This window comes from Perna viridis, chromosome 9 (assembly GCF_037379345.1).
Source record: "Perna viridis isolate PV_CMFRI_1.1 ecotype Kerala chromosome 9, ASM3737934v1, whole genome shotgun sequence".
NCBI lineage: Eukaryota > Metazoa > Mollusca > Bivalvia > Mytilida > Mytilidae > Perna > Perna viridis.
In genome coordinates, this window is record NC_142453.1 from 35,389,055 (window position 1) to 35,524,556 (window position 135,502).

At 32.3% G+C, this 135,502-nt stretch overlaps 2 protein-coding genes and 2 pseudogenes across 21 annotated transcripts; 1 reads left to right on the top strand and 3 right to left on the bottom strand.

The window, feature by feature from the left end:
- Positions 1-4,779: 4,779 nt before the first annotated feature.
- LOC148607988 (protein mab-21-like 3) lies at positions 4,780-26,223 on the bottom strand (annotated as a pseudogene). Its single transcript, XR_015915115.1, has 5 exons — positions 26,092-26,223; positions 24,959-25,724; positions 21,690-21,768; positions 8,963-9,190; positions 4,780-8,745 (listed from the first exon to the last, which is right to left on the bottom strand). The product of XR_015915115.1 is annotated as a protein mab-21-like 3 (transcript).
- Positions 11,420-82,350, top strand: LOC148607989 (unconventional myosin-XVIIIa-like). 19 transcript variants are annotated; one of them, XM_088544974.1, is made up of 41 exons: positions 11,421-12,757; positions 32,117-32,314; positions 35,191-35,578; positions 36,553-36,695; positions 37,119-37,219; positions 38,616-38,676; positions 39,501-39,521; positions 41,748-41,892; positions 42,362-42,503; positions 42,724-42,840; positions 43,479-43,671; positions 45,233-45,319; positions 45,561-45,629; positions 47,332-47,373; positions 48,635-48,658; positions 49,764-49,908; positions 50,454-50,616; positions 51,615-52,009; positions 52,392-52,555; positions 53,581-53,709; positions 54,395-54,538; positions 55,221-55,310; positions 55,693-55,812; positions 56,217-56,325; positions 57,072-57,205; positions 65,288-65,442; positions 66,671-66,794; positions 67,368-67,571; positions 68,179-68,289; positions 68,970-69,093; positions 69,626-69,753; positions 70,450-70,563; positions 71,344-71,460; positions 72,106-72,189; positions 72,882-73,019; positions 74,464-74,649; positions 75,083-75,219; positions 76,250-76,383; positions 76,966-76,979; positions 77,740-77,773; positions 79,989-82,350. In XM_088544974.1, exons 1-39 carry the CDS (start codon positions 11,735-11,737, stop codon positions 76,971-76,973), a joined length of 6,111 nt encoding a protein of 2,036 aa, XP_088401100.1. In that variant the 5' UTR covers positions 11,421-11,734; the 3' UTR covers positions 76,974-76,979; positions 77,740-77,773; positions 79,989-82,350. The 19 variants fall into 19 exon arrangements, 17 of the variants coding, with proteins under 17 accessions (XP_088401113.1, XP_088401100.1, XP_088401099.1 ...); XR_015915113.1 differs by lacking the exons at positions 76,966-76,979; positions 77,740-77,773 and having other exon boundaries at positions 79,989-80,937; positions 80,984-82,350; XR_015915114.1 differs by lacking the exons at positions 76,966-76,979; positions 77,740-77,773 and having other exon boundaries at positions 79,989-80,892; positions 80,938-82,350.
- A 21,660-nt stretch (positions 82,351-104,010) lies between these two features.
- LOC148607990 (uncharacterized) lies at positions 104,011-108,718 on the bottom strand (annotated as a pseudogene).
- Positions 108,719-111,135: 2,417 nt separating this feature from the next.
- Positions 111,136-115,988, bottom strand: LOC148607991 (uncharacterized). The gene is made up of 3 exons (XM_088544512.1): positions 112,781-115,988; positions 112,220-112,550; positions 111,136-111,295 (listed from the first exon to the last, which is right to left on the bottom strand). The coding sequence occupies exons 1-3, from the start codon at positions 112,839-112,841 to the stop codon at positions 111,268-111,270; spliced, it is 420 nt and encodes a 139-aa protein (XP_088400638.1). The 5' UTR covers positions 112,842-115,988; the 3' UTR covers positions 111,136-111,267.
- Positions 115,989-135,502: the final 19,514 nt, after the last annotated feature.

The following is a 135,502-nucleotide window of genomic DNA, read 5'->3' on the forward strand; positions in this document are numbered from 1 at the left end:
CTATAAATAGCCTTCAACTCAAATAGAATTGGACAACATTGTGTCGGATATTGGTAAAAACTTTATAAACACAACAGCCGAAACTTTTGATAAAGTTGTTAAACGTAAACCATTTAATAAACATGAAAATTGTAAACCGTGGTAGAATAGAGAATGTGCAAAATCCAGAAAGAAATTTCATAAAGCACGGAAAAAATATAACATTTTGAAAAAACGCTAACAATAGACTCTGAATGAGACAGGCAAGAACATAAAGCAACATAAACAAGTATTTGCTGACTTTCAACAAAAAGCAGCTGATGATATTCGCAATATTTCCACAAAAGATCCAAAAGAATTATGGAAAATCTTAAATGATAAAATGAGGAAGGTGAAACCTTTTAACGCTCCCGAAGAAACATTATTTCAAAGAACCTTTCTGGCTTTTTAATACTAGTTTGTTTACATTTTCAGAGCTCATATTCCTGGTTGTTTTCTTGTTTGGGTCAGTGATGTTATGAGAAGTGTGCAAAGAGGTAGGAGGAGTCTCTATAGTATAATTTTGGTGAAAAGTATAAGGAGGTATTATGGGTTCTGAAGTATATTGATCATGGTCAAATTTGGACAATGTACTTTCATTTACAACCTGGGAGTTTGACAGTGGGAATTCTGTATCACAATGAATATAATCATGGTCAACTAGAAATTTATTGGCAGTATTTAAATTTCGACCATTTTCTTTAGGCTTACTCGAAAATTAAGTATGATTAGCCATAGTACTATTTCTTATATCAGCATGAGATATTGGCTTTAACGAGAATTCCATGGTTTTAGAGGGTGAAATAAAGCTCGACGGAACTTTTGATGACATTTTTTTCACACAAAACTTAACAAATTGCTCTTACCAAAATATACAGCCACACACTTCAAACAGTTTTAGCGAGGGCAGACGACTAAAATAATTGAGAATGCGCATTGGCTTCTGTAGAGCTCGTGCACATTCCCGAATTGTTTAAACCATAAGCAGGTGTTTTGATTTTATTTCTTTAATGATTTTGTTTGTTTGTATTATTTGTGTATGTCACCTCGCAGTTATTCCTTTAGCACAAACACCATGTTAATAAACGAACTCAAAAACGGATATACGTTAATATAAGTCTCGATTATTGGTTCGATTGTCGTTGTCCGAAATGTCTTTGGGTCGTTTTGGCAATAGTACAGAATTATGGGTAATGGTATTTTCGTAAACATTGGAGCGCCTTCTGTTGACTGTTTTGACAATCCATATCTTGAAAAAAATATAATATGTTTTGAACTTAATCAAAAATGCTACTGAGACTGGTTATGTTCTCAATCACATTTTTCGAAGTGTACGAAAATGAAGCTGTCATTATACTGTTTTTAAATTCCTGAGTTTACATGCACAAACCGGATATTGATGCCTTTTCTGCTCATAAGTATACATGACCCAGTTGATAATACAACCATAAATAAAATGAAAATGGACGAAAACTCTCTTATATCACTTGAAACATTATATGAGCACTTCAAAAATTTGAATCAAACTGATGTCTTAGAAAACGACGATGACTTACAAAATGAAATCTTAAATGAAAACGTAAGTGAAGAAGCTGAAAGTTTCAAATCTGAAAAAAATATGAAAGCTTTTGGCAATGATAAAGTATTGAATGAATATATAAAGTCTACTCTAGAAGAAATGATGCCAATATATGTTAGATTATTTAATATTATTTTAAATACAGGAATAATACCAGAAAGTTGGTTTTCTGGTATTATGATAACTATTTATTAAAGTACTCATGTACCGAATCAATTTATATCGATCGTTTGAGTTTTTACGCGTCAAATAATCGTTATATTGCAAAAAATGGGATAAAAGGAAAGTACGGTAATCGAATTCAATAGTATCGTAACATAAGCTTAGTGTTATAAATGGTTAACATTGAACTCTTTGTTTTATTTTTAAATTCACCGCTTAATTACGAAGGACATTTTAAAAACACAAACACCAAAATTCATAATGCATCGTAGCAGTGCGCCATTTTGAGCAATATTCAGGTTCGATATCGGTTTACATGGAACACCTAGATGAATGAACAAAAAACTTTCCGACATAGTGCATAATTGAGTTACAAACTACTAGTTGGCCATTCCCAGTTTTTAAATTTTCAGGTCGAAATTCAATTTATCGACCTCCAGGTCAAAACTATCTGTTAAATCACGCAAACTTAAGCCACAATCATTGAAATAAACCATATTTTAAGAAACATGTTCCACCCAAACAGCTACATTTCTCAATTGAAATTGAAACACCTATGGAAAGCGCTTAGTACTGGGTACCTAGTCTAGAGACACGTACATTAACAAAAACGATAAAATCTTATAATATAATCTGAGGGGTTTGCTCCCATTATCAAATGTCCAGCCCGACTAGTATAACACGAAAAGGGGAATCCCAGATTTGGGGGTCACTTGCGTCAACTCATTTCCCCTAATAAAATCGAACATATTGCTATCTACACCCTTGCAATCAATCTAATAAATAAACCCAGGTACAACCATCAAATACTTCTTATTATACACAGTCGGATTTCATGTTTGATAGTGAGACAAGCCCCTGTGATATAATTGTACCAGACATGCCTGGTACATTTACGGCTCTGGGGCACCTACACCTCTATTTTAATAACATACACATGGCCAAAACAGTCAAATAGAATGATTATTGCAAAAAGCAATAACACCAGACCAAAAAATGACACAATACTGGAGAAATGCATCATCTAAATTTCTATGCCATCCTCTATGCAAAGTTTCAGTGTATTTGCCATCTGCGGGCTTCCGATGTCACGAAGTGGTAAACGTAATAAAATACACGATACAGTGAATGATAAGTCAGGATGGTTTCAGGCCTTATGCTATCCTTTTGTAACAAATCAGCCAAAAGATGAGCTGCAAATAATAGCCTGAAACCTTCTTCTTTATACAAGTTTCTTGATCGGAACCACTGCCCCTTTTATCCGTCAAGGCCTGCATGAGATATCTGGGAGACAGTTCTTGCAATTGGTACTCAGCATTCCTCTTTATATTCTAATTCTATGATTGAAGACTATCTATAGTCTTGCAGGGTTTGCATTTCTAGTTAAACATGAAATGGTTTATTATGAGTTTAAAATTAAATAGACAACTTGAATATATCGACACTGAATGAATTGTTTATTCGGGTAAATGCATAGAAATAAACAGGTATAAACCAAATTAATCAGCATATCTAGTTTGCAGTAAAAGTTGTTAATTGGGTTTGTTTATTGGCGTCCATAACACAGAATTGAAATTAACATATTAGAAATACCTACAAAGTGGACCTAACTATCTACATGTGAACCTTAATGGGGTATGCCAATGGGACTATTTTTCTGTGGTAGTGTAAGATAATTACAAATGCTACCAGGATTTACAAATCTTACGGCTCTGGCGACTGCTATATCAATTCTGATCTTCGGTCTAAATTGATAAAAATAAAGGTTCCATAACATTGAATTCATGTTTCAGTAAAACTTTCTCTGCGGGACTGAATAATAGACTGAATAAATTGATTGAAGAAACTGACCTCATATCCAATGCACAAGCAGGTTTCCGCAAAGGATTTTCTACTGCAGACGATACTGCGCTTTTGTCCGAAACGGCAGAGGGGTTACAAAAACTACTTGATGTGAGATCTTGTGGAAGTTGGTGGCTTCAATTTGATATTAGTAAAACCAAAGTTGTTGCATTTAGTGAAAAGAAATTTAAGCCTAGGCACATATTCAAAATCTGTAGTGAAGAGATTGAGATTGTAGATTCTTATACTTACCTTGGTATACTTTTTCAATTTTAATGGTAATATTTGTAAAGCGGAAAAAAAGTTGGTTGATCAAGCACAAAAGGCTTTATACGCTCTTTACAGGAAAATAAAAAATATTGCTATTCCCATTGATTTGCAGTTGAAACCATTTGACTCATTAGTAACTCCGATTTTGATGTATGGTTCAGAAATATGGGGCTTTGAAAATACAGATAGTCTTGAGAAATTACACCTTCAGTTTTGTAAAAACATTTTAAATGTGAGGAATAGCGCCCCAAATTGCATAATCTATGGTGCACTAGGCAGATTTCCTATGGAAATAATAATTAAAAGCAGACTTACTTTATATTGGTATAGCTTACTGGCTGACAATAATAAATTATCATCTATCATGTGTAAGGTACTGTTTGCATCCCAGAAATCCGAATAACTTTAAGTGGATATCATTTGCTAAGTCCGTCCTAAACGTTGCAGGACTTACTTTTGTTTGGCATGATAAAAAAAAAAACTATGGACAGAAATGTACTGAAAACCATTGTTGAACGACAGTTAAAAGATCAATTCATTCAATCATGGTTCTCAAATGCTAATAACTCTTCAAGAGGCGAATTTTATTTTGAGTTCAAAAAAGAATTTAAGTTAGAATCATACTTGTTAAAACTTAGAGTGGGTGAAAGGCACCAAATCGCCAAACTGAGATGATCCAGTTTTGAAAATACCATTTGAAACAAGTAGATGGTCTAAGATTCCAAAAGGTCAAAGAGTATGTCATCCTTGTGGGCAGAGAATCGGAAATGAATTTCATTATTTCTTTCTGTGTAAGCATGAAAAGATCAAAGAAGTTCGAGATAAATATTTACCAAAATATTATACTATTAATCCGCAGATTTATAAATTAAAAAGGCTTCTTGAATTTTGTCATAAAGAACTGTACATTAATTTGGCATCATTTATTAGAAATCTTGCTAAATTGCTGTGAAAACCAACCTTTCATTCGTTAGATACTTTATATCTTGATACTGTGTTGTGTATTATTTTTATGTTTTGTAATTATTGTATGTGTTGTTGTGTGATTTGTGTGATATGATAGTGTCCTCTTGTACACCTATTGTGTCTGAGTTATCAATAAAGTTGTCTTGTCTTGTCCCACATATGAATCAATAAGTCGCATGAAAATATTTGTATTTTTGCTGGCCACTTTTTATATCTCATTGAAGCAAAAATCCAAAGTTTGTGGTTTTTGTTTTAATTCTTTAAACTTCTACTTTTTGTATCATCATACAAACCAAGTTTCTGTTTTTTTAACAGTATAAAAAAATTGCGGCTACGCTTAATATACGTAAGACTTGTAATCTCCAACTCCAACGGAAAATCGCTTAAAATGGAATTTTCCTTAAAAAGTCGCATAAATTTGAGTTAAAAATAAAGATACTATAAAACTCACAATAAGAGGAATTAAGATAAAAACTTATCCAACATATCTGCTCAATATGGGCACTAATTTGTTTTTTTTTTCGTTTTAGTGTTACGATTGTTAAATTACTGTAATAAGGGAGATTTTTTTTTTATAATATAATTAAACCCTTGTTGCCGTTTTCTCTAATGTTAGAACAAGGCATTTTATGATAAAGTGCATTTCAAAAAAATATTTTTTTCAAATGAGCCCAAGTATTAATGTTTGAACTATTATGAGTTCATTTAGGTGACAAAAATGTACATCAATATGACGAAAAATGATAATAATAACGCAGCTGGTGCAAACTGTACACTAATACTGTGAACTAATCCGAGAATATTCTTAGGATATGGTTTTTGAAAAAAAAAAAGCTTTACCGAGCTTGGTACCAAATCCTTGCCATTTACAATTATTATCGAATTTGCTATGCTGTATTCATTATTTGTTAATATAATTAATATTCTTTGGCGACAAAACGATTCGTAAATGGGAGGTGTAAGTGTAAAAATCATTATAAAGTTGGCGAGTGGAGGTGTTCAAATTTGCACCTCCCAGCTCATGGTCTAAATGTATTAAGCCGTATCTTGTGCATTTTCAAGATAAAAGGCAAAAGATCTTGAACTAAGTTAATTAATGTTTCTACTTTCACTTTCACTGTTACTGGGTCCAAAAAAGTTTGCAACGTTTTTGTTGTTTTTTATTTTTGTCCCAGGAAAGTCAATATTTCATGTTTTCTCTCAACTTTAATAAAACTTGAAAATTATCAGCTAATTAATAAGTAAATAAAAGTGGGAAAAGACAAAAACGAAATTGAACTTTACTACTTAACAGCAGACATGTTATGTACCCTGCCCTTACTTATGCAATGAAGGACTCGACAGGCCTGTTGTTTATCTTTCCAACTTGAATTTAAAATGGTATCTTGCAAAAAAAATGCTGTTCGTAATGTAAATTTTCTACAACGTGTTTTCTTTATTTTTTAAATAATAAGTCAATTGATTAGATATTGTATATAGGACAATCTGACAAAACTTTTAAAACTAAATCAATACTTTTTATAAGTTCAACATTTTTAGCATTTTTAGTGGAGTCCGAGTTGCTCGTTTGCTTTTGTTACTTTGTATGTATTATTTTAGTTACTTTATGTTCTTTGTTGTGTATGTCTGTATTCCATGTCTAGTCTTTGTCCCTGGATTACATTCTTTTGATTACCGCGAGAACCTTGGGCCCCATTGATTACTCTTTGAACAATTAAGAACAAATGTTAAATATGTGTTGACCGTTTCTAATCATCTGATACCCGAATTGGCTACTCACACTGATTTTTTTTTATTATTATTTTGTTGTTTTTTTTATATGCGTTTTTAAAGTCTTTTCATCATTTCCCTCTGAAATATTACTTTATCTATCTACACCATAAATGACGTTTCTCTCTTCACAAAAAATGTGTTGGATTGTTTAAAAAGTCAAATGCATTCTGGCAGATTCTATTCAGTACTTCCTTATCCTTCGTTTCTAACAGATTCACTCCGATGTGGAAATAAAGCTCTAATTTCTTCCTTTGAATTGACCGTATAAGGCGTTCACACATTGATCTAACTCTCATCGCTAGTTTGTCCTGTGTCCAGTCCGAATCATCATGAAAATCTTCACATTTCCAAAACAGAATGTTCTTTAGATGATGGGACGTAAGTTCTTTTTTCATCCCACTCGGGTAAAATATATCCCGAAATCTCTTCATTATCTTTTCTTCCGGATTGTCCCGTTTGAATCAATGCAATCTAAGAGAATTTTCTCACAAGTCACAAATGCGAGTGACCAATAAATTGGATCTTTAGCTACCCCGTGTATCCCCTCACGTTTTATTTCTTCTATTTTCATCTTTGAAGGCCATCTTGTATTTGACCTTGGCCACCCTAACGCATCGACGAAGGGAGTGTGTCCCTCTGTAAGGGGTGTCAAGTCAATATTAATATCTTTCCCTGGTATTCCAGGATGACGCAGAGTTAATGTAGCGACTGGTGCATGAATCCGATAGCCTTTTGGCATTAACACATTTCATATTAGCCGAAGGTCTATTTACTGCCTCTCCAAATAAAGCTGTGAATCTTCGTTTCACTTTTATTGATAAAATAAAACCGTCGACAGTCAAGCAATCAGATCCTTCATTTAATCTCTGTTCGTCCCATTCTGGAATATTTCCTATGTGTATTGTGCCTGTTGGGGCAGGTGGTAGTTCGCATGAAGTTCTTTCTATGTCACATTTCCGTTCATTATATCCAAAATACGCAGCTGGACTCGGTTTTGATGCCCATTGCAACCGACCCACGTCCAACAATACACTGTAAACGACCTCGTCCGCTTGTTTTACCTTAAGATGAGAGTAATAGCTGCCAACATTCAGCGGTTGGATCTTAAAACGTGGATCCCTTTGGTGAACATATTAAGATAGAATGTCCTGTACAATTGGTATAGCAATGCTAACATTTTTCCTCGTCTCATCAAGTATCATCTTCACCTTGTTCTTATAAAAACGATTTAACATTTGGTTATCCATGTTCAAAAATAGTTTTGATCTAGTATAACTCTCAGGCTACTAATGATTAATTTTGTTTTGATTTTCTTTTATATACGTTTTCAAAAAGTTTCCACAATATTTTTAGACAAGGTACTTCCCAATCGTGGTAAAATTTTCTGTACACCCTGCTTATCAGTTCGTGCGAGCTGACAAGCAGTCCGTATTGATTCTCTGATTACGTAAAAGAATCTGTCAATACAATGATGCCTTATAGGAATATGGTATGAACACTTTATAAACAGAGCCACAGATACGTTAGAGGAATCAGTCAGACATGAAACCTTTGTATATTACCTTCAGACGTAAGGATGTCTTCCAGGAATCTGCCAGACATATTAGTATACGAACTACTTTGGATTAATTCGCGATACGATACGGACTGATTCCTCCGAGGAACTTGTCAGCGTGACAATCTGCCAGGTGCTATCAGTTCTAACGTCAAAGGGACGTTATTCATTTTTGTTGAAAGGGTTTTGTTTCTTCAGATTTTTAGTTATCTTCATAACTTTATGGTGAAGTCAAAATTTAAATATATATCGAAGTATCAGAATTTGACGACTCTAGTTGCTGCACTGCTCCATAGGTTAAATTGATACAGGGTAGATAAAGGAAGCACAGGAGGGTCTGAAAAATGCCCAACGATGTTAGAACTGTCAAATTTGCGAAGCAGATTTTTGGTCGTTCTGTCCTGCATAAAGTTCAGCGCCCTAGACCATTCGGCCAGCTAGGCCATATAATAATGTAGCTAAAACATGCAAAACCCAGGCAGTGGGTGGCACATGACAAATTTTGTTTTCAAAATAGCTTTCCTCCATTTCACATCTCAAATGCATCCTTTCTCTAAGTTGAATGTTTGTTTTTGATTAACTACAACAATTAAAAAGAAATAAATTACACAGAAAGCATTATAATTCATTGAAAAAATGTAGATAACTCTTTAATTTGAAAAAAAAATTGGTTGCTTTGTTAAGGAAATTTTCAATCATTTTCAGAGCCATCCATGGTCCATTTAAAACAAACTTTATATTATTTGAAATACATATACTATATGCATTACATTAAAATTCAGTGTGATAAAATTTACCTTGCGCCATCAATATCATAGGATCTGCCCGATTATTACATGGACAGCCTCTTGTATTAATTATTTACTGAACAATTGGTTTTAAGACTATTGTATGTATCCATGTTTATGTACAAACGGTGTGTGTTGAAATATTGTTTTTGTTTTTGTTGTTTGGCGATGGAAAATGTCGAAATCACTGTAGAGTTGAAGTTCTTGTCCATTTCTGATCTCTATATTGCTGGTAGCCTAAAAATAAAAAGACAACAATATTAAAGTGCTATTCTTTAGAAGAATCAAGTAGTTTAACGTGCTGAGAGAATATCCGTCTTCCAAAGTAATACCAAATTCTAGAGAATTTATTTTGGGTATAAGATCGTTAACGAAGAGTGCGAATAGAGTGGGAGCTCAACTGTCTCCTTGCCGTACTCCCTTTTCTACCGAAAACCAATTAGTTAATTGTTCGTTTATCCTTATACAACTCCTTAGATCGAAATACATATTCTTAATTACTTGGATAAATTGTCCGTTAACACTGTATGCAACAAGTTTTTTCCACAGAAATGTGTGATTGATATAGTCAAACGCCTGTGAAAATCCCCGTATCAGAGGAATGTGTCTTTTTTTCAATATTTTCCGATTTCGCAAGACAACAATTAAGGAATGAATGTGATACAAGAACGAAACTTGCGAAATTCAAAATTTTACTCCTGATTCAAGAACGACACAAGTCTTGTGTGTAATATGGAGTTGAATAGTTTAGCAACGTGAGACATTAAGGTGCTTCGTTTAAACACTAGTTTTGGCTCTTGTCTTTTTTCGTGTGATGTTTGATGTCGAAGCATATTAGTATATTTTGCACACCGATCTGTGCATTTAAGGAATGACTGTTTTCCATCAGGTAACCCTAAAAGTCATTCAGGTGAAGAAAAAAAACGAAACAGGAGGTGCACTATACCATTTCATAAAAAATGTGAAGCTTAACTTAATCAACAAGAGCAGTTGCGTATATAAAAGGACCTTTCAACTGTTTGAGCACGCTTGAGCACCTTTAATGTTGATCGAGAAATCAATGTGCAAATAAGTCCACTTCGAACACTAATAATCATGCATATTTTATTATTCTAGTGATAATCCCCAAAATACACATGTACTCAGTTTAATTCTTTAATTCTTGAAGTTTGGTTATTTTACATATATACAAATACATTTCTATTTACACAACAGAATTAACTCGTGTAGTCCCCATCCCGTTTGTTGGTCCATATATAACTTAATCCTGACCAACTACGACAGAGGGGATTTTCTGTTGAAAATAGGTAAATCATGCTAAGTAAAAAGTGAGTCTACACGTTGACGTACTCCCAAATAGTTAGAGTGGGGAAACGGCAACAGAGCAGCCCAGTCGCTTGACTGAGTTCTTCGGTCAGGTATTTCGAAGGCTCAGCTTCGCTACCTCCAACTACTAACACACATCTACTAACACAATCCCCGTAAGGGGCGGTCGTACGAGATCCGTAAGGGTAGTCAAGACCGTATAAACCACCAATCGCGTAAGTATAAAGTAGTTTTTCAGTGAACTTTCTGACATCGAAAACAATTATTATAGTGGGTTTGTCGCGACCGCAATCTTAAATAAATCGCTCGTTGGGAATTACACTAGTGATAGCAAATTTTTCAGTTTCGGGGAAAAGTCAAAATTTCTATTACTGGTATTGCCATTTTCAAGTGAATCTAATTAACATTTCATCAATAGCAGAACATATAAAATATGTTGATATTTACCAACAAAACATTTCAGAGGTTTAGTTTGAAAAAAAATCTATCCAATTGTTGCTTTTTAAATATTATGGTTAAACATTCAGCCAAATATTTAACAAAATTTTCATCATGACATATATTTTAGTACCATTTATGTATCCTCTCATTAAAAAAAATATATTTTTTTAATTTTTGGTATTTGAAACATACCTAATTTTTTGCATTATGAATATTTATACTATCTAAGCTTTTTAAAAAGTACATGTTTATCATCGAACTTATAACTGAAAACTTCCATAAAGGTATGTCCATATTTTTTTTTTGAATTAATTGGTGGTCATATAAAACTAAGATTCTGGGACCCAGAAATATGAAATATGCGATACCACCCTTGTGTACACTACAAATACAGATATGACATATCTGTGGAAGCTTTTTTAGAAAGTTATTACAGAAGCAAATATATCATAATGTTATTTAAATATCTCTGGTTTACATTAAATATTTAAAACAGTTCATCAAAATACGTAAATGTATAACTAGAGATTTGTCTTCTATATGAATAAACAACAAGGAGTTAAATTTACTCTAAAGGTCCTTGACAACAACAACTAACTTTATCATAACGTAATCGTAAAATCGTTACGTTGTTGTGTGTCATTTTATTTTTTTAGAATCACGGTAATTAGCTGATATTTTCTGTTGTTTTGAAATGACCCCTAACCGGAAGTTATTGAGTTCATTGAGTGGCCATTTGCAGGATGAACGAAGGATTTGATGAAGACACCGGACTTTTGCATCACAACTCAAAGCGCAAATAAAAAAACTCTTTGGAAAAAGTGATTGAGTAATAACTGAGGTTTGTGCTCGGATGTTTCTTTTGAAGAAGCACATCTCCTGGTGCAGGTGATTCGAGGTTAAACATACCCCTATCATAGACTACTGTCACAGAGCGAAAGTACATGAACTGTCAAACTTATATTTCTATTTTGATTATAGTGTAATCATTGTTACAAGTTAGTAAATACAAGTATGTTTCGTTTCGGTCACAAGAAGACTGACAAAGAAAAGAAGGAGAAGGATGAGAAGAAAAAAGAGAAAAAGGAAAAGAAAGATAAAAAAGAGAAACAAAGAGAACCAATGACTCAAGAAGAAATGAGTAGACTTGATGAAGTAAAGAAGGGGATATTCAGACGCGTAAGCGATAGGGATAAAAATAAAAGATCATCAAGTAAGTATGTATCACAGGGGGATGTTGTACCAAGAGATAGCAGTGATAGTAGTATTAGTTCTGGTGCTAAGAGTCCAAGTTTAGAAGAACTTGCTAAACCAACTGCCCGACCAGTACCTGAGCCAAGAAAGAATCCGCCTGCTCCTGCAACAAAACCTAAAAGCATTTTAAAGGCTAAGTCCAGTAACCCACAGACAATAAGCAAAGAAATGGATCCTCAAAAAGTTCAAGAGAATACAATTAGTAACTGTCTTAATGCTCATTTGATTAATGAAAGCAATGGTGATGTCAATCATGCAGTAAATGGAGATTCATCCCCACAACTTCCAGTGTCACCTCCCAAATCCCCTCCAGAAACACCAGAAAAGTCCTTTAAAGCTAAGCTTTCTTTGCCTGACATCGTTCCTCCAAAACCACCAAGAATCAGAGAACTAGTTCTTCATAGACAACCAACAGGAGGATTTGGCTTCAGCTTGAGAAAAGGTATAATTACTGAAAAAGGGGGTGGTGACAGTCAAATAACTAAACATTATGTGATATTTGCTGAACCAGGTAGTGGGCCAAGAGCTCCACAGACAGGGCTTATTCCTGGGGATCGTTTAGTAGAGGTGAATGGTGTTAATGTTCAGAATATGACAAGAGAAGAAGTGGTTGAATTGATACAGAAGTCAGATGATATGCTGAAGGTTTGTGTGCAGCCCATACCAGAGCTTATAGAGTTGAGTGTTCGGCCAGCTTTAGATGGTGGACAGGTAGAAATTCAAGATGATGTTGTCAAAGGAGGAACCCTGAAGAGAAGCTCTAGTCTCCGCTACAAAAAAGGGGTTGGTATATGATGTAATTGTATAATCATAGTGATACATTTATAGTCCATTTCAGAGTAAAACAAAGCTAGTCTTACATTTTATTCTTGCAGTACCAAATAAGGTGACCTAAAGGTTACATGCTTGTTAGTACCTTAAAGTACATATACAACATGTATACAGTTTACTGTGCCATTAATTGGTACACACATGATGTGTACATAGATGTAATTTTGCTTTTGTACTTTCTATTACTATGTGTGAATTGTGACATGTACATGTATTTTTTACATCAAAAACTTTAAATGAATCAGGATCTAAAAAAAATACAAGGAAATTGTGCAAATCTTAAGGATAAAAATAAATGTTCAAATTGAAACTGTATTCTATTATTCAACAAAACTACTGGGTACAGTGAAATCTGCTGTTCAAAATACATGTAGTGTGGAGTTTTGCAGTAGGTTTTTACAACTGTACTATCAGGCACATCTACAGTGTTCAATCTAGAAATTGCTCACAGGAGTCGTCGTGGCTGAAGCAACTTGTCAGAGGGGACATGGAAATATGGGGTCAATAAAAAAAAATAACCTCTATCCACAATATAGTGACCTGTACCAGAAAAGGTGTCATTAAACCAAAACAGATTGGTGCTATCATAGATGATTTATGTGGTCATGGTGGTGGAAAGAAATAATTTGATACAATGTTACAAATTGAAATTTGAAAAAAATGGTGTTCTGAAATTGAAACACCAAACAGTTACATGTAAGGTATTCTTTCTTTATTTGTACCAATAATTGTCTTCCTTCAGCATCTGTATTAACTTGGCAATTGGAAGCCATCAAAGTTTAATTTTGCACTGGTATGGCTGTCACTGGCACTTGTACATGTACAAAAAATGTATCTATCAATAGTCGGTCCCTCTCAACTCTGAACTGGTATGTTTTTTTATTAGACACGCCTCAAATGGAACTTCCGGTTTAAAGATGGCATCCGGATTGAGGCAAATTAAATTTTTTTTTTCTGTCCGGCAGATAATTGTTTGGTCTATTAGATTTTGTTAGGTTACCAGACCAAATGTCCGACAGGTTGAAAAATCGATTTTGCCAGGTCTGTCATCCTAACCCTTACATTCTTGTAAAATTGTACATTCAATACATGTACCAATATCCAGTACTGTTGATCAGACTTTCTTTTAATTGACTTCATGTACATGTATTAGTATGCTTGACATGTAATTACAATATACATATACAGTGTATGGCATTAATTATAGGATTATTAAATACTAATTACATGTGCATCATCATATACATGTAACGTTTAGTACCTGTCATTTTGTCCTTGATATTTAGAATACATAGGATGTATACATGTACATGAACGTACTTATCCATATTAAACAAATATATAGTTTTTTGAAAGTAGATATCAGTTTATTATAGTTAAATTCTAGTTAACCCGATCTAATGCCTGTCATTATTGACACATTTAAAGAGATCAAATCACAAGTAATTATATTCATGCAATATACTATAATTGTGTAACTTTGCTATTAGGTAGTACATTAAAGTGTCATGGTGAAGGCCCATGTACAACAAGTACACATGCCATTTTCTGTTAATCATATGAAATTATGATTGAATAATTATTGACCAGTTCTGTGCATCAAGTCCTGATGATGGTTTTCCATACATGTGCATTACTCATTATTGAAAAAATACATATACAGGAATCTGTTTTTTTTTACTCGAATATTTACATATACAGGTATACATGTACATGTATGTAAACATGTTAGTGTATATGTATGGAAAGAATGGTAAGAACTTTTAATAATAATGTGCATGTAAGTTTTCGAATACCTCTTTGACAACTCCCCCATAGTACTGGGTCATTTTTAAACAGGTGGTAATATATCACTTGGTGTGAAAGGTGACACCTTGTTACCACATACTACATATCATATTAATTAATTTTACCCCTACAGACCAAAAGAAAATGCTTCTATGCTTTTAATCTGTTTTAGCAACTTATTGTTTTTGAAACTGATTTTCCTATTCAGATTCATCAATCTATTTGTGTAGTATAAATACAGTTTCTGTTGTATTGGTACCATCACATTTTGTCAGTAAAATATGTTTTGAAAAAGTCCCTCTACTTGGAATTAGACAGATAAGAAATGAAACAAGATAAGCTTTAGAATATAAAGTTTATCTTTCCACCTGATGATTTAAAGTTTTATTTTATCCTCAAAACCTTGTGTTAACTTTGTGTATTATAGATGAACTTTAGGTTAGAGGATTATGGCAATAAATTAACGGTTTATGTTACACAAGGAAGTATAAAATAAATATCATGTATAACATGCTATAACTGCATAATGTTGATAAAAGACAAAGAATAGTGATCCAGGATTGATCATGGGTACATAGTTAAGAAAAAGACACTGGAGAGTGAGAGTGAAATTTATGCACCGTTGTACATGTAATATAGCTGTTTCTTGGTCCAAGTAGGACTAAAGAAGGCAGAAGGATTTAGATAATTAAGATAGTTCTGACTTGAATAACCCATTTCCTTTTTAAAGTGCAGAGGGGTGTATCAAAATTAAAGATGGACACTGCTGTAATCCATACATGTACATGTATATTCACACCTAAGTTGATTAAGGTTTGGTTTATTAATTTTGAATGGTGTTTAGTACATGTACATGTACTACAGATCTCTACATGTACATGTACTACAGATCTCTGCATAATGTAGAAATACAATATGTATTACTGGGCTAACACATCATAAGAACAAGCTTGAATTGAATTACAAATATTTAGAAAGGAAACGGTGTATTTTGATTATCTCAATTTGTTAATCATTTGGAGTCTTCTCTTTTAGAATTTTAGGAAAATATTTTCATTGAATTAAAAAAATTAAAGATTCAGCATCTTGCAGAAAATTTAATAAAGTATATAGGTATAGCATTTAGAATTTACCTGTATACATACAATGTATGGAGCTTTTAAATATAAGTGAAATTTTCCCATATAAAAGGTCTAAAATGTACCAGGTTCATAACATTTACCAGTAGTTCATCATAGAATTCTTGGGAGCATTATTGAATCATTTCAATTAACTCAATATTCAATAGACCCTATTGAAGATCTTGCACTTCTCTTGTCTGTTTTTTTTTTTCACTTTTGGATTGGAAAGAAGATGAATTTCTCTCATATATGTAAGTAATCTTTTGTATTTGATGTTTGCTCATGTACAACAGTTGTGGATGACCATGTCTTCATGGTCAGTGGCTAATTATAGGAAATAGAGATCTTTAGTGTTTATAATGCATTTACATATATGTCTTGTATAAAACATTTACTTACCTATTCTGGAAGGTGTTGACAACAAACAAAGTAGAGTTATTTCCCTTAGGTTATTGAGTAGTGTTAGAAGAAAATGTGTAACCAAGGAAGAAAATGAGACAAATAGTGATAAATTTTGTTAGCATGGAAGTGTGACAGGTTTTTATGCTGTTCCATGATATAAATAGATTTTGGCCTAACAGTAGGTCATAGCTAATATACTGGTATACAAAGTGATTGGCAATGTCATAGATAAGTGATCTGTGATTTTGCAGTTATAATGACAGTTGTTGAAAATGATGGTGGTATCCTTTTGACTGTAAAGGTATATATAGATTGCCTGTAAAATACAGGATAGGCATGAATCGTTGTTTCTATTAAATTGTGAGATTTCTACTTCTTGTGTAAAAAATTTATTGTTTTTAACTAGTTCCATGCACGGTCATGCAAAAAGCAAAATTTCTCATCAGTCATATACGAAATCTTAGATCTGCAATAGAGTCTTTTGTAAGAACCAATAATTTTTCAAAATTGACAAGTACAATGTCTACCAGGAAACTGAATCATAAGATGAACTGCCAGAATTGTATATAGTGTATATACTTTTAAGCCAGTCTAAATCTGTACATGAGATTTTCATAATAACAACTAACATTTCAGATGTTTCTGTTAACAGTACTAGCTGCAAATGATTGGGTGATATTATGTACATGTACATTTACAAATGACCTCCATTGGACAATTTTATTCCAAATACATTGAACTACCAAAAATGCAAAATATGGCATTTTTTTTCTCTATGAATCAACTTTTTGCATCTTATACATGAATGTCTGTATATAACTAGTGAAATGATATCAATATTAAATGGGTATACATGAACATGTGTTAACAAAGTACTTAGTCTAAATGTAAATAGCATTGAATTATTTTTGCTTTGTTATCAACAATTTCATTTCATTTATCAAAATCCATGTCCAAATCAATTTATTTTTAAGTTAAAAATATCTTTTTATGTCCTTCAATATTAGGAACTGAGAAATTATGTCAAAATTTGATGTAACCTAAAGAAAATGAAGAGAATGTTTCACAATAGGTGTATATAATTACACCTGGGCAGATTTAAGACAGGTAGATCAATGTTGTTCCTCAAATACACATCCACTCAATATGGTAGAACTGTTTAGTAAATGTATACCTATCAAGTACTACTCAGTCATTTTAGATTTGTAAAAAATAGCAAAAAACCCTGGTATTATCTAGTTACTAAAACTTGTTTAGATGTTTGAGATTATAGATGATCAAATTTGTGAAGCAACTCTGGAATGTTTAATGCATCCTTGCATGTTGAAATTATGTTTTTTTTAATTCATGTCGATTAGGTACATGTACACGATGTATAAATGTATAGATACAAGCTTAACATTATCAATAAAATTGGATGAGCCAGGTGACAAAATTGCATGAGAGCTTAAATGGAACACATTTGAAATCATCTATCCAATTTCATTCACTAATTTTAATAGACCTTTTAAAAGACAGGATTGTTAAGAAAGTGTTCAGTGGTCTGTAAAAAGATTTCCTAGGGTATAAGCTTGTGGTTTCATTGAAGAAAATGACAAAAATTTGGGATGTGGAATGGTTTGTGGACAATTTTATCTATTAAAATTTGAATAGGGCCAAGTAATTACAAATTGTGATAGGTAGGGATTTTAACATAGGATAAAAGGATTTTTGTGGTAAACACTGATTTAGGTTAAATACAGGTAGACAGGATTGGAACAGGTGCCCCACTAATTGCTTCTTAATAGGATGGTGTTTGATATTCTGTAAATAAACACAGGAACTTTAGGACTATACTGGATAAGATACATGTACATGTTTGTGATATACATGTTGTGCACATCTAAGGATTACTACATGTAGATGAACATTTTTCTGGAAAGTTGACTATTTCATAGTCTTAAGATCAGTGGAAGTAAAATAGTTTAGAAAATCCATGAAATTCCTTTGATTAAGTTTACAAATGTAATTTATTTAAATCCATTTCTGCTGAATTTGTTACATTTATTATATGGATACAAGTCTATTCGTAGTTGAGAAAAAAATCAAAGACTTTTGGTCAGCATTATATGCAATGAATATAGATTACCATATATCTATCAATTTAGTCACTCAAGGAGAAAATTGTTTTGTTTGGAATTAAACCTCTGTGCAAATGAAGGAATAAATTAAACGTTTGTAAACAAATACAACTGTAAATCTTACAATATGTGTACGTGGTTGTGGTCAGTCAATTAACTTAAGCTAATTTGTCAGGAATAGAAAAAGTGACAAAAACTACTAGTTTGAAAGCAAAATAAATTCTAAGCTTTAAGTATTTGTATAAGTAACTATACTTGCATGATGGATTAGTATAATTAAGTTTTATATGTGAAAGTATGTTTATGGCCAAATCTGTGAATTTTTTTTTTTTGTTTTTGATTTTGTGTTTTCGTAAAACTTTCAATATGGGAACTAGTTACATTTGATGGATCTTACTCATAATTTACCTAGTGCAGCCGTATACTGAATGAGCCATTTGAGAAATACGGATATAGTGTTAGGAAACTTTGAAGTTTGAGATTTGTCATTCTGTGTGTTAAAATTGAAAAGAATTAGATTTAAATATGTCTACAAGGATAGTGAGAAAACAAAGTCCAAGGAGTAAAACACCTCAAACTAACAACAAAAAGTTACGAAAGGTAAGGAAGCTGTGTTAACTTTACTGTTGAACACAGGCTGATTCCCAAAGAATATTTAAAAGTATTACAAAATTCACCAACATTGTTGCTTACTCAAGTCTGTTAGACTTTTGATTCCCTATTATCTTTTTTTCTTCCTCAAATCTACACTAGGATGCATTTTTAAAAAAAGAACATTAACAAAATCACTGGTAAGACGGTGGCACTTTTATTTGATATGTTCTAAAATATCCAAACAAATTCTGGGATCACTTGGAGAGTCGGTCAAGAGCCAATGTCCCTTAATTTCTTTCACAGTCTTTGAATTTGGAAACAAAAGGAGACAATTTGTCCTTTTAATTTTAATCCTATAGGAGTTAATGTACCTGGTGTATGCAAATGAATGGTCCATTGAAATTACAAAGATACAATGTAGCTCTTAATTCGTATCTATCATCAACTTTTTGGGACATGAATTTCCATAAAAAAATGAGGTGCATTTTAACGTCAGTTTGTTAAAAAGAAAAAGATCATAATCCCCCAGTCCCTTGGTTTATATTAACAAAAATTATAGTAAAATCTTCTTGATATACATAATGTAGTAATTCTCTCAGTGTTGTGAAGGATGAATGGTGAAGTTTATTAGAGTTTACGTTTTGTATTACATGTAAACAATCCTATGGAATATAAAGTGTTGAATTGGATTTAGATATGTAACGATTGTGTCCCAGGGTTATAGATGTATTGATTTCCAACTCAAATAGATTTTTTTTGCGTTTAAAATACCGATAGTGATCAAAGTGAATAGGGCAACAGTAGGTCGAATGACCGTTGGCATGTGGGACAAATGCAGATTGATAATTCTCGAAAGAATTTTTTTAGATTGTCGATTGATAAAGTAGCTGTCTGATTCAAGTTCTTCTAAAATTAATAAATCATTTGAGATATTGGTTTACGCATGAGAAGCTATCTTGTCATTTCTAGTCCGAACACATAATTTTGTCTACCTTATATATCTAATGTTGGTAGATATCATTCTTAGTATCAGGTTCATGACTTATTACAGTACATGTACTGCAGAGGTGCTATTTATGGCTTAAATATTTATATACAATAACAGAATGAAGATTGGATTTTGTCAGAACCTTAAAACATTGGTTGGAAATGCAAACCCTCCCCCTTTTTGTTCACCTGGCCGAAGGCCATCACTTGGCATCTCTCTTCATCGTCAGTTGTTAACAGTTTTTCAAACTCTTCTCCTCAGACACTATTTGATCAATTGGAACCAAAACTTGGTATGAATGTTCCTTTGGGTATCCTGCATAGAGCTTTTATTGGGATTTTTGATCCATTGATAAACATGGCTGCCATTACAAAAAATAGAACATAGGGGTAAGACAGTAGTTTTTTGCATTTAACTCCAAAGTCATTAGGTTTAGTCAAATTCTGACATGGAGGTTAAAGTATTCAGCATGATAAGAAACATCTGTGATCAAATTTTGTTTTAATCCATTAAGCTATGTTGGAGTTATTGCCATTTTTTTTTTCAGCCAATATCTTGAAAATTGTGATAAGATAGAAAGAAACTTTCAATTAGTGAAATGATCCTTTTGATAAGTCCTACCAAAGTCTTCTTGAGTCAAAATTGTTGGACAACTACTTGTTGAATCTATTGCCCTTGAAATGCAAAGTTCAACCAGGTGAGCGATTCAGGCTCCTGGGAGCCTCTTGTTTAGAAAAAATGCTTGTGATATTCCAGGGTTTGGTAAAGAAAACCAGTAGGTGTGTCTCATACATGGAATATTTTACATGAATGTAATAATAAATCTGGCATCCTTAAAAAAACCCTGGTTTCAGTCTTAAATTCAGTCTTTCAAATTTTCCCCAGGCCTTTTATATGTTATTGCATGCGACCAGGACTGACATCCGCAGAATTCATGAAAAGTTTTATATTTTGTTAATGTGCTTTTTGAACTTGAGAGATTCTAATAAAAAAAATTGACTAACCTGGGAATTCAGAATAATTGTGTAAGAAGGTCTAATTCACTATAAAAGGATCATGCAAATAACTATGTAATTTATAATCTTTTTGGTCCAATTTCTTAAATGTTGTAGGTCCATTTTACATTATTGTTTCTCTTTACATTCTTAAAAGTAAACTTAAACAAATGTATTCTGATTTGCATTGTAAATAAAATTGTTTTTAATGTTAATTGATGTGATACTAATTCATGAAATGGAGACCAGAGAAAACTAAGTTGACCTATGAATTAATTTGTTTGTTTGAATTTTAGTGGAAAAGCTATAGGGGATGCAAGTCTAAATTTGTCTTGCTTTCTTTATTATGATAACTTAGTACATGTATTTCTAACTTAACTCTGTCCTACATTCTGATTTTTGTTTCTGTAATTTTGAGGTAAATAATTTTAAGAAGTAAGAATGGGACTCTAAGTGGATAGTTGGGTAATTTGGTTAGGGGTAGTCCTGGTAGATCCAGGATTTAAAGCTAGAGGGTTGTCCAGCAGAGCAATACAAACATTTTAAGAACAATTACTGATTATCTGCACATCTAGTACAAGATGGAAAGGATGGCTGTTAATGTATGTTTTACTAAACCAATTTGTGCATTGCTTTTTCCTATTTTTCTTTAGTTTCAATCCTTGCTTTGTTAAATGTCAGTATTGAGAAGGGCACAATGATACCCCCGCCTGTATATTTTTCTATAAGTGTTGTCATACATGTAAATAATATTCCTTTCATCTGATGTTGTTTGTGTTTACTGATGTCTGGATCAAGTTGTAAATTTGCCTAGAAACTGACTGTAAACAATTACAGGATTTTTTATGTTTATGAATTACAATCTAGTGCACTTACCTTATTGACAGACATCAGGAGTTCAAAACTATGTCCAGTCCTCTTCACTTCCCATTAAAGCACCAAGGTTTGGGGTTACCTGTTGGTTAGAATTGAATAGTTAATTATCGTCATTGTTGTAGAAGACATTTCATGCTGATACGAAAATACCTTAATAAAAAACACCTTGGTTTTCATTGATAGGTGAAGTAACGACTCATTTCTTCGGGGATTTAACTACAGCTCTCGGCCATGTTCATAGGTCATGTTCAGCAGTGCAATCATTAGATTTTTATCAATCATTTAACTGTCTTTTTATGGTCAAGGTTAATTTGACATTTTTCTTCAGAGATAATTTCAAATATAGTGTACTATTCTTGTGACTTGGTTGGTCAATAAAAGCTGATTGGTATTGTGTATGAGAAGGTCTATAAAATATTAGTGGTGAAATTGAAGTGGTCACTTTGATTTAAAATTTTTTTAATATACACCAGGATATTTTTCTAGTTTAATTAGTGATAAAGTTTCCTACAAAAGCTAAAAATGGCATGGTGGACATAAAAGATTAAAAACTTTAGTCTATATAACCTAAGAGAAACTTGACACTTTGTGAAGTGTTAATTACTTTGGAATGGAATGAGCAAAGAAAAGGTAGAAGTTATTCAGGTATTTGGAAAGTTCTGTTAATATAGAAAGGAGAAAGGCATAGGAAATATTGGAATTATTCAGATATTTGAAAATATCTGTTAGCATGAAAAGGAGAAAGGAATAGTGTGTACATATAGTTCTTTAATTGTGTACTTTGGTAATTTTTTTTTTAGCAGTTTAAACATTTTATTGCTCAAAGCACAACGGATTAGACTTGGATCACACTTGGGATGTCTTCTCCAATAATTTTTTTAATAAGTGGATTTCTTAAGAACAGATGAGCATCCTTGGAAAACTGTGACATCACAATTACCGGTTCAAGTTAAAATCATTGCTTGACTAAAATAAAATCACAAAAACTACAAAATCTGGTGTCTCAAAAAGAATGGTTCTCCAATGACTCACAAAGTTCTATGAAATGGATTATGTTCCTGTAAGATGTATATATACCAGTACATGTATTAGTAAAAATGAAGAATCTTCTTGTTTATTTAACCTGCAATGGAAAATTCTGTGAATGAAATGGTTTTTGTACATTTTGTTTTCTTTAGTCATCATATGGAGTTGTTGCCAGGAGGGACATGTGCCTTACTTTCATAATTTACAATAGTTTTTTTTTTCACTTGTCATGCATATTTAATTTCATTTTTGTTATTCACACCTTAAAGAAGGTATATGTTTTAAAGGTACATTTCAGCATCTTCATTACGAAAATTACATCCATTTTGTGAACTTATGCTAATTGTAACATGATCATCCATTTGTTAATGTAAAATTAATGCATGATATGAAAATTGCATGATATTTTTAAGGAAGGATTGGAATGATTTAGAAAATAGTGAGACAGATTTTGATATTTATAGAAATTATTAAAAGGTCTTTGGATACAATGGCCCCGTTTTATTGTGAAGTGTTGACTCAGACTTTTTAAACTTTTATATACTAAGGGACGTATATATAGTGGCGAAATTGTTTGAACAAAAAGGTATAACGGTGACAAATAATTTGAATTGATTCTTGATCGTAGGAACTATCAGTGTGTTATCATGGACAATTTACTGAAGTGATTTATTAAAGGGCTGGTAGAAATTCACTGACAGTTAGCAAAGTTAATCTGAGTTTAAAGCTTATAAGATGCAATGTAAGGCTGAGTGTTGGGCAATAATTTCATTAAATCTGTTTTAATCCACTAATTATATACTTGGCTTTGATTTTTATGCATCACTGGAATGGTCAAGTTGTTCTGTTTTGTGCAGTGATTTGAAAGGAATTTAATTGTGCATTTCATGAATGTGTGCAGTTTAATGTTTAAGTGCATTTTGTAACATAAGCACTTTAGTTTATTGTCCACTTTCTATTGATAGAGGATTAGATATGTAGTTTTGTGGATAGTTTTAGTTATCAATGTGTTTTAGAATGTGAATTGCTGTGTCATAATTTAGAGTCTATTTCACACTTAAGACTTTAAGCTAATATTAATTTCTACAACTAAATGACATAAATAAGGATTATAAAATGGATGCAAAGTTTTATATGGATTCCAAATTCTTTCGGAGAAGTTCAACCCCAACTCCAAACAACAATAAAGTAACTAGGCGAAGGGGAAGTGAAAGTGAAGCTACGTGTATGACAGGAAGTGCTAATGTAAAACAAAACTTGAAACGAAGGGGAAGTGTCAACATTGAAATAAATGATCGTTCTCTTGTAAATAAGGAGTTAAGAAAGAAAAGGCATCCTTCAGGGGGTGACAATCCAGCCTCACCTAGGAGAAATAGTGTTAAGCAACCCTCCTGGGGAGATAACCCATCCTCCCCAAGAAGAAACAGTTCTGTATTTGATTTTGATAAATTTGTTATCAGTGCCAGAGTTATTCCTGAGGTAAATTAAATTTTTGAAAAATGAAAATGAAAATACTTCACTAATTTTGTTAAAATATTGCATGATGATACAATACACTTGTACATGTAGTTTTAGGAATAATCTTGTAGCATTGCAGACTTAGATTCATAGGCAGAAGACCCAGCATACACCCCCCCACTTACAGGTAAAATAGGAAAATCATGAAATCTTGATTTTCTACCTCCAGAAAAAATTTTGTTACTTGTTTGACAAGGCTTTTTTTCTATTTGTGCTCCCTTACTAGAAATCCTGGATCCACCTTAGTATTGCAACATAAGAGATAAAATATGATAGATCAGATTTAAAAGCTGAACAACATATACTAGAACATAGTTGTTTTAATGACATAGGTTACAGACACACAGTCATTTAATCACAATCATACAAGGTATAAAATAAAAGTCTTGTTCTTTTGTCACACATGTGTCAAAAGCTGTGTTTTACTCAATCTCTGGCTTATGTTAGTACACATCTTCAGTAATGAAAGGTTAAACAATATATGTATAGGTTAAGTTACTTAGTATGTATGGGTCATTGACTTTAAAGGGTAAGTCTGCCTCTGTAGATGGAATAGGACTAAAAGTGGGTTCAAGTACCATTAATATGAGTACAACATGTAAATGTCCATTATAATAGTAAAGTATACAAGCTTTTTCTATTAATCAACTAGCCAATTGATAGATAAAATGTAATGCTACTTTGGCTTATAGTTGAATTTTATCTACAGTGACATTTGTACTTACTTGGTAATCAAGCCTATTTATATGTAGTCCAAACTCTCCTTACTAAGAATGTCAGTTCATTTACAAATGTATTATTGCCATATTAAAAAAGATTATGTTTTAAAAAGTTCTAAAGCATTTCATTCACAGATCTGTACACCAATGTCCCCAGTGAGTATTATTTCCTGAACAACATTTCCATGATGTTCAATACAACTATATGATGTGTCCATTCAAATAAATTGTACAATTGTTCACAAATGTTAATTACTCTGACTTTTATGTATATTATAAATCTGTATATCTTTTTAACATTTCTTTTGTGCAATTCCTCCACGTCCATCGTTTCGCTTTCAGAAAATGTTCTTCCAATGTCAAAAAATGTTCTTCCTCAGTGAAAAACTGTTCTCCCTTTGTCAAAAACAAGTCTTCCTCTCTTTTAGGATGTAAGAATGTACTAATACACATCCTGATAGTATAAACACTGTTGAATTCCATCCCTTCAGCTCAGCAAATTAAAAGTTTAAAATAAATTTCTGTGCACTTTACAATACAGCCGAAGATAAGAAGGATTGTATCTAATTAGTTCACTGATTAAAAGTTTTGTTTTAAATCTCCCTCTGGCCTGGTATGTATTCCTGGTGTAAGTGGTGTAGTGGGGTGTCAATTCTATAGTTGAGTAGTTCTTTAATTACATCCTGTTCTATACAGCGGAATTATACTGATGTTGAAACTGGTATAAGTGGCTTCTTACTTTTCATTAGGATTTATTTGGAAGAGCGCCACTCTGTTATTGAATACAATATATAATTATAATTGAAACAGTAAGGATCTTAGTAATTTGAGCATTTACAAAATGTACTTGCTGTGCAGGAGTATTTCAGGAAAAAATCATTTAATCATTTCAGATGAGTTGTGAATTTATTCTGTTGCTCTTTTGAGTTTTTTTGGATATGTGATCTGACCATAACAATGGGCCATTTTTTAATGCCTGACCTTCCAAAATTTCATTTTGAGGTGTATCAAAGTGTTGAAATGTGAATATTTGTATAAATGTCAAAATGTGAACTTGGATGTACCGCAGTGTTATTGTCATCATTTTTATATGAAATGAAACAAAACAACATGATTTTGATAAATGAACTTGTCCTTACCGACATCTTGTCATCGGAGATCTAAATGGCCATCCATCCTTGGAAAACAGTTTTTGTCTTTCGGTCTCCTATAGTGTTGAATTTCTTCTTTTGTTACTAATTTGGAGAAGTTATTCTCATTGCAGTAAACATTTGTTTCACTACTTTTGGATAAACTATTTGTTTATAACGGTACTCGGTATTAAATTCTCTGTGTGTGGATTTGTTGTAAACATTGCTTGGTGATATCCACAATGGAAAAAAATTGTTCTCTGATAGAAACTAGTGCTGTACAAATCTAAATACTAAGTACCATCATTGTTTACTTTTCTCTTCTTTGAATCCAAGTATTCTGGAGGGATGCCATGTTCACTTAACTCTTTCCCTTTTCTTTTCATGTAAGCACTATTGGAAAAGTACAGAATATATATATATATAGCATTACCATAAATGATAATTCTGTCACATCTCCATTTCATTGAAATTTTAACAGGTATTTTTACGAGTATTAAATCTACCATACCCTACTTTCAGCTCTGTATTTATATAGGAGGAACATCAATTGATAAAACCGTAAGCTATTGAATGAGTGAAATTGTCTTTTACAAAAGCTCTACATAAGTCGTCACGGAAAATAAGTCCACATCCATACTTCTCTTTGAATAGGAACAACATTTAGAAGTCATCCAATGATATTCAAAAGCTGTTGAATTTCGGTTCTCACATTTTTCACTCATAAGTAATGGGAATGGTTACAAAGCATACATGGTTTTATGCTGCAACTCATGTTCTTGGAGACAGTTAGGATTTAGGAATGGTACACTCTTCGGTTGTATTAGTGGTATGACACTACGATCATTTCTACCTGACCTTTATGCTTCACACCTGCAGTGTACATAGATATCAATTAAGATCTTGGGACAAGTTGATCTTTTAAACAATTATGTGCTTGTTGGATTAACATTCTCATTCCTTAGACTTCTATTTTAGCAAGTTCAATAACATGAAGCTTGATATTCTAAGTGTGTTCTGTGATTTGTGTTTTTGGAGTAATATGGCTAGTTAATAAAACTTTGTAACATGTCTCAGTCAATTAGGAATAAGCCATTAAAATTTGGTGTCCTAGCTGGAAAGGTAAGCTAATTTACACCTATTTTAATTACCTGTGTAAATATACCTTTATCGTTTTATGTTTTGTTAAGCCATTCAAACAAAATTTAAGTCTTTAAAGAAAGGTTGGAAGCCATGGCCATGGACAAATACTGGGTTATTGTTAAAAAAAATCAATGTTTGATCTTTTCATCTTAGATTGGAATTTAGTTTTATTTTGTGAAGGGAAAAGTTACTGAGAAACTATATGTATGTATTGAGGTCATGTAAAGTTTATCTTTTGGATAACTACATAGCCTCTACTCTGAAGAAGTTATATATATATATACTGCTATCACCTTGTTTGTTTTATTGACCATGAAAAACATTTTTTGACTGGAAAGGGGTTTTCATACCCTGCCTCACATGTTGGCTTGGTAATACATGTATATGATACATTTCACTGTATATTTGACAGATTTGTGTGTCCTGGGGTGCAATAGTAGGAAAAGGCTGGGGCCATGGGCCCATTGAAGCTGAAAAGGGCCCATTAATACTACAGAACTTTACTAAGAATGTTAATAAATGGCCCATTTAAATCTTGAATACTTGTAATAAATGCTGAAAATGGCCAATTTAATTTTTGTTCTGACCACAGGCCTGGGTGGTGTCCAGATGATCAGGTTTTAATTGTTGAAGTACATAGTTTGCTGGGGTATTGTTTCTTTGGTAAATTCTCTCCTTGAATGGCCTCCACTTTCTTTTCAGCTAACTTAAATTCTTTTTTTTGGGGGTATCATTTAAGTACATGTTTGTAGTTTTCAAGCAGTACATGTATATCTGATAAAAACGTCTTGTTTGTAAATTAAATTTGTTTTAGTATAGATACATAAGATTTATTACTTAGTTATTATATACAGCTGAGGGGTTCTATTCCATTGAAGATCAAAACCATTTAATCTAAAATAATCTTTATTTACCATATTTATGTACATTCCTCTAAATCCAGAGTTTTAAACAGTATTAACTAAATAGAAGTGACATAATATTACCATTCTCTCTATATTTTGTTTTGAGGATTGGCCATACTGAAACTACCAACTGATGGTTCCTGTCCATGTCTTCAACTTTGATAACATGATATGATTATGGGTAAATCTTGAAATACTGAAACTCCAAATTATTCTGCTTATACCAATTTTGACTTGTATGTGTACTATACACAAACTTACACAGGGTTTACTCCTATGCTATGGGTACAATGGAAGAAATAGCTCGAGATTTGGCTGACCATGAACCTATTTTGATCCACCATTATTTCATGTTGTAATGCTTGTACTAAGTCAGGAACATTAAGGATATTTTACTTTTTCTGGGTTCTTCTTGACTTTTCCAGTTCATACAATATTTCCCTCCAATTTATGATTATGAGTTTGGTAACTTAGTAATTACCTTTATGAAAAATATGCTATACTCACACATCTGATAGTGTGAAAGAACCATACTGAAAGTCACCCTGTATGGACAAGAAATTCTACATACAATAAATACTAGCGTTACGATACAATATTCGTCTTGTATCAAACATTAGAACTACAAATATTAGTCTATTTATGAAATTGATTTAACAAAATATAAATGCAATTTTGCCATGTCAAGCCGTGAAAAGTTAAATGAAGTTTAATAATTAAAGGATTAGGATCAACAAGCTCACAATTGGCCTTTGATATAGTAAATAGTTAGGGTATTGATACTTGTGAGAGCTGATTGAACTTGTTGGAGGGTCGATGATTTAGGTCTTGGCAGTGGTCCACACACATCACAATCATAGTAAAGTTTATACTTTTGATTTAAATCTGAAAAAAAATGAAAGGGCTAGATTTGCTATAAATATTATACAAGAATACTTAAATATCTAGAAAAATTATTACACTACATGTGTTACGTAATTTATTTGTTTTTCTCTTTTGCCCATTTCTTGTAAAAATTGATGATAATGCACTTTTTGTACCCCGCAAACAAAGTTCAGGAATCACCCAATATGTCTGTCTGTCTGTCCGTCTATTCACATTTCTTGTCAACACATCTGCTCCTAAACCACTTAAGGGATTTTGATAAATTTTATAGAAAGGTTAGGCATTGTATGTAGAGGTGCATGAAGGAATAAAGTTACTGGCAGAGGACTCTAATGGGAGATAATTCAACTTAAGTGATTTACATTTGAAAACCTTGTCAGCCAAACTTCTAAACCGTGTAAAGGATTTTGATGAAATTTTACAGGAAGGTTAGGCATCATGATTGTGTAGATGTCAGAGAATTCAAAAGGGAGTCTTAAGGGTTTACATGTTGAAACCTTGTAAGCACAACTTTTCCTTAATTTCTGCAGGGAATTTTATGAAATTTTATTGGAAAGTTGGTATGTAGATTTGTATGAAAGAATATAGCACTTGTAGAGGATTCCAAAAGGAGATAATTAAATTTATGGGTTATATATTTAACTTCATATTCAAATGGGAGGGGTGTGTTATCTTTTTGAGCTTGCTCACAGTATTCTAGTACGTTTTTACCATAGAATTGATACTGTTAACTGATATGGACAGGTACAATGAAGAAGGAATATCACTACAATTTACTGAATAGTGCTAATGTGATATGATATGTCTGAGTTCCAATTTATTGTCTTTTTGTGTCATAATTTATGATTTTCATTTCTTTTGGTCCACTTCTGAGAAACTGTTACAAATAAATAGAAACTAAAAAAATCAATAAAGGTTAATTGAACAAAATTATTGGGGCTTGAATTAATTTTAAATGTAGAAGTCATCAGACAACCCCTTGTCAGAGTTACTGCCCGTTTTTCCTTCTTTTTGACATTTTAACCTTAATTACTTACAGTAATTCTTAAATAGCTCTCTGAGACCCACATAAGCAATTCTGGCTCCTTGTGGCCCGTATTCCCAATTCTGCTACCTTGATGTTAATACTTTTTGCTATTACAAAGTCCAACATGACATTGCACCCCCACTCATTTGGTGCATGTAAGTTAATATAATACAGCAACCAAATCTCACACCAAATTTGAAATGTATTTATCCGTTAGGAGTGGAGGTAATTATGGCGAAATTTAGACCGAGGGAATAATGGGTGGAAGGATGGACAAGGTAATATACCTCAAATTGTTGAATGGGGGTATAATCATATTAAGTACAATGAAACCTGTGTAAATCAACCCCTTTCACACTGTTAGTTTGGTTTAGAAAGGTGTTTTGTTTATCAAGGTTCAAAGTGCATTTTAATTAATATTAAGGGACTTTGTGAAGAGTGTCTGGTTTAGGCATGTTTTTTTAGTATTCAGGGTTAAAATAGGTTTTACTGTACACAAGTTGTCAGTACTGTAGTTACAACCCAGGATCATTATTTTCAATAGAACCATGCTGAAGTTACCAAATTTACAATGGCCTGATTTGGGTATACACACATGGCCATGTGTTTTTAAATTTTTGGCCAGTTTACACTCATGCAAATGGCTTATAGTATAGTAAATGTTGGTTGTGCAGACAGGCAGGTAAAATATTTTTGTAACATTTTTCTCTACAAATATAAACCACTAGGTATTTGGTACACAACTTCAGTATGGAGTCCTACATGGTGATATGCAGTTTCAGGTCTGTCACGAAAATAAAACATGGAAACATTATTTGCTGGAAACAGTACTTTAGGGCAACCCAGCCATTTCTGTCTCTGACCCATTTTAAGGTAATTTGAAAAGCTTCAAACATCTGAAATAATTAAAAACTGTAATATTTTCATAGTAAATGTTCTTAAGCCTTGACATTATCTCTTAGAAAATAGACATTATTAAATATGATAATTTACTCTTGACAGGTCATTAATCTTCATATTGAATATGAATATGTTAATTATAAGCTTTGGAAAATAACTTAAGGGTTTTGATTAGGTGTAAAATTTCAAAACCATTAAACTATGGTGTATATGAAAATGAGTATTGTGGTAGTAGATTTAAAAACATATGTATTCATTTAAAATCAGGCTTGAATATATCTGGTTTATTCAAGTTGGACCCATGCAGACTTATTTTATAACATTATTCTGGCTAGTGACAAGACCTAAGAGCCTTGAAACTATTTTTGTATTTATAATATGTACCAGTTAAGTAATTTTTAATGGTCATTAAAACTTTGGAAGCACTGTTGATGATATTAAATTTTACTCAGACTAAGATCCAAGCCACATACCCTATAATATCACTTGCGGGTACATGAAAACTACATGTAGGTTTTTTTCGCTGATTTGTAACCTTCCATTATTATATTTTAAATTCTGACTGTAGACTGTAGAATCTATGGACAATGATTTAGTTTTAAGAGTTACGAAGGTCATTGATAGTAACAACATTTATACGAGAATGAAGGTGTGATGTGTTCAAAAAGGCAGAGATTATTCCATTGGCCTAATCTAGAGAGAGTTCTCCATGTTTGTGTCCACTTCTCCTATTTGTCTTTGACAGGGAGAATTTTTAATAGATTACATTGACAAAAATGTCAATGTCATTATTTTTTAAACCTTCTCTTTGACATTGTTATCTAGATTAGGCCCTGTTGAGTAGATAGAAATGTATTGAAATGTCTTTTTGGAACCAATAGATTCACAGAAGGCAATTCCTTTTGTGATTTGATGGAAAAGTGTTTGTTAATTCCATGTACATGTATATATTACTAGTACTATTTCCCACACAATAATTCTGCGGAGGGTGAAATGTTTTTCACTGGTTCTTATGTCAGGTTTTTTTGCACAAGTTTGTAAAAGGTTATGGTTAAAGAATAATGACTTACCTGTTGCAGAATATTATATAAAAAAACACCCGAATGTTGATTATATTCTTTTAAAAGCATATGTGATACATATTTTAAATATAAATGTACTATTTCAATTTCAGGCTCGTTCAGAGACAGAGGTACAGACTGAAAAAGAATGGATGGAGTCGGAGAAAGTCTGGCTTGTTCACAAAGGAGGATTTGCCTCAGCATGTATCATGAAGGCCAATGGAATGGCTTCCCTACCAGAGGGACGTGTCTGTATCAAACTTGACCATGGAGGGGACATCTTAGAGGTAGATGAAGACGACGTGGAGAAGGTATGATTAGCTGTAGGCTGAGTTTTAAAATCCGTAATTAAGAGCTGAACACTACAAGTTCTGTATACAAAGCAAAATGCACAGTAAAAAGGGATCATAGCGTAAAACAGTATTACTGATTGTATAATAAGGTTCAACAATAAAACATGGCTGATTTGGATCAAAAAGAAAAAAAAGTCTACAATCCCAAAATAATAATCTTGATGAAAATGCAAGTTAAAGAATAAAGTAATGAAAAAGAAAATATCTAAAATATTATGGTTGTCTGGGTATAATGACAATTATCTCAATATTACATAATTTTCACAGTAGGTTTTAGTCTAGCTCTACATTTAGCTGAATTTGAAAAAAATAAGTGCAGTCATTCTCAAGTACTGAAAAATAAGATCCTGTTAGATTTAAACAGTTCATATCATTATTTAAGATCTGCATTTGGATTATTTACTTGTGGTCCAAACCCAGACAAATTGTTCATGGTACATCACGTACTGGTACAACCATCTCTGTCTCATGTGTGTACAATAAATCTGACAAGGGTCTGTATTAGGATTATTTACTTGTGATACAAATTACTTACATTTGTACAACCATCTCTGCTTGATGTGTATAAAAAATCTGACATTTGTGACCAGTCTAAGGTCTAGGTTTGGTTTAATTACTTGTGATCCAAAAACTGAACAAATTACATTCATGGTACATCTTGTATTCCATGTGTATACAAGAAATCTGACATTTGTGACCAGACTAAGGTTGAATGTTGAAAACATCTTTTCATGTTGACCTCCGTAAGAATGTTTAAGTATGGCAAACAACATAATAGGCCAATGATTATATGGTGGTCTTGTCAATTTCAAGGGCTGATGTAACATTGATATGTAAAAAAATTGTTTATGTTTAAAACCTTATTGTCAATTTTAGTAGATGTACATCTAAAATTTTTGGTCATGCAGGTTTGATGTTGTCATACTGCAGTAGGTTGTACATGTATTTGTGCAGTTTTAAATTAAATTTATTTAAACTTTGAATGTTAGGAAAAAAATGAAGTGCAAAATGATTTAGATTTGAGTTTTTCATAGATAAATATTAAGTTTAGGTAGATAATGTCTTTAAGACTGTTCTTAATTTATTTAGGAATATCCCTATGATCTTATGCAATTATATGATCAATGTCCATTCTACTTTATAATATTTCAGTCATTAGTGTAGTTTTTTGAAGGTTAAACTGGAAAAATGCAAATAATCATTGTATAATTAGGGTAAATGACAACTGTTGTGAAAATATGACATGGATTGCTGTCATACAAGAGTTTGAATTTAGACTTACAAACAAACTACAAGATTCTTGCAAAATGTGAAAAAAGTTGAATTAAGACTTACAAACTACAAGATTCTTGTAAAATGTGAAAAAAGATACTAAAGTAAAGCATTGAGGTTAAGGCCCGAAGATTGAGAGTTTCAACATGTTTTATACCATCTATCTATAGCTATCTTTCACCTATAAATACTTTATATGATGACAAAAGAAGTAGATAAAATACCACAGGTGATAAAACTCTGTCCACTTCTGGGATGTGTGTTATGTTTTTACCTGTACTAGTAATCCCTCAGGTGTGAATTTTAATTATGTGACAGATAGAAAAGATAAATATCAATAGCTGTCTCAAGTATGTTATAAAATACTTCAATGGTAGTTTGTTGTGATCAACGATTTGTGTCGATTCGGTAAATTAATTACCAACTAGCTGATCAAGTGCAGTTCACTCTTCATTCAAAATTTTAGACCCAGTCAAATTAATAGCCTGTCATTACTATAGACTTTCATGTAATTGATACTTAATTGGTCATTAGTTGTTTAAGTTATGTAAAAACTGTCTGCTAAATGGTTCAATTTCAAGATAGTCTGTTAAAACCAGGAAAATTTAGAAAGCTATAACATTGGACATTGACCATGAAAAGGTAGGCCGCTGCTATACATGCCATGGCTATAAGATCCTTGTATTGTCCCATCTGTTTAAAAGAGTAATCAAGGGAACCAAGGTTATAGCGGTAATCAAAAGAATGTAATCCAGGGACAAAGACCCGACATGGAAAACAGACATACACAACAAAGAACATACAGTAAATAAAATCATACATACAAAGTAACAAAAGCAAATGAGCAACTCGGACTCCACTAAAAACTGGGAGCATGGACCAGGTGCACCGTTAGGATAAGCGTCCTTGGCTTTTCTAGAAACACCCGCCGAATAAATCAGTTTTCATGGTGCAGATGGATATACCATGATAAATGATCAAAACACACACACACTTGTACTAGCCCAAAACAATTAAAACCATACACAGTTCTACTTAGGCCAAAACAATTAAAACCATACACAGTTCTACTTATACCAAAACAATGAAAATTATACCGTCATCACTTCACTTCAAATAATAGACTAAATGCCTTCATCAGGAGCAAATAACAATAACTGAGAGGATACAAGGCTAACTCTGCTTTTGCTCTGTAAAGCTTCTATAAAGGAACTTTCTCATTGGTTTTTTTTTGTGTATTTCTCTGCCTGCATTGCAATCTCTGAGTGAAATACTATTAAACCATAGTGGAAGGGCAATAGTCCAGATGTTTTTGGTTTTTACTGTGATAATTCGGTCTTCTGCCAAGAACTGAACATAATTGTCAGCTACCAATGATTACACTGATGTCAGTAGTACAAAGAATAATAACAGTTTTGAAAGTTCCACTCAGTACGTCACCTGCATTACATCTCCTATTTGCAGGCTAGCTGCAATTTTTGTAATATTCCTTTTATTGATGTATTCTGTACATGCAATACAAGTTTATAAATATCTCAATTAAATTATACTATCTTTTGTAGGCTAACCCTCCACAATATGACAGAGCTGAAGACATTGCTTCATTACGATTCCTGAATGAGTCCAGTGCCTTACACATATTACGACAGAGATATGGCGCAAATTTGGTCCACTCATATTTCGGTCCCTCACTGGCTGTGGTCAACCCCATGCACCCAATATCCATCTACTCAGAAAAAGTCATGCAAGTTTTCAAGGGATGTAAACAAGAGGACATGCCACCCCACATTTATGCAATGGGACAGATCACTTATCGTGAGATGTTACAGTCCAGGTCAGATCAGTCCATTGTGTTTATGGGGAGGAGTGGAAGTGGAAAGACATCAAACTCTCGGCATGTTATTCAGTATCTTATAACAGCTGGTGGTAGTGTGGGGAATATATTAACAGGTGGGCTGTGTTTCCTATGGTAGAAATGTGTAACTTATATGGATAAGTCAACATAAATTAATACTTCAGCTTTTTTAAAGCAATGTTTTTCTAATTAAAACTGTAAATTCTTCATTAAATTATGTATGGACCAAATTATACACCAAGCAGTCAATTCTTTTGAAAAATATGTTAAAGTAATTACCAGTTATATTCAGATGTAGTCAGGTTCTGAAGTACTTACATTACTAAGAGCTTCCGTTGTACTCTAACCACCCAGAATTAACTTGACCATACTGAATTACAAATATGCCATATTACATAATAATATTAAGTGTTACATGGTCAGGTTTGGATGTCAAACCAAATGATAAAAACTTGATACAAAATATACTTCATAAATGTTTGCATACGGAAATTAGATGTAAGGAAATGGTGCCCACTTATTATAGAAGTACCAGCTCTAATCTTGTCTCAGCCATATCCTGGTATCATACATGTATATTACCTGTTACTGCCAGAACTCTTAGGTCTTGTTTTGTAACTCAGAATATCTTGTTAATTGGGCAATTACTCTCTGTTAAGATAAAACTTCAACACTTTTGGAATTTAGGTTTATGACATTTGTCCAAAATCTGGTTTAAATGCAAAAAAAAAAAAAATGCATAACACTTAATCTGTTGAATTTTACTGAACTTTTGTTATAGAACTGTAATATATTGTCTATAAGTTTTTATTGTCTAGTCAATGGTCCCTGGGAGTTCACGCTACCAAGGTTTGACTGTATTTTTCATGATTTTTTAATGAATTTTACATTTTAATCTCTAAGAAGTCACATGACATACCATTTTGGAATTTGGAACTATGAACATCATGAGATGAACTTATGAACATTTCCCACTTTATGATTCTGACTGGAAAGAGTTAGAATTTAGTGTTATGTCAATAGCACATTTCTTTCCTTTTTTGTCATTAAAGTAAAATATCTTTTTTAGCTGAGAAACTCTCTGCTGTGAATACTTTGATGGAAGCCTTTGGTAACAGTAGAACATTGCTAAACACCAACGCCAGTCGCTATGCTCAGCTGACTACACTTGATTTTGACCATTCTGGTCAGATTACTTCAGCTTCCATACAGGTACATGTATGACTAAGAAGGTTATCACATCTGAAAATACTGGTACCACTGTGCAGATACTTGTAATGATATGGTCACATACCTACTTTCATATTGTCACAGATGACAAGACAAAGTTTAAATTGTACCTTTAAGATATTATTAGTTATATGTTGCCTAAGAAACATGTACATGATCTTCAATGTTCGTGGTTTTGGTGGGAAGACCAGTCCACGAAATTTGGTTACCATCGAAAAGGATTTCCATTGATGTGTATACTGATAATCTCAAAACCACGAATTCAAGAATTCATAAACTTGTGCTTTTTCCCTAATCCACGATAATTGGTATACACATACTCATTTTGGATAGTTTCAAGATAGAAGATTCTGTAAAGTACATGCACCTCCTTAGATTCTTATTTTTCCTACCTTAATGTTGCAGGTTTTCATGTTTGAGAAGTCCCGAGTAGTAAGAAGACCAGAGGGAGAGCCTAGTTTCCATGTATTCTACCAAATGTTGGCTGGGCTTGATTCTGCTTTAAGGTAATGTAATATGGTGGCATGAGATATAGTACTGAAGTCTTATAATATAGGTTGATTGACCAGCACACACAATAAACTTTAATGGATTTTTCTCCACAAAGTTGAATGTTCAGTGTTATTTTGCACCCATTTTGAAAATTCCCATTAGGTTTTGCACAAGTAGGCATCTGTCAAGTATAATTTCAATCAGTTTAGGCATTTGTGGGATTTAGTGTGGACGAATTCATACACAGGAATTAATGAGAGTAATGAAGGGAACAAAGACTCTTGCGGAAATAAAAGAATGTAATCCAGGGACAAAGAACAGACATGGAAAACAGACAAACACAAAGAAGAATATAAAATAACTTAATTAATACATACAAAGTAACAAAAGTAAATGAGCAACTTGGACTTCACTAAAAACTGGGAGCATGGACTAGGTGCACCAGTAGAGTAAGCGTCCTTTTCTTTTGTAGAAACACCCACTGAAAAGAAAGTAAGAAAGGAAACAAACAGAAAACGATGTCACCAACTATAGTTGAAAAATTTATCAAATAAAAACCAGGATCTTGAGCCACATTTAAAACTTGATAGTGACAAAGACAAAGCATAGAAAACTAAGACCGTATCAATAAACAACATTCTGAAACTAGAACTAGAAATTAACTAGAAATGAGTGAATAAGAGGACTTAACCTTTGAGGAGGAACAAGGTACCACCACATTGATAAGACTGATTCTGCAGTCAGTTTCACATAAAAAAAATTTTGTGTTAATTCTGTCGTAAGTTATGACATCACAATTGTGTCCTATTGTGCTGTTAAGTAGCACTCCAGCTAAGGATCATGCAAAATGTCATTCATGGGTAAAAAGCCTACATATTTTTATTTTTGATATTTTGTTTGAAATGTCATAGTAAACAGAAATTAACATGTGGTTTTTCATATAACCTGTGCTCTTAGGAGATAAAAAATTATAGAGTGCACTGTAGATTTCAAAATTAAGGGAGATAACTCTGTAAATGATGCTCAAATACAATAAAATCTACTGGATTTTCAATGTTGATTATCTTCTAAGAGCAGGCAGATTTGAAAGAATAATTACATATTTCATGATATAGACCCATAAAACAACTTCATTACAAAAATAAAAATATGTAGCCTTTTTTAGAGTGTATCACATTTTTCAGATTTTGCATGATTCTTACAAAGACAGCTACTTAAAATTTATGACAGTTTTACACTTAATGTGGAGGTCTTTCCAGATTTATAGTATGGACTTAAGATAGAAAAAATTCAGTCTTTTTTTATATGTTTTTATTTTTAATTAAATGTTGAATTGTGTTTGTTTAAATTGCTCACCATGTCAGACTGGAATACTGTCTAATATTTACCTTTAATGTCATCTATTTATAGGAATGAGCTACAACTCAATAGCCTGACAGAGCCTAACTTGTTCATGACACCATTACAGAGGGTAAAATATTAATTTAAATTAGTACAACTATATGTAATTAATTATTTTTTAGTATATCATTCATTAATTCTGAGAGTTTGCTAAATTTTAACCTTAAATATTTTCTTGATGATATGTAGCAATGGGTCTTGGAAAAAGTTGTAAATGAAATATTTTTGGTGAAGAATTATATTGTAAAAGAAAAAAAATATCCTTTTTCTTTGAGGAAAGGAATCTGTTCAAAACCATGAAGCCAAGTCTTAGAAATTAAAGAACGAAAGCTGTAATTTATTCCCTGCAGATAGTCTAAGGTTAATTTAACAAGAAAATATAAGTGTGCGTATTGTTCAAATGTGTATCCATGAAGACATTATAATTTGTGACAAATTTTCTGTGAAATTATCTACTGGCTGTGTAGAGAAAAGGGAGTTAACCCCTGTTCAGATCCCAGTCAGATGAACGTTTACTCTTAATGCCAAATTTTCCTATAAACTAAATGTATGCTGTCATTGTGAGAAATGAGCAGAAGAATATTTTTCTTGAAAGTAGGGTAACTAAATACTGTGCAGGGCCATTCTAAAAAAAATTTCTAGTCTTCATCAGTTTTATTGTTCAACATTTTTTAACCAAGGATGTGATTTTGTTATTGGGATTTGCAGATTTCTGCTTTTACAAATTTGAATTTGAATTTTATTGTATATTTACCTAGGATTTAGTAAGTTTCTGCTTCTTTGTTGATCCTGGTTTCTTATCTCTGTTCAAATTGAATACTGAATAACAATATTGTTTAAAACTTATATTAAAGATAAGCATTTAATAATACCATACAACTCTCAAACTTTTAGCATGGGTTCATTCCAACAGTTGTAAGTATCACATGACTTGCTGTTAATGCTCTCACCAGGTGGCAGCAGCTGTTCAAGTTTTTACTTTCTTTAAGCTTGATTATGTTCTCATGTTAATGTTTCAGATATGATTGCTTGGGTTTTTTGTTACCTATATGCATTTTTGGGAGTGAATTGTTCCTATCATTTGATGGGTTACTTATCATTTGTGTATTAGAAGCTTTTCAATTTGATGTTTTCATGTTAAGTTGTGGGTCAGTGTTGTTATGTGGTTCAAAGTGATTATTACAGTTAATAAGCTTGCCAAGTTTAAAGAAAGTTTCACAAACATTATTATTAGGTAGCTGCATGTAAAAGTTCATTGTACAGGCTTTCAGTGACTCCTTTCAGCATATCAAAAATCAGTTGTTTTGGGGGTGAATTTCAAATGAGTATATATACAATTTAAAGTTTATTGGTTGCCATATACCATACTTTGAAAGTTCTAAAGGCTGCACAAGATCCATCACCTTTTTTTTTTCATTGTGTACCAATTTTCATGGTTTCAATATTTAGTCAAACCACATACTGTTATTAAAATTTCCAGCTAAAATTTGAATGTATTACTTGAATAATGGAACTCAAGAACACACACAATTACCAAAACAAACCATGAAAAGTTGATATCCACGACCTTCACACAACATCTTACCATTGATATCCACGACCTTCACACATCATCTTACCATTGATATCCATGACAAAAGTACCTTCACACAACATCTTACCATTGATATCCACAACAAAAGTAACCTTCACACAACATCTTACCAATTATATCCACGACAAAAGTAACCTTCACACAACATCTTACCATTTATATCCACAACAAAAGTAACCTTCACACAACATCTTACCGTTGATATCCATGACAAAAGTAACCTTCACACAACATCTTACCGTTGATATCCATAACAAAAGTAACCTTCACACAACATCTTACCATTGATATCCATGACAAAAGTACCGTCTCGTCTCACAACATCTTACCATTGATATCCATGACAAAAGTAACCTTCACACAACATCTTACCGTTGATATCCATGACAAAAGTACCGTCTCGTCACACAACATCTTACCGTTGATATCCAGGACAAAAGTAACCTTCACACAACATCTTACCGTTGATATCCATGACAAAAGTACCGTCTCGTCTCACAACATCTTACCGTTGATATCCATGACAAAAGTACCGTCTCGTCTCACAACATCTTACCAATTATGTCCACGACAAAAGTAACCTTCACACAACATCTTACCGTTGATGTCCATGACAAAAGTAACCTTCACACAACATCTTACCGTTGATATCCATGACAAAAGTAACCTTCACACAACATCTTACCAATTATATCCACGACAAAAGTAACCTTCACACAACATCTTACCATTTATATCCACAACAAAAGTAACCTTCACACATCTTACCGTTGATATCCACGACAAAAGTAACCTTCACACAACATCTTACCGTTGATATCCACGACAAAAGTAACCTTCACACAACATCTTACCGTTGATATCCACGACAAAAGTAACCTTCACACAACATCTTACCGTTGATATCCACGACAAAAGTAACCTTCACACAACATCTTACCGTTGATATCCATGACAAAAGTAACCTTCACACAACATCTTACCGTTGATATCCATGACAAAAAGTAACCTTCACACAACATCTTACCGTTGATATCCATGACAAAAGTACCGTCTCGTCTCACAACATCTTACCGTTGATATCCAGGACAAAAGTAACCTTCACACAACATCTTACCGTTGATATCCATGACAAAAGTAACCTTCACACAACATCTTACCGTTGATATCCATGACAAAAGTACCGTCTCGTCTCACAACATCTTACCGTTGATATCCATGACAAAAGTACCGTCTCGTCTCACAACATCTTACTGTTGATATCCATGACAAAAGTACAGTCTCGTCTCACAACATCTTACCGTTGATATCCATGACAAAAGTACCGTCTAGTCTCACAACATCTTACCATTGATATCCACGACCTTCACACAACATCTTACCATTGAAGCAAAATTTTACAATGACAGAATATTTTGTTACAGTACAGAACAGAGATAGATATCTGTGATATAAAAAGTCAAGATCTGAAATGTCTAAAATGACATAATTGCAAAATAAATATACAAATTAGTGTCTGAATTAACCTTTATAGTTTGATATTGTAGCAAGAGGACAAACAGAAAGCAATGATGTCATGGGGTAAAATTTGTACATCTATGGATCAACTAGGCTGGTCAGAAGATGAGAAAAGAGCCATATGTAATGTCTTGGCTGCTATATACCACCTGGGTGTGGCTGGGGCTATTAAAGGTGGATAATTAAGTCAATCATCTATAATTACTCAGGTCCCATTAAGAATACAGAAAATTGATCATTTGGAATATTTTGTCAGTCAGAACATTGAAGTATGTTATAAATCTTGACCCACCATATTGTGAGGTGAATGGCTTTTTCTGTGTCGAACAGACAAGACTGACCCTTTTCATGAACTTCCGCATCAGTATAGGGCTTCCTAGACAAAATATTAATACCTGAAGAAATCTTCCAGTATTAAGTAATACATATGCTAGAAGTTACTGAAAACACTACAACTTGGAAGAACACTAGTATTTCTAAATGCTTCAGTACAACAACTTGAATAAGAAGAAATCCTCTGAACATTAATACTCCTGTTTATTATACATAATCACATGATTCTTAAGTTCATCTTCCACACAATCCTGGTGAAACTACAGATTAGAATTAAATTACAGGAGTTATTTGTACTCCTATATTACAGGTCAGAACAACAAGGCTCAGTTTGCCAAACCTGGATCTGCCCAGAAAGCAGCATCACTGTTGGGTATATCTCCTGAGGAACTTCTGAGACAAGTCTTCTCATCTTCAGGCTCATCCACATTGACACGAGGAGCTTCTGCCAGGTTTGTTATAATCATGCTTTCTAAGGAAAAGGTTAAACTGAAAAATGTCTAATTCATCTATAGATAATTCTGTAGTTGTTTAAGTGGCTTAAGCCATCTATATTTGTGGGGTTCTTGACATTCATCTTAAAGCAACTTTACATATAATTCTTTTAAACAGGCAGAAATGGCTCATAAGTGTCAAACAAAAAATTCTTTGATGGTTCCATATTACTTTCAGGTCTAGTCCTGCATCTAAACAAGATGATGGCAACACCAATGCTATAGAGGCCTTAGAAGGGTTTGTGATTGGTCTGTACTCAGATGTTTTTAATGCTGTAGTTTCACTTATTAACAGGTAAGAATGTAGTGCAGGAATCCTAGAATTTTTAACATAACATACTAAAATCTTTTAACTCTTTCTAACGAAAGTTACTTGATTGTTGAGAAGTCACACTGTAACCAGAAAAATCATGTTGAAAATGGTAAAACCTGTCAAAGTGTATAGGGTGGGTAAGTCTCGTTCTAGTTCCATTTTTTCTTACCAAAATTTCTGATGTAGAATGGAATCACATGACAAGACTTACAAACCCTAGTATTAACTAGGTTACTGTAGGCTGATTGAGAACATTTACTTTCCTGAAGACAGTATATAATATCAGTGTGATAAAAACAATCAAGCAATCATTTGACCTCACTAACTTATAATTTTTTTTTCTACACAGCAGATATTGCTAGAAACTACAAAGTAATTATCAATGGAAAAATCAACAATAAACATTGATTAAAAAATTATCATCCAAGCAACAATGGAACTGGGATCCATGGCATTCATATTATGCTCCTATGAATTAATTATCTGACAGCAAAAATTATATTTGGCCCATCATGCCAACATGACCAGTACATTGAATGAAGCTTATATTGATTTAAGTAGTAATTCTTTTTTCTTTTAAGAATTAATTACATATATAACAATTATTTATTGATTTGTAGATCATTGTCATCAAACTACAGAACATCTACATCAGTTTCAATTCTGGATACACCAGGATTCCAGAACCCCGCTTCATGTGGACGTCAGTCAGGTGCAACTTTTGAAGATCTGTGTCATAATTACACACAAGAAAGACTTCAGCTTTTGTTCCATGATATCACCTTCACCATGCAACAAGATAGATACAGTCAGGTATAACTGAATGGGAGAGTCATTTTAAATATGGCATGACAACAGTTTTTGAAGCAGGATCAATTTTTTACTCAGATATCACTTTGACAAGTTGCTTGTGTGTGCTAGAGAATTGATTTATGAAGATCTTTTAGGAATTATCAATTGAAGAGATTTTTACAGAAGTCATGTGATGACTCCTTGTGGTGTTTGCCTCATTTATGTAAAAGAACAAGGATTTTGTTCTTTATGGTTTATAATACCATTACTGATAGAGTAAAACTGAAAACCAGACAATTATGCAGCATAATTTATGTTACAAGTCTACGAACATGACTGAACTCACAAAATACTTCACTTTAGGCTTTAATGCCTTTATCTTTCAAATATAACAGTATTGACAGTTCTTGGGTCAGAATTCTAAAATGATATCAAAAACACTGAAATTAAGCATGCTAATTGTGCATAGTCTTTAGGTTACAATACATTTGACTGAACTCAAATTGTACAAGACACCTTGCAGAAGTTATTGCCCTTTTTCTCTCAATATTGATGGTTGTTACACTTTTTGCTTCATCACTCAAAAACATTTAGATCAACTGTAAACAAGAATTTTGTTTAAGCTTGTATACTAAAGGAATGTTTCTAATTTTTGTACAAGTTTTATGAAATAAAGTGGTTTTTGGCAGTTTACTCTTATAAATTGGTCCAAACCATGTTATTGGGGGTAATCCATTCAATAACTAGAAACATTCCTTATTATACACATACTGCCTGTAGTAGTGGGTGTGATGCTAGAGTATCACACGAGGTAAATATATCACCCATGACAAAGTTGGGGATGATATATTTACAGAGTGTGATACAAAGCGTATTACCCTCTACTACAGGCAGTATGTGTTATATTATACTGAATATGAAAGTGTGATTTATTGAGAGGAGAGAAGGTAATATATACAGTTAACATATCATTGACTGAAATAAAATATAAATTATGTTTCAACAATTTAATTAAGTAACAACAGACTGAATTTGATTGACTGTCGTCTGGTGTTTACGGAAAAGCAAAAATAATTTTAAAACCCGGAACAATTTCGGGTCCAAAACACTATTTCCGGTAGAGAGGGTAATGTATTGAGAGGAGAGAGGGTGATATATCTGAGATGAGGGTGATATATCAAGCAGTCATTCACTGTTCAGTGGGTGCGAGGCAAGTAAGGATGTGCAGCGATTAGACTAAAATATCACATCACATCAGAATTCAAGATTTTTGTTTGAAGTATAATAGAATTAATTTCTAATGAATGACAGTCCAGATATTAATAATAATTGATTCATAATGAAAGGGTTTTTTTGTTTGGGGATTATTTGAATTGCAGAGTGCGGACGAATCATTGTTAATGTCATCATAGTACCAAGCCGGGTTAAACAAAATAATCTGGTTTGGTCAATGAGAACCAACCAATCAGAAGACTTCTTGCAAATCAAAATAAAATAATAAACAATAGAAATTCTCCTATCTGTATTTGTAAAGAAACACTAAAGGGAATTATATCTGATTGATGTTTTTCTTCTATTTTAGGAAGGAGTGAATTGTGATTTTGAGTTGGTGACAGGCAGTCCTTCATCAATGGTATCTCTCATTGATAAACCTGCCCAACAAAATTTGGTAAGTCTATTTTATTCATCTATGGAATGTATAAATTCCAACATTTCATATTTGTACAATACAATTGTATTCTGTAAACAGATGCATGCTTTTTTATACTGTTTTTACTTAACTTAAACTTTATTTTCCTTGACCTATATTTCGCTTCATTTTTTAGTTTCAAATTTGTATTTTCAAAACCTCTGTAGATAATTCACAGTTAATCTTTCCCACAAAATATTTGAATTTCTTGTTCCCATAGCCAACAACCGTTAGACAACCAGCACAGATGCGACAAGTGCATCATGTAAACCATCATGAAAATGAAGAGGTATCATTTTTGTCACATGATCACCTGGATTCAGTCACATGACCACCCTGTATTGTCTCCCTTTATAAACCTCATGTTAATTTGTCTTGTCCAACACTTATGTGTATTTAGATATGAAATGCACAGGGTTTGGAATTCCTTTCTATGCCTTGTAGAATCTGTCATTTCATGATATTAATTATTTAATATTTAAGCATTTACAATACATTGTTTTTTCAATCTTTTTTCCCCCTTTTTTGTATGTTTTTTATGATCTTTATATTTGCCAGTTCCTCTGCTTCTCTGTATTGTGACTGATTATAACTTTGATTTATGAATAATTATCTGGCAAAAATAATAAATAACCAATCTGGCATCTAGCTTTTATTTCTAGCATTAATGTATTATTTTAAACCACTTGTTATTTTCCTTTCCATTTAGTTACCCAAATATTTAACGAATATTTAAAAATCTGCACTTTTCTCCCTGCTGCTTTAAGTTCTATACTTATAGTATTTTATAATAAGTCTGTATATATATAATGTTGTTATAGAGTTTGTATTCTGACTGTATGATGTTAATTGGCTTTTGTTTAGATACTATACTCAAAGTCATATACAGCACATTTTTGATTTGAAGCTCTATTTTTTAAACTGTCCGGACTTACCGCTAGAGTTGTCTCTCTTTTATTTAATCTGAAGATATTTCGCATATATGCATGACGTGATAGTTCCAACGAGTCGTTCATTAGCTGAAATCGTGCGTAACAAATTCTAACGGGAAAATCCTATACTAATATCCACCATGTTGGTTTCTACGGGACGATTTGTTTACAAACGAAGTTCGTAAGTTCCCGTCGAACTCTGGTGACAATCGTCTGCTTGATATCTTCTTGCTGTTGTATGATGTTCGCGTAAAAAAAAATCTGAGATATCCGAATTAGCACCGAAATGCATTCTGGGTTCTTTGGTTTTTGGACAAACCATTTAAACGTAAACATCTCCTAGCAACCCAATCACTGTAAACATGGCTGACTTTTTACAATGTAAATATTGGCACCGAGAATTAAAATCTGACCGGAATTTAACGATTCAATGTTTAGGGAGAAGCTGTTTGGCTAAACAAATGAGCAAGTCATTTAAGACAATTTAAATGATGGTAGGTGTCAATAAAGTCATAGAAAATATTTTATTCAAATTTTAACAGTATCTTATTTATGTGACGCCGAGTATAGTAGTTTAGAACAATCATTTGGCAATTCAAATGTGTATCATTAAAAGACTTTCAGGGGATGTTCCTATTTCATGTGCCCTAGGTTTCTCTTCACTCCTTTTCTTTCATAAGATAATTTTAAAGACTAAATTAAGATTTAGTTCAACTTGATTGATTGTGGTTGCACATCTTTCGCCATATATGTCATGCATTTAAGTTTACTTAATTAAAACCCTTAAAAATGAGTGTGTATCTAAATTTTCTATCTCCAGTAGGCTTGAGCCTAAAAAATTAATGTATGCGGTCCTCTTAGGTCAGACTTGAGACCAAGAAAATGAATTTTTGTGGTTTACTTAAGTCAGGCTTGAGGCCAAGAGAATTAACTTTTGTGATCTTCTTGGGTATACTTAATCAAATCAGACTTGAGGCCAAGATAATTAATTTTGTGGTTTAGTTCACTTTAATGTGTAAGTTCTGACTAGTTATATTGTGTTTATGTATTTTTCTGAAGAATAACAATGTCAAACACCATAGTAAGCTGGATACACATCAGGTACTTTATCTATAACACACAGTGCTATGCTTTTAAAGGATATACCTCATCCTATAAAACATCTCTAAAATATGGGGTCAGACTTAAGAAATCATTTGCCTTCAAAAATTGTATTCCAGGCATTTTCAAGACTATCTTATTCATAGGAATTGCCATTTTCATTAAATTATCCTTTTGCACTTATAACACTTCAATAATGTTTTGAGGTGTTTTCATTAATTTGAAATGAAATTGTATTCATTAAGATGTCCAAATATTAATTTATTTTTCATAATATTTTTTAAGCTTGATTGAAAGTACATCTAGCAAGGCATACATATTATTTCTTTTGAAAAGAACAAAAAAAAAGATCTTTTAAACTCAGTGCCTTTTTTCTCCAAATATTCGAAGATTATTGAAGTAATTAGAAATTAATAATATCGGAAGAGTTTAGAATCTGTTACTTAAGAAGAATATGAACTTTTTTCTTTCATGGTTAAATTTGATCAGCAAAAACATGTAAGACATGAAAATTTAACATTTTTTATTAGGCCAAAAAAAAGATGTGTGTGTTTACGGTCAGCCGACCAACCGTCATTTTATTACCCCGACCCTGCCTTGTTTTATTGGCAGTTTTTTAAAATTCTGGCAATTCCTGCTTTTTCCGTCACCGGCACCGGTATTTATCGTATTAAACAATAATGGGGGCCAAAAAAAAAAATCTGACCTACCAACCCTATTTATATCAGCATGTGACAGTAAACACACATTTTTTTTTTTTGGCCTTATCACTTTATCACTTACAATTTAATCAGCATTTTACACTCATCATTAATTATGTAAGTAGTGATTGCATAATTACTGAGGTGTCATATAGGATGAGGGTTTAAGCTTGCTAAATACATCATTTAAGAGCTTTCACCCAAACTCATTCTAATTATGTGTTCACTTTGTGCCAATACCATAAATGGCAGTACACTAGTCTTAATACATGTTTTTCAGATTATGAGTTTTTCTATGTGGTGTTATTAATGTACCCAATGAAATTTTTTGTAAATAAAGTTCATCGACCCAACCAAATGATTATTTCTTCATTTCACATTTTAAACATCAGCATATTTTCTTTCATTTTATATATGTTATGATATGCATATAAGATATTCTGAACAAAAAATCTTAAGAGTTGATGTGAATTGTATTAACAGTAAGTACTATCAAGGCTGCATTACACTAGTCCTTGTATTGTATTATGTATTGTTGTATTTACACCTTTTGTATTAAGCTGGAAACACATTTTGATGCTGAGGTATATTTATAGAGATGGTGGTTGGGAAGGGACGGCTTTTGCTTGGTCCTTCATCGAAAAACAGAAAATGGAGAAAAGCCTGATAAGCATTTATATATTCATTTTATTCTTCTAGTTCTGTTTTCTGAACTACCCATCCATCACACCTTTAGTTTCTTTGCCTGTTAAAATAAATCAATTTGAGGAGAAAACAATGGATGGTAAAAAAGAGGAAACAATTAAATTTAGATTATGGTGTCTTTTTGGATTTACAAGTCAAGAGTTGTGTCCCTTTTCACTGAAAAATGTATTTTAAATAAGGAAGTCTGGATTTTTCTGTTTGTTTTATCAAAAATGTATCAGACTATTACTTAATAGAAGTATACAATGATTTTCCTAACATTTTTTTCCTTGTGGTATCGTGGTATATTTATAAATTTTAGAAATATTTTTTTATCATTTTCATTTTTGTGCTTTTTGTTCCATTTGTAGGACTAGTTTGAGGTGTATGCTTTGATTTGGTGTTATTAGAGGTTCTACTTTTCTTGGTTTTCTGCTTTCTGAAACTGGTTACCATTTACAGAATTTGTTAAAAAAAATTAAGTTAATATCTTAATCAAAATGTCCAGTCCTAATGGTATAATTTTACCAGTCACCATCACTCATCACTGTTAGCTTATCACAAAATATGCATGGTTCATATTGTTTGACAAGAAGGGTAAAAGGAAGATTATTAGTGATTTACTATCCAAATATCGGTGTAGTGTCTAATGATTCTACAAAATAAGCTACATATGGAGATATTCACTTTATCAAAAACTGTGATATCATCATTTACATGATAATAGTGTCGTATAGCCTCGTAATTTCTATCTATTATCTCTCTTATTAGTTTAAATTTAGAATTGTTAATTTTGGTGAGTGAAAATTTGTGAAAGGCAAAAAGTGACTTGACATTTTTATTGCATTGATTTATAAATGAAATTATAAAGATATTTGAAAGATAGTCATTAAATGTCATAACTATGTTAAGAATTGTTTTTTTTTCCTTGAATGTTTTGTGATGACTGAAACATAGTTATTTTGTGTTATGGTCAGATTATCAATACTATATTTCTACATTTAGATTAAGACAGCCTCACAGGAGATGAAAGATAGTGAGAGGAAAGGGTTACTATGGATACTGGATGAAGAGAGTATGTTTCCAGGAGCTACGGAAGACTCATTCATGGATAGATTCTTCACACATCATGGAGAACAGAAAGTCAGAAGTGAGTTTGTGTTTATATAAAGACGAAAATATTTTACTTCCTTTGTTATATTGATAAAGAAAATATTTTTATAGTACAGGTATTTTACCACTAATGGTGTATACATGTATATATGCATACCATATACATATCTAGCCAACATATTACAGTTTTCTGAACAAGTCAGAATATAAGTTTTGCTGTTAGAAGTTGAGAAATATTTTAGCTTGCGACATGGTTAAAAGAGAATCTGTCTCTCATGCAGAAAACACAGACAATGTAGAATTGATTGGCAATGTCATTACCCTATGGTTGTTATCAAAACAAAATTGTGGTTAATACTGGAAACACTTGATATACTAATTATTGCAAAATCTGTAATGATTTATTATCATAGCATTAGTTGTCTATTGTGAAAAAAATATATAGTATTGACACATTTAAAAAAAATTAAATTAACTGTGAAATATTACAATCTACTTACAATAAAAATTTCTGTTAAATATTGGAGTCTGCTTATGAATTAACAAATAGTTAATAATGATATGTATGTATTGTTATTTAAGGGGACAGTTTACTAAGGAAAGCCTCCTCCTTGGGAAACACATTTATACTAAACCATTTCCAGGGCACCAACCCTGTACAGTACAATGCCAGTGGCTGGTTAAGATGGTGCAGAGATAACCCAAATATAAAGACTGCTACACAAGTCCTTCAGGACTCTAAAAGGTACATGGTCAACAATTATAGGTATACAACCCTTATATAAAGACTGCTGCACATGTCCTTCAGGACTCTAAAAGGTACATTTTGTACATAGTACACGCCTATAGGTATACATATAGGGGACACAATGGCGATTGGTTATAATTATTTATCATAATATTTGATTCCATTGCGAGTCAGAGTTTTTAATGTCAAAAGGGCTTCTAATGATCAACTGTAGGCCATAGTTTTTAATCTTTTCCCAACATTGAATTTTTACTCCCACAAATCCTAGGGATGATATTTATTTTGTATTTTTCCATTTGTAATTTTAAAAATTGTAAATTCCCCTTTCTACAAATCAGCCACAGTCCAGATTTATAAAACCCATGTGAATTATAACATTGCTTAAGTCTCACATTTTCACTTTGTAGTTTAAAGTTTTTTTATCAGTTTGTAATAATTATGCCTACACATTTCATCATCTAAATTTGAAAGTGTCATTTTTTCAAGTTTAGGCATTATTAGATATAACTATTTCACATGAACATTGAGGAGATTGATACTATTGTACAAGCTTGAATACAGGACACTTTCATACTATCAGTCTTGCCTTTATGATATTGTAGAAATATGCATGTCCCTAAATAGAATTAACAAAACAACAAACACCACAAGATGATACAATCATTTTATAGAAATGAACATATGCTCGGTCTACATCAGGAGTAATACAAATACATATAGACTGGTGATCATTGACCAGAACTTGATAGAGTCATGTTAGGGATATGGTTGAAAATAGAATTGTTGAATACTGATTTGAAATAGACTTGTGCAAAATATAATGATTGATCCTCACACTTGAATGAAATGAATGTACTATATTGAAGACAAAAAAATGAATGAATACATGTCAGAATTAGTTTGACACAGTATTTTGCAGTCAGACATTATGAAGTGTTTTGGCCTTGAGTATTATAGATGGTGTCAGATGATGCATTTCTAATTTTCTTTTACAGACAAAATATCAATGAGCTATTTAACAGTGTCAAGGCCCCTGTAGCAGGTATGGTTAGTGGGTCAATTGTTGGAATGGAAGGATCAGCCACATTACGTCGTGTCGGGAGTATGAGGAGAACGTTTATGTCTGGAACTGCTGGGCTTAAAAAACGATCCATGTGTTTACAAATCAAGTTCCAAGTAGACTCCATTATTGAGACTGTAAGGAAGACTAAATGTCACTTTGTTCATTGTTTGTTGCCTCAACATAATGCTGGACTATGGGAGTTAAAGACCCCATCAGTACCTCAGGATAAACCAGGGGCCACAGAAGAGATACTAATGAATGTACCCCTTGTTAGATCTCAGATTAGGGGTAGTGAACTCTTGGATTCTGTTAGAATTTATAGACAAGGTAAGATAATTTACTTTTTATAAGGCTGCCTATCTTGAAGGTAAAGAGGGCTATGATATGGGTATTTGTCCCTTTATCCCTTCTTACGCTTTGATTCATTTCTGCCACATTTTTTCTTTGCATATTAAGGTGTTTCTGAAAATTTCTTCAAGGTTTCCATTTCCAACGATAAATTTTAGTGTGGACGTGACTTTAAGTACTGTAATAGTTCTCTTAGTGCTGAGATTTAGGATAAAATAGCTAGACACAGCTAGACAAATAATTTTATCATAATCAAGTGTAAAATTTCACTTACTGAAAGCTTTAACCTTGAAGTTTTGAAATACATACAAATGACTTAAATTATTTTTCCTCTGTCTATTTTTGTATTTAAATTCTACAGGTTTCCCTGACAATATGGCTTTCGGAGAGTTTAGACAAAGATTTGAAGGTTTATTATCTCCAAATAACAAGCCAACAAAAGATCTTCCAGAAAAACAGGCTATATTACATATATTGGATAATCTTGATATAGATAAACTTAATTATAGAGTTGGACTTAGTCAGGTAACCATAGTTACATTTGTGTGTATGTTTAGATTGGTCTCTGAAAAGCCAAGGTCAATAGACAGGATATCAGTTTGAGAATGGGCCATTTTGAATGATCTTGAAAATTTCAATTCTTTAACATTCTTTGTAAAATATTCTGATTAAAATAGGACATTTCTGCTAGAATGTGGTAAATATTGCACTCCCCACCCCTTCGGCTTATTTACTGTAGTTCATCTGTACTTAATTTACTCATTGAAAGCCAGTTGAAATCTTGAGTACCCCTAAGAATGATGATTTTGTTACATGTACCAAGACATTATTTCATGTGAGAAGATTATTTAAAAATTGTACTAAATTCCTATCAATCACAGTCCACTCCATAACTTTTGGGCTTCCATTTTTCCAAATGTGTTTTATTCTTTTTCTTTTTATCCTCAATTCTTGTCATAACCTAAAAGTATAAAATGTTCCAAAGTCTCCTTGGCAATTCTTTTCAATGAGTTGATAATTGTATTATTTTTTTTTCAGTTACATGTTTATTTTTTATGGTTATTGGTTCTTATAAAGTTCTACCAAAAGTATAGATTAATGATTTATAAGTCTGGATTATTCTTTTAAAAATCTAAACAACATATCCTGAACTTTTCTAAATAGCTAGAGAATTAATTAGTGTTCCAATGACACATATAATACATTAAATTCCTGATTGATGCCAACTCAGGGGCAGACAATTCTGAAATACTTCCTTATCTCAATCAATTATTTAAGATCTAGAGTAGAAGTGTTGAGTTATTGATTTGTCCCAGTTCTTTGTATTTTTTAAGCATATCAGTAGCTACAATACAACCCTACCTACCATATATCCTATGTATTCACTTGGGCAGGTACTGTTGATTTCACTATCAAAAAAATTTTGAATCAAGCAAAGATAATTTTTAAAAAGATATTTGAAATGATCACTCATTTATCCTGCAAATAAAATGTAAGCTTACAGAATCATTTACAACTGCAATTAATAAGTATTGAATAATTTCTTTCAGGTATTTTTCCGGGCAGGTGCTTTGAACCAATTAGAGGCAGCTCGAGATGAGAAAATCTCTGGTACAATTGTTGCATTCCAAGCTTGCTGTAGAGGTTTCCTGGGGAGAAAGAAATTAAAAAACCTTAGAGTAAGGACAATATATTTTCATTGTACAATTTAAACTACTGTTAGTCTGTTCACTCTGTCCATTCTAACTTAGATTGAAGATCTACTTTGTTATTTTTTGTAGAGTGAATTTGATAATGGAAGGACTTTTTACTTTTGATGTTCATTGTTAATCAATTTTTGGTTTCAGAGTTAGTGAATTTTGTATACTTTAAAAGGGAGAACTTATATTTCAAGTGCTTTAGGCAAATATTATATGTATATATATTTAACAAATTATTCTTCTTCTTCGTGATACATGCCTTTATAAAGTCATAGGAAATATCTGTGAAGTGATTCTGACAAAATTTAATAGAATTTGGTACTGTTAAGAAAAGTCATTCTGAGGCTATTTTCCTATCAAAACTATTTTGATGAGTATAAGTGAATTTTATAGCTTTTGTTCTCATGTTCTCTAAGGCGCTTAAAGTGTTGGTTGTATTGTTTTGGCTTTGGGAAACTCTAGATTGCTGATACTTTCCAAAGCTTAGTGAAAGATCTAGGTCAAGAAAAGAATCCCAAATTTTAGACACTATCAGGAATGCCATACTTTGTGTAACCTTTGTAATTATAACATTCCATGAAAAAAAATCCCAAATTTTAGACACTATTTGGAATGCCATAATTTGTATTACCATTGGAACTGTAAAGTTCTTATGTCTTTTTAGGTGAAACACATAGCCATTAGCTGTATACAAAAGAATGTCAGGAAGTTTATGCTGATAAGGGACTGGAATTGGTGGAGACTATTTACCAAAGTACAACCCATGTTAAATGTCCATAGAACTGAGGAACAACTTCAGGAAAGGGAGGTAAGTCACAATTTACCAAAGTACAACCCTTGTTAAATGTCCATAGAACTGAGGAACAACTTCAGGAAAGAGAGGCAAGTCACAGTGAACCTATTATCATACTTAATACAAAACTTGTAAAATTGAAGCATGGCCCAGCCTGCTATGCATGAATGATGGGTAATGTGGTAATAGAACAATACACATTTAATTGGATTGTCTGCTGTGGTTATGTAATAATTATATGACCACTCAAGTCAATTGGAAATTTACAAATAGATAATTTGTTGATACTCTTGAATGTGTTGTGTTTTTGTTGATACTGTTGAATGTGTTGTGCTTTGTTGATACTCTTGAATGTGTTGTGTTTTGAAATATTGAAGAAAAAGATAATTGCTCAATTTTCTTAGCATCATATTACAGACCTGATTTTTTTCAGAATTCTGCTTTTTCAAACCAGAATTTTCCTGTATGCTTCTATTATTACATACAAATACAGGCTTCCGGTAACTCATTTCTGCCTTTTTTTTCACATTGGCAAAAGCGTGTCAGATTTTAATGTACCATATGTTCATTATAATTTGAAAGCCATTCTGAGTATGATATTCTTTATCTCATTATCAAGTACTTGTAAATGTGCCTTTTTGAAATGTTTAATGAAAATTGGATGGAAAATATATTGCCATGTATGGTGTTATTGCAGGTTGAAGTTGAACATCTTAAGAGTAAACTGGAAAAGATTGAAAAAGAAAGAAATGAATACAAACAGCTTTATGAGAAAACAGACAGCAGGGTAGAGTCTCATTGGTCTTAATTAATACTTACAAAAATACATTATTTACAAGTTTTAAAGACACATAGAGTTCATATGACATCAGTGGTATCTAAGTGAAAACTAAGCAAGATCTTTTTTTTTTTATCTGAAACAACTTCTTTAGTTTTTATATTTAATGATTAGAACATTTAAAATAAGCTTGATTTAGAAGAATTCTAGATTGGTTTAGAAACACATTTATAATTTGAATTTTCCAGATACATGTATAATAATTGATAGTCAGTACCTACCAAAATTACAAAATATTACATCATGTTTTGAATCTTAAAATGGTTATAAAAAATAATACATGAACAAGCTATCCTGAAACAATTTCTCATGCCATATATATATATTGTAGCTGACAGAAGTACAAGCTGATCTGATTGAGGAACATTCCACTGCGACTCATGCCTCTGAAATGTTGGAGACAGAAACTGCTGAAAGGATGCAGCTAACCAAAGAACATAAAGATCTACAGGTATTTTTAAAATGTGTCAGGTTTTGTTTTTTGATACAAGGTTATGGGATTCCCTGTCCTCTTCACCCAAGGCAGGTAAAATATTTTGAAGGCAATACCATTTATTATGTTACACTTTTCGTATGGCAGTTTGAAAATTTGAATTTTGAAAGCGTTTGTTCAGTTTGACTGTTTGGAAGTTAATTTTCATTTGATGTTTCCCATGAAAACCTAAAAAATTTTTAAAATCATGGAACAGTGTAATATATCTTGTGGGAATTGCTTTATTGTTTTGTATTTGTATTGGAAATACAATACTGGCTTCAGTTGACATTAATATGTGTAATTTGGCTTTAGATTTAAAAATCATATAGATATTTAGTGAAACATGAAATACCCAAAGTGCATTTCTTCTCTACTTGTAGTCCCGATACAATGCATTAAAGAGGCAGGCAGAAAAGATTGAGATGGAACTAACACAAGTCCACCTATGGCAAGCAGAAGCTCTTGACTTTAATGATGAAGATGCTGATGGTATGTTTTCATTTCTTATCAATTTGAAATATACTCCTGAAGCCTGATGTCCTTTGATAGAAATTGTATGACATTTTGTGATGAAAACTTCAGGATTTATTATTTTATCAAACCCTATAACCATTTATTCAACAAAATGATAATATTTCTGGCAGTTTGTAGCTTCTTTGAATGAAGTCCTAAATCTCATTTACAGTACCTGAACCGATCTGTGCAACTAAAATTGCGATCAGTCTTTGATCCATCAAACCGATCTTTTAAACTGGTGATCGCATCACATAATCATGGCACGGTCAATATATTTTACAGTTTCCATTGTTTTTTTTTTTTCAATTTTACACATATTTACATAATGCAATAGATTAAAACATCAATTTATACTTTTATTTTACATTTGTTTTATTTTTAATAGATCAACTGTCATTTTACATAACAAAACTGTGATCAGATCAGTCACCGGTCATCGGTTATCAATCCGTCAGTGTTCAATCAATCAGCGGTCATCAGTTCATCAAATCGTTGCACGGATCAGTTCAAGGACTGTAGTTAATTTAGAAATATTTGCATGTTCAAGTCACAATTCTGATTTCTGGAAAAAATTGAACTAAATTTTACTTTGAATGATTTAGAGAAATGTTAGGACTGAATGTAAAATTTTGTTGATCAGAATATAATTTGATAGTGGATGATCATGAAATTGAAATGAAGTGTCATGACCAATGTAACATTAACCTGATATTTTCCAGGGAATGACTCTGTGTATAAGGATCGTTATGAGAAGGTTCTACGGGAACTGGATATGACCAAGAAACGGCTTCAGAAACAGCACGAGGAAGAGCTAGGGCAAGAGCAACATTCTAAAAAGGCTGTAGAGAAAAGGGTAGGTAGTTTCTGTTTTTATAAAAAGTATAGAATGTGGCCTTAAAATTGTGAAGGTTTAGTGTATCTTGATTATGAGAGAGAAAAAAAAGTAATGAGGTATTCGATTTTTGCACTTTAACACAAAAACAAGATTTTTTTAATCGGTTACATGTAATGTGAGTCCCATCACTAAGTGTGATAGAGACCCTACTAAAGTGACTGCTCTGTGTGCCCAAGAAAAACACACAGGTTCCGGATTCCACCTTTGCAACTTGCCTCAATATTGGGATAAAGTTCATTGGATAGTTTGTCAGAATCTGATGGTATGTAGACTGATGTATATGCCTAGGCTTTACTTGAGTTTCCTGTGTCAGTGTTGATTTTTTTGTCAGTCGTGTATATTTTAATTTCAGAAACTTAGGCTACTCTATCTTTGCAGTATTATTGACTACTATGATCAGTGAGGGTGACATATGTATTACATTTACTTCTTGAATGAATCAATCCACCATCCTTCAGGCTGTTGTCTCACTTCATAAAGATTCATGATTATGTCTCAAAGACAACCAAAATATGTAACAGAAAAATGTGTAGAATAGATACCTCCTTTTTCAAAGTCATACAAAAATGTCTAGGTTCTCTGGCCACTTTTTTAAAAATGATGCAGGAAGGCGACTTTTTTAGTCTTTCGTTTTTGTTAAAAGCAAGTTGACGAACTAAATGTGCATGTGGAAGAAACCATCCAGATTTAAAATTTTTTTTATTTGTTGCTTTGGAACAAAAATCAGCATTGCTGGAGTATTTTTTCCCTTAGGGTGAAGTTTTTGCAGATTTTCTTACATCTATGATTTAGCAGATTGTTGAAATGTATATAATGAACTAACATAAGTTTTTAGTGTACACACGTAACCTGTCTTTATCAACTTATTGAACAAAAATCAAAAACAGCTTCTTAAAGTGTCTAGGTTGTAGGATTGTACTGTATTGATATCAGGAAAGACCATTTTGAAAGGTTAATATGTGATAGTGAGGGACATTTTTAGAGATGAAATAAAAAAAATAATTGTATTTTACTTTTCACTTTTTTCACCAATCTGTCAGTTGATTATCGTGAACACAGTTTTGCAACCTTTACTTTAAACATCCTTTAAGGCATATGTGCAGTGATGGAATTTTGAGTTCTGAGTTTTAGTGAAAGTCTTTGTAAAAATCAAGCAAAACTAGAAAAAATGTTAGATATGCATGTAAAAAAACTACCGATCTTACAATATATTTTCACTTATTAAAGTCAGTGACCACTATTTGACTTTTGTTCCACTGGATATGTTTAGAAATTTTTCATTAGGTTGGAAAAATGTAGGTGTGACAAGAGTTATTTGCCCCTGAATTTTTTATTTGCAATGCATCTATGAAATTATAGCTTATTTTACTAGAATGATTAAATGTTATAAATAGTGAATTAAAAGTTTCAAAATCGTCGGTTATTTCATAGCATGTTTCACTCACTACCTGATTCTTATAAAGACTTCTTATTTTGTTGTCATGGTCTACATTCTGGTCAGTCTGCATATTGTTTTTTGTGGAAATATTCCATATGTTTATGTAATAACTTCCAATGTGTAATAAGACTTCATATTTGGTCTATTTAATTCCAAATGATTTAATTCTTTGTAGACCTATTGTGTGATAGCTGCATTTGATCTTTTTAATTCACACACTGCATCAGTGTACTATCTTAAAATTTGTGATTTATGGATAGAAATGTACCATTTTTGTGATTGATAGGCAACTGTTATGTAAATTAATTGGAAACAAAATATTGAAAAAGGATAAAACAAGATATCCTGAAGGTAGAAATGGGTTTGTTAGTCATTCTCCATTTCTGAGAAGATGGATATACCTGTTATTTTATTGTTTGTACTAGAAGTACAATCACCATGTCCTGCACACTTACCTGTGTGTAATTGACAGGTAATTAATTAGCCAAAGGTGATTATATCAGGTAATAATTCCAGAATGACAGGTGAATGCCCCATGTTACGTAAATATTTGTAAACATGTACAGTTTAATCACTAACTTTCCAGTAGTATTGCCAAAAAGACAGATTAGTGTTGGAAAATATTACAGACCTTCAAAGTATAGAGAGCACTTGGAAATTATTTGTTCAAATAGAAAAATTGATTTTGACTTATCCTTAGGAGCTAATTATATACTATCTATTCCATTGTGTTGTTGCCTTGTGATAGAAATTAGGAAGGTATTTTTCACTGAGGAAATTAATTTTAAAGAGTAAAAATTGAGTGAGAATATCTGTTAGGAAGTTAATTATCAGTTATCTGTTGTGTTTGGTTATGCTTAAGATAATGCAGATGTTTGGGAGAGTGAAAGGATCTGGGTGATTTGGGAAGTCATTTATCAGACATCACTTAGGAAGCAGGATTTATGTATTTCTTGGACTTTAGGAAATGATTTGTTCTTGTGAAACTAATGATTTAAAGCCAGATTTGAGGATGAAAACTGAACCAATTCTAGTTAGTAAAGCACAGGTAAACAGTTTTTACTATACAGATATGTACCTTTCTGTACAGGTGTTTGTAAAAAATAAATTATTGTATTATTGGTAGATAATAAAATAATTGTCCATTATTTAAAAAAAATGTAAAAAAAATTCTCTTGTCAAATGACTAAAGAAGTGATTTATTTCTGTAATTTGTGTTAGCATTGACAAGTATATTAATTGGATTGGAGATGATTTCAATTACAATACCAATAAGGTTTAACAGATAAGGCCTATAATTTCTGGAATTCTCTAGATTTTATTGTTGCTTAAATGATTAGAAGTTCTGGGAAATTATACAATAAAATGCATTATGCAGACAACCGTCAATACAAGTTCAAATTGTTATGGGCTGATAAGGAATTCATGTACATGTAAATCAATTTGAAAGCAGTCCAGAACATAGAGTGTGGGAATTTTCCTTTGTTATAAAGGCTTTTAATTCTTTAGAATTGTAGCCATTGCTTATCAGGTTATACACCTCATCTTTATATAAATCCCAAACAAACCACATACTTTCCTTTGTTGATAAAAGATTAATAAATGTATTTATAACTACTTCTATTAAAAGCCACAAACCATGGTATTTTTCTGAAGCTACAATGTTTTTTTAACCCAGTTTTAGTTTACAGATCCTGCCACATTTTTTGCACCTGACCCAAGTCAGGAATTTCAGGCCTTGTTTGGTTTTCAATTTTAGTTTACTTCTGTGTTTGTGGAGTATATAGGGGCAGTTATTTTCCTGTACCTGTATTTAATGTTGTTTTGGGGCAAGCTACAGCCTACCATGTGGTGTTAGGGTTTCCTGATTGTTAATTGAAGACCTATGGGCTGCCTTTAGCTGACATTTTTCATCCCTGTGGGGTTGTTGTCTCTTTGACATATTCACCATATCCGTTCTCGTTATATATATATTGCACTAGGAATAAAAAAAAATGTTGCTTCTGGTGCTATGAAAGTTTCTAATGAAAATCAAGGTGTTGTATGCATTTCAAAATAAAAGATGAATCATACAACATATGAGTGATTGGAAGATAATTACAACACATGGTTTACCTGATGTTAACAAATTGACCAGATGGTTTACTGCTGTAGTATGTCAAGGGGAGATAATTAATGGATTCAATAGTTTTTTTTTGTTTCCAAAAACAAAGGGTTCAATATTAACAAATTGACCAGATGAATTACTACATGCTTTTTATTAAGGATATAATATATTTTATGATTTAAGCTTGGTTTATTTTATTTTAATTTTTTTTTCGGTGGGGGGGGGGGGTCAGATATGAATTGATAGATGATATGTTATCCTTCCTGTTATGGAGTAACCAAAACAAGGCATTTAGTATAATCAGATTACTACAGTTGTGATAAATAGATGACTCTTGTATTTAATCTTAACAGCAAAAAGTCCTCCCAAGGAATTGAGATATTTTGTCTCAAAATAATTTGAGAAAATTTGTTCAGCACTTTTGATAGAACATGTGTGGGCCGACTTCATGAAAACTATTTCTAGTGCCTGTTGATTCAAATGCACTTCTTAAGTTCTGTTTAGAACTTTGCCAACTTAATAATTAAAGTACATTTAAATGTAAAAATAAACAAACATTTATCTTCAGATGTCAACATAATACTTTGTTTATTGCCAAAGATAATTATCTATTGAAAGGTATAGCTCTTACTTTGTACTTCTAAGATAAAAAAAAAAAAACATAAATTACTTGACAGATTCAACTTAAATATTCTGTATTTTATACTACAAAGATATGTGGGAAACTGATAATTATAAAAAGTGAAATGAAATTACATAATTTCAAGGTTAGAACTTTGATTTCTGATCCTTGTTTACAGCTGTGATTAATTGGCTGAATAAGACTCTCTCCGCTTAAAACGTTTTTAAAAGAAATTTCTTTGTACTCATAATATATATGAGTAAATGAAAGCTTATGGTATCTGTCTTCACTGTGTCTTTATTAATTTGTTTAATTGGTTTCAGATGCATTGAAATCACAATTAAGCCAGAAGGAAGTATGATTTATTTGTTTATTCTAATATCAAATTATGTGTTGTAATGGAAGTAATTTAATGCCTTCCATCCTTTTATCCTCCTCACTGTCTAGACTGAACATTTTTAAATGGATTTAGGTGAAATTTTGTATTTGGTATACCATTGTTAATCCCTAAACTTTTAATTAATTTAGTTCATAGGTCAAAAATAGGTCATTAGATATGCATATTATTACTATAAGAGTTAGCTCTGGTCTATGTTGCTCCTGGTTTATCGTAATCTGTGTTCTTTGAATTATCATTAAATCCAGAAAGTGGCTTCAGATGAACTTGAAATATATTGAAATGCAGACGGACTCTTTAACAAATATTTGGAAGATTTTCTCCCCATGACTATGTCAAATTAAGGTCTGATTTTGGCCATATAGAGGAATTTATATCTAGGTTTTTCTCTTTGCATACCCACCACTTGATTTGTCTTTTTTCATGGTCTTTCACCTTCATTTTCACAATATCTCTCACAGAGAAACATGTTAATGGGGATGTTGGGGTGTGCGGTTCAAGCTCTTTTGGGCCTTAATAGTTACAATATCTCTTGAAGAGAAACATGTTGATGGTGATGTTGGGGTGTGCCATTCAAGCTCTTTTGGGCCCTAATAGTTTCAATATCTCTTGAAGAGAAACATGTTGATGGTGATGTTGGGGTGTGCGGTTCAAGCTCTTTTGGGCCTTAATAGTTCCAATATCTCTCGCAGAGTAACATGTTGATGGGGATATTAGGGTGTGCGGTTCAAGCTCTTTTGGGCCCTAATAGTTCCAATATCTCTTGAAGAGAAATATGTTGGTGGGGATGTTGGGGTGTGCTGTTCAAGCTCTTTTGGGCCCTAATAGTTACAATATCTCTTAAAGAGAAACATGATGATGGGGATGTTAGGGTGTGCAGGTTCAGGCTCTTTTGGGCCTTAATAGATACAGTGCTTTGTTGGTGGGTGCTGTGTATTGATAAACCCTCATTACATTCAACTTCATAAGTATTTAGTTAGGATCACAATTACTGTAGATTCTTAGGTTCAAGGAATGTTGGTTGAGTTCAAACTCATTATGTGCATGTAAAACTCATTAAGTATAATTAGTTGTAAGCAGTTAATTAATTAATCCTTTATCTTCTAAGACAAGCACTTTTTAGGTGGATAATTTATGACTGTTGAAAAATGAACATCATCAGCCTTGGGAGGGATGCTGTTAATGTAATTGAGCTGAAAAAAAAATGCACTATTGTGTCAAGTTCATGCTTTTCATATTAGCTATTTATAGGAATTATAATTCTGCCTACATAAAAAATGAAACCTCAGTAGTAGGTCTTGACTCCCTCTTTTGTTGAAAAATTTTGTAAATTTTGTAAATTTTGCAGAGAATTTTGGCTGGGAACTATTGAAGAATTAATAGCCTAGAACCCCCTTTTTTTCTGAAATCCAGTTGAAATCTCTGGATCCACCCGTGAACCTATACCTCGTAATTAACCTGGGAATTCAATGGTATAATTAAATAACTTGTACAATTCTGCATAAAATTTGAAAGATTTTGTAACCCTAGTGCAGTTGATTATTATTGTATGTGATGAGTTCAAAAAAGACTGATGTAGTGATTAAATAAGTTAGAATATAACTTTGTTGCACTTAAAGTGTTTAAATGTAAAAACAGATCTAGTCAGACATAAAAATGGATGGTTAAATGTTAATCTCTATAGATAGGTTAGTTATATGGTTGCAGGAAATAGCTGTCAATAACTTTATTTTGGAAATTCTTGGATTATTAAAGTGTTGGTACAATTTTTTACTTTCTTGTATTTGTGTGTTTGATATATTTATAATGTTAAGGAGTTTGTTTTTTTTTGTTTTGTTCAGACCAAAGTTTATAAAGATATCACTATCTCCCACTTTCTTGGGGTGAGGGAAGTTGCTATTATCCTGTCTGTCTGTTATAATGCTTGTGCTCCCTATATCTCTTGTATATTTGTATTGAAAAGAAAACTCTTTTTTTTTTCCTGTTCAATAAGGAATAACACTTTATTAATTCGATTTTTTAGTATGAAATCAGAAGTAAAACTTTTTGTTAATACTTTTTTGTTCAGATAATCATGTAGCCTATTGAGATTTCTTGCAATTGATAGTTGAACTATCTCTGACACATGCTTAGTAGGATGAAATATGACTGTCTGCACTTACAAAAATGAAAACTTAAGAAATGTATCATGTATCTGATGGCTGAATGACCAGGTCAAAGGACAGTTTTTTTTTAAATTAATATTCAATCTGTACAATTTTCAAATCATTTGCAATAAAAATGACAATCATGTATTAATATATGAACATACAGTAAAGAATACAGGCTTACCTTTAATTCTTGAACATGGAATTATTGATAAACTTAAATGCAAAATGTATTACTATAATCAGAACCTGTCCATTTGGTTAATATCAGATGATAATTTGTATATAGTATTCAGAGAGGATGTCTTATGATGGTACAAGTTTGTTTATTATAAAGTAGATATCTGGATGTATGCAGGTGCCCTCTTACGAGGAGGCTGTGCTACTCTTTGTGCTGTAGATGAAATAGGACATTGTTTTTTTAATGTGTTTTTTAATAGCTATGTTGGATAATAATGGAGATATATCAAAGGTTAAACTTCTTGGTCAAGTAAGAGTTTCATTAATTTCAGTTGATATTTTGACAGATTCTATTCTAAATCTTAAGGAGCATAGTTGAACATTCGTTGCATTACAACTTGAGGAAAGTCCATCACTGCTTAGTTTCTTTGTTTTTCTCTACTCCACTTTTATTACAGCTGAATTTTCATTAAATTTCATGTAGATATGGACCACCTTATGTTTTTAGTTAACAATTATGGGTTTTGACTAGTTATGTTAATAATTATGCCATGAACTAAAACATTTTTCAGCCAGCTGTCAGATATATTATTGTGCACAACTCCTCCTATATCATTTTGTGGATTTTTATGAATTTTCCAGTAGTAGATGACTATATGGAGATGTACATATTGACATTAAGTTTCTGTTTTTACATGCTGGAGGATGAGATATATTGATCTTGTGCAGGACATTCCTTGTTACTACTAGTCTGGAAGTTATTATGTCTAAATGTGGTTTCCCCTAAACTTAATTATAACAGCTTGGCTCAAGCAATCCAATATTTATGTATATTCTAACAAGAACAGGTCAGCATAAATAACATAAGTTTGACTTGATTCAATCATAATGTGATCCCTTAGTTTACCTTACTGGTGCACCTGGTCCATGCTCCCAGTTTTTAGTGGAGTCCGAGTTGCTCATTTACTTATGTTACTTTGTATGTATGATTTTAGTTACTTTATGTTCTTTGTTGTGTGTGTCTGTTTTCTATGTCTGGTCTTTGTCCCTGGATTACATTCTTTTGATTACCGCTATAACCTTGGTTCCCTTGATTACTCTTTCATACTGAAATTACTTTTTTTATACCTCTCTCTTTTTTTCTTCCAGTTACACGATGCTGTTGAGGATGCCGAGGACCAGAGGAGACAGTTGGCTGCTGCTAAAAAGAAGGCATCAAGACTGGCTGCTGAGATGCAGGACACTAAACTACATCTGGAGGAACAGATGGCTAGAAATAATGACCTGGAGAGAAAACAAAGAAGGTAATCTATATATATATATAGTGATTTCAGTTACTGTAAATTCGAAATTTATTGTGAGCAATTAATATTGCAATTGTGTTATTTTAGTCAATAATGTTTTTTTTTGTAATGTTTTTTTTACCTTATGCTCAACGTCACATACAGCACATTTTCGATTTGAAGCTCTATTTTTTAAACTGTCGGGACTTACCGCTAGAGTTGTCTCTCTTTTATTTAATCGGAAGATAGTTCGCATATATGCATGACGTGATAGTTCCAATGAGTCGTTTATTGGCTGAAATCGTGCGTAACAAATCCTTACGGGAAAATCCTATGCTAATATCCGCCATGTTGGTTTCTACGGGATGATTTGTTTACAAACGAAGTTAGTAAGTTCCCATCGAACTCCGGTGACAATCATCTGCTAAATCGACTTCTCAGTGTTGTACGATGTTTGTGTAGAATAAATCCGAGATATCCGAATTAGCGCTGAAATGCATTCTGGGTTCTTTGGTTTTTGGACAAACCATTTAAACGTAAACAACATCTCCTAGCAACCCAATCACTGTAAACATGGCCGACTTTTGACAATGTAAATATTGGGACCGAGAATTAAAATTTCACTGGAATTTAACGATTCAATGTTCAGGGAGAAGCCGTTTGGCTTAACTAATGAGCAAGTTATTTAAGACAATTTAAACAATGGTAGGTGTCAATACAGTCATAGAAAATATTTTTATTCAAATTTTAACAGTATCTTATTTATGTGCCGCCAAGTATAGTTATGTTCATATTGCATGTTTTGATTATTAAAGCTTCACAATAATTACTGAATTTACTGTTGCTAAATAGCCCTTTTGTGACTTGATAGCATAAAATCATTTAAATTTCTTTTATAAAATAAAACAGTGACTTTTTTATGTACTACCCACACAAACACCATGTATACAACTCAAATAAAAACAAATACATATCTATAAATTCTCCAAAGGATAGATGATAAAAAAATAAACAACGAATAGACTTTAAAAACACACGGTTGCCACTGCATATAATGATGATTAGTACTACAGAATTTCAATCTTAAACTTTAATATGGCCGGTACAAGAAAAGGCAAAAAATTAAGTTATGATTAAAACAAAGCAAAAAAGTAAATCATGACCCTGTAACCCCTTTAGAAATAATTTTTTTTTTTTTTTTTTTTTTAATAAATGTGACTACATGACTCTTTTATCATATTTCTTTCAGGTTTGATTCTGAAGTATCAAAAGTTCATGAAGAGGTCAAGGGTGAAAGGGCAATGAGGGAAAGGTTACAGAGAGAAAAAGATGAACTATTGTCTAAAACATTCACCCTAGAACAAGATCTAACTGTAATTTACTGATAAGACTGTCTTCTATGGTTTCAGATTATCTATAAGCCAACCTTCATAGAGAAAAATGTAAAAGGAAGGAGTGTCTTCTATGGTTTCAGATAATCTATAAGTCAACCTTCATAGAGAAAAATATATAAGGAAGGAGGTTCAGTTAAGAAAAACTTCTGTCAAAAATATACAAAATATGAAAATGAATTATTTTTAAAATGTGTTAGTATATAATACTATGCTTGGAGACTGATACATACCTTATAACTTCAGGAATGACTTATAAATTTGTACTTCTATACAAAATATTGCATTGAAATGAACTTGGTTTTAATGAACCAACCTTACCTCTGTTCTGTTATGACAGTATAAGAGATATCTTTAGTAGTTTGAAAACCTCACCATTACTGTGAAGGTATTCATATTTGCCATTGCTAATTTTCAAGGATTCTTTCAAGTGAACATATTTGTGAATATCAATTTTTTCGTGGTTTTAAAAATTATTAGTGTTGAAACATAACAATTATTAGTACACTGCAAAAAATAATACATAGATGGAAGTTGATTGGATTCTTTTTACAGAGAGTTAAAGTAGACTTAGATGTAGCTACAGAGAGAGCCAATAGATTAGACAGAGAATTAATGGATGTTACCCTAGCTGGTACCAAGTCTGGTGATTCTGAAATCATGTCTCTGAAAAAGGCCAAGAATGAATTAGATGCTAAGGTCAAAGATCAGGAGGAGGAGTTAGATGAACAGGCAGGGCAAATACAACAGTTAGAACAGGTAGTTATCATATATTAAAAATTAGGTCTAAGTTCTTGAGGTCAATTAGCACAAACATTGGAATAGGTAATTAATATCATGATAGATAGCAGTTGAAAGGTCAAGTACAAGACTTAACATAAGTCATGAGTGGAGGTCATTGATCAGAACAGTAAAGTAGATGGCTTCAGCAAGTCGACTTTGGTAGCTAAAATCAGGCCATAGGTCAAAGTAAAGGTTAAGACTAGAAAGCATTTCAGTGAAGTAGTTTAAATAGACAAAAAATTATAATTTTGAAATCCAGCCATAGATCTAGCTAAGCAAAATTCAATAAGTACATGTTAGAGGTAGATGTTAACCATTAATGAAGTAACAAATCACATGTATAGGGAATGATTTGTGACCATAGTTTGATATCTATGTTAGCCAAGAATTAAATTTATATTATATTTTCATGTTTTTGTATTTATATAAAGACATTATAAAATTTAATCAAACAAAATTTCCAACTAAAACATGAATCTAAGATATTCAAATGGTTTTTGAGTCTGCATATTGTTTTAATATAAATTATCATTATCTATATATATATTATTTTTGTAATATTTTTGAATGCTAATTATTTTAGACCAAAATCCGACTAGAAATGAATTATGAGAGAATGAGACAACAACATCAGAAAGAATTAGAGGAAAAAGATGAAGAAATGGAAGAAATGAGATGTGCTACACAGAAAAAGGTGGGTTTCAGTTTCCTGTCCAGAGGTATATTTTAAGCCTGAATTGTTGTAGAATAATTTTGAGTGGTTACAGTGATCGATTTTAAGGGGAAATACTTGCTAAATGCAAGTTGAAATTCAATTTTGCTTGTAGAAATTATTTCCATTTGCTAAATTTTTGCACGTGGAATGCTATATGTCATATAGGTAAAGTCCAGAAATAATCAAAAATAAAAATTTAAATTTAGCATGTGTAAATTTTCAGTACTTGCTAATTTTAGCTAGTGGAAAAAATTCTGAAATTCAATCCGTTTGGTTATTCCTGTTTTCATTAAAGTAATATAGCCCTGAAAAAGTGTATCCCTATTATGCATGAAAGCCAAAAATAGAAATTTCTTACAGGTTTTATTTTTAATTTATTCAAATTTTCATATGCTGTTAATTCAAAAATTATTGCATGCTGTAATTATTATGTTTGTCATACAAGTCAAAAATTGGAATTTGATTTTTGTGATAAGTTTTAAGTAAGTTTATTGCTATTTCAAGTCGTTCACATTCTTTGTAGTATTAAATGGCACAACAATTTCAGAATTTAACAGTGAAGAAGTCCTGTTTAAATGTGTTACTTCCTGCAATAAAAACACCAGATCTTATTGTAATTTCTTGCTTGAGAGTATGATTTCAACATTACAATTTTTCAGGTGAAACACTATGAAAGTCAGATGGAGGAAGAATATGACGAGAAGAAGAAACTAATGCAGGAGAAGAAAGAGTTAGAGAGACAGATCCAGGAACTTAGTGCTGTGGCTAGTAGTAGAGATAGAGGTATGTTGATTGATTGATTGATTATGCCATTTTGTCAACAAGAACAATATCATGGCAAGAGCATTTAACAATCATGGAACATGGGGTTTGTTAGTACATTGTTTATCTGTAACAATGACTTTTATAGTCCTAATTTTCCTCCAATTGAAGGCAGCATTTCACTTTTTCAAATCTAGAATATACCCTTATTATCTTTTAACTATTATTTTACCTCTGATTTTGCCAGTATCCACTTTGTTCACCTGCAAAAACCAGTTTTATTGATAGCTAAGGAAATTGTTTGAAACATAATTTTTAGAATTATATAAGAATTTGTAACATACAAAATGGGATTTTGATCAATATTGACTGTTTTTTAATTGTTTTGGCAGTACTAATGGTAATTAATCCGTCAATCTTGTCTTATTCTGTAGAGGCGTGGCAGGTCTGAGTATTTTGGGGAATAACTCAGATCAGTACATTTATAACACTGGAAATATTTACAATATAAATTATGCAATGTTAAAATGAATGCATGAATGTTATGTTTCAGAATCAGAAAAAAGGCTCAGGAGGGACCTAAGAAAGACAAAAGCTTTATTAAAGGATGCTGAGATAGTTATACAGAAACAAACAGGAGCAGAGGGAATGAAGTCGACCATTAGACAACTCAGAAATACTGTAAGTTTTGTCTTTAATGGACAGTAATTATATGTTATGTTTAGAAATTCTCAATTTCCCATACATCTTCTTGTTTGAAATACTGTCAATGTTGTCCTGTTGTCATTAGTTATACAGCTGTTGACACATTTCTTCTATATCTGATCATACACCCTTTTGAAGTAGATTCATTTTAAATTCTCATTTTATACCCCTTCTAGAATAATGGTCTCACTTTGTCCATTGATCAATATGTTTGTTCACACTTTCAATAACAGATTTTGCGACTTCTTCTGCCTTGGCAAAACAGTTTAATATTTATTATTATTTAGATAGCACCGTCCACAAAATTTGAAATATTTGTTGAAAATAGCAACAAATAATGGAGGAAATCTATATAATAAATAGGATAATCAATTGGTTATTGTGAAGAACCAAAATATGATCACTTGCGTCAAGAACGCATTAAGATTATATCTTGTGTGGAACAAGTTCTCCACACTCGTTAAATCAAGGGTTCTTCAGCAATTGTGATCATATTTTGGTTATTCACTCCTTCCAGTTAATTATCCTATTAGTAAAAGGCTTCTGTATTATGACTTATGTCTCTCTTACTTAGATTACCAGTACATGCTTCCTGTTTATACTGTGAATTATGATTTTTCTTGAATGATAATTTTGAATAGATTTATTTCAAGTTCTTTTCTTTAACTTCAGCTTGATGATAAAGAGTTTACCTGTTCAGCTGCTGTAAAAGCCAAGAAAACAATGGAACTTGAGATAGAAGATCTACAGCAACAGTTAGAGGACTTATCTAAGGCCAAAACTGAGGTGATTTATTTTACTATATATTACAACAGGTAGAGGACTTATCTAAGGCCAAAACTGAGGTGATTTATTTTACTATATATTGCAACTGAAGTGATTTATTACTTTCACAAAGTTGTCTACCATTATGATTTAGGAATAAGGCTGGTGATTGTTAAGGCCATCTCATGCCTTACAATTGTCAAATTCCTCTGAAATAAAAGTATGAATAAAAGTACAAGTAGATCCTACTGATATTTATCCATAATATGGGTGCTTTCTGTCAAGGAAATCAGCTGGTTACTAGTCTTTACTTCAAATTAATCTTTTTGGTATTCACCTGACTTTTTTTGATCTGAAATGGTAGACAAATCTGCTTCCAAATGCTGCAGGTTAGATCAAAATGACAAAAGAATTTCTACATTATAAATGGAATTTCATGTGAGTAGGTGTCTACCTATTTCTGGTAATGAAATCATTATTGCAATTAAATTTGGTTTTAGATGTTTGGCTTTATAGTTGAGAGATTTTTAGGACACTTTGGCCTCATAATGTTACTTAGGTTTGTGTCAGAAAGTTAAAAAATGAATCAAAATGAGGTAGCCATATTTTGTTGTATTTTAAAACAATTAAAAAAGGATAACTTGTTTATATGGGAAGATTTTACTCAGTAGGGAGAAAATTAATTAATGTGTATTGTATTAATCTTGATGTTTGCAACATGGAAGAAAAATTATGGCTAAAAATGAGAATATATTTATTACATGTACATGTATTTGTATACAGTTCTGAATTTTATTTTAGGCTGAAAGTAAGAATTTAGCATTCCTGAGAGAAAAGGCTGATTTACAAAGCCGTGTGGAGGAAAATGAGGAAGACCTGACTGATATCATGAAGAAATATAAGGCAGTCATACAACAGGTATACATTAATTTATAGTTACATTTTATGTGCATACCATTAAAGTACTCTAATCTTATTGGATATTCAGCCTGATTTTTCATTAGTTGATGAAACACAGTTATATAGATAGGCCACGCCTACAATTAAGTGGACTACTTTTATTGTTCCCTGTGTATTGCCTATTTTTTTATGATATCTAAACTAAAATAGACAAAAAAATAGAAAAGCATATGAAATGTAATTATGAGAATTAAATGCTTTATTTTTTATGTTTCATCGTCGTGTAAATTTGTTGGTTGCTCACACATTTTGTACATGAAGCACCAGCGTCCTTCATTTAAAATGTGCTGAGGTCAACTCTTTTACACAGCTACATGTATAAAACATTAAAAATTCAATTCTTTATGAAAAATTATAAAAAATGTAAAGCAGTGATTAGGTACAAATGTTTTGATGTGTTATTGCTATTTAAATTGTTTTGTTTCAACAGTTCTGATTGGTTCTTGTCCATAACTGAAATCTTTTGTAATTAAGGATATTCATTAATTATTATTGATGAATAAGAATTAATTTTGTTAGTCTCTTTGCAGTTATGAATATTCATTGTTGAAAAATAATTTTGATAGTTTGTTGTGTGAAGACTATTTTGGTTTTTTGTTTCAGCAATCAGTGGACCAAATCTCAATGACTGATAACTTAAAACATATAGAAGAATTAACAGCCGAGAGAGACAAATACAGACAAGAGGTAAGGATCATGTTTTGTTTTAATTATACCGTGCTAAACTAGTGTGTGGTATGTTGGAATCACCTTGTTTATCCATCTATCATTCTTATTTGTCATTTCATCTGTCCGTCCAATTTTTGTGGCAATTTTCTGGCTCAAAATAAACAGATTGATTACAATATGAAAATAGGAGATGTATGATTGCCAATGAGATAATCATCCACCAAATACCAAGCAACAAACTTTTAAACTGCTACTGGTCACCATACAGTCTTCATCGGTGAGCAAAACCCAGAACCATAAAACAAGCTGTAATAGGCCCTAAAATAAATGTGCAACCATACATCAAGGACAAAATCAACCTTAGCAATACAAAAAAACATAAAACGAATAACATGTTTGGTATGTTCAAAGTTGTTTTTAATTTGTCTTATTAAGAAGTTTTGAAATGAATTTTTTTTTTACAGAGTAATTGTAATATTAAAATTTAATAGCTGTCTTTTGTCATGTTTATATGGGGTTTCTTGCCAGAATAAAATCTTATATTGTTATTTAACCATGGTACTTGAATATTTCCTTTTTTGAGAGGGGCAATCATACAGCAGAACACAGATATAGATTAATGATACTAATCTATGTTACTGTATCAAAACCAGTGTTTTGCCCGGGTTAATACTTTATGAATTATACTGAAACCGTTGTCATTGTTTTAGGCGGACCAGTTACAAACAAGATTGAAAGATTTAGAAGAAAATAGTATAGAAAAAACTGTAAAAATACGATTAGAAGCTAAAATTAGAGAATTAGAAAATAAATTGGAATTGGAGTCTACAACTAAACATAGATTAGAGGTAAGTAATGTTATTACATCTTTATTGTCTTGATCATGCATAGCCACCCTTTGGTTGACCTTATCATTTGTGGTCAGACTCTGGTTGACCTTAATGGGTGTAGCCACCCAATGGTTGACCAGAAAGGGCGGTGCCAGTCACTGCTTGGCATGACTGGGATGGCAGGCCATTGGTTGACCAGAAAGGGCGGCGCCAGCCACTGCTTGGCATGACTGGGATGGCAGGCCATTGGTTGACCAGAAAGGGCGGTGCCAGCCACTGCTTGGCATGACTGGGATGGCAGGCCATTGGTTGACATGACTGGGATGGCAGGCCATTGGTTGACATGACTGGGATGGCAGGCCATTGGTTGGCATGACTGGGATGGCAGGCCATTGGTTGACATGACTGGGATGGCAGGTCATTGGTTGACCTGATATTTGTAATCAGAATCTATTTGACATGTATAGCCGAGTCTGATTGGTCTAATTTGGTTGTGGTCAGTCAGTGGGTGACCAGAGAGTGCATGGCCAGACTGAGATTGACTGGTCGTGGGACATTCCATCAGATTAGGTCCAACAGTCTTGTATCTGGAAATGACCATTTAGACAAGGTTTATTAGTCTTTAAAAAAAGCCCTTTCTTTTAGTATGGGTTTTATAGTGAAATACTAATCATTGATATGAAATATACAATTGTAACCAAGTCATCACATCTAGTTGGTGTATTTGCTTATTAAAAATCATTCAGATATTTTAATTATAACACTGTAAACCTATATTTTTCATAGTCGCTGATTTGTGTGGATTCTGTCAAGTGAACATATTGGGGGATGTCAGTTGTCACGGTTTAAAAAAAATGATGGGCCTTTTATAATGTTAAATATCAATTTCATCAGTGCTTTTTTTCTGCACTTCATTGTCCACGGCAAAAATAGCAAAATTAGTAAGTTTGCAGTATTTATTTATATTTTATGAAAAAGTAAACAATTCAAGCAAAACATGCAATATAAGTTTTGATGTGCACACTTATAAGTAGCTGTCTTTGTAAGAATCATGCAAAATCTGAAAAATGTGATACACCCTCAGAAAAGTTTACAAATGTTTATTTTTGTATTTAAGTTGTTTTATGGGTCTATACTATGAAATGAGTAATTATTCATTCCAATCTGCCTGCTTTTAGGAGATAATCAACATTGAAAATCCAGTAGATTCTATTGTAATTGAGCATCATTTACAGAGTTATCTCCCTTAATTTTGAAATGTACAGTGCATTCTATATAATTTTTATCTCCTAAGAGCACAGGTTATATGAAAAACCACATGTTTTTTTCTGTTTACTATGACATTTCAAACAAAATATCAAAAATAAAAATATGTAGACTTTTTTCCCATGAATCACAAATTGCATGATTCTTAGCTGGAGTGCTACTTAATACAGTATAGTTAAGATTCTTTTTTTTGTAGGTTAATATTAATAGATATAAGGAACAGATAGAAAAACAGAATGAAGAGAGTAATACACTCACCTTTTCTAAAACCCAAGCAGAAGACAATCTAAAACGTGCCCAGAGACAGCTTAGAGAGCTACGTGAAGAATTCTCAGATGTTCAGAAAAGGGAGCTTGAGTGCAGTCATAAAAATACAGAACTAGTAAGTATTAGGTGTACTGGTTTATAATCTTGCTTTTGAGGGGTTAGAAGTCTTAAGTTCTTACATGTAATGTGAAAAAAATTAGTTAAGCAATATTCTTCTAGTTTTTGCTTGTTATCCCTTTGAAAAAAATTAAAGACAAATGAGTCTGCTTGAAACAAAATCATTCTTATGTATTGATCTGCTATGTAAATGGAAATTTTCTTCGTCCTAATTTTTATTTTTTTTTTTGTGGAAAATCTATGAGACAAATATTTTGCAAGGGAAGGGTAGGGGTTTCACTCCTAAAATTTCTATTAGGCAAGTGTGCAAAGTTAGTTTGAAATCAGGACATCCATGCTTAGTTGGAAATCACCATTGTTGTAATTGAAAGAGTATTAGAATCTTGCAAAATTTTGAACTCTTCTAATCCACATTTTTTTCTCTCATTTAGGAAAACAAAGTCGTAGAACTAGAAACTGATTATCAACAGAATCACTCAGATCTGAAGTTAGCTTTTAAACGTATTTCTGATCTCCAAGCTGCGTTACAGGAGGATGTTGATAGTGACGACAGTTTAATGTCAGACAGGTTGGTGTCTCCATGCAGGAGTTCATGGTTTTAGCAAGTTGTTGGAATTTATAAATTACTAATTTTACCCCAGTTAGCATCATTGGCATACAGTAAATATTATTCAATTTGAACATCAGACCTCCCAAAGTAAAAACTCCCTGGCCTCTTATTATGATGCCACATTCCCAATTTTCATTGACATATCATTAAAATACAAATACAAATTTACATTTTAAAATTTTATTGAGACCCAAGTATTTTACTTTGAACGGTCAAAGGATGTTTGAATTACCTAGTTATTCCAGATGAATGTAGGAAAAAGAAATTTTTTTTGGAAATCATTGATGTTTACTCAATATTTCTTTTACTGCACAGTTGACAGCAGTTAGTCGTTATGATATGGTAATACGTTGTATATATTACATAATATTTTCAATTCTAATGTAATAATTGCAGAAGTTAAATGATGAACTGTTTTGTAAACTTATGGGTTGTCCACACAAAGTATCTCATGTCTATTTCTGTTATATGACATTGAAATTTATTGATTTAATTAAAAATCTATCAGTTGATTTAATTGGAAATTGACTATGTTATTATGTATCAAGATAAGACAGTAAAATCCCAATATAAGTAAAGCCATCCAATAAATTTCTTGGATTTTAGAAACCCCCTCATCTTTTTTGAGGCTGCTTCATTACTAATTTTTGTTACCAGAACATTACAATAAGAACAAAAAGACCCCCTTCATCATTTTGTCTTGTAATGAGCTGTGAGAAAAGCATTCTCCTCAGGTTGTTTTTGCCTGCTTCAAAATATAATTTTGCAATTGTTAATTCCTGAAGTCAATCAACAGAATTAAATCACAACCACATGCAGTAAATTAATACATTAAAATATCCTGGTTATCAATTAGACTTACTTGCATCATGACACAAGTTATTTTTCCCTCTCACTGGAATCTTGTATTACCATTTATGTTTTAACCTTTGACTTTCCTTAGCATCATGTTGAGTTTGGTATGAAGTTTTTGCATGTGTAATTTCAGTGATGGTGATTCCGATGAAGATGAAGACTTACTAAATCCCACATCATATCAGTCACCAAGAACTGTATCATTATCGTCAACCAGTTCACATGAAATTTCTAGTCTACAATTTTCAAATTTAGATGAATCTAGTAGTAAGTATGATATGATATATTTATAAATTATCTTTAAGTCATGAAAATTTATCCGGGTCATAATGTTTTGCTTGCTGAACACATTAATTAGAAATTATTGATAGAAAACAAAGAAGCTCATCTTCATACATTTACCTAAATAACATCATTGTGAACTCACATGTATTTAAAATTTGCAATCTTTTTGACTAAACTTGCATGCCTAGTCTTTTTGACAGTCTCAATCTGTACTGTTTTTTTTCATTTTGTTTTATTTTATTTTATTTATTTTTTTTTTTTTTTTTTTGAGTTTTGGTCTATAGCTCAAGGTCACAAAGGAGTCATACTTTTTTGAAGGGCATGTCAGTGTGATTCACATTATATTGACCTTGAACATATGTTACATTTATTGTTCATAATTGAGACATTACAATTAAGCTTTAAGAATTACATTGTCATGAATCAACTGCTTCATTGAAGTTAGAAAAAAGACAACTTTAAATTAGAGGTTGATCAACAACAGTTCATCTTAATGTAGTATACTTTATGTATATAAATTTGATGAAATGAAACTTTAAAATTTTTTTTGTAAATTTGATATAGCTCACTGATAAAAAGTAAGTTACAAGTACCTTTGCCATTTTTGCTATTTGACAGATTTATAATTCTACAATTTGGCTAGCTTATGTGTGTGTGTGTGTGTGTGTGTGTGTGTATGTGTGAAATAGCTGCTTTCATTTTCTCATTCAACATATTTTATGCTAATAATATTTTAACCTTTACTGGTTTTCAGGCTATTTTATTATTTACATTTTTTCAATGTGTTATCTGTGTGTTTTTGTTGATATAATATAGAACTAATCCTACAGCAATAAGTTGTTTACTTAACCTTCACACATTTATCATCTTTATGTTGAATTATTTATACTTTCATTGTATTATGTATATAGTACTTTGGTATATGTGTATTTCAGGTAGTAAACTTTAGGTATAATTTGTAGTCTACTTAGAGTTTATTTTCTGTAATTTGTTCAAAGTTAATTATACTCACCCACCTTTCAAATTAGTACCTAGGATTACTTTTAACTATTTTTTACAATTTTTTTCAAGTAAATGTATTCCTTGTATCAGTTTTCACATTAAAAAATAATAAGTGTTTCATAGTTAAAAAGTGAATTTTTCTGACCCTTTTTCTTTTTTAATTTTATGCTTATTTGTATAGAAAAATTTCGGAAAAAGTATTAATCAATTAAATACAGAATGACGAAAGGTCAAAATTTTAGATTCAAATAAAATGATCAATCCAAACACTTACGATATTTTTGATGTGCTATATATTGGTCGTAGTAGTAAATTTTTTAATGTATAATATTTCAGGTCATGGGGTGTTTGTATGACATTTTGTATGAAGGTATTTTTTTGGGGTGGACTGGTGTATGAATGAAAACATGGTGGTCATACGTATATGGTCAAGATTGATTAAAATCAAATCTTTCATTTCGCTCTGTTCTTCATCTTGTCAGACTTAACACTATACATGTACTGTGCATTGGAGGTTGTGTCAGGGGTTGTCATGGATACATAAAGCCTAGTGATAATATTGGCTAAATTTGGAAATTTGGATTAATGGTATATAATCTTGTATGTAATCTTGCATTTGTAGATAAAATAATTATTCTATAGAGGATAACAATAAAACTGTTCAAATAGTGTAATTTTGAACAGAAACACCATATCCACTCTTTGATTGTACCAATTGGATATCATGATGGTGTTTTTGAAAGGTCATATGCAGGAAATATTGCAACTTTTGTTTTGAAAAATACTTGAAAAAAAATATGTGTAGGAATAGTCCACTAATTAAAATTGATGGAAATTTTGTTATATGAGTTAAATGAATCTGATAATATGCCATACATGGAAAGAATATGGTTGTTGTTTTAGTTTGAAAACCATGTGATTTTGTGCATTTGATATACAGAAAATACATATAGCCATATTGATCTTAAACATGAAAAAGAAAGTTATAAAACATGAAAACATATGTTGCAATTTTTTTCTGTGAATGGTTTAGGAATGTGTTTATATTTACCTCTGAGGTCATTTTCAGTGTTTGATCTTTATTTTATTTTATTTTTTTTTGATTTGGTAAGATCTATAGGAGCTCTGTTGGAAGATTTGATTTTATTATTTAGATTGAATGGATTTGTGTTTTATGCTGGGTTTACAGGTTATATCTAGATAAAACATTTTACCAGTAGTTTGAAACATTAAATATTAGCATTTAGACAAGAGGTGTTCAAGCTATTTTAACACAGTGGGTACATCAAAAACACTTTAAACAAAAACTTTTTTCAGGAAATATTTGTCAAATGTGATTTTATTAGTAGTTTTTTGGTTGATATGTCTTTTTTTAAATATATCATAAATAATACTTTGACATCTGAAAGGGATAATTAAGCAGAACATTTTGTGTAATTAAAGATGCATGTGAACCTAGCATTAATTTGGTTTAAAGAGTTGTTGTTCATTCTAAAAAGTGTCATTGCAATATTTAAGTATATCCTGACTAGCAAATCAGATAAGTTTTATAAACAGAAAAGTGCTTGCAACACTGGAACTTAAAAAGAATCTGCTACTGACAATTTGTAGAAGTTTTTTAAAACAAAGCATTAATTTGTAGGATCTAACTCTTCATATTCATAGAACTGATGTTTGATAGAACCAGTTACAGACACATTTGAATGCATAACACTATCAGCCAGTTGAGAAAAATGGAAGAAATCTTATACATAAATCTATGGGCAGTCCATGACTTTATCATGACTGTCAAATTGAAAGACATGCATTTATTAATAGTAATTAAAGTTCCTATAATTGACTGGTTAAATGTGTTATGCATTGAAGTCCTATGGTACACTATATATATATATATATAGTATTAGTAATGATTGAATTTGTTTATGGACAATATATTGGTTGTTGAAGATCAGCACATATTACTAACTGAAAGGTTGGGTTTACATCACTGTTGGGTCTAGGTCATTCTATGGTAGATGTTAATGATGAGCATATACTTATATGATTTACTCTTCTTTGATTGTTCTCTTTCTTTTTTTCTTTTTTTTTTTTGGGGGGGGGGTGGGGGTGCAAATTTATTTTGTTAACACTGTTTGTGTTGATCAACATGTAGCTAAACAGTTTTTGATAAACAATTTATGTTCAAAAATTTAAAACTGAGCTATGACCTTAGTTAAAAAAATTGCTGAATTTTATCTGAGGGAACACTTAAAACATGCTGTTAATATACTAATCAAAGGACAAATATGCCAACTGTTCACCTGCATAGGGAATAAAAAAAATGTCAAATATTCACATAAAATGTAATGTATAGATTTCCTGTAAAATTAGTGCAACCATTGAATTTAATTTCATGCAAATAAAAACAAAACAAAACAAAACAAATAATAAAAAATTGTGAAATTAAAATTAGATTGTATATCACTCTGTTGCCTGGAGATGCTCATGTCTAAAGGAAGTTAGTACCTAGAAGAAGTGTCATTGGTGAATGTTGAATATACTTGCTTTTAACACTTTATGCATATAATTTTATTTTTACTTTTCAGGTTATGCTTGACACAACTTTAAATAAGAGAATCAAAAAACCATGGGCAAAGTGCAAATTACTCCAATCCTTGGAAGCTTGCTACAAAAGGGACATTAGACTGCAGGGGAATGAAACATTGACTTATGTGTATTCTGCCACATGTTGGTGCTGCTACTGTTATTATGATGTTATAAACTTAAATGGTTACACTTTATTTGTTAGATGACTTTAATGTAGTTAAATTTAAGAATTACTGTTATTTGAGGAGAATTTTTACTTATTATTCACAGTTCATAGTTGCATGGTTTTACTTGTTTTGGAATGACTTACACATTATATTAAGATGACCTCTGGGTCAACAACATGGTTATATATATATATTCATGATATACCCTAATACCAATTATATATCCTCACAGATACAAATCTTTAGCAATGTGTCATATCTTGTAAAGGTATATTAGCAAAACATATAAAATAATTTTACAAGTCCCCCCAAAGAAATACCATTGTATTGCAGTTTTGCCTCTAATAAGCCAGATAGGAATTACATTGTAGATATCAGTTTGTGGAGTAAACTGAAACTTTTAATTTGACTCAGCTATTTACTTTAGTTAAAAAAATGATGACATTGGCATTAGAAAGAACAGTAATGTGTATATTTAATGTTTTACTGCATACAACAGTCATAGGAACAGAACGATTGATTTTCTGTCAGGAGGCCTGGGGTTTTAAGGCAGGCTAGATATAGTTTTTTGCTGGCCTTGTAGGCCAGTTTTTTCCCTAATAGTGATAAAATCAATACTTTTTTTTTTTAAAATCTTATTTTTCCAATTGGCAAATGGAGGGCCATATAAGTTTTGTTCACTCCAGCTGCAAGCTAGAATAGTAATTCTTTTTACAAATAAAAATGGATAATCTAGGCCTAGCAACCCAGAAAACTAGGCCTAGCAACCCGGATAATCTAGGCCTAGCAACCCAGATAATCTAGGCCTATCAACCCGGATAATCTAGGCCTAGCAACCCGGAAAATCAAATGGTCCATGCCTTATAATCAGAAAAATTAATTTCATTACTAGTAGTTTTGTATTGAGTATAATTGTTGACTTTAATCATTGGTTTCTTTATTAATACACATTTAACTGATACAGTGGACCAGCATTTATTCCTTATCTATACTAGAGGCACTTACTAGTGTGAAACTCTAGAAATGTCCATGCTGTTAGCAGCCATGTTGAATTATGATTTTGTTTTATTTAGTTGCCCTATAAGAAATAATGGATTAATTTGTTGCTTGCGTTTATCTTTAGTTGACACAAGGCTATTTTTGTCTTCCGTTTCCTGTGATATCTTATTTTTGCCATATTGACATATAAATTGAATTTTTCCAACTGCATCTATAATAGACTGAACACATAATACAGATGTAAATGCATCATATACATAATAAAATGTAATTAAATCTGTCTCTAATAAAACCCTATAAATAGAGAATTGAAATGGTATATCCTTTTGCATAAATTAGATGTGCCTAGCTCCCATGTAGATTTGACCTTTACAATAAATTTGATTGTCTCAATATTTCTTAGACCTGATTTCCATCTGATTTAACAAAAATTTGCTTCTTCAGATTGGTATTTTACTCTTGCAGTTTCTTATTTAATTGTTTACATGTATTTACTGAGGAATTTGCATTTTTTTCTCTTTTGGTTAGGTCTGATTTCTTCTAATGTTTGTTGATTTGATTTGTCAATAAAGTCCAAGTATTCATTTGAATATAAAACTTTTTTATTGCAACACTTTTAACTAGTAATTATAACAGTATGTACAAACTTCAGTTCTTAAGGATTTTGTAGAGACACATTTAAAGGCATTCAATGATGATGCAGTAAAAGGTCTTTAATGTTAAACAAATATCATTTGTATATTTTTTTAATTTGTAGGGATGCATGCATTTCATTTTTTATTGTTGCCTTTTTACAAATTGAAATTGTTCAAATTTTATCAATTAGCTGAATGGGAAGATATTTGATGTACATATCCCTAAATTAGCAGACAACCAAGTTTTTAGTTTAAAGTTCAAAATTCTACAATTAAATACAACATTAATTAATGTATGATATTCATTTGCACAATTTTTATTGCTCAAGCAGATACCAAATTTAATCATGATGATTTGCATCAATGCATTTTCATGTCTGATGATGTTGCATATTCATTAAGTTTTTTTCATCAATGTTCATACATGGAATAGCCATAATCTACATATTCATAGAACTCATTTGCATAAATATTCATAACTGCCAGTATTTATTTGTTGCTTATTTATCTAGAACAATATGTTTTTATTATGAAGAAATAAAATATAATGACCTACTGAATTTATTTTGTTTGTTATGTAAAAGGCTCACTCTGTAATAATTGTTATCTCCTGTGAATTTAATTATTTACAATATTTTGTTACAATATTTTGTTACAATATTTGCAAAGAAGATTGCAATAATCTTAGCCAACAAATGCAATATTCGTTGCAATAACCAAAATAATTCACATTTGTATAAAAAGGTTGTAAATATAAAACAATGCTTCTGAGCAAATAGCCAATGCAAAAAAAAACAATAACTAGATGCTAATTAGTATTTTGTTCCTTTGAAAATTATTAGTTGGTCATATTATGTTATAGCACTGTTACAATTTATATTGATGTGTTGTCATCATCATGAGACACTTGGTTTTCATGCTGTAAATTGAATATTAGTGTTTTTATCTTACAACATAGATGGAAACCCCACAAAAGGAAGATTTGTATCAAACTAATGGGATAAAAACATAGATGGAAACCCCACAAAAGGAAGATTTGTATCAAACTAATGGGATAAAGCCACAACAACCATGAATTTAAAACAACTGGCTTGAATACATAATAACCATATAAGTGAAAACATTTTTGGTCATATAATTTTAATGCACTGTCATGATCACCATCCACAGTTATTTGTTTTTGTTGTCCTGAGACACTGTTTTTAGTGCAATATCTTGAATATAAATGTTTTCACACAACTCTCAACTTTCACACGGAAATCACATTAAAGGAAGATTGGTCTTGATAAAATGAAGGAAGTTTGGTATTAATTAAATGAAGGAAGATGGGTATTGATTAAGGAATATGACACTAAAGGATTTGGAACAAATTATGAATTTAAAACAACTTAAATACATAACTTAAGTATATATGTGTGGATTTGACGGGTAGGTTTCATATTACAAAAAACATTCTGTTAATTGTTAAGAGTTATAAACCTTACCACGTCAGAATAAGAATACAAGAAGGTTTCCTAGTCGTTCATTGAAGACCCATGGGTGGCCATGGGCTGACTTTTTTATTTGATTTTCAATCTGTGGCAATCCAGGGATGCTAGCTAGCCAAATACTTCAGTTATCTAGACTCACCTCGTAATTTAATCACAATGAAGCTTGGCGACCAACAGATAAGTTTTGCCTGTCATCGATTCCAAATGTTATCGTGTTGATATTAAGGACATTCAAGTTTACTAAAATAACTTCAACGTCAACAATGAAACTCGCTGATGTGTTACGAATGTTTTCTATCTGTCATCATCTGAAAAGGGTAAAACAATCACAGTGCTGTTAGCACTTGAGGTTATTGATCTCCGTCAAAATTGTAGCATGAACATAATTTCAAAGTTAATATGAAGTAAAATAAAACTGTAATTGTAATTTGCTTTTCCCATAATATTCAAATTTTTGAAATAGTATATACTGAATATAAATGTTTACTACTGATTTTCAGAGATATAAACTGTAGATCAATAGTTAAACAGTATACAACTTCACACACATTTACAATTTTGTTTCATTTTATCTTTTTCACAAGTTTTTGAACCTATCCAAAAATTTACAATAATATTAAAAAATATGATGCATTCTTACACTGTATTTTTCACAAATTAAAATTTCAGCTACAAAATACAATTTCCTAGATGTACATTAAATTTTCCAAGAAACAGACACTAATCAATTTAAGAATCTTCCGACAACTTTACTTTGTGTTTTTAAATTAAATGTAATTTGAAAGATATCTTAATTTTGCACTTCAAAATATGCCTGTTCTTTTATTTGCATTTGAGATGGGTTTTTTTTTCACAGCACTTTGATCAGTGGTGGGGCTAGGATCAAAATTTAGCACATTTTCACTTTCTATAGTAAAAATGTTTTGAAAGTTGCAAGAGATGACTTGGTTTACGGAACTAAAGGAGTAATGTGTGAAACTTCGTGGTATCTAACGGTTTATTCACAAGGGGCAAACTTAAAAAATAGTATTTTTTAAATGAATTTATTTCTTTCATGTTTCTTTACACATTCTGCAAAACATAAAATTTTCTTAGTGCAAATTTATAACTAGATATCTTTCAAGGCCAAAAAGAAGTTTCTCTAATCTGCATTTGATTTATGACCAGATCTTAATTTCATAATGGTAACTTGCTGTCCTCGTCGTAAACGACTGTTGTTGTCCGGCGTCCGTAGACAATTTGGTTTCCAGACAATAACTAGAGTATAAGAGTAAGGATCTTCATGAAATTATACCACAAGGTAGGTTTGGATTTTTTAGGATTTGTGACTTAAACCGAGTAAGAATTAAGGACCGACCAACAAGGGCCATAAACAAGCATTTCATGATATCTGAACCTATAAACTTGACTATAATGAATCGATTTCTTTGAAATTGTACTATCAGATGACATGCCACATAATGAAGGCGATTTATATAAAAGATAACAACCTTTCTCAGTCTTTTATGGATTCTAGCCACAATTCAGTCATACCTTGATTATAAAATAGTCAGAAATGTCTGCTGTCAGTGGATAAAAGATACTAGTGACTAAGTTCGCATGTTTAAAGAGTAATCAAGGGGACCAAGGTTATAGCGGTAATAAAAAAAAATGTAATCCAGGGACTAAGACCAGACATGGAAAACAGACATACACAACAAAGAACATAAAGTAACTAAAATCATACATTCAAAGTAACAAAAGTAAATGAGCAACTCGGACTCCACTAAAAATTTTAATATTCTTTTTATAATTTTTTAAAATTTTTAAAATTTTAAAAAATTCAAAATTTAAAAATAAAGTTTTTCGAGAGGAGAGAATAATAATCCTTTATCTAAGAAAATGTTCCATTCCAATGTCACACATTGCTTCCTTGGAACGGATGATGTAGCAGACAATTGCAAGCTTTGAAATTGGCGTGAGGAGATTCTGTAGAGAATGAATTATCATTCTAAATATATAACTCCAGTTATTCTTGATGGGATTATAGCACATTGTCCGCCCGTCCGTCGTTCAGAATTCTCACAATCTTCGTTTAACTACAGTGAATCGTTTATTTTTATTGATGTTGGCTCCATATCTGTTTCCATTCATTTCTGGCTTAACTGTTTCGATAAATGAAAATTTATTCTTTAAATTTCAGCGATTTCTTCTTTTGTATTTTTTGTTTTGATTTGTTTTGATTTGTTTGTTTGTTTGTTTGTTGTTGTTCTTGTTGTTGTTTTGTTTTTTGTTTTTGTTTTTGTTTTTGTTTTTGTTTTTGTTTTTTTTTTGGGGGGGGGGGGTATAAACCAAGTCAGTTCCATACTCTTCATACTTTACTTGGGTCGATGCAAATTGTGAGGCACATTTTCAGGTTAGTTTAATTGAATTAAATTGTTCATATCAATCAGCAGTAGTGGACCACGGACATTCGTTTCAATCATAGATATAATGTACGAGCTCATAGGGAACGGTTGTATCATGCGTTAATGACACAAGTCTTTATTTTATGGTTCACTTTAAATGTAAAACACACTATGAATTACACAGAAACGCATTAAGGGACTCTTACACTATAACAAATTGAGCGAACGAACTGCTACCGAATTGAGAAAAGAATAGAAAAGTGACCTGTTAATCACTTGTCAGATGAAAAGTTGACGTTTTGAACAAGCTAAAACGATATAATGTGTAATTATAACGAGTAAACCCATTCAGAACGAATTTTTTAACAAACGAAGCACCAACACGAAAGCGACTACGGAACGTTCTGTGTACCTATCACTAACCATCTTACCGCATATACTATTAAATATTGGTAATTAACGAATGAAACGCTCATAGGTAATACATAACGAATCTAATTTCAATGATGATGCAATAAAAGGTCTTTAATGTTAAACAAATATCATTTGTATATTTTTTTAATTTGTAGGGATGCATGCATTTCATTTTTTATTGTTGCCTTTTTACAAATTGATATTGTTCAAATTTTATCAATTAGCTGAATGGGAAGATATTTGATGTACATATCCCTAAATTAGCAGACAACCAAGTTTTTAGTTTAAAGTTCAAAATTCTACAATTAAATACAACATTAATTAATGTATGATATTCATTTGCACAATTTTTATTGCTCAAGCAGATACCAAATTTAATCATGATGATTTGCATCAATGCATTTTCATGTCTGATGATGTTACATATTCATTAAGTTTTTTTCATCAATGTTCATACATGGAATAGCCATAATCTACATATTCATAGAACTCATTTGCATAAATATTCATAATTGCCAGTATTTATTTGTTGCTTATTTATCTAGAACAATATGTTTTTATTATGAAGAAATAAAATATAATGACCTACTGAATTTATTTTGTTTGTTATGTAAAAGGCTCACTCTGTAATAATTGTTATCTCCTGTGAATTTAATTATTTACAATATTTTGTTACAATATTTGCAAAGAAGATTGCAATAATCTTAGCCAACAAATGCAATATTCGTTGCAATAACCAAAATAATTCACATTTGTATAAAAAGGTTGTAAATATAAAACAATGCTTCTGAGCAAATAGCCAATGCAAAAAAAAACAATAACTAGATGCTAATTAGTATTTTGTTCCTTTGAAAATTATTAGTTGGTCATATTATGTTATAGCACTGTTACAATTTATATTGATGTGTTGTCATCATCATGAGACACTTGGTTTTCATGCTGTAAATTGAATATTAGTGTTTTTATCTTACAACATAGATGGAAACCCCACAAAAGGAAGATTTGTATCAAACTAATGGGATAAAAACATAGATGGAAACCCCACAAAAGGAAGATTTGTATCAAACTAATGGGATAAAGCCACAACAACCATGAATTTAAAACAACTGGCTTGAATACATAATAACCATATAAGTGAAAACATTTTTGGTCATATAATTTTAATGCACTGTCATGATCACCATCCACAGTTATTTGTTTTTGTTGTCCTGAGACACTGTTTTTAGTGCAATATCTTGAATATAAATGTTTTCACACAACTCTCAACTTTCACACGGAATCACATTAAAGGAAGATTGGTCTTGATAAAATGAAGGAAGTTTGGTATTAATTAAATGAAGGAAGATGGGTATTGATTAAGGAATATGACACTAAAGGATTTGGAACAAATTATGAATTTAAAACAACTTAAATACATAACTTAAGTATATATGTGTGGATTTTACGGGTAGGTTTCATATTACAAAAAACATTCTGTTAATTGTTAAGAGTTATAAACCTTACCACGTCAGAATAAGAATACAAGAAGGTTTCCTAGTCGTTCATTGAAGACCCATGGGTGGCCATGGGCTGACATTTTTTTATTTGATTTTCAATCTGTGGCAATCCAGGGATGCTAGCTAGCCAAATACTTCAGTTATCTAGACTCACCTCGTAATTTAATCACAATGAAGCTTGGCGACCAACAGATAAGTTTTGCCTGTCATCGATTCCAAATGTTATCGTGTTGATATTAAGGACATTCAAGTTTACTAAAATAACTTCAACGTCAACAATGAAACTCGCTGTAGTGTTACGAATGTTTTCTATCTGTCATCATCTGAAAAGGGTAAAACAATCACAGTGCTTTTAGCACTTGAGGTTATTGATCTCCGTCAAAATTGTAGCATGAACATAATTTCAAAGTTAATATGAAGTAAAATAAAACTGTAATTGTAATTTGCTTTTCCCATAATATTCAAATTTTTGAAATAGTATATACTGAATATAAATGTTTACTACTGATTTTCAGAGATATAAACTGTAGATCAATAGTTAAACAGTATACAACTTCACACACATTTACAATTTTGTTTCATTTTATCTTTTTCACAAGTTTTTGAACCTATCCAAAAATTTACAATAATATTAAAAAATATGATGCATTCTTACACTGTATTTTTCACAAATTAAAATTTCAGCTACAAAATACAATTTCCTAGATGTACATTAAATTTTCCAAGAAACAGACACTAATCAATTTAAGAATCTTCCGACAACTTTACTTTGTGTTTTTTAAATTAAATGTAATTTGGAAGATATCTTAATTTTGCACTTCAAAATATGCCTGTTCTTTTATTTGCATTTGAGATGGTTTTTTTCACAGCACTTTGATCAGTGGTGGGGCTAGGATCAAAATTTAGCACATTTTCACTTTCTATAGTAAAAATGTTTTGAAAGTTGCAAGAGATGACTTGGTTTACGGAACTAAAGGAGTAATGTGTGAAACTTCGTGGTATCTAACGGTTTATTCACAAGGGGCAAACTTAAAAAATAGTATTTTTTAAATGAATTTATTTCTTTCATGTTTCTTTACACATTCTGCAAAACATAAAATTTTCTTAGTGCAAATTTATAACTAGATATCTTTCAAGGCCAAAAAGAAGTTTCTCTAATCTGCATTTGATTTATGACCAGATCTTAATTTCATAATGGTACCTTGCTGTCCTCGTCGTAAACGACTGTTGTTGTCCGGCGTCCGTAGACAATTTGGTTTCCAGACAATAACTAGAGTATAAGAGTAAGGATCTTCATGAAATTATACTACAAGGTAGGTTTGGATTTTTTAGGATTTGTGACTTAAACCGAGTAAGAATTAAGGACCGACCAACAAGGGCCATAAACAAGCATTTCATGATATCTGAACCTATAAACTTGACTATAATGAATCGATTTCTTTGAAATTGTACTATCAGATGACGTGCCACATAATGAAGGCGATTTATATAAAAGATAACAACCTTTCTCAGTCTTTTATGGATTCTAGCCACAATTCAGTCATACCTTGATTATAAAATAGTCAGAAATGTCTGCTGTCAGTGGATAAAAGATACTAGTGACTAAGTTCGCATGTTTAAAGAGTAATCAAGGGGACCAAGGTTATAGCGGTAATAAAAAAAAATGTAATCCAGGGACTAAGACCAGACATGGAAAACAGACATACACAACAAAGAACATAAAGTAACTAAAATCATACATACAAAGTAACAAAAGTAAATGAGCAACTCGGACTCCACTAAAAATTTTAATATTTTTTTATAATTTTTTTTAAATTTTTAAAATTTTAAAAAATTCAAAATTTTAAAATAAAGCTTTTCGAGAGGAGAGAATAATAATCCTTTATCTAAGAAAATGTTCCATTCCAATGTCACACATTGCTTCCTTGGAACGGATGATGTAGCAGACAATTGCAAGCTTTGAAATTGGCGTGAGGAGATTCTGTAGAGAATGAATTATCATTCTAAATATATAACTCCAGTTATTCTTGATGGGATTATAGCACATTGTTGTCCGCCCGTCCGTCGTTCAGAATTCTCACAATCTTCGTTTAACTACAGTGAATCGTTTATTTTTATTGATGTTGGCTCCTTATCTGTTTCCATTCATTTCTGGCTTAACTGTTTCGATAAATGAAAATTTATTCTTTAAATTTCAGCGATTTCTTCTTTTGTATTTTTTGTTTTGATTTGTTTTGTTTTGTTTTGTTTGTTTGTTTGTTTGTTTGTTGTTGTTGTTGTTTTGTTTTTGTTTTTGTTTTTTTTTGGGGGGGTTATAAACCAAGTCAGTTCCATTTTCTTCATACTTTACTTGGGTCGATGCAAATTGTGAGGCACATTTTCAGGTTAGTTTAAATGAATTAAATTGTTCATATCAATCAGCAGTAGTGGACCACGGACATTCGTTTCAATCATAGATATAATGTACGAGCTCATAGGGAACGGTTGTATCATGCGTTAATGACACAAGTCTTTATTTTATGGTTCACTTTAAATGTAAAACACACTATGAATTACACAGAAACGCATTAAGGGACTCTTACACTATAACAAATTGAGCGAACGAACTGCTACCGAATTGAGAAAAGAATAGAAAAGTGACCTGTTAATCACTTGTCAGATGAAAAATTGACCTTTTGAACAAGCTAAAACGATATAATATGTAATTATAACGAGTAAACCCATTCAGAACGATTTTTTTTAACAAACGAAGCACCAACACGAAAGCGACTACGGAACGTTCTGTGTACCTATCACTAACCATCTTACCGCATATACTATTAAATATTGGTAATTAACGAATGGAACGCTCATAGGTAATACATAACGAATCTAATTCACTTTTTTTGGAAATTGAATGCATGAGGGTATAACCCTCTTTTCGTATACGGGATTCGGCATGCTTTTAAATCATTAATTAAGATTTATTAAATTAGACTCGGGCGCAGAGTTGTGCATTGTACGCTGGACTCGCCGTCATTTTTAGAGCATACGGTGGACTCGATGGAGAGGGGTTACACATAAAAAAAATATGCATAAAAACAGTACATATTTTAGGAGAATGAAGCAATATAAAAGAAAGTAAACTGCAAAATATTTTTTTCTGATGCAAATGTGATTAAGGTAAAGAAAATTGAAGGATCTTCAAAATCGAGGAATTATTTATTATACAGATTGTCTTTCTGGATTTTTGATATCTTTCAGTTATATAACGTGCATGATAACACGAGTCATACGACATGTTAATTGCTTCACAGTGCATCATTTTAGTAATTTCTTTAATTAACAGCTTGTGTCGTTGCATCATTTTAGTAATTTCTTTAATTGACAGCTTGTGTCGTTGCATCATTTTAGTTAAATTCTTACGCTGACAGCTTGTGTCGTTGCAACATTTTAGGTAAATTCTTTAATTGACAGCTTGTGTCGTTGAATCAATTTAGGTATTTCTTTAATTGACAGTACGTAATTTAGTTATGCAAATTCTATTAGTTTTTGGAAGTCTTATTTGATATTTTTCAAGTGAAAATTCTAATTTAAATGAACCAAAAATTTGTTCTTTTGAAGAATTATTTATGTCACTAAACCACTTTTGTATAAATTGATCTTGTAAAATTTTAGTGACATGATTTAAGTCAAACTGACCATCTTGATTTAAAAACACATATCTCATGCCGGTTCCATTAAATATACATTCAATATGATTCATCCATATAAAGCTCTCATTTCCATTATATTTCAGTTTATACAATAAAGAATACAATAAACTACTTAACTTATCTTTGTTATTGATAAGTCTATACCAAAACGATAAAATTCTTTTTAACTCTCACTTCTAAAGGAAAACGCCCCAATTTTCCAAAAACCATAAAATTAGGACACAAGCTTCGAACATTTAAAATTCTTTTTACAAAAACTAAGGTGTATTCTTTATATAATTTGTAAATTGTCCTATCCCCAAATTTCAGAACCATAGAGTAAAATAGATTAAATCATAGCATCAAAAAGTATTAGTTGAAGATCAATAGGAATGTTCTGGGTTCTAATATTTTTATATATGCTAAACAAAGCTCTTTGAGCTTGGTTAACAAGCTTTTGTTTGGCGTTTGAAAAATTGCCATTGTACTTGAAAGATAATCCTAGGTAGGGAAAGGTATCTGGAATTTCTATATTTTCGTCTTGTAATCTGAATTGAACGTTAATATAGCATTTCCGTTTAAAAAAATAATCCTAATTTTTGTCTTCTCTACATTAACAATTGATTTCCAATAATTACAGTATTGTTGAAAAGTATTTAGTGCGTTCTGCATTCCATCAGAAGTTTCGGCTAATAGTACTGTATCATTGGCATACAGAATTACAAACATTAAGAGTAAAATATCAAAATTACGGTCAGCTAGATCTTGCACCAAATACAACAGAGAGCATCCGCGATCTTCAAGAAATTCCTCAAGATCGTTTCGAAAAATGGAGAAAAGGAAGGGAGATAAGTTTTCACCCTGTCGGACAACTGTCATACAGGGAAAAATCTGATTGTTCACCATCATATTGAACACAAGATTTAATATTATCATACATGTTGTATGTAACAGTGAATATCTTTCCTTTTATTCCATTCCATTAACTTCTTCCACAAGCCTGTTCTCCACACAAAGTCAATAAAGGCGCAAAATAATTTCTTTCTGTTTGATTGGTAAATCGATACGAGAGAATTCAAAATAAACAGGTTGTTTATTGTTGAATGTTCCTTTCTAAATGAAGCTTGGTTTTCCGTTAATAAATCAACCTCATTAGCAAAGCACGTTAGACTAGTGTTTAGTATCAAGGTGAAGAGTTTTCCTACATAACTTATCAACTAGGTTGCTCTGAAGTTATCTGGGTTCATATTATCTCCCTTGTTTTTATACAGGGGTCGAATTATAACAACGGCCCACGTGTCTGGTGCAACATCCGTATTCAAAATAAGGTTGAATAGATTAACCAATAACTGAATCAATTTCGGAGGCGAGTTTTTTAGATACTCATTCAAAACACTATCCAGACCTGGGTATTTCTCATTTTTCAATGATTCGATAGAACGACAAATCTCATCCTCAGCAATGTCATTATTTAATATAGATTCAATCTGCTGATTATCACAAATAGTGTTTAAATCTACGACATCATCATCACCATCCTAATCATCATCATTAAGCTTCTTACAATAATCAAAAATGTATCTATATCCATAGGTGGGTTAGGTTTGCGAGTGCCATAAAATTTATTCAGTATTCTCCAAAAAACTTTAGAATCATACTTCGAATGAGATCTCAACTCCATAGCGGTTTTTTCTTGATATCTTCGTAAACCTTTGTTAAGTTCCCGCTTATACTCTCGCGATTTTTTATTCAGAAGCTTTCTGTATAATCGGTTTTAACATGTTTATATTTACTTTTAGCCTCATGAAATGCACCCCGCTTAATACTGCATTCTTTAGTGAACCAAGGTTTACAATTATATTTTAAATTAGTCTTTGAATTGTGTGTACCAAATACAGATGTAGCATTTTCATTATAGAATACACATTAATCATTTACAATTGAATTTACTTGATCAAGGGTCGGTCACATGACTGTGTTCTACATTCATTAGTTTGTCTTCAATATTTTGTAAAACAAGTTCTGAATCATATCTCAAAACTTTCAGAAAATCACCTGCTTTACGCTGGTTCAATTTAACCCTTTCTTTACATGTATTTTGTTTTATTATTTACCACTTTATCAGAGCCAGCGAGTAAAGAAATACAAAAAATTAACATGTTATACACATCTGAAAACATAGGATTAAAATCAATTATTTCAAAGTCAGTAATTACATCGCACATATAAGGCAAGAGTAACAAATAATCAACTAGACTGACATTTTTACTGGTAGTTCGTCCTTGATTACTACAATACACGGCCACTGTCAGCAAAAACGTTACACCTTTTACGTAGTTCTAACAGTTTTGAACCGTATCTATTAACACGACCAGCATCTTGACTGATTCTATCTAGTGGGATTTGTTTGTGCCTTAAACAGTCAAAACCAGAAAAAGATATGTTTTCGTCTGGAATATCTAAAACATCTAAAAGTTGCTCGTCAGGCACTACAAAATCTGGTAAAATATCCGTTCGAGCGTTCACATCACCAACAACTAATGCATATCTTGTATTTTCTGAAAAAAAAAAACCAAACAAACAAACAAATCATATTGCTTTATCAATAGGTGAAAGTCAGGGTTCAGTAACTTTGATTCGATTCCACAAACGTTTAAGTCAGTAATGTTCAGTTTACTAATAAAACTGGTTCTATCGTCTGATGCGTTGTCCTAGTCGTGGGGGTCACCGCCTTGATCTCTATTGTGAATTGGCGGTACGGGTGGAGGGTCAATACGAGATCTAATGTTGTACGGACGTCCATCAACGGGAATTTGGTTATACACCATCGTAGCGCGTTTCCGTTGTCCCTGTAATTCTTTCAGTTTTGGGTAGAGTTTCCTACGACGTTCGACTATTTCGTCTGGATATTATTGGTTAATTGTGTACTGAGGTTTTCCACCAGTTTGGATGCGGCCTTTCTTACCAGCTCATCGTCTTTGTCATTGACAAATCTTGCTATAATGTCTCTAGGTTTTCCGTCTCTTCTGGCACGAAGACGGTGAACATTCTGAAATTCGATGTCCTCAACGTCCGATATGTCTAGTTCCGTATGGAAGAAATGTTTTGAGACTGCCTCGTTTTTTTTTCAGTTTCAAAGTTGATTTCTGATATTCCACCACATAATCAAATTGTATTTCATCGAATGGCTTTGTAATTTTATCAAGTTTTCTTTCAGTTCAAAATTTTCAGTTTCTAAGCCTTCATTTCAAGACAATTCATTCTTTCCTGTATCTCATTATGCTGTCACTCTTCAACCCCCGAGTATATCTTTGTGCTGATTTTGGACAGTTTTGATTTCTTGAATCTCTGTTTTCATATCTGAAATTGCCTTTTCAAATTTTACAAAGTTTTCATTGATCTTATCGATAATATCAAGTTTCGAGAGTTCATCTTTCATTAAGGAGTCTATTTGATTAAACCGGTGGTTAAAAGCCTCCATAGTGGAGAAATTATTTGGAGAGATTTCGAATCGACTTGGTTTTGGGATATCGGTACTGGAATAGGCTGCTGTATAATGTTGTTTGGTGGCAGATTTTGTTGAGACTGAAGTGGCTGTATCCCAACAGACGCCTGTGGAGTACAGTTAGAACTCTGTTGTGGGTGTTTTAATTAATATTATGGCTTCATTCTCGAACAAGAGCACCATATAAGACACTTACATACATGTGCATCAGTATTTAAAAATTCAGTATCAAGACTTTAACTTTTTCACGGCTACACTAAGTAAGATCATATAGTGTGTCAACTAGGCTTGCCAATGCATTCCATTGAATAGTTGATTATTGCTCTCTTTGTTTCTCGAGTTCCGCTATATATACAATACCACGCGTCGGTAGATGCTACTAACTCATCATATTTGAATTGTTAACATTTTCACTTTTATATACTTAAAAATTTGGAATGAACAGTAAATTAAGGGAAACCGACCTTAATAATTAAGGAATCATTTTGAATAAAAAAGGTACCAAATTTTAACTGGAAGTAGATGAGATTCGTTATAAGAAGTAATCCTGGTACTTGATCTGTAGTTTTTTTCTCGCTCAGTCTCACCAAAGCGTTAAGTAAGTTTCCCCGGTAACACATGCTTTTTCGTTTTGTTAAATATCAAACTGATTATTTCTAATATAATATAATATCATGAGAGATATGCAGACAACCAATTAACCAAAAATTACTTAAATTCCGTGGTCGATTATTCAAATATAAAAATAGCAAACACACAAAAATGTGAAGATTTGTAAAAGGCTAACCGGAACGGGAAAGTCCCCTTCATTCAATAAAGTGTTTTGATATCGAAATAAAGATACTGAAATAAACCAGTATATTTCTAAAATCATTTGTTTCTAATAAAAGTAGAAATAAATGTTAAACGTATTGAAAACGCCCTGTAATAGGGCTTAATGTACATCTACAAGCACCTATTAACACAACGAACAGAAATTTTTAAAATAATTTTGTCGTTCATTTCCAGTTCGTGTGATAATTTGTTATATTATAAGAGCACATTAGTGTTAATTTGCTGTTCTACCGGTTACAGTTCTCATCATAGTATACATGTACATACCAAATAATGTGAACAAATTATGAAACAGATGCAGAGAGAAGAAAATAAGCACATGTTCTAATTATAACAACAAGGATAGCCGCACGACTCATCTTGGAAATAATACATCACCAAACTGGAAAAAAAAATCTATAACCCTGTAACATCACACACACACACACACACACACACACACACACACACACACACACACACACACACACAGATATCAATCCTCTACTTAAAGCGTTTCCAAATAAGATATTTAACGATGTTCACATTAGGACGTCGTTGGTACAGATTCATGTAGCGCGAAAAAGAACCCCGAAAACCTTGGCGGGAACATTATAAATGATTACGTCATAATATTATATAATGAAAAATCCCGGGAGAGGTAATAATAATTTCATTCTAAATCGCGCGCTCAACCGAATGAAATTATATTTATTTCCTAATATATAAAAATCGGTCTTAATATGCTAAAATCACCATGATAAATATATTTTACGTTGGTTGCCCTGGTTCGTATAGATATATGAATCAACATGAATATCTACAGGAACAATAACTTTCCAATTTACGGTCATTTTTCTACGTAAAGTCGGTCTTGACCGTATTGTATCTACTTCCTGTTTCCGATTCATTATTTTATACAGATGTTTTCCACATCGTTTAACTAACAGCTTTAGACATACAATATATATACCCAAACAACATGATCGGACAACGTGATCAATATCAATGGGACAACACAGAGAAAAGTCATTTGAAATGAACCTATAAATTGCAATAAGCAAAAGAGTAATCAAGGAAACCAAGGTTATAGCGGTAATCAACAGAATACAATCCAGGGACAAAGACCAGACATGGAAAACAGATATACACAATAAAGAACATAAAGTTACTAAAATTAAACATAAACAATAACAAAAGCGAATGAGCAACTCGGACTCCACTCCACTAAAAACTGGAAGCATGGACCAGGTGCACCGGTAGAGTAATCGTCCTCTGCTTTTCTAGAAACACCCACCGAGTTGCTCATAAAAAGTCAAGTCCGGGGTAAACAAACGAAGAAAGGAAAATTATAACCCGTTGAATAAATCAGTTTTCATGGTGCACATGGATACACCATAACGATCCACGAGTTCATGATGACGACCATAAAACTTCTGCAGTGATGCCTTCAATCTTGTAGCAACATAACCCTGTTCTAGAAGCCTATTTGTTAGAGTTCTAGCGCGATACCAAAAGTCGGTGTAGTTTCGGCAAGCTCTGGCATAACATATGAGTTGTTATTTGATCATTCCATCAAAATCAACAATTCAAAACACACGAAGGGCATTATAGCTTTCCAAAGGGCTGATGTGCATTCCCATACGATCTTGTTAGCCAAACGGACAGGTTATACGGACCGTGTGTACGGACTTTCTGGTTGCTGAATCTGTAATGCCCGGACAGCTGTTTTGCCTTTGGCGTAGGGGCCTCTGGACCAATACAGCCAACCTCAAAGTTGAAGGTAATAAGGTGTTACTAAAATGCCGTATTGGCCATGGTATAATCCACACTTTATTACCTGTGACTATATTTACATGTATATGTAATAAAACGTGTTTTATTTTCATTTCTATGTCCAATATCTATACGTATGTAACACAAGTAAAATCTCAACATTAGTAAGGGTACCAAAAATTATTACTGATGCAATCATTGCATTTGTATATAAGAACTTCTTTGGTTGGGGTCTTTTCCGCGCGTGTGTATGTGCATCCTATAAGCAGATACATAACATTGTACATTATTTTATGCATAGTAGCCCAATTTTTTGTTTGATTTTTGTTTGTTGTTAGTTATTTTTTATTGTTTGTTTTTCATTTTCATTGCCATGATTCTTTTTTTATCTGATTCTATTACGATTACTGTTATACTGAAAAACGAAACGGTCTAATGAAATCTAATAAAAGCGAGAAACCAAAAATAAATTCAACCATAATATTCGAGCATAACCGGGAGAGGGGCTATGCATACTGAATGTTGCAGTTTGTTAAACCACGACACCAATATCAAAAATAAATTACATTTCTATGTTAAAATTCTAGTATTTTGATGTTAATCTAGTCTGCCAAAATACAAGCTTTTCTGTTAAGCCGATGTAAGCTCACATTTTGTAAGCCGAGAACATATCTGAGTTAGACATTTCACTTTTTTTACGGATAAATTAAAGGAAACCAATCAACGTCTCTTAATAATTTGCATACGTATCTATCCCCAAAATCAGTCCCCGCCTCGATGATTGGCGATATTTACTTAACTCATCTTATTCCGGTTCTGTATGTGAAGATTGAACACATAATGTTCTCATTTAACATTAAAAAAAATCACATGAGACTCCTCTAAGAAGTCTTTACTGGTTGTCCTGACGATTGACGACTAACCAACTGTGCTAGAGCCTTTGCAGTCACATGATAATGCAGAGCTAATTTTTAGGACTATATTTGAGGTATGTCTATTCATAAGTTCAAACTTGAGTTAAATGTGAAAAAGGATTGTACAACTGACCATTGATTTGCGATTGGAACTGTGTAGACAAAAAGGCATTTTTTTTTGTTTCCTTCGTAAAAACAAAAATGACACTATCTAAGAATTAAGTAATCTAAGTATCATCTTAAGAATAATTTTATTTGTATATACATATGTTTTATAATCTGATCACAATTAAAGCTCTAAAAACTGACATAGACATTGATATGGCCCGTGAATCGTCACGCATGGACACCCTCGCTAAATCTTTAGAAACACTCACTACACGTATTGATACTATACAGGGTATTGTTGACAATGTACCGGTCGATGAACATGGATTAGGCAATAACGGTCAAGCGAATACACAAAATGCTCACGGCAATCCACGTAGGCCAGATCCACTGAATGACAATGAAATCACCGTTATAGTTAAAAATGTTCCATATTCTGACGATGAAGATATAACCGAAAAAGCAAATAACATTATAAATAGTATCGGTGAAGATATATCAAATAACGTGAAAATTGTAGCAGCAGCTAGACTACGAAAGCGATTTCGTGACAAACCGGCATTGATAAAAGTCAGTTTCGAAAACTCAGATCAAAAAGTACTCGTTCTCCGAAATAAATATAAACCCAAAGAAGTTGATGAATATAAACGGGTGTTTATCCAGGGCGCGAAATCACGCATGGAGAGACTTCTTGAAACAAATGCGAGAACAATATTGAAAGAATTACCACACGGAAATTCGTACAGAATAACGGGAAGCGGACGCATTCTTAAGAAAAATGAAAACGTACCGATGGAGGCAAACGATATTCAAAACGATTCGGAATAGGTACACGGCCGGTGCAACTGGACTATTAGCATAGCTCAGCTAAATGTTTGTGGTTGGACTGAAAATAACTCTTTATTACGAAAGCAGATTGTTAAAAATGTAGATGCCGATATATTCAGTATATGCGAAACGCACTTGAAAAATGATGATAAACTAGAGATAGAAAATTATAAATGGATAGGATCGAATAGAAAAGAAATTCACAGAAACGCACCGAAAGGGTCTGGGGGTGTCGGACTTTTCGTCAAACATTGGATTAATCAGGAATATACTTCGGAAATAATAGACGCTACATACGATGGTATTCTATGTGTAAAATTTACTTCCAAAAGTACCGACCTCAGTTTCACCGTGATATCTTGTTATCTACCGCCGGAAAATTCAGTTTGGGGACGAGATTCACAAAGTTTCTTTGCGCATATCCTGTCAATCATGTACTCTTATAACGACTGTGACGCTCATATTATATGCGGAGACTTGAATGCGCGCATTGGATCCTTAAGCGACGTTTCAGAGTTTGATTCTGTACCGGAAAGGTCGTGCATTGATAAAGCAATTAATCAACATGGACATGCCTTTATAGACTTTTTGAACGAATCTAAAACGTGCGTTCTAAATGGAAGATATGATAATTCAAAAAACAATTATACGTGCATATCGGGAAAAGGAAAGTCAGTTGTCGATTATATATGCGTTCCACATGAAGCTTTACAGACATTCATTTCGTTCGAGGTTCGCACCATACGATCGATAGTTGAAAAATACGACTTATTTGGATACCTAAATGACCGCTCGAAAGTCCCGGATCATTCTGTACTAGAAACTAAAATGAACACACAAATTAATGTCGATAGTATAAGTAAAAAATCAGGAAGTGCTTTCAAAAAACGATATAAACTGAAGGTGATTCCGAACGATTTTTTCGCCTCTGATATATCGAAACAAGCAATACAAACACTTATAACACGTATTGAACGGACCCGTGAAACACAAAGCAACATAGATGGAATATATACGGATTTGTGCGATACTATCTTAAAGGAGATGGATGATACAATTCCTTGCTTTGCACCAAGTAACAACACGAAAAAACGTTTCCGAAATCATAAACCATACTGGAATGAAGAACTATCGACTCTTTGGAAAGACATGCACTTTAAAGAGCGATCATTCTTAAAATGTACGGGAAATACAAATTCGAAACGATTAAAACGGCTCCAATTCCAAAGTGCACAAAAACTATTTGATCGTAGATTGAGATTTTATGAAAGACGGCACCGAAATGCGTTCTGTGAGGAACTTGAAACAATGACAACAAAAAACCCTAACGAATTCTGGGCTAAAATACGTAATATGGGACCACGAAAACAATCCGAAATACCCATGGAAGTTTATGACGATGAACGAAATATTCTTAATGACGAAAATGAAGTTTGCGAAAAATGGAAATCCGAATTTGAAAAAATGTACAACAACACTAATGCAAATCAGGATTTTGATAATGAATTTTATAGACAATCGCTACAGCATAAAAATCTACTAGAAAACAACATGTTAGATCCGTTATATCAATGTAACGAAGAATTAAATTCCAATATTACTATTGAAGAGGTCTCTGTAGTGATTAAAGCCACGAAAAATGGAAAAGCTACTGGTTTGGATAAAATACCATACGAAGTTCTTAAATCGCCGAACATCTTACCAATTCTACTATCTCTTTTTCAATGGATATTTGATACAAGTTTGATACCATCTTTATGGAGAAAGGCAATATTGTTTCCCATCCTGAAAGACATGTCCTCCGATAAGCGAGAACCATTGAATTATAGAGGAGTGTGTCTACAGTCATGTATATCTAAACTGTTTAGCTCTTTTATGAACAATCGTCTAACTTCCTATTTAGAGGATAATGATTTACTTGCAGACGAGCAAAATGGATTCCGCCGACAAAGATCATGTGAGGACCATGTTTTTACACTGAACAGTATAATTCGAAATAACCAAAATATAATAGCAACTTTCGTAGACCTGAAGAAAGCGTTCGATTTCGTAGACCGTGATATGCTCCTTTATAAATTACTCTTAAAGAATATCGATGGTAAACTTTATAACTCTGTGAAAAGTATATATTCATTGACTTCAGCAAGCATACGAATAAACAATACTATGACAGACTGGTTCACGTGCTATTCAGGAGTTAAGCAAGGTGATAATTTGTCCCCGACTCTATTCTCGATATTCATAAATGACTTGGTTCAGGAAATAAATAACCTAGAGTTGGGTATCGATATCCATTCAAAAAAACTTTCACTGTTATTGTATGCCGACGACATAGTTATGTTTGCGACTAACGAGAATGACATGCAGCTTATGCTGAATACTCTTCACAACTGGTGTAAAAAGTGGCGAGTTCTCATTAACACGGACAAATCTAAAGTCGTTCATTTTCGATCGGGACGAAGACCAAGAACATCCTTCCAGTTTAAAATTGGTGATAATATGCTACAAATAACAGAACAATATAAGTATCTAGGCGTGATATTTCATGAAAAGAAGACATTCGAGTCAAATGCCGATAATCTTGCTAAGGCTGGAGGTCGTGCCCTCGGGGCCCTAATCTCAAAAGTGCACGGGCTAAAGGACTGTGGAGTTAATACTTTTCAAAAACTGTTCTACTCATGTGTGGCTCCGATTATTGACTATAATGCTGCTATATGGGGATTTAAAGGTTTCAACTGTATTGACAATGTTCAAAATAAAGCAATCAGATACTTCTTAGGAGTACACAAGTTCGCACCTAAATCGGCAATAATCGGAGATATGGGTTGGTTACCATCACGACATAGACATTTTCAACATATGGTTAGATACTGGAATAGACTTATGAAAATGCCTGACGACAGATTATGTAAACAAGTGTTTCTGTGGGACTATAACAGATGTAACAATAACTGGTCCTCAGATTTAAAGTCTGTGATGAATGATATTGGACTCAATCATCAATTTAGTAATAAACTCGTATGTGATCTTAACACCGTAAATGACTCTCTTGTTGAAAAGTACGCACATGAGTGGTTTGATATGAATGAAAACTCACCAAAGTTGAGGACTTACAAAACGTTTAAATCGTTCTTCCAAATTGAACCATACGTCAAAATGAACTTATCGAAATCTGAGAGATCTATGATGGCACAGTTCAGATGTGGAATTCTCCCTTTGAGGATCGAAACAGGCCGCTATGTAGGTGAACCCAAACATCAAAGAATATGTCGTTTGTGTGACACTGACAATGTAATTGAAGATGAAATACACTTTTTGACCGAATGTTGTTTTTACAATGATATCAGAACTGAGCTTGTCAATAACATAAATGGACTTGATACTTTCAAAACCTTACCAAAATGTGAACAGTTAATTCAACTTGTGAAATATTTTCCCAGACAAACTTCAAATATTATTTTAAAAGCTTATTGTAAGCGTAGACAGTTCATTTACTCAAAATGATTTTTTTTTCTGGTGTTTTACTTTGCTTGAAATTGTATATAGATAAAGCTAATTTAAGTGACTTATAGGTCCAGTGGGCCGGGTGTATCTTATTTCATGTTAAAATTATTGTTTGTTAGTTTGATTTTGTACACATGTCACTATAATAAATAATTACTTACATATATTGGTGTAACTTCGAATGTATTTCATTGCTAATCATGACACCACCACTCTAATTATAATATATAAGGTATCAGCATTATTATTTTTACAGGACAGTTCATCAATTATCAAACACAGATATGGGTATATGGAAATGATAACAATAACTTTAAAAAGATGAAATAAATATATCAAATTACTAAAATAAAAAGATTTCCGTGATAAATGTATGATGTGAGAACATTGCATTGGTATGAAACGATCTATCTGCACCCTTTGTATGATCATGAGAGACCCATAAAGGACGTGATAAATGCAAAATTTGGTCTCCAAAATATGATTCTTCATTAGAAATCATAAATGCATGTGTTTTTTTTTAAATGAAGGATTAAAATGGAAGAAATTAAATATACTACACTGAAATCACTATAAACTTAAAAATATGAAACTAGTGGTTTTATCCAGACAATGTATTGGTCTGTATAATGAAATTGATGACATTAGCATTACTGGCTCAATGTGTTAAAAATTGCTTAGTGGTATTTTGACCATATCAACACTTCAAATGTCCATTTAAAACACAATTTGTCAAACTCAACACAACAATGCGTTGAAGTAGACAAATTTAAAACATCAAAGCAAATATGTGTTGATTAGGACACAAAATGTATAATACAACGTTTTGTTGCATTGTGAATGACATATTTTTGGTCATCAATTGCTGTAGTCAGTGTCTCTGAAAGTTACTTGTAAATGAAATGTTAAGTTGTGTGCGCATCTTACTTGAAATGAAACAATTATGTAAAACAAGAAACACATACACACAATAAAGATTACACAAATAAAAACGAACAAAATGATAGAACAGAGGGGTATAAATACGAACCATGTTACCGAAAAAAATATTTTGTGAATACATATATAGCAATGAAAGCATCGATAGTTAAGAATAATGAATAAGTGATCAACAGCCACGTTTACAAGATAAAAACGGAACTACATGCATATAAAATATGAATAAAACCTTTGGAAAATTAAAGAATATGAGCACAGTGTTTCGGCCTTACGGCCTTCGTCGGGGGCAAACAGTATTGAGGAGAAAACTATTTACCATCAATAATAAATCAAAGCTATTGATAGGTTTGGCATGCAATTTCACAACTTAAGGAAGGAAAAAAAACCAGTTTATTTACAAGTGGTATACTATACGAAGATATTTTACAATATTTTACAGACCACATTTTAATTCGTTCGAAATGAAGACAAATAACTCTAATGGTAATGATTTACAAAATAATACGAAACTGAATAAAAGAAAACGGAAACATGTACGCTGGGGTATAATTAAATAAAGTATAATGTCTGTTTCAAAGATATAGCTTATAATCATGTTTAGGATAGCTTATTGGGTACATGCACACAATGTTGTTGTTATCATATTGTTACAAAGTAAATCGAACCTACATAGTATATTTTGTCATCTAAATAAATTACATATTATGCCATTTAAGATTGATGCTTTTCTCATCCATCGAACTTTTTATTGCACTTTATCTTCAATATGGATAGAAAAATAAATGATGAATACCTACCAATGTATGAAATTGTATAATAAAAATGGATCAAAATGCAGATCGTATGTATGAATGTTTGAATACTACATGAAGCCATTAGTTAACAAAAACATAACACGCATACGACTTTATTTGTTTACCATTTAGTGGTGATAGTTATGCACTCCCTAATTTTCATCTCATCAATTTAATTGCAAATATATTTTGATTAATAATTTAAATTAACAAAGAGGAACTGAAACAATTACAAATTCAACATATGTTATGTTTGTCCTATGTTTTTCATACGTTTAGGTTTTTACTTGTTTTAACGTATCAATTGAAATTACAAATCACATAGTAATATGTTTTTTCATAGGATTTCATGTATGAAAAGATTATTTCGAAAATGTTTCCATGTATTTAAATGCATAAAACATTATTGGCCCGAAACATGTCTTTCCATTTGTTTTGAAACATATGAAAAATGTTACAATTTTGTCTGTGTAACTAAACTATTTTCTATAAAGAGCATATCTTTTTGTGGAGTCAGTAAAATAATCTTCAAAAAGTTCAATGACATTTATAAATGATATAAACATAAAATCCGTAAAATAAACACATGCTGTAAAAAGATAATGTAAATGCAGATACACATTCTCGCCTGAGCTTAATATCTGGAAATATTGTCTGACCAGCATTTATTGACAAATCTATTATTATTACTTTTTATATGCACAAAAAACGCTACATTTTACTTCATCTTTCTAAATTGATAAGTTATAGAAATACAAAATATTTAAGATACCCCCTTTCCTGTGCATTCTCCCTCTCAAAATATGATTTTCAGGCACCCTTATACCGCACATGTACGATTAATATTTTTGTAATAAATTATATGCAGCACTTTTGTATTTTATGGTCACTTTTTATACCTCACTGAGGGAAAAATTCATATTTTTTGTTTTTGGATTTTTATAGTTTCTATCTATAAAATGATGTAATTTGACATTACTATTCTTTGAAAATGTGCTCAGGCCAACTCTTTCACACGCCGATGACACAGCAACAATTGAAACTAGTTCTTAAATGTTTTACTGAGATTCTATACAGAATGTTTGAATCTGAATACTGCTATAAATATACACTACAACCAAGTACACAATTTTTCTTTTCATTCAAAGTCTCGTTTTATAACAACGGATGACGCGGTGGTCGAGAACACGATACCATATCTTTCCATATGTACAAAAACTGACAAATCAAGATTACAACAAATTCTGCTTAAATTTGTTTCCTAATAAAATAATGTAGATTTATCAGGTGATGGTCTTGGGTGCAAAATAGTGCATAAGAAATACACACAATCCTACAAATCACTGGGTCAATTTTAATAAAAATAATTACTTTTTTGCTTTCCAGTACGGCTAGTTCCAATTTGTCTACTACCTTGTTTTTGTACTAGTTTCTAACCACGTTTTAACAATAATAAACGGATCTGTTTCGGTCCACAGATAGATGCAATATATACAGGTGCTACTTCATTAATATCGGGATGATTCACATCTACTTAGTGTAGTAATAATGCATTCACATTTTCAATGTTACCGTTCAAACATGTCCATTCTGACTAGCCATGTAGAGTGGTGATACTCCATTATTCTTACTTTTGTTAAAATCTGCAGAGGATGCTATCAGTTGTTTTACTATATTTTATTGTCCTTCTTAACATGCAATATACAAGGACGTTTAAACATCATCATCACATTGATTAACATCAATACCTTTGCAATAAAGAAGAAGTTCTCTGACTACTTCTATGTGGTTGTAATTACAGGCGATCTTTAATGGTGAAATATCGTCATTAGAACTCTTATTGATATCTGCAGAGGATTGTATCAGTTGTCGAACTATATCTAAATGTCCTTCTTGACATGCGAGATACAGGAACGTACAACCATTTTCATTACGTTGATCAATGTCAATACCTTTACAATGAAGAAGTTCTCTGACTACTTCTATGTGGTTTTTTAAACTAGCTGTCTGTAATGGTGAAGTACTGTCATTACAACTCTTATTGATATCTGCAGAGGATTGTATCAGGTGTTTGACCACCATTACATGTCCATTCTGACTAGCCATGTGGAGTGGTGATACTCCATTATTCTTACTTTTGTTAATATCTGCAGACGATTGTATCAGTTGTTTGACTATATCTAAATGTCCTTCTTGGCATGCTAGATATAGGGACGTACAGCCACTTTCATTACATTGATCAATGTCAATACCTTTACAATGAAGAAGTTCTATGACTTCTTCTATGTGGTTGTTTAAACAAGCTGTCTGTAAAGGTGAATTACCGTTATTAGAACACTTATTGATATCTGCAGAGGATTGTATCAGTTGTTTGACCACCATGGCATGTCCATTCTGACTAGCTATGTAAAGTGGTGATACTCCATTATTCTTACTTTTGTTGATATCTACAGAGGATTGTATCAGTTGCTTGACCACCATAACATGTCCATTCTGACTAGCCATGTAGAGTGGTGATACTCCATTATTCTTACTTTTGTTAATATCTGCACAGGATTGTATCAGTTGCTTGACCACCATGACATGTTAATTCTGACTAGCTATGAAGAGTGGTGATACTCCATTATTCTTACTTTTGTTAATATCTACAGAGGATTGTATCAGTTGCTTGACCACCATGACATGTCCATTCTGACTAGCCATGTAGAGTTGTGATACTCCATTATTCTTACTTTTGTTAATATCTGCACAGGATTGTATCAGTTGCTTGACCACCATGACATGTCAATTCTGACTAGCTATGAAGAGTGGTGATACTCCATTATTCTTACTTTTGTTAATATCTGCAGAGGATTGTATCAGTTGTTTGACTATATCTAAATGTCCTTTTTGACATGCGAGATACAGGGACGTACAACCATCATCATCACATTGATCAATGTCATTTTTTTTATTCTGAAGAAGTTGAGTGATTAATTGTACATGCCCTTCTTGACATGCTATGTATAGTGGTGTTGATGAATCATTTCGACCCTGATTTATATCTATTCCACAGTTTAAAAGCCAATCGGCAAATACTTCATCGCCATAAAAACATATTAGATATAGTGGTGTATCACCTTTGACAATATTTCTAGAATTGGCTAATTTATTCTGGTCTGAATTTTTCAGCGTCTTTAAGTAAGATCAGAACTTTCGTCGAAATAATTTGGATTTCAAGATTCTGTTTCCAAAAACATCTCGTAAATACATTTTTCTCCAATCTTTTACTAATCGTACAAAGTACTCCTGTAAGTTATTCTCCTCTAAAGTGACGCAAAATGTACTACTTTCATCTTTTTCTTCATTAAAGGCACATACAAATCTTTCTCTTATAAATTCAGAAGAGGCATATTTAATGAAAAGTGAAGTCATCTGTTTTCCAAAGAATTTAGCGAATACATCAAATAACTTGTCATGAATTATCTGGTAGTTTCCTTCTCTAATACTTACATACACACCCTCGAGTTGTTTCAACGAAAACTCTACGTTTTTTCTTGACTCTGATCTTTGCAAACCACATTCCTCGAAAGTATCTTTCAATATGGATTTCGAGGCATCATTCATAACAATATCGTTTGTCAGTTTATTATTCTTTTTCCATCATCACTTTCATGGAAGAAATTCTGGAGATCATTTTCAAAATATACGAATGGATTTTTCAAACATTCATTAAAGTCTTCGACACCTTTACCTAAGAAATGTTTACATAAAAAAGGGAAGAAATCATATTCAATGGCATGATCAGAAACTACATGTTCCTTGAAATAATTTTTAGACAGTTTCTGTCTTTCGCTCAAGGAAAGGGACAATTTGATGGAACAAATATTACATTCACTTTCTTTAAAAAAAGAAATACTATTCTGTAACCTTTCATCTCTAAAAACCTGAAGTCTACAAGTAGCAATGATTTTGCAACAACTGTCTTTCAATAAAACCTCTATTGTTGCTTTTCTTGATTTCCAAACATCTAAATATCTCTGATTCATTGTAAACTTTCCGCATAAATCATCAAAAACAAACAAAGTCTTTATTCCCGGTTTAAAATACCGACAGATTTGTCCTGGGGTTTGTGCAATTATGACAATGTAGCCCTCCTCTCTCATCTTCAGAGCGGTATGATGTGATAAGTATGTTTTACCTGAACCACTGTTTCCAGTGATAACCACAATGTTTTGTTCTTTAATTTTCTTCATCAATTCCTCTTCTGCCCTGGTGTGGACATACAACTTGTCTTCATTTTCGTTGTTTCCGTTTTAGACTGCAATGACCGAAGTTTCGATTTGATATACTATTATATTCAATTTAACATTCAACCAAATGATTGACCGGTAGATAAAACAAAGGTATTTTTGGCGCGGCTTTTCATGTTGTGATTAATTGCGTAATGTCAACGGTTGATTTTTCTGTGTTTACGAATGAATTTCATTTTGTTAGACAATATGGTAAAGCTTATTTCCCTGGTAGTGATTGTGCCATTTGTATGTTATTTCTTTTGCTGACTCACAACATCGATACATACCTTGAATATTCTCAGGAACGCCTATGTTTTTATCGTCTGTCGATATGTAAAGGCTTTTGTACCTTTAATAAAAAAAGTATAAAGTATACTATGATCAAGTATCGTTGACGCATATTGTCAGTCAACAACACATGGTATCTACAAAAAATGGATCATAATAAAGAAAACATAGCAATCTGTAAAACAATTGATTTTGATAATGAAACAATTATAGATAGATCCATGTAAAAAGCAGTTTAAAAGGTAAAAGGTAGCCCATACGTTTGCTAAGCTGCACTGTTACATTATAGGAAAGAGTAATTTGCAGTCAAAATATGCAAATTATCCTGTTTAGCATAATGTTTTGTTTTCCTAAGTTGTATTTTTCATAAACAAAGGGAAGAAAAAGAAAAAGTTTTCCATTTTATAGTGACTTTAATTGCAGCATTTGGGATATTATGATGAAGATAGTCACCAAATTGAGAACTAGTTGATGTCTTATTTGTATGATGGTTTCTTAAAGTAAACTATTTTACCAACTGACATCTCTTTTGCGGAAAGCAGTTTAACACAAATCCTCAGAGTATCAGCAGGCTTCATCAAGTAAAGTAAATATCAGAAATATTGGCATAACATATTTTAATTACGCCATTAACCCGACCGTATCATCCTAGTCTATCCTCCCCGTTTTTATTGGAGTCCGAGAATTTGCTAATTTACTTTCGTTAATTTGTATGCATCATTTTGGTTATTTTATGGTCTATGTTGTGTATCTGTTTTCCAAGTCTGGTCTTTGTCCCCGGATAACATTCTTTTGACTTCTCATAGAATCTTGGTTCCCTTGTTTACTCTTTTGGTTCAGTAGAATGACTTTCATATACAAAAGCTCATCATTTTACTATACACATTATTCTACTCAAAACAGATACTCTACAAATTGTATAATTAGAACCCCCTATAAAATTATTGTGAACTGAAAAACCAAGTATAGCACACCATTTACTTTTGAAAGGGTTTATCATCAAAATCAATAACTATTTCAATTAGATACAAATAAATGCTTATAAAGCAACAGTGTTAACATATTAACACACCAAGCATCCATTAACGTTGATTTAATGGTGTATATATATATATATATATATATATATATATATAAACATCTCAGAATGTGACGACTCTATTCGCTACACTGTTCCATCGGATCAAATTGGTACAGGGAAGATAACGTAAACTTATAGATGGGTCTGAAAAATTCCCAACGATGTTAGAACTGTCAAATTTGCGATGCAAATTTTTGGTCGTTCCCTCCGCGGGACTCGAACTCGTACCGCTGTGACATCTATATAAAAGAATATCATTACCATATTCTTTGTAGGTAATATTAAAAAAGAATAAAGTATTGTGACAGAACATGTCGTGTAAAAATACCGTAAGAAGGAGGCCTGCGTCTTTCTCTTGAACTGGCTTAATGCAAAACATAAAGCACTCTTAAGTTATAAATAATAGGACCATGGGATTTAATGAGGCATGTTGCAGAAATGTTTCAATCAGGCATATCTTCTGTTATGTTCAAAGGGAAGATCATTTTTTGAAAAATAAATTCAGTTCAGTTAAGGGCACTTAAGTTCACACGGCAAATTTAAGACAAGACTTTGATTAAGCCTAAACACCCGTCCTCAAAAATGTTTATTAAAAATGTCGATATGGTTTGCATTTCTACGTTCTACAAAACATGGTATTCTGATATATCGAACAGTATTTACTGATTTCGACATTATCATATTTATACCTAAATAGGATAGACCACTTTCAGATATTTTCTATTTGCACCTAGTCCCTGCTCCAAGTTTTTAGTGGAGTCCGAGTTGCTCATTTGTTTTTGTTACTTTGTATGTATGATTTAGTTACTTTATGTTATGTGTTGTGTATGTCTGTTTTCCATGTCTGGTCTTTGCCCCTGGATTACATTCTTTTGATTACCGCTATAACCTTGGTTACTCATCCCAGCGTTAAAGGAGTGATCTACCTATATTTATCCTCGATATGTCACTTGGTGCTTTCTATTTGGTCTGCTAAATCCTTGTAGATGTCATCAGTTCTTAAAGCTTTCAAAAAATGTACATATCCATGCTTTCCTTTTTTCGATATAATAGTAAGCAGTTTCCTGTTGCGCTTTTGATTTGTTTTACTGCAGTTATATCCTCATACTCGTCCTGTGTTATGACACCATTGGACAATAGGTAGTCTAGAACAGTTTGGACAAATAAACCATGAACGACAGATTTGTAGTTCTTAAGAAGTTTTGCTGTTTCCTGAATCTCTGGAAAACAAAAATGCTTTTCAAGTATGCAAACATATTTTTTCACGCACAACTTTAAAGATAAACAATAACCATTTCAACTATAACATAATTTGACTACAGAACCAATGCAATAAAGAATGTTACCTCAAAATATCAATTAGTAAAGACAAAGTCCGGTATTTTTTACGTTCACCAATCTTAAGAAAACTGTTATAAGGTTTGATAATGGGTTTTCCCATATTTTCAATCAATAAGTTGAAAAGACAATTCTTCTGGGGCGAACTGTATTAGGCCCACCGGTTCTATAAGTATCGAATTATATAAATATTATAAGTAGAAAACTGGTTAATAATACCTTCTCTCGAACAATATTTTAAAAGACTATTTCTGGAGAAACAGTACCAGAATGTTGACTTGTCGCAAATAATTGTAGTACAGTAATACAAAGACAAATTGATTGATAATGTTAAGTACTTACGAATCATAAGATTGTAAAGTGTTTTGATGCTGAAAGTAACACCATCATATACCATATGTATGATGCGATTTAACTGGAACTTCATAAAATTTTGACTCTATTAAAATCGAATTTATCGGGCTTCACTTCAAAATTTTGCACTGTAACAGATTTTTAATATTACATTTTTGCTTTCTGACAAATAGTTTTGGTTTTAAAAGTGCAACCCGATCGAGGAATTGACAACAACAAAAAAAAACAAAAAAACAAAAAAACAAAAAAAAAAAAAATAAGGAATTAAAAAATTTCGATCGTAAATTGGACAACTGGGATTGGGTGGTACATGAGGAAACCTTTTTTCATACAAGAGATGTATTAACCAACAAACACGTATTCGTCCTTTTTTCAGCGGGCATTCATAAATAAGAAAAGGTAAATAGGATACCACTTCCATTAAACATTGAAACTGTGAAAAAAACATTTACGCAACGTTAGAAACAAACTTTGTCGCTTGAAATTCTATTTCAGAATCTTGCTTTTGTTGTCTCATTTGATGAATAGGATACTGTACATCTAGGTTTTCTGGCTCAGATGTACTAAAAGCATCTACAAATAGCATAAATGATGGATATGGTCGACTACATAAAAGGTCCAGCAAACATTTGTTGCGTTGAAAGTAGGTTTTATGATTTTCTAATTCTTCTCTGTCACCAATGGTCAAAACACCCATTGAAATTAATCCATCTAAAACCGACTCATCTAATTTTCTATTCACGAGGTCTTTTTCAAAATATTTAAAAAGCTCTTCTGTGCCACCTGTAATAAAATGTATTCATTTAACTAACATTTGGATATTTATCGTTTGCAGTATCTCATTTTATTGTGTTCCTTTTTGATTGTTTTAGAACAACAAGCAATATAAGGTAAGAAGAACCCTAAAAATACACATTTCGAAACATCTACAATTTATTTCACTTGTTAATTTATTAATTGTGTTTAATGTCCAACCTTAATAGCAGGAAATAACAGTTATTTGAATGACAAACCTTGTATTTCAAAAGAAGGAAGAGATGCCCTTGGCTCAGTTGGAACAACGCCTGTTTCCATCTTGATTTATAGCTAGGTAAAAGACAAACTGAGGTTTTATAGTAAACTTATTATGAAGCCATGTTAACAGGTCATACTACTTACACTCACGGCTGCAAGATATATATATATATTGCTGACCTGTTAACATGGCATTATAATAAGTTTAATATACGAGTTCGAGTCCTGCGGAGGGTACGACAAAAATTTGCATCGCAAATTTGACAATTATAACATCGTTGGGAAGTTTGCAGACCTTTCTATTTTGAGAATGAGTATGATTAGGCTTAAAAGTGAATTAAGTGCTTTGTTAATTGTGAAGGATTTCCATTGGAATTATGATGTTCCGAATTTAATACACTGGTTTTCATATGTGTTACTTTTGTATACTGAATGTTTTATTTTTTTTTTTTTTTCAATAATAAATCCTAACAATCAGTGTTTTTTTAAATAATTGTTTATTTAGTTCTCTAGTATTGTTGCTATCAACTTTGCTTATTTATTATGCTGACAAATATATATGACATTTTTTTGTTTTTTCCTTATGTATAACTTTAAAGTCAGGTCTTTACAAAGCAATCACTTATGAATGTTCAAATTTACAAGACAGTTTGTAATGTTCGGGCACAGATTCATAGTATTCCACTTAGGTTTCATTCAGTATTATTCAAAGAAATTTGAATGTTTTTAAGAGTAATCAAGGGAACCAAAGTTATAGCGGTAATCAAAAGAATTCGATCCAGGACAAAGACCAGACATGGAAAACAGTTATACACAACGAAGAACGTAAAGTAACTAAAATCGTAAATACAAAGTAACAAAAGTAAATGAGCAACACGGACTAAAACTGGGAGCATGGATCAGGTTAACCGGTAGAGTAAGCGTCCTCTGCTTTTCTAGAAACATCCACCGATTTGCTAAAAAGTCCGGGGTAAACAAACGAGTGTCGATTCTGATGGATTTTGCAAAGTGCTCTCATTTTGGACATTGTTTGGTAAATTCACTGTCTGACTATCATGGTCATGATCATTTTGAACTTGTAGAGTTTTGTTTAAACTGTTATACATTTCCCTGTCCTAATGTAAGAACCAATGGCACGTATTAAATGCCTGGCTTCAATACCGACTTCATCTAAGGCGCTGACAAATGCCAGGCATCTTATTGGCTAAAGTATTTTTCTTACAGCTGCTTTGCAATACCATACATGGTCATTCATTTAAAATCAATCATTTGGTCTTTGCAAAATTGTTTATTTCTGGGTTTGGAGTGTTTTAGTTTGAAAGGTACACCTAAAAGACGAAACTGGACAAAGTGGATCATTTGGCCTAGTATAAATTTTACTTTTGCCAACAGTGTCGTCGGGGATTGCAGTTTCAATACTACTTTTGTCATATTTATCAGTTTGTTGATATACAAATTCACACCCTCTCCTGCACAAGTAAAATACCAAATCAACTCATACCTTTTTCTTAGGGCCAAACATAGTTTGTATACTTAATGCCATACTGTCAACAGAGTATATTTTCTTCAGTTCATCTGGGGTAACTGGAGGATTATGATTCGTTTCGGCGAACCCCTTTTTATTCAAAGCAACAAGAACAGCTTTGAATACGTCCTCAGAGGTGGCGAATTCAATGTCCTTTCTAATATTGATTGAACAATGTTTCTTTAAATATTTGGATAATCCATATCTCTTATTTGTACGCGACGAGTTCTTTTAAAGTTTCCATCAGCTTTACATAGAGAAGCAAACAAATGACTGAGTTTCTCATTAAAAGTTTATGATTATTGACTATACGACAAACGCAATGACATTTCATTCCGTATTGTCAACTTTCCTTTCATCTGTGGCAACGTCTCTTCATTATTCTATACCTCTCACTCTACTACACTCCCTTTACAGAACAAGTCTTGACACTCCTGTTTCTGACCCCATTTCATCATTATACAGACTTGTTGCCATCATTTTGGATATTGGTTTCCACAGACTCTTTGGACCAATTTGTGTGAAAAGTCAAGATGAAGAAAAACGATCATTTCTTCCACTACCGTTTGTCAACAAAGGTATAGATGCAATTAATTTGGCTAACATCCTCCATCACAAAAACGTTACCTACAAAATTCCCCCATATTTCAAAGACAAATCCATACCAATTATTTCATATTCCTATACTTCACCCATCGCATCCAAAATTTTCAATTATGAAAGGCTATTGCAGAACCTCGAGATTGAGGACTTCAAGGCTAAACCACCTGACTGTTCTTGCAAAACCTCTCCATTCAAATATGGTCCTTCTGGTCACGTCGTTACGGGAGATTTAACCATTATCGAAAACGAATCTCTGCGTAATATCCTTTCTAAAGGTCCCAAGTACCGTGAACCACGCTGCATAAATTGGAATTGTAATTTTAATGTTCTTATGGATGCCGTCGAGGACTATACAAGAAAATGGATAAAACGAGAACAAGAAGACATTGATGCTCTGTCAGAGTAGTTGAAGGCCGTGAGGTCTTTAATTTTGAAACGAATGAAAGTTTTAAGTAGGTCAATGAGTGCCAAGGCTACATCAGTTTTCAAAGACCCATGTAGCAAAAACATTTTCTACTATACATGACAAATATGTTGTCGTACCAGCAGACAAAGCCCAAAACAACATTGTTTTTGTCTGCAAAACGTTTTATATCCAATGTTTATTATCAGAGGTAGACGTAGAAAATAATAGCAGTGATAAGACCTACACTGCTACCACTCTTTCCAAAGAAGAGTTTTTGGAAAACCATAAATCTGTGCTATCCTCTTTTTCCTCATACTTTGTAAGGAATAATTCCAAATCATCTTCCAAATATACAGAGGAAGATGTTTACAAAATGCTGGAAATTTTTATCGACAACATATTTGTCCAGTGTGGTGGACGTCTTTTTCAACAAAAGGTCGGCATTCCAATGGGAACAAATCGTGCTCCTTTACTAGCTGACCTATTCCTTCACTCTTACGAGGCTGACTTTATAGCTGATCTGATCATAAAGAAAGAATATTGTTTGGCTAGATCCTTCAATGTCAGTTTCCGCTATATAGATGATGTATTGTCTTTGAACAATCCTAATTTCGGGGATTTGATACATCGCATCTACCCAAAAGAACTTGAGATAAAAGATACTACAGACACTGTGAAGTCAGCCTCATATCTTGACCTACACTTAGAAATCGATGGTAAAGGAAAACTATTGACCAAACTTTACAACAAACGTGATGATTTTTCATTCAGAATTGTCAACTTTCCTTTCATCTGTGGCAACATCCCTTCGACTCCTGCGTATGGAGTGTCCATATCATAATTCATACGTTATGCCAGAGCTTGCCGAAACTACGCAGACTTTTTGTATCACGCTAGAACTCTAACAAATAGGCTTCCGGAACAGGGTTATGTTGCTACAAGATTGAAGTCATCACTACAGAAGTTTTATGGTCGTCATCATGAACTCGTGAATCGTTATGGTGTATCCATCAGCACCATGAAAACTGATTTATTCAACGGGTCATAGTTTTCCTTTCCTCGTTTGTCTACCCCGGACTTGACTTTTTATGAGCAACTCGGCGGGTCTTTCTAGAAAAGCAGATGACGCTTACCCTATCGGTGGACCTGGTCCATGCTCCCAGTTTTTAGTGGAGTCCGAGTTCCTCATTTACTTTTGTTACTTTGTATGTATAATTTTAGTTACTTTATGTTCTTTGTTGTATATGTCTGTTTTCCATGTCTGGTCTTTGTCCCTGGATTACATTCTTTTGATTACCGCTATAACCTTGGTTCCCTTGATTACTCTTTAACATATAAGAACTTAAGTACAATTCTGTGTAAGAATCAGGCAATGGGGCACATCATTTTTCTTCATTTATATTTCTTCCCTCAGATATGTTAAATACATCTAGAAAACAAATGAAAGGCTATTCAAATTAATCATGAAGTATCAATGACGTAGATATTGTTTACTGCTTACAAAAGGAAAAATTACAGGAAAACTTTCCCGGCATTTTTCGATAGTGAATTTCAAATAAATTTCACCGATCAATATCTTAAAATATCAAACGTTACAAAAACATTTGTTGTTATTTCAACAGTTTAAGTATAAATACTTGGGCGATACAATTAAATCTCTGCATTGTTTTCTTCATGTGCAACCCCTAATGAAGTAATGAGCTGTTTTGCCTGATTCAGTACATGTACTTAATTAGAAGAGATTTTCTTTGGAAAAGCGGCCTAGTGGAGACCTTGTAAAAGTATTTGTTGTATAGATCAAAGAATACAGAGAATGATTCGAAAACTATGTCAACTAATTGTAAAATATTTAATTCACTGTAACAAAATATACTTTTATATGAACATGACTTTGTGTATCAATCTTTGAACTAGATTTAAGAGAAAGTGCACCATATCTCAAGTTAACAACCAATCTTAATTTTAGGTTGTTTAGGAACCGATTGACATTTGAAATAGCGGTATTTTATCTATGAATTAATATAATGTCTTAGTCACCGGGCTACAAATAAAATAGTTATTTCAAACTAGATCTACAATGTTTTAAACAAACGTGAGTAGTTTCACCGCAGTAGAATGGTGAAATAGTATTCTTATACAAAATATATCCGATTTTTAGTGGTTGCTTTGTGATATTCTATATCCCTCGAATACAATGCAAATACATTTAAATGAAAACGTATTTTTGTCTGCTGTCCATGACACACGTTAAGGTGTTCTTCGTATTTTAAGTGATTCTTTACTTACTACTGTTTAATCTTTTCCTTGTGTTTCGGTTGACTGATTGTCATATACGACAATAAACGGGTTATACTCAAATTTATAAAGTTAACAACTTATATACACCCATTAAATATAGTTAACAAATTAAGGCATATTCCAACCCGTTTGTCACAACAAAGATAAACTAAGTACCTAAATGATAGTTTAAAAAACAAAATAGTCATTTCATTTGTTTTAACAAAGTTTGTAATGTGTAGATCTTACTAATGAAAATTAGAAATAATGAAGAAAATCTTTTTATTCTTTACAAGTTTAGAGCCAGTTGAAAATTCAATTATGTTAATTTCTTTAAACCGACGATAGCTACCATGGTAGAATCATTTTGCAAGCTTTTCTCCACAGCTGTTGTTATATACGATTTTGCTAAGCAGTTTTCGAGTCTAACAAATAATAACAGCTACATTCTTATCAATTTACATGTATTACGAAAACAAGACATTGATGTATTGATGTCGCAATTTGCATCTTTATTCTCTGCTCGACAATGCTTCGTCATTTTAATGGTGTCATTAGGACAGTTTTGGGTAGTTAACACACATTTGTGACAAAAACGGGGAGTAGGGTGTAAAATCATTACATTTCAGCATAAACTGTGTACAATGCTAGTTAAGAGATCAAAGTGTGATTTGTTTGTTTTGTTTTCGTATTATTAATTATCTGTTAAAGGCAAACATAGATACTTAAATATACTCCTTACTCAAACTTTAAGAGAATTGTCGGTATATGTAAATAAATCAAAGTCATGCCATTTACGAAATGCTATTTAAGTGACATTCTGTGTAAGAATCAGGCAATGGGTGGCACATCATATTTCTCAGTTTAATCTTTTTGGTCACAAATATATTCAATACATCTAGCAAACAATTGGAAAACTATTTAAATTAAACCTGAAGCATTTGTGATGTAGATATTGTTTGACTTCTCACATAGGCTAAAAGTGTGAGGAAATTGTCCCTTTTATTCAACTAAATTTGACCTATCAATCTCTTATAAAGTTAAAATTTACACACAGTTTAATGGTCATTTCTAGAGAGTATGATATATAAATACTTGGATAATGCAGTACAATATTTGTGGGGTTTTTTCTTCATGTGCCACTTATTAAACACATTTTGCCTGATTCTTAGATAGGAAGTTCTTAAAGACAAGAAAGTTTGGACAAACGAGTCAAACATATATGACAATGTTCAGCTACAGCGGGAAAAAAAGACATTGAAACCTTCTTTATACGTTTCTTTTGAAGAGACAGATATGGTCTCCATTCTTTTGTCACAGAAAACGGAATGGTAAAACGTCAAAAGCGTTTATAGAAAGGGAGTTTTTTATTGCTTGGTCTATCTATAAATGCTGTCCTAAAAAACCTTTTTTAACTGCTTATGATTTTCACAACTGTAAAATAGGGCCTCCAAAAATAATTATGATAGTTGCTATAGTAGATGTGAATTTGATCAGATGTAAATATTAAACATTTCTTAAAATAAACGTACAGTAAATCCCGCACATGCAGCAATATTTTAAAAACATTTTCGACTATACATATTACTCCTAAAGACAGAATTTTAATTCAAGGCGTCTTTTAACCACAAAATTAAATGCAGATGTACGAACCTTCTGAAAAACCCATATTATTTTACTTTGTGTAAAAACTTTCATTGCCTATCTGTTTTTACAACAACAGATATCATCAACCTATCGGAGCGCATGTTGACCGAGTCCTTTCATTTCAGTTCCCGTCATTAAAATTATTTAGTTTAATCAACTAATCCTCGATTTCTAGACTGTCTATCTCATCTATGCCAACATGATCGCAGATACACTTAAGTCTTCTGCCTATCTTATGTTAATCTTCATCTTAAAATGAGCAATTTTGAATCTTCTTATTCGTACCCCAAAAAAGATGTTAGATACATAAAAACATATTTATGTTTACCTACCTTAAGTTTATATCATTGATGTTAAAGCAGCTGCAAATCCAGTCACATAAAAATGACACATTTTGAATTCAATGTCTGTTTCAGTTTATGAACCTACTTCTGTAATACAATACTATACTATACGGACTTGTAGGGAAACGTCATTTAAAAATTATTGCATTATGTTAATTTTCGAGTATGCACCTGGTTTTCAAATAGTGTTCGGTTCAATGAGTTAACTTTTTCATAAACCGTAGTAACTTAAACACGAAAACATCTCCTTACTACAGGAGTTACATATTACATCTTCTTACCTAATAGTTCAATACTAAAAACTCAATAGACTCATGGATTCGATGGGTGTAACCTTAAAGAATAATGAGAATGATATCAATTCTAATAGGAAAAATGTTCAGAAAAAGTAGTTGCTTTTAGAGATTGTTTAAGAGTATACATCATAAAACACATGACAAAAAGCTATGACAACAGTAACACGGTGTCTATATCATTATATATAATTCTTCTGAATTGACCCCAATCAGTGTTTAGTGGGGTTTGTGATGTAATTGTTTTTCATTGCGTATTAATATTTGAACTCTCAGTGTTGTCTTGTGAAAGGAGTTACCAATAATGGCACCTTCGGTACTACTGCATCTTCTTATTCATTTATTTAGAACATAACCTTTTAGGCCTTGCCTATGCGAGACGGAACCGTTAGATTTAAATTCCATGCTTGTGGCGGTGGTAAAACTCATATGTCCAAAACCGGCAGTCTTCAGTTGATATACATATGCTAGTATTAAGTTTTTGTTTAACAAATGGAGTAAATAAATTAATTCTACAGTGAAATGGTTTCTGTATTTTGTACAAATTGAGAACAAAATTTCATTAATTAAATGAATGGGTATGACAAAATAAGTTTGAATGGTACAGAAATGTATATTCAAATAAGACTTTTGATAAAGCAGACAGTAAAAATATTGAATGCCCAATGTGTCTTAAACATACAATCTACTCAACTCATCATGCAATGCATACAATTGTCATATTACAAAATAAAGAAAATAAAGAAACTAAAAAAAAGACTAACAGTAATCAGTATGAATTTAACCTTTCACCTAGCCTAAAAGCACCGAGATGCCTACCTCTAAGACCAAGTAAGGTTCGTTATTAGTTTTGTATCTTTAATACAAAAACAAAAACAAATCTGTTTTAGCTTATATTTTAAATGTTAGGTAAATTATTAAGCAAAACAAAAAAGTTGGTGTAAAATTGTAATAGGCACAATTATTTAAAGAATTTACCAATGAATTCAACTTCCACCTCTTACAGGTTACATCTGGTTTGTCTTATTTCAACGTAACACATCAGGGTTATGTTACATTACGTTGAAATCACAATTAAAATGTTTGTTGTCTTGTCAGTTTCAAAAGAATATTTTACTATTGCGAAATGATTTTTTTATATATTTATTAATAAGCAATTCACAAGGCTGTTTAGGACTTCCCAAAAAGTTAGAAATAGGCATGGTAGTGTAACTAATCAAGTGATAAAATGCTGTATTTCATTGATCTTTTATTCGATATTTTGATTTTAATCATACCTCCTACCGCTTGCTAAGTTGGGTATCTAGGGATAAGGATGTCGATCCGTCTGACCTTCTGTTCGCTTTTTCTTTACGAAAAGAAACCATTCATATATTAGTTACTCCTCCTAATTTCATGATAATGATTTAATTATTTCAGTGCATTAAATGTTTAAGGCGAATACCTCCTTTATCAAAGTTTGATCTGATTGAGGTGGGGGTGTCCATAGGCAAACATGGACTTTGTAATAAGTGAATATAAGATATCACATCTTTGGTCGGCAACGCCTTCTAAATTATGAATGGAATTTAATGAAACTTTCACATAACTTTAATATGAGACTTTGACCTATACTTAAACGCCATAACAAGAACTTTGTTATTCCTCGACACGAGGAGCGGGGTAAACAATTGAGTGTACATTGCTCACAGATTTTTTTTTGGAATTTAATACTTATATTTAGACTGCAGATCAAAAAGACTTTAGAGAAGATGGTATGTTCTTTTATACAGGAATTATCAAGTTATAAAGATTACTGTCTGTTTTTTGTATTGAAGTTAACAAGCTTTTATATTCGTAGCAATTTCCCACCACTGTAGGAGTACCGAATTATTTAGATATTTTTTTGGTATTTCATATACTAGTATGTTCAAATTTCACAATCAATGCGAGTAATTACTAGTCTATTAGTTACTTATATACAATACTGGTGGAATTACTATAAACACCATCAATGCCCTCAGCCGAGGCCATCCATCATCATGTGTTTCTACCGCTAGCTCGATACACTCTCAGGATGGGGGTCCACAGTGGTGATCAATCACTGCGCATTGGTGGTGGGTTTCCAGCTACTACTGTCTCTCTTCATCCATATCCAGCATACGCTTTCTCTGCTGCTTGGTCCAGCTTCTAAATTGCTGCTCTTCTTTGCCAGCCAATCACTCCTACTGCAGAAAACAACCTACGCACTGACTTGCAAGGTAGCCTTTGCAGCCAACCTCAACAGGAAAGTTCCATGTCTGCCATCGTCTATGTCTGCACTCTGCCAACAGTTCATGGTACTTTGCCCTCTTTCTGTCATTGGCTTCGCTACATCTCTCCTCCCAGGGAACAGTCAGTTCTATAATTTTAACCTTTTGACTGCGGGAAGTCCAGAGAACCATGTCTGGTCTATAAGATTAGTTGTTACAATATCAGTAAATTGCAACTGTTTACCTAAATATACTTCTAACTGACAATCTCTTGCCTGATTTAACGTTCCTGATGTGTTCTGTTTACTTTTCTGATGTAGTTCCCTCTCATTTACAAACTGGATCTTGATATGTTTGTTTCTAGTGTGTCTTGCATCTTTCCTGTGTTTCTCTATTACTTCAAGAAGCTCCTGGAGTACATAGTTATGTCACCGAGTATATCTCCCCTGTGTAAGATCGATATGACGCCCTGAAAGTACATGTTGTAGTGTTCCTCTGTTTCCGCACAAGGGACAGTCTGGTGTTTCTGAAAGTTTCGACCTGTGCAGATTCGTAGGTATTGGTAACACATCATATACTGATCTTAGAAGGAACGGTAGTTGGTATTGAGGATATCGCCATATTTCTGACCATGTAAGGGATCGTTGTTCTAATTCCCATCTTGACCAAGCACCTTGGCTCTTATTATTCTACTATCTTTGCTTGTCTGATTTTTCTTCTCTAGATTTTATCTCTTTTTGAACTAGACTTTGTCTCTCTTGGGTGTTAGCATTTTTCCAGTAGCGACTTATTGTATTGATATTCCAAGGCCCTGTCTTCCAATTGCCACTGTTCCTACGATATCTTTATGCTTTAATCTACTCTCTGCCTCTGAAACTGCTTTGGAAGCTGACCACTTCCATCCTGGTGTTACTTTGTCATTTCTAGATTCTTTAAATGTCATTACAAGGCGATTTTTGCTTACTTTGAATTCTTTCACTATTGATGTCTATGGTAGCTGCATCTTTGCTGTTCTGATGTACAGTCTTACAGTTATAAAACTTGGAGGTGACACCTAACCATTAGAAGTTTGTTGGTGGTTCTTTAAAATTTCTCAACTGCTGTTAATATAATTTCGTACAACATAAGTGGCCATGATATCCTTGGCAGGAGTCCATGTTGGTAAATCCATTCCTTTAATTTTCCGCGTAGATCTGTCTTGTCGATGTTTCTCATTCCCTCTGAAGCCTGTATTCTCTATATATTGTTCTTGTCACTTAAATAGTCATTAAACCACTTTCCTAAGGACTTGATGGGAGGAATTGTCAATTATTGATGAAATGACTTCTCCTTGCGCCTTCAATTCAGCTTTGCGTGTGCTCTTCCCTTTTCTCATTATTAGAGCTCTAGAGGTCTTGGGCTTAAAAACCATCCTTGCCTTGCCTATTGCCCACTGTCTCTTCCAAAGCCTTTAACACCCATATAGACTGTATCATTAGTGATGGTCAAATCGTCCATGAACCCTCTATTTACTTGGTGGTTGCCTAATGTTTGTTGATGTTTTCGGCCTCTTGTTTCTCTATGTTGTTGTAAATATGCGTGTTGTAAACTGCAGCTCAATACAACTGAGATAAGTTCTTATTTCTCTCTTAAAGTTGTCTTGAATATGGTAATGATCTAATGACTCCCTGTATCAGCATGTGAGGAATAGTGTTATAGGCGTTGGTCAAATCTAACCATACTACTGTAAGATCTTTCTTGTTCACCTTGGCCTCTTGAATCAGTTGTGATATGATGCTTGTATGTTCAATGCATCCTGAGAATCCTGGTATCCCGCCCGTATGTACTGAAGTGTCTTCATAGTTGTTATCTGTCATATATGATGTCATCCTTGTGGCCATGATAGAGAAAAAGATCTTTCTTTCTACATTTAGAAGGGAGATTATTCTAAATTGTGTGATGTCTTCTGATTTTTCTTTTCTTTTGGAATAAAACACCCCTTGTTTCTGCCAACATGATTTTATCTTCAAAATCTTTGGGCAATTCTTACATACCTTATACGGGATGCCATTTCGTCCTAGTGATTATGCAGACATCTTCACTACATCTGATACTTCTTTCCATGATGGTTCATAATATTCATTGGTATTTCTGTTTCTGGCACGTTTTCTAGCCTTTCGCAGTTTCCGAGGTGTTCCCACTGCCTATCGTCGCTTTGTGTCTCTGATGGATGTTTTTCCACTTCCTCTTTTGTGCTTTTTACTGATCCCGCCTTTGTTTCTTTGGTAAACTTGAATGGTTTGGCAACGAACATTGCTCTCTTCTTCCCTCTTTCTCTCCTTGCTCTTCTTATTCTTTCTTCTCTTTGCAGATTGATTGTTTCTTTTCTCCCTCAGTATTGATTATAGCTCATTTAACCCTTCTTTTACCTCCTCGTTTGTTCTTTTATATTGTTTTGATACATCGTTTATTCCGGTTCTGAGTGTTTGTATTTCTTGTTGACGTCGGTTATGTTTAGTGTTCCCTGAGTGCGTTCTCTTGTTTTGGTGTTACTACCTTGTCCTACTGCGTATACAAGTGTTCGTAATGATGATACCTTTTTTGTATATCTTCATTAGTGTGTTATCTAATATATTGTAGGTCTTCATGAAAGATCTCCCATCTCCTACCATCTGTTGATGCCCATTGTATGCCTTCTCTCCTGCTGTCTATTGAAGGTATTTGCGTTTTTTTTTCTGCTGGTTTTGATTCCCTTGTTTCTCCTCATTGTTAATCTGAGTAGCTTCATTATGTAAGAGATCTTTACCACTGTGGCGTGCTTCCTGGTTTGTGGTCCCCCTTCGTCTCATCAGTGTTCACTGTGCATTCCCTATGCAGCTTCCGCGATCCACAAGTAGTTCTTGCCTGGTGTATCTGTAAACCTTTTAAGTTCTTGCAGACATTTCCACAATGAAACTTGGTTTCTGCGTTGTTCCAGTCAAAGTCGGTTTGATTAGCCGAGTTGTTACCATATTGTCCTGCCCAATAGGTCTAATGCATCTAAAAACGTTGACACAATCCATTACAACTTAAGATACGATTACCTACTTTTCGATCGAATTTACGTTCCAATTACGATCTGACACGATCACATCGAATGGAGTCTCGGATCTGGGACTACTGAAAGTGTTCAGAGTTTATTAATATCCATTGCACTGTCTGACATTTATACGAGTGCATTCACGAATAGATGATGAAACATTATGATTTGAGCAATGAATTAACAAAGAGCCTATTGTGTGATTAGTGACACCATACAGACACTTCGACAAAACATTTGTATCGGAATGCAGCATTCTACTTAATTCAAGCCAAAATACGATAGATACTATACCAGAACTTTACAATGATTTGCTGCATTTTTATGCGATACGGACAAAATTTGTGATGTGATACACAATTACTACCGTTATCATAGCTTTAGCACGACTTATTTTGTCACTCCCGTCCCACTCTCTAAAGAGAAAAGTAATCGCGATTAGATCGATAATAAATGCCATGTATTGTAGCTTGATTGTGAACGGAACAAGTAAAGTTCCGCAAACAAAATTGCTGTTGCTGTTTTATAAATTTCAGCAATACTACAATATTGCAACTTTTATAAAAAAAAAATAAAAGATGTCCGTCAAAATGAGTACCATTTGAAAATGAAATGTTTGAAGTGTTTTTGTAGAAATCAAAAATAGTACACAAAAAAATTGAACAGAAGAAACACATTAAAACAGAGGTGGACTATGGTGTTCAAAAAAAAGAAGAGCAGTTCTTCCATCTTATAAGACCGACGTGGTGCTTCTCGTTAAATGTCAAGTGGTGAAAGAAGAAAGAGTAATGAAAGGAACCAAGATGCAAGCGGAATTCAAACGAATGCAATCCAGGGACAAAGACCAGACATGGAAAATAGGCATACAGACATACACAACAAAGAAAATAAAATAACAAAAATCATACACACAAAGTAACAAAAGCAAACTCGGTCTCCACTAAAAACTGGGAGCATGTAATTCTCAAGATACTGTAAACGTATTAACTTTTGCGGATTTTGTCATGTAGCCACATTTGCGGGTTCCAATTTTCGCGGTAACTTAAACTTGTATAAGGGTAATATAGTTATGAAAAATCAATTTCGCGGGTACTAATTTTAGCTCTTTTCTGTCTACCGCGAAAATTCAAATGTTTAATATGTAAGTCTTGTTTTCGATGCGATTATTATGATTTCAGAACAAAATCCGTCAACTAATGTTTCAGATCAATTTTGACAGGTATAACTTTACTTGCTGATATAGTATTCCCCCTCTCAATCATCACTGTAGCATTCTCAAATCGTTTAAGAAAAAAAACAAAGTTCTTCCACTGATTTTCTGTCATAATGTGTCAGCTGTACAACCTTTCCAAATTTTCATCCTTTCAGTCATTATAGATCGGATGATGATGATTACACATAGCTTCATTGTCACATTGTTATCTTTTTTTATTCATCTTCTAGGGTACCAGATGCATTGATAGATTTTCTCACAAAGCTGACAATGTTTGCAGACCATGCAAAACAGTTTTCAGTTGTTGATTACATCCATTACATCCATCTTCCACACCTAGCTGTATACTTTGTGTAAAACGATTACAAAGAGAAGTATGTTTTCACTACCATTAAAAAAGATTCATTATGCTGCCCTGATCAATGTGTCTGTATCAGTCCCTTTCAGAAATGAATGCAGAAGCAGTTTAAATGTTTTTTTTTTCACATTTGCTAAATAGTTACTTATTATTTTTGTTAGCATATTCATTACGAATGTTTTGTGCATGTGTGTAGGCATTAATACATCTTACAAGTAATCATGACATATTCAAACTGCCAATTCAAGATAAAGTGGTACATACTTCCTAGGAAACCTCTCATCTACGTACTTAAAAATTCTTCTACTCATTCATTGAAAAAAAATCCCCCATCATTTAACAAGACATGCAGATTTTCAAATAAAAATATTGATTTCGCTTGATGCTGAAGTATAAATAAAAATATGCCCTTTCCTATTTTTACGAGTCTCACACGTGTGTTAAAGCTCACGGTGCTCGCCGAGGCAATGCTTGCTCCATATCAACGTTGAGCAGATATATTATTAAACCGTTGAAATGTTTTATTTTTCAAATATTGATAAATGTTCCAGCAATAACATGTACTGCTGAATATGTTATATCTTTTTTTTTTGGATTGAATCTTTCGAACCATATTTCGTTAGTTTTTTTTTAATAAGATAAAAAGAAAACAGCACATATTTTACATATTGAAATGGGCAATTCCTGCATTTAATATTTTTCATTGTCCAGCACTACCCCTTTTATCTACAGTAAATTTACCAACTAAAGATACAAATTAGTTTTATGCCCTATAATCTTTAGAATGGCAAAATTACCGAACACTGATTCATAATCAAGTCAAGTCCTAAATAACTCTAGAAAAACAACTATTACACCACCGGAGCAGCCGGTACTGCAATGGTTTTTCAAATCTAAATTTTACAACGCGCTAAATTTTATATAAATATTGAATAAATTTTTCGTTAAAAATAATTAAAAAAAATTATTATAGGTTTAAGTACTTTCCTGTTTATTTTAAAGTTTGTAATCACATGACATGGCAGAGTTCGTTTTGATGTATTAGTATGAACAAAGTACGTTTTCAAAATTTGCATGTTTAAAAATGTTTCATGTCACACCAGTACATGATTCTATATCTGTGCCGTGTGACTTTATAACTTAAACTCATCTATTGTATACATAATTTTTATTATCCGATTACAAAGCAATTTAAATACAATTAAAATGTGCATTCCAAAGTGAATTCTAGTCATAAGACATAAATGTTCTTGGAATAACACGTGCTTCAGGATTTAGAACTTAATTATTACATTCATAACTAAATTCATGACGTGGAGTTAGACTCAACCAAGACAAAAAACCTACAAGTCAGGCACTTTTCAAATTGGTAGTTTGTCGAATAAAAACTCCCCTTTTTGCCTTACTTTATTTTCGTAAAATTAAGTAGTTATTGTGACTTTTGTTACAAACCGCCAAAATTTTCAAAACAGTGGTTTGAACATTGACATAGGTGAACGATTTAAGAGGAGAAATTAACTAATATTTGAAAAAGACTAAAGGCTAATTATAAGATTTTCAGAGCAAGAAATGTTTACCCGTGTATGCTTACTAAATTGGATCACAAAACAAACAATATTTAGTATATCTATTAGGTTCAAGGAACGAGTGCATCTCCATACTGACTTTACGTCATAAGACTATCATCCCATTCCTTCTTAATCATGATAATGTTTGAATACAAAATCGATGTATATATCTATATACAACTGTATGCAAGAGGGCAAAGTGGAAAAAATGATTTTTTACTTATAAAATTAATTGTAATTAACTGTTGTTTTGGGTGGTTATCTAATACAAGTTTTATGCATATACATTGACGATCACAGAAACTTTAAAGTATACGGAAATAGGTGTTCTTTGATTCGATATATATATATATTAATTCTATCAGAAACAATGAAAACAAATAAAAAAAAACATTTGAGTAATGTCATGTGATATTCTACATGTTATATATGTATTCTCCTAAAATTGTAATTAACCATATTTAGATAGGAATAATATCATTTTGAATAAAAGTAAACATTTCATCGACCGTATCATCTCATGTTCATTGGACATCTTAATGAAACATTATTCTTTAGTTCATTGGCTTAAAATGAACGTGTTCATTTATTACGTATCGAATGGGTTACGTTATCAATAAAATATAAAGCTTTCGAACATATGTCATATCAAGGGGAACACGCAGTTTCAAATGCTGATTTGCTTCACAAATTCAAAAAGAATACATTTAGCAATTTTCTGTTTATTGTTGCTTCAATAGCATCTATTCTAGAATACCTGAACTGATATTTAAAGGCCTTTTCATCTGTAAATATATGTCAGTATGACTGAAAGGTGTACACAAATCTATGTAGTATATGGTTTCGTCCATGATCGACATTTTCTAAATGATGTATAATAAACCTGGTAAATTCAATGTCGCCGTAAACACATATTTAATAGACTGATGTATCACCTTTCTCAACATCCCGTACTTGGAACAATTTATGCCGGAAGGACTCATCAAGTTTTTTTAAGTAGGAAAGGATTTTTTTCGGAATACGTCGGAAGTCATATTTGTATTGCAGAAAACATACTGCACGTTTTGTTTCTCGTTCCAATCATTTACTAATCATTTAAAGTACTCAGTAATGTAATCATTTTTAAGTTGTATGCAATGGTTTTCAAGGTCATCATCCTTGTTTCATTAGAGTCCCATACGAATCTTTCCATAATTATGTCAGAGTCAGCATATTTGATGAAAAGCAGTGTCATCTTTTCACCAAAATATTTTGCACATAAATCAAATAACTTGTCATGAATGATTCTGTACCTCCCTTTTGTAAAACATGTATATTCTTCATTTAGGTGCTTAAGTGCAAATTTTATATTTTCCCGTGATTCTGAAGTGGCCAAAAAACAATTCTCTACCGCATCTTTTAAGCAAGATTCTGAATCAACGCTCATTATTTTATCGTCTGTAAGTTCAGTATTGAATAGAACACAAAATAGTAAGGCACATCAATTCATTTTCCTTTTCTTACTTACAAGAGGTAAACCTTTCAGATCATCTTCATAAAACCTGAAGTATTTCTCAGGCACTTTTGTATATCGATGATGTTTTTTTCCTTTCAGGAGTTTACAGAGCAATGGAAAAAAAATCATATGAAGTAGAATCTGCTATTTCTGTATATAGGTGTGTTGATAAGTATGAACAAAAAAATTGAAATCTTTCATTTCCCTGGAGCAAATATTCTGCTGAACATATATTTATTTCATTTCTCTTAAAAAATGACAACAATAATTGTAGTTTTTCGTTTTTAAGTACCTGTAACCTACATGTAACCAACATTTTACAATTACTTTTTTGTAAAATTTACTTAATTTAATCTTATTTAACATGAACCGTCCACACAAGTCATAAAATACAAAATAATGTTAATCCCATTTTTAAAATATTCACTTATTTCTCCTGGTTTTGAAGCAGGAATAATAGTGTATTCTTCGTCTTTCATTTTCTGGGCTGTATGGTGGGCTAGATATGTTTTACCAGAACCACTGTTACCAGTTATAACCACGACGTTCTGTTCTTTGATTTTCTTCATCACTGCCTCCGCTGCTTTGGTATGAACATACAGTTTGTCATCTGCTTCCCTCTAATATCTGCATGGCATATTGTTCTGAAATGGAAGATAATATTTAAAACTGATTTGACTCTTCATTGCTACATTTTTCGAAAAGAAAAATATATGTAGAAATAAAAACAAAATGTTAGATTAAAATTACTTCCCATTTAATTTCCCATGTAATTTTTTTGAAAGTTACAATAAGTAGATAGACATATCTGTCATAACTTTGAGGGAATGCACTATATTTTGTCTTTTTTAAAGCTTCTACTCATATAAATCTCTAATAAAATGTTAAGTCAAAATATTTAAGCAAAGACCCGATGTTCACATAACATTTTACTTTATAATTTTCAATCTTACAAAAACAAATGGTAATTTTGGCCCTTTTATCTTTATCATACCATTGATGTTTAAACAAAACCAATCTTTATTACAGTGATATATACCATTAACATTTTCAGGAATTATAAGATTTTGATATTCGGTCTGTTTGTTCCCCCATGATCTGTAACACCATTTAATTCTGAAAAAGATAACGTATTGCTATAAATGTATCTATTTATAATCTAACCCTAATACAATTATTGAATAGAGAAAATATTACTATAATGTTGATGCAACTATTTTTATATTTCTGATGTCTTTAATTTAAAGTGAATTAATATGGCATCATAATTCACTAAATAATACAATGATTTCGTCAGTTTTTGCAATTGAATACACACAAAAAAAACTACATGATTTAATACTCGCTTAGTACTATACAAAAGAGGAACACATTTAATAACCACATGCCTGTTCTAACACCCTTCCGTATTTCTTTTGGAGATGATTATATGACCCTCCCTACTACAATTTCATCTCTGGTAACATCCCTTCAGCAGCTGCGTATGGAGTTTTTATATCACAACTCATACATAAGCCAGAGTTTACAACGCATACTTTTTGTACCGCGCTAGATTTCTTATAATTAGGCTTCTGGAATATGGTTATGTTGCTACAAGATTGAAGTCATTGCTACAGAAGTTTTATGGTCGTTATCAGGGATCGCTACGGTATATGCATCAGCACTATAAGAACTGATTTGTTCAGCGTTTCATAGTTTTCCTTTCCTCTTACCCTGGATTTGACTTTTTATTGACAACTCGGCGGGTGTTTCTACAAAAGCAGAGTACGCTTACCCTACCGGTGCACCTGATTTTTAGTGGAGTCCGATTTGCTCATTTAATTTTGTTACTTTGTATCTAACAGCTTTGTTATGTTATGTTCTTAGTTATATGTATCGGTTTTCCATGTCTTGTCTTTGTCCCTGCAGGTGGATTATTTTTTTTTATATTTCCATTTGGTTCCTTTGATTACTCTTAGATACGGACGATACACATGTGCATATTGCTTGATCTGCCAAGTGCACGACTAAATCCATAAGATCGGTCTTTCTTCCGATAGCCTTACCTTTCGTAGCAGTATACAACTTTCGATGTTTCGACCTTTTACACCACACGGACACATGACAAGCTTAAGTAAGTTCTACGTGATCTTATTCAAAAATGTTTAATACAAAACCGGAAACTTTTAAAGATTTTTATCTTGTATTGGGTAGAGAAAGAGCGTATCTTAAAAAAAACGCACTCAATCTAACATAACGTATTCCCTGTCTGATGCTCTTAAGTAGAAGTCTTTGTAGGAATCAAGCAAAATCGGCAAAATGTGATACAACCCAAAAAAGGCTACATATTTTTATTGTGGTAATTAAGTTTTGGGTCTATATTATAAAATTTGTAATTATTCATTCCAATTTGTCTGCACTCAATCTAACAAAACGTACTCCCTGTCTGATGCTCTTAAGTAGAAGTCTTTGTAGGAATCAAGCAAAATCGGAAAAATGTGATACAACCCAAAAAAGGCTATATATTTTTATTTTGGTAATTAAGTTTTGGGTCTATATTATGAAATTTGTAATTATTCATTCCAATCTGTCTGCTCTTATAAGACAAGCAATATTGAAAATCCAGTAGATTATATAATATTTGAGCGTCATTTACAGAGTTGTCTCCCTACATTTTGAAATCTACTGTATTCTATACAATTTCTATCTTCCAAAAACTTGGGTTATGTGAAAAACAGATGTTTTTTTTTTGTCTACTACGGCAATTCAAACAAAATTTTAAAAATAAAAATATGTAGGCTTCTTACCATGAGTTACATTTTGCATGATTCTTAGCTGGAGCGCTACTTAAAAGGTTGGGAATTCTGACCACATTTTTGTCGACTTTGGGGGACGTATGTTCCAACAGACCATCAAGATAACAATGGAAACAGCGTGTGCGTCACTCTTTACCAATGTGTTCCTACATTCGTGTGAAACCAGATTTTAACAAGGGATGCCACAGAAAAAGGAAAAAAGGAGTCCGTCCTTACGATTTCAGGACGCGTTATATAGATGATGAATTAATAACCCTAATTGAAATGATTACTTACATCTCATCTCCCCAAATAAACTTAAAAAAATAAACAACCGATACACCTGTGTCATACCTAGACCTAATTTGAACATATAGGTAAGACGGGACTTTTGAATCGAAGCTTGAAGACAAACGTGATGATTTTGACTTCCCCCCAAAAAATTTCTCTTCTAAGTAGCAATGTACCAAAATCTCCAGCCTATGGTGTTTTAACTTTTCAAAGTTGATCCGTTACTGTCAATCCTGCGATATATACACATACTTTTACTTGTAGAGTACTAATATGAGTTTGTTTGTAGGTTTTACAGTCGACCTGTATGAAATTTCTGACACAGATAAGACAATATATCTCCAATTGGATTTGATGCATTTTGGATATGCTACCTTTCGAACCTGTCAGTTACCAGCTGTGTTGACATTACAGTATCTGATAAAGTCAAAGGAGTTGTGTCGTAAATTTCACTGCGACATTTTTCAAATTACAATTACAAATTGCATTACCATCGTGTAAGTGCGTTGAAATAACAGAGATGATTTTCATTCATTTTTTTTCAATCTTAATGGTAATTTTTTGCATCATGTTAATTTATCGCATTTTTTATGCTATGTTATTTCTAGTTCAAGATCATATCTGAGTTTCAAGTATAAAGCTAATATAGTCCCATGGTTTATGGTAATTTTTTATTATCATTATTTGATTTGTCAATTTCGGATATCTTCTACCATGCCACATTATTTGCTATATTAACATCATTATGCTTTGTGTTGAAATATATCTTCCAAGTGTGAATTATTTTTCAAGGGACCTCTTTGTGACTCGTGCCAAGGATATGAATTAATGTTGTTAGACTTGTACTGGAATATATTCACTAGCAAGTTGATAATACCACAGGTGGAGCAGACCATGCTTACACTTCGGGACACCTGATGTCCCCTTTGTTTTTGTTTTGGGGAGGGGGGTCGTTAGTGTTTTAGTTTCTGTGTGGCGTTTTGTTTTCGTAATCTTCAGTTTAATGTATTTTATTCGATTCGCATCATTGTATTATTAGATTCTCTTTTTTTTCGGTAACCGTGTTAAGGCTAGTTTTGGGGTATTTACGTATTTTATCGCACTATACAACTGTCGTCGCTTTGGCATATCGAAACCATATTTGTTATGCATTTTGCATATGAAAAAGATCTGACAAAATTGACGTGTTGTAAAAAGCAATCTTAATAAATGTCTGATTGGGTCGAAATAATATAATTTGACACAAATTCCTTTCCAATAAAAACATCAAAACATAAACAATTCTTGTCATATATCATCAGTTAATACAGCAGAAATTATATCTTCATTGGACCCCTTTTGGCAAAAAAAGTGCTTGTATTTTCTATGAAAGCACTACATCTATTGTTAATTATAGCTTCGGTTAATTCCTCATTTCATTTTTTTTTTGTATTTCAGTTTGGGTTTTGTTTATTTTTATTTTTGTTCGTTGTTTTGTCTTTGGGTTTTTTATTGCCTGTTTATTTTTAACTTTTTACTTTTATGGCATAAAACGTTATGCTTTCCTTTAAATGGTACCAAACTTAGCATCAATGAATGTAAGTGCATACACATCTTCGACTGTAGAAAAGTTTTGAAACATGCTTGCGACAATGCATTTGTATATAAAGTATATTAAATGTTTAAATAATACAACATAAAGGGGGGTATTTTAATTTGTATAAGTTTCCGCTCCTGTTACTTGCTAAGAAGTTTAGATCACTCACTAAAACGACCAATAGAGCTTTTTATCTGAAAAAAGTTTGCTTCTAAATACCCAGATTTGAAAATACCAATCTGCCTTGATGAAATGATGATTTCGGAAGACAACCCGTGGCAATTTGACTTTAATGTACTTTCAACTTTTAGCTATAAAAAACTACATTTTGATAGATGATATATTTTTATTGATTTATTTTATTCTTTTTTTTTTTTCGAAAACAAGTTTTAGCGCAAAGGCAGTTTTTAAACAAATTCTTCGAAGCTATTCGCGCGTTGCCAATCGCTAAACAGTCAAACCTAAAAAAAACAATTTTAAAGATAAAAGAAAATGCATTGTAAAATTTGTAAATTGAATGGTGAATAAATTCAGTATATCTTCCTAACAAGACAAAAAAAAATTAGTTATTTTTTATTTCTCTAAATACTTAGGTAAAACTCCTTGGTGATGACATTGGCTTCCTATTTCGATAGTTTTTGTTTTGAGTATTTCTCGTATATAACTATTTTTTTTTAAATTATGAGTATTTGATTTTAAAGCTGCAGATGAGACACGTTTCATGTAATAAAAGGGTAAAATGTCTCATTACATTTGACGTGTCTTTGCAAAAAAAATGTATTTATTTTCTTGGACTCATATGTTCTGTTTGATTCAATCATCTGTTTGATCAGCTGTGTTGTATACACAGTGGACAAAGGATGTCGTTTTGACCGTCTTAGAGTTTCATATAAGTAGTTCTACTTTTCAAAAATGTTTTTTTTTTAATTGAGTGTTATCCATATCTTTTTTTCTAATTTTATTATCATGCATTTGTTTTCCTTGATTTCGAAAGATAAACCTCACAATCACGTTTCAATTAAAACATTTTTAACAGGACACTTTCATGGGATGGGCTTTAAT

Coding starts and splice junctions, on each gene's coding strand:
- LOC148607991 (XM_088544512.1), bottom strand. CDS start 112,841: ATGGAAACAGGCGTTGTTCCAACTGAGCCAAGGGCATCTCTTCCTTCT. Junction 112,551..112,780: donor TCCTTCTTTTGAAATACAAG/GTTTGTCATTCA, acceptor ATTTTATTACAG/GTGGCACAGAAGAGCTTTTT. Junction 111,296..112,219: donor AAGTTTGTTTCTAACGTTGC/GTAAATGTTTTT, acceptor TTTGTTTTCCAG/AGATTCAGGAAACAGCAAAA.
- LOC148607989 (XM_088544972.1), top strand. CDS start 11,735: ATGTTTCGTTTCGGTCACAAGAAGACTGACAAAGAAAAGAAGGAGAAG. Junction 45,630..47,331: donor ACCATCATGAAAATGAAGAG/GTATCATTTTTG, acceptor ATTTTTCTGAAG/AATAACAATGTCAAACACCA. Junction 49,909..50,453: donor TGGAGAACAGAAAGTCAGAA/GTGAGTTTGTGT, acceptor TTGTTATTTAAG/GGGACAGTTTACTAAGGAAA.